This window comes from Oncorhynchus masou, chromosome 31 (assembly GCF_036934945.1).
Source record: "Oncorhynchus masou masou isolate Uvic2021 chromosome 31, UVic_Omas_1.1, whole genome shotgun sequence".
Lineage (NCBI taxonomy): Eukaryota > Metazoa > Chordata > Actinopteri > Salmoniformes > Salmonidae > Oncorhynchus > Oncorhynchus masou.
Genome location: NC_088242.1, coordinates 9,363,522 through 9,507,700, shown reverse-complemented (window position 1 = coordinate 9,507,700; position 144,179 = coordinate 9,363,522). Strand labels below are relative to the sequence as shown.

General features: G+C 43.4%; 2 protein-coding genes across 3 annotated transcripts; both read left to right on the top strand.

The window, feature by feature from the left end:
- Window positions 1-23,723: 23,723 nt before the first annotated feature.
- Window positions 23,724-26,937, top strand: LOC135523400 (charged multivesicular body protein 6-like). Its single transcript, XM_064950044.1, has 8 exons — window positions 23,724-24,144; window positions 24,436-24,545; window positions 24,744-24,831; window positions 25,251-25,337; window positions 25,568-25,633; window positions 25,732-25,812; window positions 26,192-26,276; window positions 26,438-26,937. The coding sequence occupies exons 1-8, from the start codon at window positions 24,082-24,084 to the stop codon at window positions 26,485-26,487; spliced, it is 630 nt and encodes a 209-aa protein (XP_064806116.1). The 5' UTR covers window positions 23,724-24,081; the 3' UTR covers window positions 26,488-26,937.
- A 7,950-nt stretch (window positions 26,938-34,887) lies between these two features.
- LOC135523399 (brain-specific angiogenesis inhibitor 1-associated protein 2-like) lies at window positions 34,888-130,607 on the top strand. 2 transcript variants are annotated; one of them, XM_064950042.1, is made up of 14 exons: window positions 34,888-35,207; window positions 64,802-64,877; window positions 71,328-71,414; window positions 94,638-94,699; window positions 98,378-98,449; window positions 100,302-100,439; window positions 111,233-111,385; window positions 117,499-117,735; window positions 120,300-120,588; window positions 121,515-121,719; window positions 122,217-122,288; window positions 122,772-122,958; window positions 128,624-128,661; window positions 130,080-130,607. In XM_064950042.1, exons 1-14 carry the CDS (start codon window positions 35,133-35,135, stop codon window positions 130,120-130,122), a joined length of 1,734 nt encoding a protein of 577 aa, XP_064806114.1. In that variant the 5' UTR covers window positions 34,888-35,132; the 3' UTR covers window positions 130,123-130,607. The 2 variants fall into 2 exon arrangements, with proteins under 2 accessions (XP_064806114.1, XP_064806115.1); XM_064950043.1 differs by lacking the exon at window positions 71,328-71,414.
- Window positions 130,608-144,179: the final 13,572 nt, after the last annotated feature.

Below are 144,179 nucleotides of genomic sequence, written 5' to 3'. Positions count from 1 at the left end.
TCGAGCATCTTTTTGTGACAAAATATCTTGTTTAAAACGGGAACGTTTTCTTCCAAAAATGAAATAGCGCCACCATAAGTGTAAGAGGTTAAGGTTTTCTTGCGGTGAAGGAGAGGAGGACCAAAATGCAACGTGGTAATTTTGATACATGTTTAATAAACGAATAAACACGAACAATACAAAACAACAAACGTAACGTGAAAACCTAAACAGCCTGTCTGGTGCAAACAAACACAGAGACAGGAACAATCACCCACGAAACACTCAAAGAATATGGCTGCCTAAATATGGTTCCCAATCAGAGACAACGATAAACACCTGCCTCGGATTGAGAACCACTCCAGACAGCCATAGACTATTCTAGATAACCCCACTATATCACAATCCCAATACCTACAAAAAAAACACACCACATAATAAACCCATGTCACACCCTGGCCTGACCAAAATAATAAAGAAAACACAAAATACTAAGACCAGGCGTGACACATCCTCACATTATTTCATGACCTTAAACCCACCCGCCCCACACACTGCAGGTTATGAGTCAACCTAGTGTGTGTGTGTGTATCATGTAGTGTGTGTGTGTGTATCATGTAGTGTGTGTGTGTGTATCATGTACTGTGTGTGTGTGGTGTATCATGTAGTGTGTGTGTGTGTGGTGTACCATGTAGTGTGTGTGTGTGGTGTACCATGTAGTGTGTGTGTGTGGTGTACCATGTAGTGTGTGTGTGGTGTATCATGTAGTGTGTGTGTGTGTGTGTGTGTGTGGTGTATCATGTAGTGTGTGTGTGTGTGTGTGGTGTATCATGTAGTGAGTGTGTGTGTGTTGTGTATCATGTAGTGTGTGTGTGTGTGTGTGGTGTATCATGTAGTGTGTGTGTGTGTGTGTGTGGTGTATCATGTAGTGTGTGTGTGTGTGGTGTATCATGTAGTGTGTGTATGTGTGTCTGTGTGTGTGTGTATCATGTAGTGTGTGTGTGTGTGTGTGTGTGCATGTATCATGTAGTGTGTGTGCGTGTGTGTATCATGTAGTGTGTGTGTGTGTGTGTGTGTGTGTGTGTGTGTGTGTGTGTGTGTGTGTGTGTGTGCGTGTGTGCGTGTGTGTATCATGTAGTGTGTGTGTGTGCGTGTGTGTATCATGTAGTGTGTGTGTGTGTGTGTGTGTGTGTGTGTGTGTGTGTGTGTGTGTGTGTGTGTGTGTGTGTGTGTGTGTGTGTGTGTGTGTGTGTATCATGTAGTGTGAGTTAGATGTAGATGAGGTTTCTCCGCTGTAGGGGGAATGGGCTGCGGTTGGCTGGGCTGCCAGAAGACGGCTCCATGGAAAAGAACAACTTTTTAAATGACCCATACATCACTGTCAGACACTGCTGCACAGCAGAGCTACAGAGTCCACGTGAACACACACATGTACACACACACACAAATACAGAGACATATATATACAAAAGAATGTGGACCCCCTGCTCGCCGAACATCTCATTCCAAAATCATGGGCATTAATATGGAGTTGGTCCCCCCCTTAGCTGATACAAACAGCCTCCACTCTTCTGGGAAGGCTTTCTACTGGATGTTGGAACATTTCTGGGACTTGCTTCCGTTCAGCCACAAGAGCATCAGTGGGGTCGGGCACTGATGTTGGGCGATTAGACCTGGCTCACAGTCGGCATTCCAATTCATCCCAGTTGTGTTCGATGTGGTTGAGTGCAGGTCTCTGTGCAGACCAGTTAAGTTCTTCCACATAGATCTCGACAAACTGCCTCCTCCACCAAACTGTACAGTTGGCACTATGCATTGGGGCAGGTAGTGTTCTCCTGGCATCCGCTAAACCCAGAATCATCCGCCAGACTGTCAGATGGTGAAGGGTGATTTATCACTCCAGAGAACGTGAGTCCAATGGCGGTGAGCTTTACAGCACTCCAGCTGACATTTGGCATTGTGTATAGTGATCTTTGCGTATCATTGCGTATGGTGATCTCCTTGAATGCCAGGTGTCACCTCTGAAGGAAACTTGGCACCATCGCTACGGTGAAGCATGGTGGCGGCAACATCATACTGTGTGGATGTTTTTCAGAGGCAGGGAAAGGAAGACTGGTCAGGATGGAGGAAAAGATGAATGCAGAAAAGTACAGAGAGATTCTTGATGAAAACCTGCTCCAGAGCATTCAGGACCTCAGACTTGGGCAAATGTTCACCTTCCAACAGTACAACGACCCTAAGCACACAGCCAAGACAACGCAGTAGCGGCTTTCAGGACAAGTCTTTGAGTGGCCCAGCAAGAGCCCGAACTTGAACCTGATCGAACATCTGTGGGGAGACCTGAAAATAGCTATGCAGCGACGCTCCCCGTCTAACCTGACAGAGCTTGACAATTTCTACAAAACTGTTTTTGCTTTGTCATTATGGGGTATTGTGTCAAATTGGTGAGGAAAAGAATAAGGCTGCATGGCTACCATTCTGTAGCGATAGACCATCCCATCTGGTTTGAGCTTAGTGGGACTATCGTTTGTTTTTCAACAGGACAATCACCCAAAACACACCTCCAGGCTGTGTAAGGGCTATTTGACCAAGGAGAGTGATGGAGTGCTGCATCAGATGACCTGGCCTCCACAATCACCCATCCTCAAACCAATTGAGATGGTTTGGGAAGAGTTGGACCGGAGATTGAAGGGAAAGCAGCCAACAAGTGCTCAGCATATGGGAACTCCTTCAAGACTGTTGGAAAAGCTTTCCTCAAAAATCTGCTTGAGAGAATACTATGAGTGTGCAAAGCTGTCATCAAGGCAAAGAGTGGCTACTTTGAAGAATATCAAATATAAAATACATTTGGATTGGTTTAACACTTTTTTGGTTACTACATGATTCCATATGTGTTATTTCATAGATTTGATGTCTTCACTATTATTCTACAATATAGAAAATAGTAAAATAAACAAAAAACGTGGATTGAGTCCAAATTTGACTGGTACTGTATATATATATATATGTATACATAGAAACGTCCTCTCACTGTCAACTGTGTTTATTTTCAGCAAACTTAACATGTGTAGATATTTGTATGAACATAACAAGATTCAACAACTGAGACATAAACTGAACAAGTTCCACAGACATGTGACTAACAGAAATTGAATAATGTGTCACTGAACAAAAGGGGGTCAAAATCAAAATTAACAGTCAGTATCTGGTGTGGCCACCAGCTGCATTAAGTACTGCAGTGCATCTCCTCATGGACTGCACCAGATTTGCCAGTTCTTGCTGTGAGATGTTACCCCACTCTTCCACCAAGGCACCTGCAAGTTCCCGGACATTTCTGGGGAGAATGACCCTAGCCCTCACCCTCCGATCCAACAGTTCCCATACGTGCTCAATGGATTGAGATCCTGGCTCTTCGCTGGCCATGGCAGAACACTGATGTTCCTGTCTTGCAGGAAATCATGCACAGAACAAGCAGTACGGGTGGTGGCACTGTCATGCTGGAGGGTCATGTCAGGATGAGCCTGCAGGAAGGGTACCACATGAGGGAGGAGGATGTCTTCCCTGTAATGCACAGCTTTGAGATTGCCTGCAATCTCAAGCTCAGTCCGATGATGCTGTGACCATGACAGACCCTCCACCTCCAAATCGATCCCACTCCAGAGTACAGGCCTTGATGATAATCGCGAATCCGACCATCACCCCTGGTGAAACAAAACCGCAACTCGTCAGTGAAGAGCACTTTTTGCCAGTCATGTCTGGTCCAGCGACGGTGGGTTTGTGCCCATAAGTGATATTGTTGCCGGTGATGTCTGGTGAGGACCGGCCTTACAACAGGCCTACAAGCCCTCAGTCCAGCCTCTCTCAGCCTATTGCGGACAGTCTGAGCACTGATGGAGGGATTGTGCATTCCTGGTGTAACTCAGGCAGTTGTTGTTGCCATCTGTCCTGCAGGTGTGACGTTTGGATGTACCGATCCTGTGCAGGTGTTGTTACACATGGTCTGCCACTGCGAGGATGATCAGCTGTCCATCCTGTCTCCCTGTAGCGCTGTCTTAGGCGTCTCACAGAACAGACATTGCAATTTATTGTCCTGGCCACATTTGCAGTCCTCATGACTCCGTGCAGCATGCCTAAGGCACGTTCACGCAGATGAGCAGTGACCCTGGGCATCTTTCTTTGGTGTTTTTCAGAGTCAGTAGAAAGACCTCTTTAGTGTCCTAAGTTTTCATAACTGTGACTTTAATTGCCTACCGTCTGTAAGCTGTTAGTGTCTTATCGACTGTTCCACAGGTGCATGTTCATTACTTGTTTAGGGTTCATTGAAACAGTGTTTAAACCTTTTACAATGAAGATCTGTGAAGTTATTTGGATTTTTACAAATTATCTTTGAAAGACAGGGTCCTGAAAAAGGGACGTTTCTTTTTTGCTGAGTTTACAAAAATATACAAACACACACAAATCCACTACACAAAAGACATACAAACTTCACTTAGACACAACGATGGATATACAAGAACACATATACACATCTCATACTACACCCCAAGCATGCCACTACACACACACACACACACCAATTGCTCATAGATTTACATAAGCAACGTATACACACCATCAGCCATAACACTCAGCCAGCGTTCCCACCGTGTTTACTATAACATAACCTGGGCCAGCCGTTTGAGTGTTGCTGCCCGTCTTCCTGCCTATAGCTTTCTCTATGACCGGCATCCCAAGTGGCACCCTATACCCTAAGAGCAGGGCACTGGTCAAAAGTAACGCGCTATATAAGGGATATGGTGTCATTTGGCATGCAGTGTCTCTCTCTCTAATGACCTGACTGTTAATTGCAGGTTCGTAAAGTGCTTGTGTCTTTTAGTGAGCCAGAGAACAACATTGTAATATTTGTATTACCATTAGCCAAGGCAGCATCTTCCTGGAGGTCCAAACACAAGCACAAAATAATTACTAATAAAACAGTACATCAAATAACAATACTACATCACTGTTCCATAATGTGTAGATGTATCTGTTTCTTTAAATCAGATTTGTCTGCTTTTATAACTTACTTGTGTGGAATACACTTTCATGTAGTGATGTGTAGTACTGTGTATTTCTAGAAGTCTGTTCTGGACTTGGGGACTGTGAAGAGACCCCTGGTGGCATGTCTTGTGGGGTACGCATGGGTGTCTGAGCTGTGTGCTCGTTGTTTGAACAAACAAGCTTGGTGATGTCAACATGTCAATAACTCTCACAAAGACCGGTAGTGATGCAGTCAATCTCTTCTCTTCTTTGAGCCAGGAGAGATTGACATGAATGTCATTGATGTTAGCTCTCTGTGTACATTTAAGGGCCAGCTGTGTTTCTCTGTTCAGGGCCACTGCAATTTGTCCTTCTTTGTGGCACTTGACCAATTGACTGGGCAGTAGTCCAGGTGTGACAAAACTAGAGCCTGTAGGAGTTGTTTTGTTGATGGCAAGAGAGCAGAACAGTGCTTTATTTTGGACAGACCTCTACCTCTCTTAGCTACCGAAGCATAAATATGTTTAAACCATGACAGTTAACAATACAGGGTTACACCAAGAAGTTTAGCCTCTTCATCTTGCTCTATTTCCACAATAACTATAAGATGTAGTTGAGGTTTAGGGTTTAGTTAATGGTTTGTCTCAAATACAATGCTTTAAGTTTTTCAGTTTTTTGTACTAGCTTAATACTTGCCAACCATTCTAAAACAGACTGCAGCTCTATGTGAAGTGTTGCAGTGACTTCACTTGCTGTGGTAGCTGACGTGTATGATGTTGAGTCATCGACACACAGGCTTTAAATCAGTGCCAGTGACAAGTCATTAGTAAAGATTGAAAGACAAAAGGGGCCTAAACAACTGCCCTGGGGAATGCCAGACTCTACCTGGATTATGTTGGAGATAATTCCATTAAAGGAAACACTATGTTCTGTTAGACAGGCAACTCTTGATCCACGATATAGCAGTGGATGTAAAGCCATAAAAACATACATTTTTCCAGCAGTAGATTATGATTGACAATGTCAAACGCTGCACTGAAGTCTAACAAAACAGCTCCCACAAGCTTCTTATTATAAATTTCTTTCAGCCAATCATTAGACATTTGTGCAAGTGCCATAAATATAGAGTGACCTTCCATATAAGAATGCTGAAAGTCAGTTGTTAATTTGTTTACTGTGAAATTGTCACATTCTTCAAAATGAACGGACCAAGGCGCAGCGTACATTTCCACATCTTTTTAATACAAAGTGAAACTAGAAACAAAACGTATAAAGAACGTGAAGACGTAGTGCCCAAACACACCAACAATATCCCACAAAGCAGGTGGGAGATTGGGGATCATATTTAGGAAGCCCTATTAGAGGCAACGATTACCAGCTACCTCTAATTGGGAACCATACAAAGAAATACACATTCTAGAACACCCCCCAAGTCACACCCTGACCTAAACCAGTATATTATTGATTGGTCGGCTGTTTGAGACAGAAAAGGGTGCTTAACTATTCTTGGGAATCGGAATGACTTTTGCGTCCCTAAAGGCCTGTTTAGTCACATGATTTCTATAGTACGTTTGACAACCAGCTGTGCAGCCGGGCGTCTTTGCCATTCCTTTTGACTTGTTCCTCTCAACCATAAATGCTTTTAATTTCTCATCAATCCATGGGGATTTAACAGTTTAACATGGGTGCATGCTTATTAGTAATTGGAATACGCAATTTCATAAATATGTAAAGTGTAGCGTCTGGTTGCTTACAGACCACAGACCAGAAGATATTCTTAACATCATCAACATAAGAGTCACTACAAAACCTCTTGTATGACCTCCCTATATTTGTAATGAACACGAGAGAGACAGAGTTGGTTTCAGCGCAGGGCACAACAGGTGTTTAATGTAAAGAACCACAAGAGGAGGCAGGTAGCTGGGGTCCAGAAAGCAGGTTTTAATATGAAGGACCACAGGAGGAGGCAGGCAGCTGGGTCCAGGGGCAGGCAGAAGGTCATACACAGGAGGAGGCAGGCAGCTGGGTCCAGGGGCAGGCAGAAGGTTATACACAGGAGGAGGAAGGCAGCTGGGTCCAGGGGCAGGCAGAAGGTTATACACAGGAGGAGGCAGGCAGCTGGGTCCAGGGGCAGGCAGAAGGTTAGGAGGAGGCATGCAGCTGGGTCCAGGGGCAGGCAGAAGGTCATACACAGGAGGAGGCAGGCAGCTGGGTCCAGGGGCAGGCAGAAGGTCATACACAGGAGGAGGCAGGCAGCTGGGTCCAGGGGCAGGCAGAAGGTCATACACAGGAGGAGGCAGGCAGCTGGGTCCAGGGGCAGGCAGAAGGTCATACACAGGAGGAGGCAGGCAGCTGGGTCCAGGGGCAGGCAGAAGGTCATATAGCACAGGAGAAGGTCATACACAGGAGGAGGCAGGCAGCTGGGTCCAGGGGCAGGCAGAAGGTCATACACAGGAGGAGGCAGGCAGCTGGGTCCAGGGGCAGGCAGAAGGTCATACACAGGAGGAGGCAGGCAGCTGGGTCCAGGGGCAGGCAGAAGGTCATACACAGGAGGAGGCAGGCAGCTGGGTCCAGGGGCAGGCAAAGGTTATACACAGGAGGAGGCATGCAGTAAAAAGGCAACAGTACAGGCAAAGAAAAGGCTGGTAACGTTGTCCGGGAGATCAGGCAATAGGTGAATAACAGGGAATCCAATAGGCTAAAGTACAGGCAGGGAATAGGCAAAATGTGTTAGTTAGTGAGGCAGGCAAAAACTAACTATCATTCTCAGGAGGAGTAAATGACAGGGAAACCCAGCGCTCCGTAGGGAAGTGTCACAAACAAACAATACCTCCCGAAGATGGGGTGCAAAGAACTGAGCTGAATAGTGTGTGATAATGACATACAGGTGTGTGAACAGGTGATCAGAATTTGAGTAATTGGGATCTGGAGAATGAGCTGCGTTCAGGGGATCTGTGTGTTTGGGAGTGTGAGTTGGAAGCAGACGTTACAATATTAGGCCCAGCCTTTGGAACTTTGGTTTTCCTAGATATGGCTACTATATTGTGATCACTTTATCCGATGGATTTAGATAAGGTTTTAAAGCAAATTTCTGCAGCATTTGTAAAAATGTGATCAATACATGTGGATTAATTCATTCCTGTGCTGTTTGTAAACACCCTGGTTGGTTGACTGATAACCTGAAGCAGGTTGCAGGCACTGGTCACAGTTTGAAGCTTTTTATTGAGTAGACAGCTTGATGAAAACCAGTCAACATTTAGGTATTGCAAGAGGAACAAATGTTTTAGTGAGCGATCATAAAATACTGATCCGTACTGTACATGTCACAGGCAAGGCATTGGTGTTGTGAGTGGGTACATGAATATACATATCCTCATATGTTTACACACATAGTCCTCACACACAGGACCGGATTACCAAACAGGCAAGCAGGGCACGTGCCCCTAGCCAACTGGAGGTCCCCCAGATAGCTTATGAAAGCAAAATATGTAGAATTGCAGGACATTTGCTTTAAAAAAATGCAATACTCACTCAGCGTCATGGCATGGGGCAGCAGGTAGCCTAGTGGTTAAAGTGTTGGGCCAGTAACCGAAACATTGCTAGATCAAATCCCTGAGCTGACAAGGTAAAAATCTGACATTCTGGCCCTGAACAAGGCAGTTAACCCCACTGTAGGCCATCATTGTAAATAAGAACTTGTTCTTAACTGACTTGCCAAGTTAAATAAAGGTTAGCTTTGTTTTTTTGTAAAACAGCAGGAAATTTACTTTAAAACAGAAACATTTTATCTTAGCCTCATGACAAATGTGTAGAATAGCACTTTAAAACAGCACACGTTTCTCTCTGCAACATGGCAAAACATGTTGAAATGCAGTTAGTTAGTTGATTTCATTAAAATGTGGTAGTTCAGCCATGCACACACACACTTCATCCAATTAGTTGTGTAAATCAAGAGATACCATCATCTCAGTGTAGACTAGATACACGTGTATAGTTAGATGTGACTATGTTGCTGTTACAGCACATAAACAGCAGAGGGCGCTACAGGACTCTTGTCTCAGTCAGTTTTATAGCTCAACTATAGTTCCTGTCCTGGTCAGTAGTGAAATACTGTAGATCCAGCTAATGTATTGATTACTCTTTCACTCTGTTCAGTCAGGTGTGGGTGTTCCTGCATGTGAAAAGATCTCAGGCCTCAGCCTGCTTTCAGTCCCCCTCATTCCTATCCTCACTTTTAAGCGTGCATACATTTTACGTATGGCTGGGATTCAAACACAGTATCGTGGCGTTGTGAGCACCATTCTCTACCAACAGCTACAGAGGACCATGTGCCTGCTCCTAGATAGATAGAGGAGGCAGAGAACATATACAGGTGCCTGCAGTCAGGCTTGGTAGATGGACAGTTAACAGAAGCATCATAAATAATACAACTGTATCTCAATACTCTTACCTGGCTTCATTATACTACGGCCGCATCTCAATACTCTTACCTGGCTTCATTATACTACGGCCGCATCTCAATACTCTTACCTGGCTTCATTATGCTACGGCCGCATCTCAATACTCTTACCTGGCAACATAATTCTACGGTCGCATCTCAATACTCTTACCTGGCTTCATTATACTACGGCCGCATCTCAATACTCTTACCTGGCAACATAATTCTACGGTCGCATCTCAATACTCTTACCTGGCTTCATAATACTACGGCCGCATCTCAATACTCTTATCTGGCTTCATTATACTATGGCCGTATTTCAATACTCTTACCTGGCAACATAATACTACGGCCGCATCTCAATACTCTTACCTGGCTTCATTATACTATGGCCGTATTTCAATACTCTTACCTGGCAACATAATTCTACGGTCGCATCTCAATACTCTTACCTAGCTTCATTATACTACGGCCGCATCTCAATACTCTTACCTGGCTTCATTATACTACGGCCGCATCTCAATACTCTTACCTGGCTTCATTATACTACGGCCGCATCTCAATACTCTTACCTGGCTTCATTATACTACGGCCGCATCTCAATACTCTTACCTGGCTTCATTATACTACGGCTGTATCTCGAAACTAATTAATACTATGGTTGCAATTCTTACCTGGTTTCCTTCCCTCATCTCCTCTCCTTCATTTGTCTCCTTTCCCTCACAGAGCTGAAAACACAGAATAGGAGTAAATGAGTAAATTCAAGCCCAACTGTAAGCATCCAGGTTACAGTTAGTGGTGAATATAAAACTTTTAAAAGGACAGCAAGGAATTTTCGGAACGTAAAAGTGAATAAACAAAATGTAGGAAAATAACTTGCATCAACATTCTCAATTACTAGATCAACTGGGAGAGACTATTCAGACTACCAGCTACTAAACCAGGAGGGTTTGACCAATCCCTTATTAATCTGTATATGACACACACACTAAAAATACATGTTAGTACACAGAAGTTGACACAGCAAATCCATAAATACCGAACAACAACTTTTAAATCCTGAAATGAACTTTAGCTCACACTGGTTTCCACTTATAAGCCGACTATGACAGATTAAAATAATACAAATTATAATTTAAATCATATTTCATTCATTATTTCTCTCCATGGGTACATACATGTTATTACATTACATATACATTAAGTTTCCGTACATAAATATATGAAAATATATTTGCCAAATCAAGCATGACCAGAAAGAGGGAATGAGAAGTAAGGCCGTGATTTTGGAGTCCCATAGGGTGGCGCACAATTGGCCCAACGTCGTTCGGGATAGAGTTTGGCAGGGGTAGGCCGACATTATAAATAAGAATTTGTTCTTAACTGACTTGCCTAGTTAAATAAAGTTTAAATATACATATAACTAAAATTATGAGTTCAGAGATGGAGGAAGAGGCGGAAGAAGTTGGAAATGACCTGATGTTCAACAGCAGTTCCAGACTTCCCACGTCTCTTCAGTGAAGTACTGTCGCCACCTGGTGGGCAATAGAGGTTATTAGCAAAGTAATTTACTTTTGGTAAAATGAAGAATTATTCGTACATAAAATACTATAATGACTGACTAAACATTACACATAAACAGACGACAGTACAAAACCTTCCTCAGAGGAATTCAGCTGAACCTCATACAGTACCAGTGAAAGATTTGGACTGGCCTACTCATTCTGTTGATTTTCTTTATTTTGACAATTTTCCACATTGTAGAATAACAGTGAAGACATCAAAACTATGAAATAACATATGGAATCATGTAGTAACCAAAAAAGTGTAAAACAAATCAAAATATATTTTATACTTGAGATTCTTCAAAATAGCCACCCTTTGCCTTGATGACAGCTGTGCTGATGAGAAGATAAGATAGGCCCTGTTCTACTGCCTCCTATCTGCCTGTGTAATAAACCTCAATAAGAGGTGGATCTAAGCTCTGATACAGACAAGGTGAGGACAGATACGCAGTGTAGTATCTTATCTCTCTTAGAATGCGGAGTGTGTGTGTTCACTCTTTATCGCGACTGTTAGGAAGTGTATCAGAGTGTATGTAGTGTGCCCTGTCTAGTGTTCAGCGATAAGTGACAGGAGAGAGTATCTGGAGGTCTAGATTGTACACAGTCAGTTAATTAAAGGGCAGGAAGCTGGAGGTTAGAGTCTGTCAGTCGTGCAGATAGTCACTGAGACACAGGTACCCAGGGTCAGGTAGGTTACTTTCTAAATGTAATCCGTTAGTTACTAGTTACCTGTAAAAAAATATGTATCAGTAATGTAACTTTTGGATTACCCAAACTGTGTAACGTAATGTGATTACATTTAGATTAATTTCCCTTAAAAAGCATTAGAAGAAGACAAAAATGTAAGTTACCAATTGAACGACATCTATCACAGGATCAATCAATGTTAAAGTTTAGATAGCTGGCCATACATGGATGTTACATTTGTACCTTATGTAGGCTTCTTCTAACTACATATAATACGATAAAATAATTCATTTATAAATCCAAAAATGGATATAGCAACTACAGATTGCCCCTTTAAGTCTATCAAAATTGTGTGAGTTTGAGTATGTGTTCATTAGGCCTATGGATGTGGGGTTTTTTTTTAGCAGTATAAGGGCACAAGGCAAGACCCAGATACAGACACGAGGCAGATGGTTAGAGTCCAAGATGTTTATTAGCAATCCAAAAGGGTTAGGCAAGAGGTCAAAACCAGTTCAGAGGTACAGAATGGCAGGCAGGCTCGAGGTCAGGTCAGGCAGGAATGGAGTCCAGAAAAACAGGCTAAGGTCAAAACCGGGAGGACTAGTAATAGAGAATAGAAACGCAGGCGCACCAACAAAAAAAAACAAGCTGATTGACTTGAACATACAAGACAAAACAGCACAGAGAGACAAGAAACACAGGGATAAATAGACCAAGGAAAATAAGTGACACCAGGATGGAGACAATCACAAGGACAGGTGAAACAGATCAGGGTGTGACAAGGAGTTAGATTGAGCAATACAAGTCCCAATGTTATTCCATAGGCTGGGATTTGCACTATGCAGCTGTTGCAAGAGTGGTCCCCACCTTTCAATGACTGTTAACTGGTTTCAAAAACAATGATTGATAGGCAGCTTAAACTTCTTGAATTCAACCATTATTGGGTTCAAAGATTTTTAAACAGCCATCCACAACAACCACAAACTGTAAGGCACAAATAGCTAAATAAGAGAGCAGCAGTGTGATTCACATCAATGTGCTATGTAGATCTCAATAATAAGTGATATCCGTATCGCTGTAGACGACACCACTGCTGTCATCCTGACCTTCAAGATTTTATTCAAGTTGGACAATGTCTGGATGCCAACAGCAGTCGTACCATTGGAAGACATAGCTTGGTCTGTAGCCTACAAAAGTCTATTCCTGCTCTTTCCCTGCGATCCATCAAACACATTTGGTGTGTCGTCATATTGGTCTCTGACTTGTGGTCAGACTCGCTCAGGTGGAACAAACTGAAACTTGTGCCTTTTTTTCAATGCTGATTTGAGTGTCATTGAGAAAACAGAGAACTGTCAAAGATTTCCTTTCGCAAACACCTTTTCTCAATTTAAAAGTAATCCTCGATGTAATCTAGATTTTCAAAAGTATCTGTAATGTCATTGAGTAAACAGAGAAGTGTCAAAGATTTTTTCCCACAAACTTTCAGAATTTAATAGTAATCCTTGAAATAATTATCTAGTTTTTCAAAAGCATCTGTAATCTGATTAGAATATGTTTTGCTTGTAAACAGATTAATTACTGGTTTTGTAATCCGTTACTACCCAACTCTTCCCAGGGTAGTGAGCTAGAGGTTAGAGTCAGACGATTTAGGAGTTTAGGTTGGGCTCTGGTGTGACTCCCAAGTGTTTTGGACATATCGGGGGTTATTGTGGGACCTGCAATCCTGTGGCAACTGAAGTCTCAGTCATGATGCTAAGACTGGATCTCCTCTGCCTACGGGCCCTGTCTCCTTCTCTGGCTGCCCCACACCGAGGCTCCCTTCCTGGGGTGAGTTCTCCCCACAGTTGGCCCCACTCCAGGATTTCCAGGAACAAGCTGCTACTAAGCTTGTTCGATGGGGTCCGTTGGGACTATGACAGGGAAACCCCTCACCAGGACAAGATGGGCCCGGGACCGGGTCAAGGCAGCCTAGGTCCCCCCCCACCATCACCAGCCCCACACACTTCATTCCTCCTGCTCACTGGTAAGCTACTGCTACACACACACACACACACACAAACACACACCGGTAGGATACACACAGCTAACTACATAATCAACTTCACCCTAATCACAGAACGACACATACACACCCCGTCTCCTACTGCTTCTAGAGAATGTAGCATACTGCCAGGGCACTAAATTACATGCACTAAAACTATCTTACTACAATTCCCTTTGCTCGGGTCCTTATCCAGCATACCCGGAAGCTACAGAGATAGAGAGGAACAGAACAAACAACACGCTCATCCACAACATAGATAAGTATAATATATATTGCTTGTATTAAATATGAACATTGACATAAGTGTGAAATGTATGTACTAAGACAGAGAAGTTAACTCATCTGATAACGGAGCAGGGAGTCGACCCACATTGTTAACTCATCTGATAACGGAGCAGGGAGTCGACCCACATTGTTAACTCATCTGATAACGGAGCAGGGAGTCGACCCACATTGTTAACTCATCTGATAACGGAGCAGGGAGTCGACCCACATTGTTAACTCATCTGATAACGGAGCAGGGAGTCGACCCACATTGTTAACTCATCTGATAACGGAGCAGGGAGTCGACCCACATTGTTAACTCATCTGATAACGGAGCAGGGAGTCGACCCACATTGTTAACTCATCTGATAACGGAGCAGGGAGGAGTGATGAATGTGTGCGTTAAAGAACCAAATGCTTCCCGCAGCCAGTGACGAACTTCTACGTCACAGGTTGACAGGTTGACAGTATTATACTGTAAAACTAGCAATAAAGTACCATATTAATTATTTACGGTAAATTTCCATAAATGGCAACACTGATTTTAGGCATAAACAGTCAATTATACTTTAAATTCCAAAGATACCCTGATTTAACAGTACATTAATGTAACCGCACAGCATTGTGGGATTGGTAACTGAGAACAATTCTGTAAATTATGGTGCATTGTGGGAAACTGTTGTGGACAGGGAAATAATTTCTGCATATCAAGTGGTACTCTAATTCCACCCCACAGAATACAGTACCTGTCACGTTCATCATAATGATTGGACCAAGGCGCAGCGTGCCACATATTTTACTTAAAGGAAACTCACCAAACGACACACTACATGTGTGTGCACACAGGCAACTATCTGTAGACAAGATGCCACAAAGCACAATGTGGAAATAGCTGCCTAAATATGATCCCCAATCAGAGACAACGATAAACAGCTGTCTCTGATTGGGAACCATACCAAGCCAAACATAAACCATTAATCACCTAGATGACCCACCCTAGTCACTATCACGCCCCAACCAACAGAGAATGAACAGTTCTCTATGGTCAGGGCGTGACAGTACCGTACCATATTATGGAAGTGCCAAAAACCTTTTGACCAATAGTGGTTGCGTGGTGTTGTTGCTTTTGGTTCATTAACATATTTTGAGGCGTGCCTTGTAAGAGGCTACGTTGTGCCACCCGTTAGAGTGATGTACCAAATTATTATTATTTGTATTCTATTTTAAGAGGTAGATCAGCTTTAATATTGCAGAGATTGATAGAAGCCACAATATATTTAATTATCAGCATAATTTCCAATCCCCCCCCCCCCATATATTTTGGGGAAATATATAAATACTTTTTAAAATCTATTTTCCTTCTTCCTGATTATTTTCCCCTAACCCCACCATCCGTCCCCTCATTGGAGTATACTAATGTACAATAATACTTTGGCTTCTACTGCCAGCCCATACTGTACATACTATATACATTTTAAAGACACAGTATATTTTACATTAGTTTTTGTTTTTGTATTGGTTTTGAGTCCCCATCCAGCTCCCCTCAACCCCTCCCATCTCAACCCCACCATCCAGGTTGGATTTCTATTTGCCATATATTTTTTTAACTGTGCTGTGATGTTTGACAAAAGTTCTGAACCTTTCTATTCTCATAGTTTCTACAGATTTCTGCATTTGCTAAGAGTGTTATTATATTATTGATCGATTGACTATGACTTTTCAAATCACCCAGCAGTGATATTTGCAGTTAGGTCCAGGTAAATGTTGCAATTCTTCAACTATTCCTGAACCTGCGACCAAAAACGACCTAACTGGGCCGTACCAAAACAAGTGATCTAATGAATCTGTCTCTTCGCCAGTTTGAAAGCCTTTAAGGCCTCTGGAGAGAAAGTGATATTAAACATGTACAATTGGTATTTTATATCACTTGAGCTAGAAGCCCTATCAAAGGCTTCCAAACTGGCATTCATTGATATGTTGTAATATGTAAATATTACCTAGCAACCAACCTGCTCACACCAATCCAATACAATTACAGTTAAATACTGTAAAATATAAACCCCATTTCCCCTCAATGAATTTAATTAATTTATTACAATTCCTGGATTAATAATACAGTAATGCACTGTACTTTAACTTACAGGAAGCCAGTTGCCTGTAAGTTACAGTAAAAACAACAGCAAAAAAGGTAAGTCCTGGGTACTGTAAAATCCCTTACAGTAACATACTGTACTTCATTTTACGGTAACGTACAGGCAACTAGCAGCCTGTATATTGTAAAAACAACAGGAAATGTTTTACAGTGTATCATTTGAATTAGATAGAATTTGCCACCTACCCCACTTTTTCAAACCACGTTACATGAAGTTGCCCAGATTTGTACTAACACACACCAAAACTCTGACCCTGAGCACTCCCAATGTAAATGCTGCAACTGAAAGTTATCCAAATAGATAGACCACCCAGGTTAATTAAATTCTCTGCTATAGAGAGTTCACTATTAACAAGTGTAGAAAGCCCAGCCGTGAGACCATTTAATTGATAATCATAATGTTCCTCTCTACGGAAATCTTTAGTAAAAGGTCAAAGATGAATTACATGTTGACATTTATAATCAAATGAGGTACAAACTTCAAAGTAATAAATAATTCAAACAAGAAATAATCAATCCAACTTAAGTTAATAAAATACAATAATAAAATAAAAAACAAATGCATTCGATCAAATAACATGTAACCATCATCAGTCTGTTGAAGTGGTTGACGGTTTATTTGTGTTGGGGAGGGGATGGGAAGGGGTGGGTTCTGAGCTGGCAGAGACTGAATGAAGGGGCAGTTGTGGTTGGTCGATGCCAGGGTTGGTGCTGGGGCTGGAACTGGGACAACCAAGGTGAAATATTTATGCGATCTGACGAGAAACCAGAGTGTAATACCAATGGAAGAAAACGGTTCCCTTCCGGGTCTCTGCTATTCACAGTCGTGGTTAAAGGAAATTCAACACAATACCACTGATACAACACAAACACACATTACAGTCCACCGATACAAATTAAGAGAGACGTTTCAAAACTGTTATTTCATTAATTCTTCACACAAATGAAATGCACGTATTATACAGATCACTTCCTGGTTTGTCCCATTCAGTAATAAAAAATCTAATCTGGAAAGCCGGTGTAATGTCACCAAAAAGGAGACCGATGTTGGCGTAACAGTTTAGTCTACTACTAAAATTGGAAACGATGTTCAATTTGTACAATTTGCAGACGGGAGGCAATACAACGCATCTACATGGAGCTTGTGTTGAGACCCTAGCAACTTCTTCACAAGCCAGGCGTGAGAAGGGACGAGGGGTAGCAAAAAATGATATTCAAATTGGTAACATTTAACCGCTGGGTTTTATGCATGTAACCACTGTATCCAAACAGAAGCACACAATTATTTTCTATGACAATACCTCTTGCTGAATGACTTCTTCTGGGGGTCAAATAGGCCTTGTGACAATGTGCCTGCCTGTGAACTACTTTCTTCTGTTTCTACTCCCAAACAAATTGTTTGCTACAAACACTTGCTATTTACAGTTGAAGTAGGAAGTTTACATACACCTTAGCCAATTACATTTAAACTCAGTTTTTTCACAATACCTGACATTCAATCCTAGTAAAAATTCCCTGTTTTAGGTCAGTTAGGATCACCACTTTATTTGAAGAATATGAAATGTCAGAATAATAGTACAGAGAATGATTTATTTCAGCTTTTATTTCTTTCATCACATTCCCAGTGGGTCAGAACTTTACATACACTCAATTAGTATATGGTAGTATTGCCTTTAAATTGTTTAACTTGGGTCAAACATTTAGGGTAGCCTTCCAACGCTTCCCACAATAAGTAATTCTGGCCCATTCCTCCTGACAGAGCTGGTGTAACTGCGTCAGGTTTGTAGACCTCCTTGCTCGCACACACATTTTCAGTTCTGCCCACAAATGTTCTATAGGATTGAGGTCAGGGCTTTGTGATGGCCACTCCAATACCTTGACTTTGTTGTCATAAGCCATTTTGCCACAACTTTGGAAGTATGCTTGGGGTCATTGTCCATTAGGAAGACCCATTCCATTTGAGACCAAGCTTTAACTTCCTGACTGTCTTGAGATGTTGCTTCAATATATCCACATAGTTTTCCCTCCTCATGATGCCATCTATTTTGTGAAGTGTACCAGTCCCTCTTACAGCAAAGCACCCCCACAACATGATGTTGCCACCCCCGTGCTTCATGGTTGGGATGGTGTTCTTCGGCTTGCAAGCCTTCTCGTTTTTCCTCCTAACATAATGATGGTCATTATGGCCAAACAATTCAATTTTTGTTTCAACAGACAAGAGTACATTTATCCAAAAAGTACGATCTCTGCCCCCATGTGGAGTTGCAAACAGTAGTCTGGCTTTTTTATGGCGGTTTTGGAGCAGTGGAGCAGTGGCTTCTTCCTTGTCGATATAGGACTCGTTTTACTGTGGATATAGATACTTTTGTACCTGTTTCCTCCAGCATCTTCACAAGGTCCTTTCTGTTGTTCTGGGATTGATTTGCACTTTTCCCACCAAAGTAGGTTCATCTCTAGGAGACAGAACGCATTTCCTTCCTGAGCGGTGTGACGGCTGCGTGGTCCCATGGTGTTTATACTTGTGTACTATTGTTTGTACAGATTAACGTGGTACCTTCAGGCATTTAGAAATTGCTCCCAAGGATGAATCAGACTTGTGGAGGTCTCCAATTTATCTTCTGTGGCCTTGGCTGATTTCTTTTGATTTTCCCATGATGTCAAGCAGAGAAGCACTGAGTTTGAAGGTTGGCCTTGAAATACATCCACAAGTACACCTCCAATTGACTCAAATGATGTCAATTAGACTATCAGAAGCTTCTAAAGCCATGACATAATTCTTTGGAATTGTACAAGCTGTTTAAAGGCACAGTCAACTTAGCGCATGTAAACTTCTGACCCACTGGAATTGTGATACAGCGAATTATAAGTGAAATAATCTGTCTGTAAACAATTGCTGGAAAAATGACTTGTGTCGCACTAAGTAGATGTCCGACTTGCCAAAACAACAGTTTGTTAACAAGAAATTTGTGGAGTGGTTGAAAAACAAGTTTTAATCACTCCAACCTAAGTGTATGTGTAACGGTTTTCTATATGCGAAGGAGAGTCGGACCAAAATGCGGCGTTGCTATTGCGATTCATGTTTTAATGAAACAAAGTAAACACGAATCAAATACAAAAAAAACAATAAACGTAACACAAACTGAAAACAGCCTATACTGGTGCAAAGTGACACAGAACAGGAACAAGGACAATCACCCACGAAACAATCAAAGAATATGGCTGCCTAAATATGGTTCCCAATCAGAGACAACGATAAACACCTGCCTCTGATTGAGGACCACTTCAGACAGCCATAGACTAACCTAGAAAACCCCACTAAGCTACAATCCCCCCCCAAAAAAACAAGACAAAACACACCACATACAAAAACCCATGTCACACTCTGGCCTGACCAAATAGATGAAGAAAACACAAAATACTAAGACCAGGGCGTGACAGTATGTAAACTTCCAACTTCAACTGTATAATATCACAAGATAACAAAATAATTTGGAAAACACGATATAACAAACGCTGGAGTCTGGTATTTATTTTATGTTTACCTTTCGTAGCCTATTTCATTGGTTTGGTATCGTCAACCTGCTCTCTACTCTCTCACCACCGCTGGTATGGCACCTACAGTTGAAGTCAGACGTTTACATACACTTAGGTTGGAGTCACAAGTCACGCCTCTCATTATTGGTATTCAAAGTTATCAGAGTCTGTGTTAGCACTGTTCATTAAGAATGTACCTGTTTAAAGGAGTGAATGGTTTATTACAATTACTTTTGGGCACAGGGTGCGCCTCTCACTATCAGAGACAGTGTTAGCACTGTTCATTAAGAATGTACCTGTTTAAAGGAGTGAGTATTACAAGTTAGGATCTTTTAAGATGCCCGTTCACCATGTAGTTGTTTAATAAATGATTATGTTGTTGGTTATTCCCACCCAAACGTAAGCCTTAAGCAATTCAGATGAATCTTTTTATTCTGCATCTATAGAAGCGACCCAGTCGCTGGTTCTAAACGTTCTTATCCCTTGCTTGCTAGCTATCCAACTACGGCTAATTTACAGTCACGTCAAAAAGTGCAGCCTGAATAACAACGTAGCGCATTTGTTAAAGCTGTTTTCTAGTGGCATTTATTTGGAGTCATCCACAACAATGAGCTAATAAGGTGTGATTTTGCCTGGCACAGAAAACAGGCTCACTAGTCAGGACACTTGTCCAGAGGAGCCAGCCAACAACACAGCTAACACAATAACTTCAAACTGAAGCTGGAAACACTGCAAACTAGCTGTACTTTGTTTAGTTTGACCTTTTTTCAATTGACATAACTTTGAATATATCCAATAAAATGATGCCAGCTTGTCAGACATTTACATTTAAGTCATTTAGCAGACGCTCTTATCCAGAGCGACTTACAAATTGGTGAATTCACCTTCTGACATCCAGTGGAACAGCCACTTACAATAGTGCATTTAAATCAGGTCCCGGTTACAAACTCGGGTCTCCGGTGTGAGAAACAGTCACTTAGTAAACTGAGCCACTAATAGTCGGCAGAACCCAGAAGATGAGGCAGACACAGCAGTACTAGAGATGGTCATTTAAAAAGAAAGAAGGAAAAGATCTTCAGGCAAATATATAAATCGTCAAAAGTAATTCCAAGAGAAAAAATGTATATCCTCCAAGACACAAGGAAAATCCACAAAGTGGTAAGAACAGCAGGGCAAAAAAACCTCAAAAGAATAATAAAAAATAAACAAGAACAAAACCAGAGTACCTCAAGAAAATCCAACTAGAGAAACAAAAGTTCACAGCATGGCTGGGTGCTAACATACAAACACAGAGCAAAGAACTGAGGAAAACTAAGGGTTTAAATACAATCAAGGGAAATGAGGCACAGGTGCAAATAATAACTGGGAACAAGGGAAAACAAAAGGGTCAAAAATGGTCAAAAATCACAATGGGGGCATCTAGTGACCAAAACCGGAACAACCCTGGCTAAATCCTGACTGAATCCCCCCTAGGAACGGCTCCTGACGATCCTACCAGCTTTCTCGGGGTGGAGGGCCCTGAACTGTCAAATGAGGTCAGGGTCCAGTATGTCTTTGGCAGGAACCCCTTCCCAGTCCACCAGATACTGCCAGGACTGCTGCACCCGGCAGGAATCCAGTATCCGATGGACGGTATAAGCCGGCTGGCCTCCGATGACACGGGGCGCAGTGGGAGGTCTGTCTGCCGGGACAAGGGGAGAAAAAACAACAGGTTTTAATAAGGAAATGTGAAATGTGGGATTAATCTTAAGGGATCAGGGTAAGTGTAGGCGATATGAAACGGGGTTCACTCTCCTGGAAACCTTAAAGGGACCAATGTATTTCTGGGACAGCTTGCGAGACTCCAACCGTAGCGGTACGTTTTTTGTGGAGAGCCAGACTCTCTGGCCGGGGCGCAGGGTAGGCCCGGGACGGCCACGTCTGTTGGCTTGTTGTTGGTATGGCTGTGAGGAACGCAGAAGATTAAGACGGGTCTTCCTCCACGTAAGCCGACAGCGTCTGACGAACTTCAAGGCTGAAGGCACTCTGACTTCTGCCTCCTGGTCCGGGAACAATGGAGGGGCATAGCCATACTGACTCTCGTGCGGGACATACCAGTAGAGGAGGAGCGCAAGGTGTTGTGCGCGTATTCGGCCCAAACAATGAAGGACGACCATGTGTACGGGTTGTTAAGGGTCATACATCTGAGGGCGGTTTCCAGCTCTTGATTCATCCTCTCTGTTTGGCCGTTGGACTCCGGGTGGTACCCTGAAGATAGACTGGCAGTGGCCCCTATGAGTTGGCAGAAGGCCTTCCAAAACCTTGAGGCGAACTGGGGACCTCTGTCGGAAACCATATCTTGAGGAATGCCGAAGACTCGGAACACATGGTTAATTACCAACTCAGCCGTTTCCTTGGCAGAGGGGGACGAACCTGGCCACCTTAGAAAACCTGTCGATGATGACTAGGATAGTAGTATTACCATGGGATGGAGGAAGGCCAGTAATAAAGTCCAACGAGATATGGGACCAGGGTCGGTGGGGAACAGGTAAAGGGTGAAGGAGTCCTTGAGGGCGGAGGTGAGAAGATTTGCCCTGGCAGCACACGGGGCAGGCCTTGACGAAAGTGGCAACATCTTCTTTTATGGTGGGCGACCAGAATTTGGCTGGATGAACTCCAAGGTGCGACCTACGCCCGGGTGACAGGTGAGGCGAGAGGAGTACCCCTCTGAGACAGGACAGCTCCAACACCAACCTCTGATGCGTCTACCTCCACCACAAAAGGTTCATCCTTTTGAAAGTCTGAAAGTCGCAAGGGGGTAGTGACACGAGTGACAAGTCCAGATCCCAAAGGGCTTCCATCCAACGTAGTAACCCTCATGGGGTCACTTAAAGGTTCAGAGGGAACGCCATTCTCCTTCGCCCAGACACCATCCATGAAGTTACCTGCGGCTCCAGAGTCTACCAAGGCTTGAAGGGGAAGCTCGTGGTTGAGCAGGCGGGAGTTGGGTGGATGGGAGGAGGTTATGTTTCCCGTTACAGTCCTCCCAGGCCTGCACAGAACAGTTCGTTTCCCTGGAGCCCGGGACACGTGGAGTGGAAATGGCCCGGTTTGCTGCAATATAGACAGCATCGCTCCCTCATCTGGCGGTCTCTCTCAGCCTGGGAGATGCGTCCAATCTGCATGGGTTCCGGTGGAGCCAGCGAGGATAAAGGTGGAGACTCGGACCTGAAACACAAATACAGTGATTCATTTTTCTCTCTTTCTTACAAACTTTGAGAAATAATGAGGAGCGCCCACAGTGTGTTTTGTGTGAGGAAGTGCTTAGTAATGAGTCTCTCAAAACGAACAAATTCATAAAACGACACGTCATGATCAACCATCCAGGAACAACATGACGGTCTTTCAGAACAGGGCAGCATGCTTCAGTGCGTCGAAAGTGGAAGAGTAAGTCAACTAGCAAGGCTTGTGGTCATTTTATAACAGGTGATGATATGCAGAAATAAGGGAGTACTATCTATCATAGTAGAAGATGTGAGTGTTGTAAATCACATTCTGGAAGCTATATAAATTAATTGATTAATGTCTACATTTGTTTATACCACATTTATAATATTACAGACACCTTAATGCATACTTTTAAATTATATTATGTGAGCTAAACATTATTTAAAAACAAATGTTTAAACATATATATATAATAATAATCCTTAGTCAATTTTTTGAAGATTACTAATGCTACTGTCACCATTACAAAAACTAAATACATGTAATTTTGTCCTTGAAACGTTAAATTGAAATACTGTAAAATTCCATTCATTCCTATGGAGGACTGCGCCTACTGGGGAGAACCAATATGGACGACCGGATGCTTCAATGCCTCTCAATGGCCAATATATAATGACGGCGAACCAGGGTTTATACACATCATTGGTCGTATCCTATCTATGGTTTATCGTTTTTGTCATTGTGACAACTGAATTGTCCCTATCTGAATGCCGTACTTCCTGGTTAGACGTGTGTTTTATTGTTGTTGCATTAGCTGGCTAGCTTATTTGAAGTAAACGGTCATCAGTAGTTACCTCAGCCACAAAGTCAGAAACCCCGCCTATTTCTACAATTTATATTCTTAAAATTTGATTTTAAAACCCTACTTTAACCTCACTGCTAACCCTGACCTTAAATTAACACCAAAAAAAGCACCAACAATATAATAATCATGAATATTTACGATATAGAACAATTTGGACATTGTGGGTGTGGTAACCGAAGTAAACTAGCTAGCATGCAAAGTCATCAGATGTTTAGTTAGTCAACCGATCCACAAACTATTGGAATGTACGCAATGTTCTTCTGAGAAATAGACTTGTTGACAAGTCAATTCAATAGCTGCACAGAGTGGCGGGGATGTTGAATCAAAATGGGAAACATTTTCACCAGAAAGAGACGCACACGAATCACAGAGCAGGACAGGGCAGTTTTGGTAAGTAGCCTAGCTACTGTAGCTAGCTAACGTTAGCCAACTAGCTAACAAGTCAACCTTCTAACATACTATAACTACATTTGATAATGTCTACGTTAGGCCTAATGTTAGGTCAGCAAAGTAAGTTAGCTAGGAGTGCGGAATTGGGCAGTCTGCCAACCCATAACGTTACGAGCCAGGGCTAACATACTGTTCTTTACTGGAAAGCTAGACAGCGAACTGAAGCGATTTAGTGTTGAAACAAGTGGTCTTCCAAGAATTGCATTAAAATGTCTGTCTTGTCAATTACAGCAACTGAAACAGCAGAGAGATAAGTTAAAGCAGTATCAGAAGCGAATCACCCTGCAGCTGGAGAAGGAGAGGAATCTAGCCAAGCAGCTGCTGAAAGATGGCAAGAAAGAGTAAGGACTGGCTTCTCACCAGAAATGCTATGTGATCCTGATCTGCCTAAAGTGAAGGTTGTCACTTTAAAGCACTTGAGATTGAAAGCTGTCATGTGCATAGACCATATATAATACATATAATTACGAAATTTGGACATTTATATTGGTTGTCGTTGTATTGAATATTCTCACATTTCTGTATTTGTTTTCAAACAGGAAGGCCCTCCTCTTGCTCAAAAAGAAGAGATACCAGGACCAGCTCCTGGACAAGACAGAAAACCAGATAAGCAACCTGGAGCGAATGGTAAATACCTGACATTTGCCAACCATTCACTCACTCGCAAATAGAGCTAGATAAAGCCAGAAGAATAATATGCGTGTTGATCATAGCTATAGCCGTCAGTCTTTTGTGTTTTCATGGTCATCACTCACTAACTGTTAAAAAAATGTATGGTCCCAACGCACCACTCAGAAGAGACGTTTGATGATAAACAGAAAATGTCTCTATTCATTAGTCAGACACTGTTTCAGAAACTTTTTCCACCGTAGCCAAATGATTTGCTTCAAACGGAAAACACTTTGCAACAAACAAGAGTTTCTATTGGACACATTTAAGTCCCTCCCGTTTTGTTCCATTTGCTTCCACTTGGTTCTGTTTTGGTTCCTAGTAAATACACCCCTGTACTGAACTAATGCCTTCTGATCTTATTGTTTTCTTTATAGTGTCAAGACATTGAGTTTGCCCAGATTGAGATGAAGGTCGTTGAAGGCCTTAAAGTTGGAAACGACTGCCTGAAGTCATTGCATGAGGTACTCTATGTGAGGGTATCAGAGAGCTATGTTTGACCTCTATGCAACTTCCCTATGACCCGATAAGTAGCATACTGTGTATGTCTTGTCTATTCCATAAGCCAATTAGTAAGATAAATCGGTTGCTTACCTTCAGTGCATCTGCAATTCAAATAATATAGCATTCCGCATGGATATGCAGTGAATAAACATTGGCTTTCCTGTACTTACGGTTTGTTATTTCATATCAGGCAATGTCCATCGAGGATGTGGAGAGAATTATGGATGAGACCCAAGAAGGCATTGAATACCAGAGGGTAAGTTCTCCACTGTTTTTTTTCTACAGAGGCATTGAAATCTCTTTGAAATGACTGTTTTTGTTCATATTTATTTGTACCTTTTTATCTCTGTACAGGAAATAGATGAGATGCTGGCAGGTTCCCTGACACAGGAGGATGAAGATGCTGTACTGGCTGAACTGGAGGCCATTACTCAGGTCAGTCTGTGTTACTCAACAACACTGGATGGCCAGCAACTATCATCATGTAACTCTGTTGACCTGAGGCATGGCTGCAGACTCCTAACATATAATTGGTATATACAGTTTCTCCTATGGCGTCTATCCGTTGAACACAAGTAGGGATTTTATCACACAGTGACTGACTAGCCTCAAATCACCCATTGTGTTCAACGGTTAGACGCCTTATCCGAGTCTACAGACATTTGTCAAGGCAAGGGACTGTGTCAATCTGGATAGTATCACTTCTCTGGTTCCTTACCTGACTTCTCCTAACAGCAATAGATGAGAGACAGTCCCTTTTGAGTCCTGTTTTTTCCTTTACTTCCCTGTCTGTCTGTCTGCTTTGTGTGTTTAGGGAGAGCTTGACCTACCCGAGGTACCTGATGAGTCCCTGCCAGACATCCCAGAGGCAGCTGATGAAGAACCAGTGCCAGGTCAAGGTAGGTCTCCTCAGATGTGGCGTCATACTGAATTATGCATTTTTGTGTCTTATGTTGAGAGACTATGAATTCAGATGTAGGTTAAAGACTCCAGCAGTGGAAATAGACATTACATGAGCACAAAGTGTCATTCGGAGTCCGTCTGGTTTTCTTCATTTCAGAGAGGGAGAGGCCAAGGAAGAAGCAGGAACGAGGGATGTTGGCTGTCTAGGGGCCTGTCTGTTCGCCAGGTGACTCTGTGGGTCTTGGTACACCGGCCACTATATCCCCCTCATAGGGGTCTCATGCCCCCCCCACACACACACAAAACCACAAAAAGATTATCTTTGCCATCTCTTCCAGTCCCTCGCCTCCAATACTGAACTTCCTGGTGCCCTGCTAAGCCTCGGCTTTGTGAGCCCCAATACTGCTTTATAATCCTCTTCTGGATTCAACCACCCCATCACTCCAACCAGGGTCATGGACTTGTTTTTCACATCATTGCCTGCAGGTTCTCCCATTTGTTTTGCTCATGTTTAGGGCCTATTTAGACACATCATGAAGAAATGAGTGGTTTGATTTAGATAATATTGTGCCTATTGCCTAAGTCCCGTGACGGGTATGTTTTTTTAAAATCTTCTGTGAACGAACAAATTATGTAATTAACAGACAAATTAATGCATGTGTCTCTTTTTTTTCTTACTAGGCCTAGTAGGCTAGTTTGGTTTTCAGGTTAAGAACTCAGGCCTACTATCTGACCAACAGAGCATATTCTTCCTCGCTGTGCATTTAACTAATCTGATGCTCCAGTTTGGCTTGGTAATTAGTTCAGTGTCATTGGAAAGGAAGGGCTAACATTGTCAGACTAACTTAACTCTGACCGTTTTTCCTGATTCCTAGCTATCCAGTGACTTATGGTATCATACTGGGTCTGTTTCACTATGAAGTGTGATTTTGGGTTGTTATCTGTCTGGATCTGTAATATATTACTGGCATATCATGATATTGGGTTGTTATCTGTCTGGATCTGTAATATATTGTGGCATATCATGATATTGGGTTGTTATCTGATCTGTAATATATTACTGGCATATCATGATTGCTGTCTGGAAACTGTCAATAATTACTGGATATCACTCTGGATTGTAATATATTACTTTGGGGTTTCAATCTGTAATATATTACTGGCATATCTTGTGGATGTTGGCATATCATATCATGATAAAATCTGTAATATATTACTGGCATATCATGATATTGGGTTGTTAGCTGTCTGGATCTGTAATATATTACTGGCATATCATGATATTGTTAGCTGTCTGGATCTGTAATATATTACTGGCATATCATATCATGATATTGGGTTGTTATCTGTCTTCTGTAATATATTACTGGCATATCATGATATTGGGTTGTTAGCTGTCTGGATCAGTGGATCTGTAATATATTACTGGCATATCATATCATGATATTGGGTTGTTAGCTGTCTGGATCTGTAATATATTACATATAAGCTGTTCTTGGCATATCATATCATGATAGTGGGTTGTTCAGTGTCTGGATCATTGGGATAGTGGGTTGTTATCTGTCTGGATCTGGCTTAATATCATATCATGATAGTGGGTTGTTAGCTGTCTGGATCTGTAATATATTACTGGCATATCATATCATGATATTGGGTTGTATCTGTCTGGATCTGTAATATATTACTGGCATATCATGATATTGGGTTGTTAGCTGTCTGGATCTGTTATATTACTGGCATATCATATCATGAAGTTGTTAGATTTAATATATTACTGGGTTGTTATTAGCTGTCTGGATCTGTAATATATTACTGGCATATCATGATATGGGTTGTTAGCTGTCTGGATCTGTAATATATTACTGGCATATCATATCATGATATTGAGTTATCTGTCTGGATCTGTAATATATTACTGGCATATCATGATATTGGGTTGTTATCTGGGATCTGTAATATATTACATATCATGATATTGGGTTGTTATCTGTCTGGATCTGTAATATATTACTGGCATATCATGATATTGGGTTGTTAGCTGTCTGGATCTGTATGGCATATCATGATATTGGGTTGTTAGCTGTCTGGATCTGTAATATATTACTGGCATATCATGATATTGGGTTGTTAGCTGTCTGGATCTGTAATATATTACTGGCATATCATGATAGTGGGTTGTTATCTGTCTGGATCTGTAATATATTACTGGCATATCATATCATGATATTGGGTTGTTAGTTAGCTGTCTGGATCTGTAATATATTACTGGCATATCATGATATTGGGTTGTTATCTGTCTGGATCTGTAATATATTACTGGCATATCATATCATGATAGTGGTTGTTAGCTGTCTGGATCTGTAATATATTACTGGCATATCATATCATGATAGTTTGGGTTGTTATCTGTCTGGATCTGTAATATATTACTGGCATATCATATCATGATATTGGGTTGGATCTAATATATTACTGGCTATCATATCATGTCTGGATCTGTAATATATTACTGGCATATCATATCATGATAGTGGGTTGTTATCTGTCTGGATTGTAATATATTACTGGCATATCATATCATGATAGTGGGTTGTTATCTGTCTGGATCTGTAATATATTACTGGCATATCATGATCATGATATTGGGTTGTTATCTGTCTGGATCTGTAATATATTACTGGCATATCATATCATGATATTGGGTTGTTAGCTGGCATATCATATCATATCATATTGGGTTGTTATCTGTCTGGATCTGTAATATATTACTGGCATATCATATCATGATATTGGGTTGTTAGCTGTCTGGATCTGTAATATATTACTGGCATATCATATCATGATATTGATCTGTCTGGATCTGTAATATATTACTGGCATATCATGATATTGGGTTGTTATCTGTCTGGATCTGTAATATATTACTGGCATATCATGATATTGGTTGTTAGCTGTCTTGATCTGTAATATATTACTGGCATATCATATCATGATAGTGGGTTGTTAGCTGTAATATATTACTGGGATTTGGGTTATCTGTCTGGATCTGTAATATATTACTGGCATATCATATCATGATATTGGGTTGTTATCTGTCTGGATCTGTAATATATTACTGGCATATCATATCATGATATTGGGTTGTTATCTGTCTGGATCTGTAATATATTACTGGCATATCATATCATGATATTGGGTTGTTATCTGTCTGGATCTGTAATATATTACTGGCATATCATATATTACTGTCTGGATCTGTATATATTACTGGCATATCATATCATGATAGTGGTTGTTAGCTGTCTGGATCTGTGATATATTACTGGCATATCATATCATGATAGTGGGTTGTTAGCTGTCTGGATCTGTAATATATTACTGGCATATCATATCATTATCTGTCTGGATCTGTAATATATTACTGGCATATCATATCATGATATTGGGTTGTTATCTGTCTGGATCTGTAATATATTACTGGCATATCATATCATGATATTGGGTTGTTATCTGTCTGGATCTGTAATATATTACTGGCATATCATATCATGATATTGGGTTGTTATCTGTCTGGATCTGTAATATATTACTGGCATATCATGATATTGGGTTGTTATCTGTCTGGATCTGTAATATATTACTGGCATATCATGATATTGGGTTGTTAGCTGTCTGGATCTGATATTTACTGGGATATTGTTATCTGTCTGGATCTGTAATATATTACTGGCATATCATATATTGGGTTGTTATCTGTCTGGATCTGTAATATATTACTGGCATATCATGATATTGGGTTGTTATCTGTCTGGATCTGTGATATATTACTGGCATATCATATCATGATAGTGGGTTGTTAGCTGTCTGGATCTGTAATATATTACTGGCATATCATATCATGATATTGGGTTGTTATCTGTCTGGATCTGTAATATATTACTGGCATATCATATCATGATATTGGGTTATCTGTCTGGATCTGTATATATTACTGGCATATCATGATATTGGGTTGTTATCTGTCTGGATCTGTAATATATTACTGGCATATCATGATATTGGGTTGTTATCTGTCTGGATGTAATATATTACTGGCATATCATGATATTGGGTTGTTATCTGTCTGGATCTGTAATATATTACTGGCATATCATGATATTGGGTTGTTATCTGTCTGGATCTGTAATATATTACTGGCATATCATGATATTGGGTTGTTATCTGTCTGGATCTGTAATATATTACTGGCATATCATATCATGATATTGGGTTGTTATCTGTCTGGATCTGTAATATATTACTGGCATATCATGATATTGGGTTGTTATCTGTCTGGATCTGTAATATATTACTGGCATATCATGATATTGGGTTGTTATCTGTCTGGATCTGTAATATATTACTGGCATATCATGATATTGGGTTGTTATCTGTCTGGATCTGTAATATATTACTGGCATATCATATCATGATATTGGGTTGTTATCTGTCTGGATCTGTAATATATTACTGGCATATCATATCATGATAGTGGGTTGTTATCTGTCTGGATCTGTAATATATTACTGGCATATCATGATATTGGGTTGTTATCTGTCTGGATCTGTAATATATTACTGGCATATCATATATGATAGTGGGTTGTTATCTGTCTGGATCTGTAATATATTACTGGCATATCATGATATTGGGTTGTTATCTGTCTGGATCTGTAATATATTACTGGCATATCATATCATATTGGGTTGTTATCTGTCTGGATCTGTAATATATTACTGGCATATCATGATATTGGGTTGTTATCTGTCTGGATCTGTAATATATTACTGGCATATCATATATTAGGGTTGTTATCTGTCTGGATCTGTAATATATTACTGGCATATCATATCATGATATATCTGTCTGGATCTGTAATATATTACTGGCATATCATATCATGATATTGGGTTGTTAGCTGTCTGGATCTGTAATATATTACTGGCATATCATATCATGATATTGGGTTGTTAGCTGTCTGGATCTGTAATATATTACTGGCATATCATGATATTGGGTTGTTATCTGTCTGGATCTGTAATATATTACTGGCATATCATATCTCGTCGCACATTAGGTATTTATCTGAAATGGAGGGCCTCCTACGTATAAAAGATAAGCACTAGCCATATTTAATAGAGAATGTAAGTGGCTTATGAACCACTTATGTATAGTGTAAAGTATTACTGTAAGTCTCTCTGAGACAGTGACACTCTTGATAATGACCGTGGAGTCCATTTCCCAGTGGTATCATATTGACGGACCTGTGGCGTGTCTATACAAAATGTACCATGTTGTAATTCTGGAACAATACAAAGTATTTTTTAAAGGGCGTCAGGGTAGCCTAGTGGTTAGAGCGTTGGACTAGTAACCGGAAGGTTGTGAGTTCAAACCCCTGAGCTGACAAGGTACAAATCTGTCGTTCTGCCCCTGAACAGGCAGTTAACCCACTGTTCCCAGGCTGTCATTGAAAATAAGAATGTGTTCTTAACTGACTTGCCTTGTTAAATAAAGGTAAAATAAAACAAGGTGCTGTTCGACCAGTGTGTTGTTGTTATGAACAACCACTAGCTGGCAGCAAATAGCAGTTTATGATTTTTTTCCTGTTGATAAGCAATACCTTTGCATACATTGGTTAGTAAACATATTGTGTGGATTCGGATCCTGTTTCAAATCAAATGTTATTTGTGACATGCACCCAGGTATTGATTACAGTGAAACACTTAAGTGTTAATTTTTTTTACAAAAAATAAATTGTAAATGTTTTGTGCAACTATATGGGACAGTGAAAATAACTGCTTAGCTATAATGAGGGGAATCTTTTAAGACTATATGTTATTCATTTACATTCGAGTCATTTAGCAGACGCTCTAAACCAGAGCGATCTACAATTAATGCATTCGTCTTAAGTTATCTAGGTGAGACGACCACACATCACAATCGTAGTAGGTACTTTTTTTTACCACAAAATAAAGTCGTTATCAGAAAAGTTGGTGCCGGTAGGCTGCTTTTACAAGTCGTGTAATGATTTATATGTATTGATAAAGCATCCTTGTATTATACAGAGGTTCTCTAAAATCAGTCCATAGTAGGTCACAGAGTATTATAACACAGCAGCCTGTGACTAAAGATTCCAAGCAATGAGCAAGTGGTAGGCCTTATCTCCTTCATGTCCCTACCATGTTTGTGATCTGTGAAATGCTTGGAACAATTAGTATATTTCTGGGAAAAGTACTGAAAGATCCAATGTAGATGTCTTTTGTTGTTTTTTATCTCAATGCCCAATCATTTTTGGGTTAACTATGAAGTACCTTACTGTGATTGTTTTCAATTCAAATGGTAAATATATATATATATTTTTAAATGGCTTCTTAGCAAAGAGCAATTTCTCAAGCAATAATTTAGCTAGGATTGTCTGGAAGTGGTCTGACTGGGGAGGGGAAAACTGAAAGCTAGCTGTTATTGCCAGAGAAGTTAGGAACTCTCTTATTGGTCTATTAACTCATTTACTGCATGGTGATGTCACCACGGAAGGCCAAAACTCCATCCCACCTTTTCAAACAGCTCTGACACTAAAAGAGCATAATCATCATGTTCACAATTTCACAGTATTATTCCATCCTCATTGTGTGGAAATATATATGAAGAACACAGGAAAATCTAGTTTTGACTGCACAGTGAACTCCGATGTGCCGTTTGAATTAATCTGCTGCAATACAGTGTGTCGCTGATTGTCCCCTTCAAGCCAATGACAGCGTGGGAGACAGAGTGGGTGGAAAAAGGGAACATGAATGACAGTGCGAATCGCTGTGCTCTATGATTCATAAAAGATATCTGAACCTGGGGGACAATTACAGGCAGGGAAAATGGAGTGAGTGGGAGGCTGTTTTCAAGTGCTCCTGAAAAACCAGCCTGGTGTCAGACTTGACGTAACATAGTAAAAAGTAAATTCGGTGAGGGACATCCACAAATACATGCCATACTAAATGGAGTGTCTTGAAAAAAGAAGAAACCCCGCACACTGCTGTTGATAGTTTCACTGCTTTTTATTAAGCTGTACGTATCGTCCTTCGTCAGAGCTTATTAAAGAGCAGTGTGTAGTTTTTGTCTTTTCATTTTATTCAACTGTTACCATGCACCTGCAAAAAAAAAGATAGCTCAGATGTGCAAGGGAATTTTGAATTTTGAACATACAGAATAATAGGAAATGCTCTGAGACAAGGTTGGAGAAAGATCCAGCTCTACAAAGGAAGGCCAGGTAATGATGACTTGGAGGGTGTGTGTCTGTCCCCTCATTGCCAAGGACACACACACCGGTTGCTGGTCCAGGTGACTACAGAGTGTCCTGGCTCTGCTACTAAATAATGGGGCTCCCCTCTCTGTCTCTGTTCAAGCCTCCTCATAGGCCTAACCAGAGCTGAGGGGAATACTTAATTGCTTGCTCTAATGCCTTTCCCTGTGACGCAGAACAGCAGTGCTAAAACCAGAATGTATCACGCCCCCTGGCCTATATTAGTGCCTTATTGCTTAAATATTTTGTATTAGTGTATTATTGCTTTAATGACTAGCCTCAACCACCCCGGCAGTGTTCAGGTGGCTGCTGTTACCTCCAGTTCCTGCTACGCTACATGTCACTAGGGACAGATATTGATTGATTCACCAGCTGTCTCAAATGAATTAGGAAGCAGTATCATTGTTGAATTGTTTAATTATGGAAACCACCTGTGTGAGGGCCAACTAGATTGTTCATCACGCAAGCAAATCAATGGCAATGTTGAGAAATGCCCTTTAAAACACAATTTAATTCAGGTTTTCAGATTGATTTTTATTGTTGTGTTTATGAAGTTGAATTATAAACTCATCTTAATGAAGGAGGGTTGTCAAAAGAGCAAGTTAAACCCAGTTTTAACTCTGTGGAGTGGTCAGGCAGGGGGTTAAGTGACCTGTGTCTCAACACAATAAGGTACTGTACTTTTCATCCTGAGTTATTATAATGCTAATACGTTTCTGGAGACATCAGCAGCATAGAAATCACTTATTGTCCACATCCAATAAAGAATAAAGCCTTGACACTTTAGAGATTTTCCAACAGGCTCTTGTGGTGCAGATCGTGACTTGCTGAATGAGTTGTGGAGGATTCCCCTGTTCCTACATCACATATTGTAGCATACTGTACGAGCAAGGTGACGCCGTCCTACGCCGACACACACCACTACATTCCAGACACTTAAGTCTGGATAGCAATGCACAACTGTAACAGGTAGCTAGCTATTCAATTATAATGTTTTGTACAATGTTCGATAAATACACTCTGTTCTACGTCTTTATTTATACCATATGTTATCGGTTTACGTTATTTGTTTTGCCTAAAAATGTGTTCGCTTCAAAATGTGTTCATTTACTTAGATCACAATCTGTTGAAATCGTATTGTTGGGTATAGAGATGTGTGTGTGTGTGTGTGCATAGCTGTACTGTAGTCATTCAGGCATGCGGGTATTATGAATGATTTTTACGCAGAGGCAGAGCAGAGGCAGTGGTGTGGGCAGTGATCGAGAGAGGAGGCGGATCTCTTTAAAATGGCAAGCAGCTATGATCAGGCTGCCTGCGTTCTCTGTCAGCGGGTGGTATAGCCTCCAGACTGTGTGGGCGCAGTTGAAAAGTTTCTTATAAAAGCGATGATTTCGGAGTCTCGTATTACGCGCGTCCCCCCCCTCTGAAACAATTGTTTCTTACTACGATTCCTTCCACCTACTCCGTTTCTCCTTCGTAGTATTTCTTCGAAAAGCTCCCGTCACTAAAGGAAATCTGGTCTATGGTTTTGGCTGAAGAAGGTTCCACGATGTCTCGGACTGACGAAGTACACCGTATAACGGAGAATGTCTATAAGGTAAGAGGCATGCAGCGGTCCTTTCGCTCCAGCTTGAGTAAGAATACATTGATTATTGTTTTGATTTAAATGGCTTGATGAGTGGTGCCTCGTCAGCTGATGAGGTCTGATAACGTGGTTGCTGTTGGATTCGTCTCGAACTTTGTTTTACGCAGAGGTCAAGATAAGCCTACTCTATTCAATTAGAACAAATACAATATCCTATTTAATGAACATTGATAACGACTTTGGCTTCTATGGTGTACCTGGGGAATTTACAATCGCACCCCATCAATAGGTCTCATCATTGCTCTAAAAGTAGAGTTTTTTTCCCCCTTCTCTGCAGTGAGGGACACTGCGTGCACTAACGGCAACAGCCATAGGCTCACATGGGACAAAACAATTTATACAAAATTCCCCAGACAAAGTTTAAGTTGAATTCGGGGATGTGTATTAAAGTTACAGTTTGCATCGAGGTAGACGGGTAGACAGACTATGACAGTTTGCATCGAGGTAGATGGGGGGACAGCCTATGACAGTTTGCATCGAGGTAGACGGGGGGACAGCCTATGACAGTTTGCATTGAGGTAGATGGGGGGACAGCCGATGACAGTTTGCATCGAGGTAGACGGGGCGGGCCTAATTTGCATGTCATGACATATTGGTTTAAGGAGTTCTGTCAGACCACGGGAGGATTTTCCCGCTGTAACCAGTTGCGCTAAATGGTTTTAGAAGTAGTCTACATCTGCCCACTGTCTGGTACCTCACCTGCATTTCGACTGTCCAGTCCTCCTTTATATCAACGTCTATTCATATGTTGCAGCCTATAGTCCGTGTAGTACTTAAAATGAGATATATTAAAATAAACTTAACAGCTCGCACAGTAGGTGGTTCAACCAATGGAGCCTAGCTGTTGGGAGACATCTGTTAGTCGTGTTCTAGGAGTCTCCTGTGTTGAGAGAGAGAGAGAGAGAGAGAGGGGGATGGCACTCTTTCTGTAATTACCTTGTGAGGGGGTTGTTTGTCTCAGTGGAGAAGCACTTGGCTAACTAAGCAAATATAATAAGGCAATTTAAAAACAATTTTTTTTACATCTTTGCAATTGGGGTTAAATTGACAGATTTTTCACCCAATTGGCTCGATAATTCCAACCAGAGACCTTTTGGTTGGTTACTGGCCCAATGCTCTTCACCGCTAGGCTACCTGCCACCCTCTATCTTAGCAAGGTGGTTTGTTAGCATTGCTTTCCTGGAGCAGAAGTTCACCTGAGCTGAGTACCTAACCTCATATTTTCTATTGTTTGCGTTCCTGCACCTCTTATAGAATATTAGCTCAATAGTATTGAGTTCCTGCACCTAAATATAAATGGTACCGCCGCACAATGAGTGTCAACACCTATTTTAGTCCAAGTCAAGAACCGCTTGTTAGAGATTCTAAACTATGGCGGTATTGGACCGATTTAAAAAAAATAAAAAATAATAATAATTCTCTACCTCTTTCTGTCGCTCTTTCACCAAGCTAGAGGAGTTGATTGAGGGAATAAGGGACCGTCCTAAACCTGTTGAAACTACCCTGTAGTCTAAAGCATTTCGGCAGGTCCTTCCCTCCTGCTATTTCCACAACAAAGCTCTGCTTTAGCAGAACCAAGGGCGGAGGTGCTACTCTTCAGTTTCACTGCACTGTGATATGTTGACTGTGTCCCAAATGGCACCCTATTCCCTTGTTTATAGTGCACTACTTTGGAATAGGGCTCTGGTATAAGGTAGTGCACTACTTTGGAATAGGGCTCTGGTAGAAGGTTGTGCACTACTTTGAACTAGGGCTCTGGTAGAAGGTAGTGCACTACTTTGAACTAGGGCTCTGGTAGACTGTAGTGCACTACTTTGAACTAGGGCTCTGGTAGAAGGTAGTGCACTACTTTGAAATAGTGCACTACTTTGAACTAGGGCTCTGGTAGACTGTAGTGCACTACTTTGAACTAGGGCTCTGGTAGAAGGTAGTGCACTAAAGAGGTAATAGGATTCCATTTGGAACTGACTGGTTGTGCCATCCAAACAGGTTAGATTTCAGGAAGGGAAGAGAAATGTGCAGCAGTACACGAGTTTGAATAACCTGTGAAAGCTGGTCCATATGGTAACCATAGCCTAGTAACTGCTATGATCTGAGTGGTCTATACTTGACCCTATCATGGGTCAGCCACTATCACAGACAGCCCTGAGCTGTATACTCATGCGTATTCTCCCTCTGAGCTTCATGTCTAACAACTAGACCCTACCCTAAAAATACCCCTCTTGGTCGACTTTCAAGGTTCAATGGTGGTAGAGCAGCCTGATGCTGAGACCCGTGGGAGATGTTGGGGGTCCTTAATGACCGACCAGGGTGAGGAGGAACAGGTGCTCGTCTAATTAGAGCGAGAGAGCATTGCTGATGGGAAGGCCACTGGAGGTGATGATATTTTTGCGAATGGGAAAAGGGAAGCAAACCCATGTCGCTGGTATGAAAGGCAAACACCCTACGCATTGCTCCAATGGAGTTCACTCATTTGGGGCGATTTGTAGGGTTCATATTGTGAGGATCGCTACAATATGAATATGTAGAATGACAGTCAGTCAGTCAGTGTGGAGATATTTTCCTGACCAGCAGGTTGCATCATTACAGAGCCCAGCAGAGCGAGAGGAGAGAGGGAGTGGTGGAGCGATGCAGAGGGAGAGTAGCAGCCGACCTGGTAATCTGACCCACGGCTGGGGGCCTATTGTGGGGAGACTGATGCTGACTGGCGGGGGCTCTGTGTTTGTGTGTGCATGCGGCTCTGAGGCATGTAGAGTGGTGTTTGTCTCGGTGAGTCTCTGAGTATGTTCACATGCACACAAATAATTCTATATTAAACTGATTATGGCAGTATGCCAAGTATGGGAATGGTCACGTCAACTCTTCTTATCTTAATTGGCCTAAAGGTCAAAATCAAAGTAAGCATATGTCAATTAAAACACCTGGTTTTCTGAGCAATATTTTCAAAGACCTGACCAGACGAGGCCCTGAGGTGCCAGCTTCCATCTGATACCATACAACCACAGAGACTGGTATGTTACTGAAGAGGAGGATAGCTGGATACAATCAGATGGTACAGTATTAACACAATTATTTATTTCATCAAGGCAAGGTGTGAACATCACTCTGTTTGTGAGCTTCGGGGGCTGATGTTTAAGAGGTAGACATGGGAGTTGATTGTCTTCGTTATCTCCTGAGAAAGGGGTGTACTTGCAGACACTCTGGCAGTGTGGTGCGGTGCAGAGTCTCTCTGAAGACGTTGCTATTGCTTGGCAGCTCCTTGCTGACTGCGGAATCTTCAAGCTCGCTCAGATTCCGAGAATACAAGACACCGTCTGCAACATTGTGCTGTGACTCACGTGTGTGTGTGCCTCAGCCTATATACTTGGCTCTGAAAGGAGGACATCCCCACCTCCAGACAATCTGCTGTGACCAACCATCACAACCTCTGCTGTCCCACACACACACACACACACACACACACACACACACACACACACACACAGTGTTGAAGTGTGTGTCAAAGCTTAATCATCCTGTCTAGTTTGCTCAATAGGTAATCCACGAGAGAGTTTATCCATTTAAATTAGATTTCTCCATTTGCCGCAGATGATCTGTTAAATGCATTTTGGCCTTGTGTTGAGATAATTGCTGTCATTTCAGTAGTGCTATTTGCCTGCTCCATCTCAGTGAGGTATGCTGAAATGCATCACCAAATATGATGAAAGCAAACATCTGAATATGAAAGATAATCACAATCAATCACGGGTATATATTATGCATATTTTATGTATTTTTTTTACAGTGCATTCAGAAAGTATACAGTCTTATTCTAAAATGGATTCATCTACACACAACACCCCATAATGTCAATACCAGAACAGGTTTTTTTAATGTTTGCAAAAAAGATACCTAATACACAAGTAGTAGACCCTTTGCTTTGAGACTCAGCTGCATCCTGTTTCCATTGATCATCCTTGAGATGTTTCTACAAATTGATTGGAGTCCACCTGTGGTAAATTCAATTGATTGGACATGATTTGGAAAGGCATACATTTACATTTACATACACCTGTCTCTCCTCGCCCCTACCTGGGCTCGAACCAGGAACACATCGACAACAGCCACCATTGACACAGCGTTACCCATGCAGAGCACCCATGCAGAGCAATAACTAGTCTCAGAGCGAGTGACCTTTGAAACGCTATTAGCGCGCACCCCGCTAACTAGCTAGCCATTTCACATCGGTTACACCAGCCTAATCTCGGGAGTTGATGGGCTTGAAGTCATAAACAACGCAATGCTTGAAGCACAGCAAAGAGCTGCAGGCAAAACTCACGAAAGTGCTGTTTGAATGAATGCTTACGAGCCTGCTGCTGCCTACCATCGCTCAGTCAGACTGCTCTATCAAATCAGACTTAATTATAACATAATAACACACAGAAATACGAGCCTTATGTCATTAATATAGTCGACTCCGGAACCTATCATCTCAAACAAAACATTTATTCTTTCAGTGAAATACGGAACCGTTCCGTATTTTATCTAAGGGGTGGCATCCATTAGTCTAAATATACCTGTTACATTGCACAACCTTCAATGTTATGTCATAATTACGTAAAATTCTAGCAAATTAGTTCGCAACGAGCCAGGCGGCTCAAACTTTTGCATATACACTGACTCGGCGTGCAATGAACGCAAGAGAAGTGACAATTTTACCTGGTTAATATTGCCTGCTAACCTGGATTTCTTAGCTAAATATGCAGGTTTAAAAATATGTACTTTTGTATATTGATTTTAAGAAAGGCATTGATGTTTATGGTTCGGTACAGGTTGGAGCAATGACAGTCCTTTTTCGCGAATGTGCACCACATCGATTATATGCAATGCAAGATACGCTAGATAACTAAACATAGTTGATGATATTACTAGTTTAACTAGTGATTATGATTTTTTTTTTTTTTACAAGATAAGTTTAATGCTAGCTAGCAACTTACCTTGGCTTACTGCATTCGCGTAACAGGCAGGCTCCTCGAGGAGTGCAATGTAATCTGGTGGCTCCAGCGTTGGACTAGTTAACTGTAAGGTTGCAAGATTGAATCCCCGAGCTGACAATGTTCAGGGGCAGAATGACAGATTTTTACAAGGCAGTTAACCCACTGTTCCTAGGCCGTCATTGAAAATAACAATGTGTTCTTAAGTGACTTGCCTAGTTAAATAAAGGTGTAAAAAAAAAAAAATCCCAAATCGGTGTTCTGATTTCTAGGTCGACCTCTAGTCTGAGACAGGATTGTTTCGAGGCACAGATCTGGGGAAGGCTACCAAAACCTTTTCTGCAGCATTGAAGGGCCCCAAGAACACACTGGTCTCCATCATTCTTAAATGGAAGAAGTTTGGAACCACCAAGACTCTTCCTAGAGCTGGTCGCCTGGCCAAACTGAGCAATCAGGGGAGAAGGGCCCTGGTCAGGAGGTGACCAAGAACCCCAACGGTCACACTGACAGAGGTCTAGAGTTCCTCTGTTGAGATGGGAGAACCTTCCAGAAGAACAGCCATCTCTGCAACACCACCAATCAGGCCTTTATGATAGTGGCCAGACGGAATCCACTCCTCAGTAAAAAGGCAAATGACAGCCTGCTTGGAGTTTGCCAAAAGGACTCTCAGGCCATGATAAACTCTTTAGCCTGAATGTCAGGCGTCACGTCTGGCGTGAACAAGGTAAAAATCTGTCGTTCTGCATGGATTGTCCCGAGCTTGTGGCTGTCTTGATTCCTGCTGATCCATCTTCCCTGCAACCTGCCCAGTCTTGTACTGTACAGCGTAGCCTACGTTGCTACCATGGTGAAGACCAAAGCCGGTGGGAGTACCATTGAGGACAGTGGTTTCTCTCTATTACAGGTGAAGGATGTTTTAAAAAGAAAAATAGTTCTAAAGCAGTTGGTACAATTAAATAGCTTCAACTAATTAAATAATGGAAGACCTGACCAGCGAGGTCCAAGACCAAGTCCAAGACCCAGTTCTCCTTGGATGAGCTCATTCAGTTCAAACAGGAGAACTGCAAGATGACCGCATTCTGTAAATCACTGAGAGCACATCAGTTCTGTATGTGAAGCCATGATAATCTGATTTCTCTATCATTGTTATATCAGGGAACAATCAAGGCAGAACAACGTTGTTGTGGAGGGAATTGCAGAATCTCCACATGAGACCCAGATAGAGTCTGAGGATAAGGTGAGGGAAATGATCTCTGAGAAACTGAAGATGGACCACAGGAAGATTTGCGGTGGAGCACGTCCACTGGACTGAACTCACCACCGGCCCAGGTGATAGGCCCATGCCATTAGTTGTCAAGATCCTGAGGTTCAATGACAAGGTAGCTGTTCTGGAAAGAGACAACAACTTGAGAGGAACGTACATCTTTCCTCAACGAGGTCTATCCTGTACACCAGTAGAGCAAATAAATTATCACAGCCGTGAAAGCTCCCAGAGCGAGTGGGGACATTACTTCCATCCACTGTGACAGGCTCATTGTCCACCCTCCCTCTCAAAAGCCTGGAAGGGATGAGGGAGAGATGAAGGGATGAGGGAGAGATGGAGGGATGAGGGAGCCTATGAGTTTCGTAGCTTACACACCCCAACTGATTTAACAGACTGGTAAATGTTTTTTGTCTCTTGCTTTGTTTGCTCTTTTCCATATTAAGTTTATCTCTGATAAGCGACTCAGGAAAGGGCTGAAATGAGCCCATATTAATATATGTAGCCTTCGAAATAAGGTTAATGAAATCAATAACTTGCTAACATCAGATAACATTCATATATTAGCCATTTCTGAGACTGACTTGGCTAATTCCTTTGATACAGCAGTTGCAATACAAGGAAAGAAGAGACAGGAATGCCCATGGGAGAGGTGTTGCTGTATATATTCAGAGCCATGTCCCTGTAATGCTTACAGAAGATTGTTTGTCAAGCGTTATTGAAGTGTTATGGTTGCATGTTCACCTGCCTCACCTAAAGCCTATTCTTTTGCGATGTTGCTATTGGCCACCAAGTGCAAACAGTCAGTTTCTAAATAATGTGTGAAATGCTTGACCGTATATGTGATGTAAACCGAGTGGTATACTTTCTTGGGGATCTGAATAGTGACTGGTTTTCATCAAGCTGTCTGCTTAAGAAGTAATCTGATTCATGTTATTAATCAAAAATCTATTAAATATTCTGGACCCTCAGTTTCCCATGCGAGCGATCTCCGGACACCGCTGATTACATGACATTTCTTTTCCCTTTCATGAGGAGTGATTATCGAAAAACGGAGGTGGAAAGCTTTTTCAAATAGACTACATTGAGGAACTATTGTCACTTTTTTTTAATGGATGTTAAAAAAATATACTTTTTGTTTACTTGCTGTTTTTGAAGTGAAAAAATTACTTTGAGATGCTCCACAGCTCATTAGTGGTGGTGAGTTAAGACGATCAGAAATACTATCATATTCCCTAATGGGCACATTTTATAAGCCAACAGTACATTAGCCTAGGCCTGCTATGTGTAGTCAGTCGGGTGCGTGTCCTTACTCAACATTGACAGGAGCGCTCCAAACAAAATACAATTAATACATTGACAACTCGTAAATGGAATTAATAAACCAAAACTTATTTCTCATAAGTGTAGCCTAGGTTGTGATGTTGAGGAGACTAAGTTACTTGGTGTTACCTTCGATTTGTAAACTGTCATAGTCAAAACATACAGTACCAGTCAAAAGTTTGCACACACCTACTCATTTGAGATTTTTCTTTATTTGTACTATTTTCTACATTGTAGAATAATAGTGACGACATCGATAGTATGAAATAACACATATGGAGTCATGTAGTAACCAAAAAAGGGTTCAACAAATCAAAATATATTTGAGATTCTTCAAAGTAGACACCCTTTGCCTTTGACAGCTTTGCGCGCTCTTGGCATTCTCTCAACCAGCTTCATGAGGTAGTCACCTGGAATGCATTTCAATTAACAAATGTGCCTTGTTAAATTAATTTGTGGAATTTCTATCCGTAATGCGTTTGAGACAATCAGTTGTTTGAGACAATCAGGGGTGGTATACAGAAGATGGCCCTATTTGGTAAAATATCATGTCCGCATTATGGCAAGGACAGCTGAAATAAGAAAATATGGCTCTGATGATTCCACCACCGGAAAGGAAGACCCAGAGTTACCTCTGCTGCAGAAGATACATTCATTAGAGCTACCAGCCTCAGAAATTGTAGCCCAAATAAATGTTTTACAGAGTTCAAGTAACAGACACATCTCAACATCAACTGTTCAGGCCTTCATGGTCAAATTGCTGCAAAGAAACCACTACTAAAGGACACCAATGATAAGAAGACTTTCTTGGGACAAGAAAACAAGCATTGGACATTAGACCGGTGGAAATCTGTCTAAAGTCCAATTTCACGTGACTGGACATGGGTGCAGCCATGGACCCAGCCAGTCAGAAAAAAAAATTTTCTCCACAAAAGGGCTTTTTTTACAGACAGAAATACTCCTCAGTTCCATCTGTTGTCCAGGTGTTTGGTTTCAGACGATCCCGCAGGTGAAGAAGCCAGATGTGGAGGTCCTGAGCTGGCGTGGTTATATGTGGTCTGAGGTTGTGTGGCCAGTTGGCCGTACTGCCAAAACCTGTAAAACAACATTGTAGGCGGCTTATGGTAGAGAATATAACATTAAATTATCTGGCAACCGCTCTGGTGTACATTCCTGCAGTCAGCATGTCAGTTGCACGCTCCCTCAACTTGAGACAACTGTGGCATTGTATTGTGTGACACAACTGCACATTTTAGTTGCCTTTTAGTGTTGCCAGCACAAGGTGCACCTGTGTAATGATCATGCGGTTTTAATCAGCTTCTTGATATGCCACACCTGTCAGGTGGATGGATTATCTTGGCAAAGAAGACATGCTCACTAACAGGGATGTAAACAAATGTGTGCGAGGAATAAGCTTTTTGTTCATGTGGAACATTTTCTGGGATCTTTCATTTCAGCTCATGAAACATGGGACGAACACTTTAGAGTTTGTTTTCCTATTCAATAGAACTGTGTGTGGCTATAATATTGAACACTCCCCAGAGAACTCTCCTCAGTCTTTGTTGACCGTACATTCCACTGTAAATATTGGTTGGTATAAGCAAGGACGGAGTTTTACATCTTAAAGACACACAAGGCTTCACTGCACGCACTTGTTGATAACAACTCTGGTAGAGATTTTGTTTTGGGAGCAGGATACTGTCATAAATCAGCGGAGTGACGTATACAGACACTCCCTACTGTCACAGCAGTAGGCTACATGCTGGTCTCTCTGTCCCCCCCCCCCCTCTCCCTGTTTACTGAGATATTCACACTTCAACAAAGCGGTTTAAATACCTATCTCCTGTTGACATGTACTTGTCCTCAAAAACATACATTACTCACTACCTGTCATTGAGATATATATATATATATACTTCTGAAAAACAAGGTGGTAGCTTACATTGAAATGTTGTTCCATATACTTTGGGGTGTTCACTGTAGACCTTTTTGTTGGTTAAATTGAATTCTAGGGTGCTCAAATGTGTGGAGATCCATTGTGGTTTTTAGACATTGTAGGCAGGTGTGAATTATTACCTATATGTTACAATGCAGAAGCACAAGGCAATTCTAAACCACTACTCTAAATGCTGGCTGGTCTGTTAACATGCTCCTGTCTGTGTGTCTCAGCCCAGACGTCGGTTGAAACAGCTGGTTTCCCAGTCCTCTACGGGTGACACACAGGACAGCTGGGGTGTCAGTCCTCTACGGGTGACACACAGGACAGTCGTTAGGGTGTGGATGCAGAGGATCTAGGGATGAGAGGAGGATAGAATGCCTGATCCCTCTCTCTTGTCAATCTCTTCAGATTAATGTCCTGTCCCGTGAAAGTAACACCGCTCAATCAGATTTAACCCAGACATAATTACTTAAACACAAACTCTCTACAATCTGCGCCCTAGGATGACATATCATATTTCTACCACAGCAGCAATCAGTACATCAGCCTGTGCTATTTGTCCCAAGTGGCACCCTATTCCCTGTATAGTGCACTACTTTAGACCTATTGGGCCCTGGTCAAAAGTAGTTAACTCTTTTGGGAATAGGCTTCCATTTTGGACATGGACAGTGACAGAGGTGCGACAGCGGCCATATGAATTGTTCTTAGGTCATTCTGGGTGAATTCTCTGATCCAATGTGGATGGAAGACAACAGTATTTAACAGACCACCCAGCAGAGTGCTTTATGTGGATGGTAGGCTACTGTACTTAACAGACCACCCACCAGACTGCACCAGTTAGGTTAGGATAGAGGATTGGCTCCATGCAGTGGGATCGTTTCAAATCGAGGTCAACCGATTTTATGATTTTTTTTTTTTTCAACGCCGATACCGATTTTAATGGAGGACCAAAAAAGCCGATACCGATTTAATCGGCCGATTTTTGTATGTAATAATGACAATTCCAACAATACTGAATTAACACTTTTCTTTTAACTTAATATAATACGTCAATAAAATGAATTTAGTCTCAAAGAAATAATAACTTGTTCAATTTGGTTTAAATAATGCAAAAACAAAGTGTTGGAGAATAAAGTAAAAGTGCAGTGTGTGCCATGTAAAAAAGCTAACATTTAAGTTCCTTGCTCCGAACATGAGAACATATGAAAGCTGGTGGTTCCTTTTTAACATGAGTCTTCAACATTCCCAGGTAAGAAGTTTTAGGTTGTAATTGTAGGGCTATTTCTCTCTATACAATTTGTATTTCATATACCTTTTGACTATTGGATGTTCTGATAGGTACTTTAGTATTGCCAGCCTATTCTCGGGAGTTGATAGGCTTGAAGTCATAAACAGTGCAATGCTTGAAGCATAGTGAAGAGCTGCTGGCAAATGCAGGAAAGTGCTGTTTGAATGAATGCTTACGAGCCTGCTGCTGCCTACCATCGCTCAGACTGCTCTATCAAATCATAGACTTGGTTATAACATAATAACACGCAGAAATACGAGCCTTTAGGTCATTAATATGGTCAAATCAGGAAAATATAATTTTGAAAACAAAATGTTTATTCTTTCAGTGAAATACGGAACCGTTCCATATTTGGGTGACATCCTTAAGTCTAAATATTTATGTTACATTGCACAACCTTCAATGTTATGTAAAATTATGTACAGTTCTGGCAAATTAATTGGTCTTTGTTAGGAAGAAATGGTCTTCACACAGTTCGCAACGAGCCAGGCGGCCCAAACTGCCTCATATTCCCTGACTCTGCTTGCACAGAATGCAAGAGAAGTCACACAATTTCCCAAGTTAAAATGAAATCCATGTTAGCAGGCACTATTAACTAAATATGCAGGTTTACTATATATATATATATATATATATATATATATATACTTGTGTATTGATTTTAAGAAAGGCGTTGATGTTTATGGTTAGGTACACATTGGTGCAACGACAGTGGGGTTTTTTCTGAATGCGCTTGTTAATCACCCATTTGGTGAATTGGGCTGTAATTCAATAATAAATGAACAGGCACCGCATCGATTTATATGCAACGCAGGCCAAGCTAGATGAACTAGTAATATCATCAACCATGTGTAGTTAACTAGTGATTTATGTTTTGATTTTGATTTTCATAAGATAAGTTTAATGCTAGCTAGCACCTTAACTTGGCTCCTTGTTGCACTTGCATTACAGGTAGTCAGCCTGCCACGCAGTCTCCTCGTGGAGTGCAATGTAATCGGCCATGAACTGTGTGCAAAAATGCTGATTACCGAAACTTGAAATCGGCCCTAATTTATCGGTCGACCTCTCCTTTCAAACCAGTGATTTTCTTTTCAAATTAGTCAGTGCTGCACGTCTTTTTGTATCCTTCTGCAACTGTAGTTGAGACAGAGGGCTACAGAGCTTTGTCTGAACCAGAGTAGCTAGCTAGCTACAGAACTGTCTGTCCCTAGAACCCTCTATGTAGTGTTCTTCATAGAACACCCTGTATATGGTTCTACCAAGAAGCCTCTATGAAGGGTTCTACCAATAGAACATTTTAGATGATAAAATGGCTTTCGAGAACTGTTCATAGGGTTCTATCAGCCTTTAAAATTATTATTTACAGTGCCATGAAATCATTTTTCCTCTTTCAGATTTCTCTTTTTAATACAGAATGTTATCAGATCTTCAACCAAAACCTAATATTAGATAAGGGGAACCCGAGTTTATTAATTTATGCAACACCCAATTCCTCTATGTGAAAAAAGTAATTTCCCCCTACCACTGTCAGTTATTGAGTGTAAGGGTAGGTAACAACACATCCGCAGCGCTGATCCGCAACATGGGGGCCCTTCAGGGGTGCGTGCTCAGTACTCCCTGTTCACTCATGACTGCATGGCCAGGAATGACTCCAACACCATCATTACGTTTGCTGATGACACAACAGTGGTAGGCCTGATCACCGACAATGAGGAGACCGCCTATAGGGAGGAGGTCAGAGACCTGGCAATGTGGTGCCAGGACCACAACCTCTTCCTTAACGTGATCAAGTCAAAGGAGATGAAGGACCGAGCACGTCCCCATTCTCATCGGCGGGGCTGTAGTGGAGCAGTTTGAGAGCTTCAAGTTCCTTGGAGTCCACATCACCAAAACAATCGTGAAGAGGGCACGACAAAACCTATTCCCCCTCAGAAGACTGAAATATTTGGCATGGGTCCTCAGATCCTCAAAAGGTTTGACAGCTGCACCATCGAGAGCATCCTGAAGGATTGCATCACTGCCTGGTATGGCAACTGCTCGGCCTCCAACGCAAGGCACTACAGAGGGTAGTGCGTACGGCCCAGTACATCACTGGGGCTAAGCTTCCTGCCATCCAGGACCTCCATACCAGGCGGTGTCAGAGGAAGGCCCTAAAAAATGTCAGACTCCAGCCACCGTAGTCATAGACTGTTCTCTCTGCTACCGCACGGCAAGCTGTACTGGACTGCCAAGTCTAGGTCTAAGAAGCTTCTGTTGTGTCTTTGGCTATGCCGGATTAAGTGATATGACATGCTATTCTAAAAAAATAATTTATCAGTAATTAATATTACCTGATTGAGCTAATCCTGTAATTAACTAGTCTGGCTCCACTAAATAATATTTATAGAGCTGGACCGTCGTCCTCGGAACAGGAGGTTATATTGTCCTCAAGGGCTTATATAAGAAGGGAGAGGAGGGCGTGTTTGAAAGGTTTTATAGCCCATATCCCTTCACAGGGGCGGGCCACTGATTTGAGCAGAGCCCTACCTTACGAAAACCCAAATCTCACATTTTAGAAGCTAAAATCACATTTCATCCCATCATGAATAATTTCATATTCAAACATTTAAATTGAACAACAATTCCATGTGAATCCGATAACTCTGTAGACTTTCCACTGTAGAGTTTGTCAACTTATCATTGATGAGAATGTCTCAATGACAACCGAACTGACATCATATCCATTAAGTACCACTGCATATGTTCAATTGGTCAGATTACCAGAATATAGTTCATTTCCCCCCACCTTCTGATGTTCCTAGAATCTCTATGTTAACAACCAAGAGTTTTGCAACTGTAACCTCAGTAGTGTAGCGAGAGGAGAAAGTGGGGAAGAGGTATTTGACTGTCATAAACTTACCCCCCCCCAGGCCAACGTCATGACATTTCTAAACAGCTTCTAACCCCCCAAGCCAAAAGACTCCTGAATATCTAATCAAATGGCTACCCAGACACTTTGCATTGCCCCCCCCCCCTCACCCCTCTACGCTGATGCTACTCTGTTATCTATGCATAGTCACTTTAACTCTACCTACAGTGCCTTGCGAAAGTATTCGGCCCTCTTGAACTTTGCGACCTTTTGCCACATTTCAGGCTTCAAACATAAAGATATAAAACTATTTTTTTGTGAAGAATCAACAAGAAGTGCGACACAATCATGAAGTGGAACGACATTTATTGGATATTAACTTTTTTAACAAATCAAAAACTGAAAAATTGGGCGTGCAAAATTATTCAGCCCCCTTAAGTTAATACTTTGTTGCGCCACCTTTTGCTGCGATTACAGCTGTAAGTCGCTTGGGGTATGTCTCTATATGGTTTGCACATCGAGAGACTGACATTTTTTCCCATTCCTCCTTGCAAAACAGCTTGAGCTCAGTGAGGTTGGATGGAGAGCATTTGTGAACAGCAGTTTTCAGTTCTTTCCACAGATTCTCGATTGGATTCAGGTCTGGACTTTGACTTGGCCATTCTAACACCTGGATATGTTTATTTTTGAACCATTCCATTGTAGATTTTGCTTTATGTTTTGATCATTGTCTTGTTGGAAGACAAATCTTCGTCCCAGTCTCAGGTCTTTTGCAGACTCCATCAGGTTTTCTTCCAGAATGGTCCTGTATTTGGCTGCATCCATCTTCCCATCAATTTTAACCATCTTCCCTGTCCCTGCTGAAGAAAAGCAGGCCCAAACCATGATGCTGCCGCCACCATGTTTGACAGTGGGGATGGTGTGTTCAGGGTGATGAGCTGTTGCTTTTACGCCAAACATAACGTTTTGCATTGTTTGTTGTTGATTCTTCACAAATAAATACAGTTTTGTATCTTTGTTTGAAGCCTGAAATGTGGCAAAAGGTCGCAAAGTTCAAGGGGGCCGAATACTTTCGCAAGGCACTGTACATGTACATATTACCTCAACACCGGTGCCCCCACACATTGACTCTGTACCGGTACCCCCCTGTGTGTGTGTGTGTGTGTGTTTGGCTCTCTATTTTATTACTGCTCTTAATTTTTTGTTACTTTTATTGCCTACTTTTTTAGGTATTTTCTTAACTGCTTTGTTGGTTAAGGGCTTGTAAAAGTAAACATTTCACCTGTTTTATTCGGCGCATGTGACAAACACGATTTGAACATTTTGATTTTAACTGATTGTGCCACATCTTTAGCTGCAATTTACTGCAACCAAATGCGTCCTGTAGTTGTTGATCAGCCTCTAGCGTCGGCCCACTCTTGCATGTAAAACTGCTTTAACTCAGTGACATTTGTGGGATTTCAAGCATGAACTGCTTGTTTCAAGTCCTGCCACATCTTAATTGGGATTAGGTCTAGACTTTGACTAGGCCGTGCCAAAACTTCAAATGTGTTGCTTTTTAACCATTTTCATGTAGTCTTGTGTGCTTTGGATTGTCTGTGCTTCACGACTCAGCTGTGCTTCAGCTCACAGATGGCCTGACATTCTCCTGGAGAATTCTCTGATACAGAGCCGAATTCGTGTTCTATGGACAGCTGAGTCAAAGGTATACCTTTTTAGGACGACATGGGTCCCATTTATGGGTCAAAATTCCACAGTGAAGTGTGAGACTGTTCAACAACTACAGGAAGCCTTTGTTATGTAATTGTTATTGTTCACTCGGGTTCCTTTTATCTAATATTAGGTTTTGGTTGAAGATATGATAACATTCAGTAGAGAATTTGAAAGTGGGCAAATAATTGTTCACACCACTGTGTATCATACAGCCTTTGAGGGGCTGGTTATACACTAATAACACTGTGATGTTGGGAAACTCCTAGTTTACAGGCTCCATCAGGCCTGAAATTCACATTATACTGGCTTGCAGGGTGATATTTAAATCCTATTGGAATCCACCCGGAGACGGGATATCCAACAAGTGGACTTTTATTTTTTTTATCACCCGCAACCTGCATTCAGAATGACTGTCAGTGTAGGGGAAATACTGAGTCTACCTCCAATCATCTAAACTGGAACAACCATCTCAGTAATGGGTGCAAGTCCAACTACTAACAGATTGGTGCAAGTCCAACTGCTAACAGATTGGTTTAGTTTAGGAAAATGTGCTGTATGCTATTTATCTTTGTAACATAACGTTTATCAATCAATGTACATGCTGAAAACAGACATTTTAAAATAAACAATTCTGAAAATCACCCTGCAATAGAGCATGCTGGGAAATATATGGTTCTATGTAGAACACTTCTTGCCTTCCAAAGAGTCAAAGAACACTTTCTTCCAAAAACAATATTAAAAGTTATAGGTATAGCTCTAGGTATAACCCTTAGGCCAGAGTTGACTAAGGGAGGAGAAGGTTGGAGAGCTGGTGGTTTATCGGGGGGGGGTACCAGAAGAGACATCCTTTTCTATCCTTCCGTCTTGAAATTGCTGTGTGGGTTCTGGTTGTAATTAGATGAGAGAAACAGAACTGTGGAAGTGTGTGTGTAACTGCCTCCCTCCCGCAGGTAGCTTTTAGACTGACATTTGAGAGAGAGAAGAGATGAGGGGGGAAGAGAGACTGACAGGAGGGGGTTGTTTCTGTGTGCAGGAACGGCCTGAACTGTCTCTCTCACATGATGAGTTAATGGTGATGATTCCACCTCATTTCAGCTTCCTAATGAGACATTGACCTTGGGCATAGCTTCAGGTCTCTAGTGGTACGAGCCACACTGTGTGGAATAGAGATGAGGTGCCAGGTTGCAGGGGGATTTCCCACATTTCCAAATATGGCTACGGAAGTGCCTCCTCTCCCTGGCTGGAGTGGGTTGCACCACCGTGTGAGTCTGCACACAGATAACAGCTCATCTGAAAGGCAAATGGGCCACACACACGCACTGAATTGCCCTCCCTTGAGGACACTCGGGCATGGCAGTGTTGACCCAATAATTGACAGGGGCTTAGCGGAGGCATGTAATGCAGTGCCAGACCGCAGTTTCACAGGGCCCCCGTAAGGTCTGAGAAAGGGCCCCCCCTACTATATATATTTTTTTTATTATATATATATATATATATATATATATATATATCTATTATATTTATTTTATTTATTATTTTTTTGGGGGGGGGTCAATGGCTTGCTTACTACAATTACCCACATTTTACCATGGAGCAAAGATGACAAATTTGTAGTTTTATAGCTAATTTCATACTATTCTAAACATTTTATAATGAGGTTGAGGTTTTTGTATTTTTAAGTGAAATTTCCTTCAATTCTACACTGCCATAGAGTGGAGAGGGAAAATTAGCAGTTTTCTAGCTAATCTCATGCTATGTTGCAATGAGGCTGAGAGAATGTATCATTTTGAAAGCAAATTTCCTGCTTTTCTACACATTTTTCCTGGAGGCTGCTTGACAATGTTTGTTTACAGCAAATGTTGTAATTCTAAACATTTTTTGCCATAGCATATGAACATATGTAATGTCCACTTAGAGGAGATGGAAGGGGGGAATAACATCAGAGATGGACCAGGGGAATTGAAGAATAGCCTGATTTCTGTGCTGCATGGGTGAATTTCTAATGCAGTCTCTAGCATTTGGCAATTATGGTCAGCATCCGTGCTCATTCAAATTCTTCAGAGCTGCCATTGTGTGTGTGTGTGTGTGTGTGTGTGTGTTCAGCTGGAGGCTTCCTTGCAGTCTGATGGAACAAGACACGTGGGTACTGGGTAGTAAATTGCTTTTGAATGTGTGAGATGTGTTTGTGGTAGCTGACTTATTTTCTTGTGTACATTCAGAAAGTATTCAGACCCCTTGACTTTCTTTCCACATGTTAAGTTACAGCCTTATTCTAAAATTGATTTTAAAATATTTTATGAGGAAAACAATGCCCCATACTGACAAAGCAGTTTTTTTTTTAACGTTTTAGCAAATGTATTAAAAACAAATACCTTACTTACATAAGTATTCAGACCCTTTGTGATACGACTTGGTTGAAGGAAATATCCGTAGAGCTCTAGGTCAAGGATTGTGTCGAGGCACAGATCTGGGGGAAGGGTACCAAAACATTTCTGCAGCATTGGCGGTACCCAAGAACACACAGGCCTCCATCATTCTTAAATGGAAGAAGTTTGGAACCACCAAGACTCTTCCTAGAGCTGGCTACCCGGCCAAACTGAGCAATCGGAGGAGAAGGGCCTTAGGTGATCAAGAGCCTGATGGTCACTCTGAAAGGGATCTAGAGTTCCTTTTGTGGAGATGGGACAACCTTCCAGAAGGACAACCAACTCTACCAATCAGGCCTTTATGGTAGAGTGGCCAGACGAAAGCCACTTCAGTAAAAGCCCGCTTGGAGTTTGCCAAAAGGCTCCTAAAGGACTCTCAGACCATGAGAAACAAGATTCTCTGGTCTGATGAAAACAAGATTGAACTCTTTACCTTGAATGCCAAGTGTCACATCTGGAGGATACCTGGCACCATCCATATGGTAAAGCATGGTAGTGGCAGCATTGTGGAGATGTTTTTCAGCGGCAGGGACTGGGAGACTAGTCTGAGGGAACGATGAACGGAGCAAAGTACAGATCCTTGATGAAAACCTGCTCCAGCACCCTCAGGACCTCAGACTGGGGGCGACGGTTCACCTTCCAACAGGACAACGATCCTAAGCACACAGCCAAGACAACACAGGAGTGGCTATGGGACACGTCTCTGAATGTCCTTGAGTGGCCCAGCCAGAGCCCGGATTTGAACCCGATCAAACATCTCTGGAGAGACCTGAAAATAGCTGTGCAGCGACGCTGTCAGGTTGGATGGGGAGCGCTTGAGAGGATCTGCAGATAAGAGTGGGAGAAACTCCCTGAATACAGGTGTGCCAAGCTTGAAGCGTCATACCCAAGAAGACTTGAGGCTCTAATCTCTGACAAAGGTGTTTCAACAAAATACTGAGTGAAGGGCCTGAATACTTTTATGTAAAATGTGATATTTTTTTTTCTTCTAAATTTGCAAACATTTTATATATAAAAAAAAACGTTTTTGTTTCGTCATTATGGGGTATTTTGTGTAGATTTGATGAGGGGGAAAAACAATTGAATCAATTTTAGAATAGGACTAATGTAATAAATTTGAAGAAGTCAAAGGGACTGAATACTTTCAGTACACACTGCATATTCTACTACTGGACTGCTATATTCAGGGATGGTGTTGGTGGAGGCATATAGGATGTTGGGTGATTTGATATTAAGTATGATACAAAAAGAGGACATTGAGAACCATGGGACAGACTGGGTCACCTTGATAGCTGGCAGCAGGGTAGTAAAATCCATACGCCATCCGAGTTAGACCCTCTTAGTTGGCATGGAGACCAGATGACCACAGACTTCCTGCCATTCCATATCCCTCCACACCTGAATACTGTAATCAGGTGTAACCTTGACATTTTCAGGTGTGTGTGTGTGTGTGTGGTGTGTGTGTGTGTGTGTGTGTGTGTGTGTGTACACACACAAATATTTATCTTTTCCAAATAGCAGCCCAGCACAAGGAGAACATTAGAGGACGTATGAAGTTGACCCAATAATTCAACTTCTAATTCAACCTGTGAATGTCATGGTTTCTGCTCTCATGTGTGATCACTCACCCACAACTGAACTAAAGGGTCATGGTCTGTCTTTATTTATATATGTTCTGCCAGTCTCTCTAGCTAGCTACTGTAGTTTGTTTGGCAGGGTATGACGCAGCAGGGCTGAATGAGCCACATGGCCACGTTGACTTTTAATTTGCACCCCCTCCACGAGATGACACTGGTGGTGTTAATGCACGACCGACGGCGAGTCACGGCGCGCACACTTACACCCCTCATCCCTCATGTCTTTTAAAAAGGACAGGTCAGTGTTCTCGGAAAGGATATTGTTATTAGCATTATTTCAACCAGAGCTGGATCCCTCAGGTATGTGTCTGCGTGGCCCCTGTGGTGTGTATGTGACTTGATATTGACCTTTTCAATTACACTTGTCATACTGTAATTGCTCCAGTCGGATCAAACAACGTTTTTTTTCTCCCCCTCCTCTCTATCCCTGCTACGGTAGCCTTCCCTTATTAGCCTCCTTCACAATATTTGATTGGTTAGATTTTGGAAAAATCCACTGAGATCACTGGGAATTCAGCCCCAGACAACAGTTTTCAGTCAGTCCCTTATCTAATCAAAGACGCAGTACTAACACACAAACACCTTGAACTTCATTTCACATGTGCTCGACCCCTCACTTTCCCAGAAAGTTGCCTTGGGTTCAGTCAGGCTAGGGAGATGTTCCAACTCCACACATTTTGTAGATAAATATTTCACATACTGGCATTGCTGCACCAACAAGCATGTCTATGTGACCGAAACTAACATCGTACTGGATGTTCCAGCGTACTATTGGTGTATCCCAAATGGCACCCTGTGGGCCCTGGACAAAAAGTAGAGCACTATATAGAGAATGGGGTTCCATGTGGGACACAGCCCATGTTTGAGTGTGCATGGGTCTCCATCCTGTTCCCAGCTGAAATGCTGTCGCAGGGAAACCGGCTTTGCTCATCTCCTTGGAGCAGCTTTGAAGCACTGATGCTTCGCCAAGCAGACTGGAACCACCGTGTGTGTGTGTGTGTGTGCGCGTTAATCTCTGAAATGTAAGATGTGACTAAGGCATTTGTTGAAAACCATGTTGTGCACTCTTTGAATTGCAATTTAATTCAACCTATTTCAATAAGCATGGATTCATGTCTTAGTGACAAACAATGAAAGCAATATAACAGTAGAAATATTAACCTCATGGGCAGTAATGTTCACCCCGTCCAGAGTGTCCCGGGCAGTAATGTTTACCCCGTAATCACATTTATATTCTGTCTCTCACACACACACACACACCACATGCATACTCATGCATGCAGACCCACACAGTGACATGGGGTGTTTTTATCTCTGGTCCTGTGTGAAGCCTCTGGGTATCTCCTTCCCTCTTAACCCCTCTCTTGATTTAAGCTGGAACAGAATCTCTCTTCCATTTCCTTTGATGAAAATGGGAACATTTCCTACTGAACAATTCTGAGTATTATGAGGGACAAGATTAGTATATTGTATTTTTATATGTTGGTAATCATTTTAAGAATCCATTTCCGTTTTTCATGAGGCTCGATAGATCTATGTTCGCTCTGTATTTGAATTAGCTTGAATGATTTTTAAAGACGAGGCTACATTTTTAAGTACATGGTTACAGCAGACGAGTCCAAGGAGCCACCTGCGAACATAAGGCTTCCTCTCCCTAAAGCTTTGTGTGACTCTGTACATTCATCTCTTCCTTCTCCCAATTCACCAGTCAAATATTGACTTGGTGAATGTGAGCGTGTGTGTGTGTGTGTGTGTAGTTAAAATCTGTTTGAGTCCTGCTGATTTTGAGACGACTTGTGTTGCTGATTTTGAGACGACTTGTGTTGCTGATTTTGAATTAAGATCAGACAATGTGACATGTTAATCATTTACCTAGTCCTTAACTGTGTGTGTGTGTGTGTGTGTGTGTGTGTGTGTGTGTGTGTGTCACCGGTGATCGGGAAACTCCTTCCGCCATTAGCTAGGTCCCTTATTACCATATTCGAGGGCCACTGATGATGATTAGCGGGAGCCTGTAATTTTTATTGGTGTGGGACTGGAGATAATCAGGTGAGACTGGCTCTCTGGGCTAATGGTGTGTGTGTGTGAAGACTGCAGTAGAGGAACGGTTAATGAACGTTCCTACTTCAGGTGATCTTTTACACAAGATTTATTTTTATTTTTTATATACATAGATGAATCAACAAACCATTTAACCGTTTAACTAGGCAGACTTTGGTGCCGGATGATTGCAGCCTGTGTAAGCGCGAACGGAGCGTTTTGTCCATGTTTGCGTGTCTACATAAGGGAATTTGGTTGTGTGTTTTACCCTACTACTTTAGAAACCTGCTGGCCCCAGCAGCAGCATCTTCTCAATGTGGCACATGAGACTAGACCTGTCTGATGGTAGTTGCATATCTCGCACACACCGTAGTGATCGTCATCTGACGGCTGTTTTTATTCAGCGTGTATAAATACATGGGTCTCTCTCTCTCTCTCTCTTCATCTCTCTCTTCTCCTCATCTGTCTCTCTCTCTCTCTCCTCCTCATCTGTCTCTCTCTCTCTCCTCCTCATCTGTCTCCCTGGTGTATTCAGGATGATTACAATGGCTGGATAGGTTCCAGTGAATGAGTTTGTTTCGTAGTTAATGCTGCCTTATATAACAACACATACACACAGAGGGGTAGGCGGAAGCTAGGGGGAGGGGAGTGGGGGAGAGACAGACAGACAGGGCTATAAATAGGTTGGTCCCAAGGAAACCCTAAAAGCAAACTCGAGCCCATTTCTCTCTTTTGTGTGTATGTGTACATGTGTGGATTTCTTCCCTGACTAACAGTGTAGAGACAAAGAATCAGTTCATCTGCGACAGAAGAACGCTCATAAAATATGTATTTACTGTGCTTATATTTGTTTCTATAAACAACTTGTGCTTGCTTGTCCTCAGCATATTACATCAAATCTAGCATTTTTTTTATACATTTAAATTAAACATAAGTGATGCACATCAATGCATTTCACAACTTCCTCTCTTTAAACATTTATATATCCTGTATATACATCCTCCCTCTCCCTCCTCTCTTTAAACATCTCTCACAGCAGATCTATCCTGTATTTACGTCCTCCCTTCCTGCAGATGGTATATCCTGTATTTACGTCCTCCCTTCCTGCAGATGGTATATCCTGTATTTACGTCCTCCCTCCCTCCCTGTCCTTCCCCTGCCTTGTTGCACTTCTGTTTTTGAAGTCATCTTAAAGTTACAAGCGTCAAGGTGACCTAGAGCCAGCCAGTTGGTACAGACATTAGTAGGCATCCCTCATGCCATGTCTCTCAACATCATAAAGCACACCATTACCAAGAGACTAGAGATGCCCTTCAGTGTCTGACAGCTCTGTCAGGAAAAGGTTAAAGGACAAAGTAGAAGAGAGGAACTCCTCCCACACACAGAGTGAGAGTTCCAGGATATAGAGGTTGGCTGGACACCTGGTTGGAATTGGAGGGTGGTTTTATGCCCTGGGGCAGGGTGATTTGGTTACCATATCGACCCTGTTCCCTCACTCTCTATCTGCACCTGGGCAGCACACAGATGAGCACCTGGGCAGCACACAGATGAGCACCTGGGCAGCACACAGATGAGCACCTGGGCAGCACACAGATGAGACCCTGGGCAGCACACAGATGAGACCCTGGGCAGCACACAGATGAGACCCTGGGCAGCACACAGATGAGCACCTGGGCAGCACACAGATGAGACCCTGGGCAGCACACAGATGAGACCCTGGGCAGCACACAGATGAGCACCTGGGCAGCACACAGATGTAAATGCTTGTGCACTTGTCACAGCCATATTTGGAAAAAAGGGTTAGTCCATAATATGGCAAGAACTGCTCACATAAGAAAAGAGAAATGACAGTGCATCATTATTTTAAGACATTAAATTATCTGGATTGACCGACATTCAAGTACGTTGAAAGTTTCAAGTCGCAAAAAACATCAAGCGTAATGATGACCCTGGCTCTCGTGAAGACTGACACACAAAAGGAAGACCCAGAGTTCCCTCTGCTGCAGAGGATAAGTTCACTAGAGTTAATAGACAATTCTTAACGTCAACTGTTCAGAGGAGACTGTGTGAATCAGGCCTTCATGGTGGAATTGTTGCAAAGAAACCACTACTAAAGGACACCAATGGCTCCAACTTCTGTGTCTTTGTGAGATGCAGAGAAGGTGAAAGAATGATCTCCGCATTTGTTGTTCCCACTGTGAAGCATGGAGGTGTGATGGTGTTTAGGTGCTTTGCTGGTGACACTGTGATTTATTTAGAATTCAAGGTCACACTTAACCAGCATGTCTACCACAGCATTCTGCAGCGATACGCCATCCTATCTGATTTGTGCTTAGTCCCACTATCATTTGTGTATATATACCTCCAGGCTGTGTAAGGGCTATTTGACGAAGGAGAGTGATTGAGTGCTGCATCAGATGACCTGGCCTCCACAGTCACCTGACCTCAACACAATTTTACAATCGTCTATGTATGCCTCAGTGTTTCCGTTGGGAAAATATGGCGCTGTTCAACATAACCGGTAGAGAGTAGTCCTAGGCTACTGAGTGAAGAGCTAAATAATCCTAACATTTCCACAACCTAATTTGTAGGTAAACCAATACCCCAAAAATTCAAACTTGATTAATTCATCAAGATCAGTCCCCATGCTTGTCTCAGAGCAGTGGGAAATGGTGCTGAAATAGTTGACCACACGTGGGTTGTCTATTCTTCAAATCCTATTGTAACAATTGGATGTGTTTCGTTAGCCTACTTTATTCCAATATTTCTGTCATTTAGTGATATGTATTGCCATAGTAATTCATTGTGGATCCATCCAGATGTGATTGGAAAAGGGTGCATTTGGTGGGCTATGCAATAGATGGGAGAAGTGACATGCCTCACAAACAACTATTTAATACATTTTAATGTCCCTGAACTCGGCCAGACTAGTGTCCTGCTGATAGCCCATCAAGGGTGGATGTCTTCTTTAGTATTCTTAAGAACACCAGCACAGAAGAGAAAGGACTCTTGAATAATTCAACAATGTGTGTTATTTTTTTTGACCTTTTTTATTTAACTAGGCAAATCAGTTAAGAACACTTTTATTTACAATGACGACCTAGGAACAGTGGGTTAACTGCCTTGTTCAGGGGCAGAATGACAGATTTTTACCTTGTCAGCTCGGGGATTCGATCTAACAACCTTTTGGTTACTGACCCAACCACTAGGCTGCCTGCCGTCCCATAAATAAATTGCAACATGTTCGGCTAAAGCGATTTGAATGCACAAATGCATTTGACTCTTTTTAATATTGTCCATCAACCAAAGACCGCATCTACCGTGGTAGAAATGTTATTGAATTCGATTAAAAACAATGCACATGTTTATTAGGCTACTGTGTAGTGTCTTTTTTTTATACAACCGTCCTTGATCTCCTTCTCGGCAAGAGTCTATTGTCCTGCTAATTGCTCATGTGCGAATTTCTTTTTTTTTATTCCAATGTATTGGAATTACTGTATTAATTACAGTAATTTACTGTTCTCGGAGTGGAAACGTTGCAGAGTTCACAACTTGTGAAAAGTGTAGCATCTACAGTGGTACAAAATATATTATTGAATTAGATTTTTTAAACTTTATTAGGCTACTGTGCAGTTTGACAAAAACCAACAGGACAATGAGATGTTTACTGTAACATCCTTAAGGGAGAGCCATGTCCAGATTTTTCTCAATGACATCAAGCACTCATTAACTCTGGACATAAACCTTTGAGACTGAGTATTAATGATGTACACTTGGAGGTTCACTGGTGAAGTGCAACTAAGATGTAGTTGAAATAAACATCTGCATTTTGAGTCCATTTAAAAAAAATCATATTTATTAACGAAAGCATAAAGATGTTGTGGAACAAATATTGTATATGTGTGTTACAGCGTCGTCTGACAAAGTATGAAGAAAAGTGAGTGTGAAATTGCTTTGAAATTTTGCGGTTGCGTGAGGTTTGGCGATCACAGAATCCGTAGGATATTAAACACTCAAATAGGCAACAGAAGCAGGAACAGCATAGGGGTTGAGTGACTCACTCATTCCTGGCTTATGTTAAAAATAAGTTCTATTAATTAAAACGGAGTCTGGTGCTCTAATGTGTGGGTAGGTCACTAGGAGTAAACGGATACTGGACTGCAGTCTGGAGTTTAATGATGAAGCAGAGTATACATGTGGTCTGAGTACACAGGGAAACCTGGTCTCTGAGTTTCACAAAATTGTACCAAACGGACCAGTTCGTAGCTGGCTACTTCACCAATCTTTTATACATTCTCCAGAACATGAATATTGTTCAGTTCTCAAGTTCTGTGAGGTGGAAGAAATTCCTTTGTTCTCTCTATGAAAACTCTCTCTCTCTCTCTCTCTCTCGCTCTCTCTCTCTCTCTCTCTACTGTCTGGCCATGAGAAAGAATCTCCTCCAGGAATTAATGACCTGCCAAACAGCCAAACAGCAACCTGGGTGTAAGAGAGAGAGAGCGAGAGGGAGGGAGAGAGGTGGGGGGTGGGGTGCTCACTGTACCCAAAGAGGGTAACATCATGACAACTGCCAGCTAATTGTTTTATTACTTGATGCAGGACTCTAGTGGCAGAGAAGAGACTCTCGGACTGAAACGCTCACACATCCATTAATTAACGAAAATATAGTCATAACCCATAATGACAAAGCAAAAATAGGTTTTTAGAAATTTTTGCTAATTTATCTAACATTTTTAAACAAATTCCTTGTTTACATAAGTATTCAGACCCTTTGCTATGAGACTTAAAATTGAGTTGAGGTGCATCCTGATTCCATTGATCATCCTTGAAGTTTCTACAACTTGATTGGAGTCCACCTGTGGTAAAGTCAATTGATTGGACATGATTTGTCAAGGCCCACACCTGTCTATATAAGGTCCCACAGTTGACAGTGCATGTCAAAGCAAAAACCAAGCCATGAGGTCAAAGGCCTTGTCCATAGAGCTCTGAGACGGGATTGTTCTGTGGCACCGATCTGGGGAAGGGTACCAAAACTTTTCTGCAGCATTGAAGGTCCCCAAGAACATAGTGGCCTCCATTCTTAAATGGAAGAAGTTTGGAACCACTAAGACTCTTCCGAGAGCTGGCCGCCTGGCCAAACTGAGAAATCGGGAGAAGGGCCTTGGTCAGGGAGGTGAGATGGGAGAACCTTCCAGAAAGACTACCATCTCTATAGTGCTCCACCAATCAGGCCTTTTTTTGTGGTAGAGTGGCCAGTTGGAAGCCACTTCTCAGTAAAAGACACAAGACAGCCTGCTTTGGGTTTGCCTAAAGGAACAAGATTGATCTGATGAAATCAAGATTGAAATCTTTGGCATGAATTCCAAGTGTCACGTCTGGATGAAACCTGGCACCATCCCTACGGTGAAGCATGGTGGTGGCAGCATCATGCTGTGGGGATGTTTTTCAGCGGCAGGGACTGGGAGACTAGTCAGGGTTGAGGGAAAGATGATGAGCAAATGATAACCTGCAACGGTTCACCTTCCAACAGGACAATGACCCTAAGCACACAGCCAAGACCATGCAGGAGTGGCTTCAGGACAAGTCTCTGAATGTCCTTGAGTGGCCCAGCCAGAGCCCGATCGAACATCTCTGGAGAGACCTGAAAATGGCTGTGCATCGACACTCCCAATCTGATCTAACAGAGCTTGAGAGGATCTGCAGAGAAGAATGGTAGAAACTCCCAAACTACAGGTGTGTCAAGCTTGTAGCATCATACCCAAGAAGACTCAAGGCTGTAATCGCTGCCAAAGGTGCTTCATCTAAAGACTGAGTAAAATACCTAAACTTACTGAGTACTTATGTAAATGTGATATTCCTTTAACAAAAAAATTGTAATACATTTGCAAAACAAACTGTTTTTGCTTTGTCATTATGGGTTATTGTTTGGCGAGGGGGGGGGGGGGACAATTGAATACAGTTTAGAATAAGGCTATAACTTAACTGTAAATGTGGCAAAAGTCAAGGGGTCTTAATACTTTCCAAATGCACTGTATCTACGTGTGTATATAATATATATACACACACATACACTGTGTATATATGTATATGTATATATGTATATGTATATATGTGTATATGTGTATATGTATATGTATGTATATATATGTATATGTATGTATATATGTATGTATGTGTATATATGTGTATATATGTGTATATGTATATATGTGTATATGTATGTATGTATATATATATGTATATGTATGTATATATATATGTATATGTATGTATGTATGTATGTATGTGTGTGGACAATGCTTCAAATTTCTTTCCTGCTTGAGCTGCCCCGGTCAACTCTTAAGTGCTGGTTGTTGTGAAGCGTAAACGTCTAGGAGCAATATTGGCTCAGCCGCGAAGTGGTAAGCCACACAAGCGGACTGAACTGGTCCGCCGAGTGCTGAAGCATGTAGTGTGTAAATATCGTCTGTCCTCGGTTGCAACACTCACTACCGAGTTCCTGTCTGGAAGCAACGTCAGCACGAGAACTGTTAGAAACCCATTTCATGAAGCTGCTGACTATGGCAGCACACAAGCCTACGATCACCAGTGAAAGGACATCTTAACACTACAGGATACAATGACATTCTAGATGATTCTGTGCTTCCAACTTTTTGGCAACAGTTTGGGGAAGGCCCTTTCCTGTTTCAGCATGACAATGCCCCTGTGCACAAAGTGAGGTCCATAGAGATTTTTTTTTTTTTAAATCGGTGTGGAAGAACTTTACTGGCCTGCACAGAGCCCTGACCTCAACCCAATCGAACACCTTTGGGATGAATTGGACCGGCGACTGCGAGCCAGGCCTAATCGCCCAACACCAGTGCCCGACGTCGCTAATGCTCTTGTGGCTGAATGGAAGCAAGTCCCCCCCCCCCCCCTCCCCCTCCCAAGCAATGTTCCAACATGTGGATGAGATGTTCAACGGGCAGGTGTCACATACATACTTTTGGAAATGTAGTGTATAATCCTATTTTCTCATTGTCTCAACTTCAGTTCTAGTAATGGTGATATTGTAATGTAGTATTATTATTATACCCAACCAAGCCACCTGAATTCCCTCCAGCAGACATTATACCCACAGTTAGATGCTTATATTCATTATCAACCCCCTGCTGTGGCCAGCTAGCACCACGCTAGCACCACGCTCAAGCCAACCAAGCCACCTGAATCCCCTCCAGCAGACATTATACCCACAGTTAGATGCTTATATTCATTATCAACCCCCTGCTGTGGCCAGCTAGCACCACGCTAGCACCACGCTCAAGCCAACCAAGCCACCTGAATCCCCTCCAGCAGACATTATACCCACAGTTAGATGCCTTATATTCATTATCAACCCCCTGCTGTGGCCAGCTAGCACCACGCTAGCACCACGCTCAAGCCAACCAAGCCACCTGAATTCCCTCCGGCAGACATTATACCCACAGTTAGATGCCTTATATTCATTATCAACCCCCTGCTGTGGCCAGCTAGCACCACGCTAGCACCACGCTCAAGCCAACCAAGCCACCTGAATCCCCTCCAGCAGACATTATACCCACAGTTAGATGCATTATATTCATTATCAACCCCCTGCTGTGGCCAGCTAGCACCACGCTAGCACCACGCTAGCACCATGCTCAAGCCAACTAAGCTAGCGGAATCTCCTCTCCTCTTCTTTCCTGTTTTCGTGTCATCCAATTTTATTCCCCGTCCTTGTTCCCTCATGTCTCTGCATAACCGAAAAAGTAATTAGCACAAACAACATGACCTGAGAGAGACCGAGAGTGAGTGAGAGAGACTGCCTCTTGAGCTTGGCTGCCCGGGCATCAACACCCACATCCCTCTCGCTCCTTCTCTCCTTCACCTGGGTGTGACTGATTCCCATCTACACTCTTGTACCTGATTGGCTAAGCCAAACGAGTTGTGTGCGTGAGTGAGCTGGTAGGAGTCGCGTACTTTGCAGTGTGTGAGCGCCGGTGTGTGTGTGTGAATGCACACCCCGATTAGAGTAGAGCTCTGCTTCTGCTATGCTTATAGCTGCTCAGTCCGACTAAACTGTTTTTATTTCTCTTTTCAGTCCATTATGGAGCAGTTCAACCCGTGCCTGCGGAACTTCGTGGCCATGGGGAAGAGTTACGAGAAGGCCCTATCCAGTGAGTACATCCTCTTCTTCTCCTTTATCTCATCCCCACACTCCCCTCCTGTCCAGAGGACCAGGACCAGGCACTGGCCTGACACTGTCTTGCTGTTTGCTTTTTAGACTCCTGATTTATCTGAACTAGAGAGGAGCTCAGATGCTGGTGAAGTAGCCTGTAGTTCATTTCCTCTTGTAGCCCTTCTGATCTCTTGTAGCCCTTCTGATCTCTTGTAGGACTTCGCTATGAAAGATTCTGCTGGGTGCCCCTACAGAAAAACCACATGATGTTTCACGTGATCACAATGCAAAGTGTTCCCAAAAACACATGATTTTTTTTTCTCTCTCCCCCACGTGAAATCGTGTGCTTTTTCTGTAAGAGATGCTTTCAGTTACATGGACTGATTTTGATATTGTGTTGCGAGGCTCAGGCTGCCTTCCTCATATGTCACCTTCCATGTCCACATCGTGGCCTCCACTTCACCTGCATCCCTCCATGCCGTCTACCTCTGTTTTTATTAGGTTGTTCACGTGTGTGTGTGTGTGAGAGAGAGATACGGTTGAAGGGTGCAGGAGGACAACCATTTTGAGCGGGGGGAGGTCAGGTGGAGCTAAGAATAAAAATGGCCCCATAAAAGAACCCGAATTGGTATTGAGGAGGGAGATGGAGAGAAAAAGACATTGGAGATGCAGACTCTTGTTTCTTCTATCAATGGTAAAGGAGCATAAACCTATTCTTTTCATCAGTGTCACATGGTCTTACATGAGGTTCAGACGGAACCCGGAATGCTTCTATTAGAATATTCCGTGCATTCTGCTTAGATCGGACATTTCAATTGACTTTTTTTCCTTACCACCATTTTGCTTTATGAACCATGTTCTCTGAGACGGACTCCCTGTCATATGTGGTATGCATACCAACCAGCATACCACCCTGTATACCACTGCTGGCTTGCTTCTGAAGCTAAGCAGCGTTGGTCCGGGTGAGTCCCTGGATGGGAGACCAGATGCTGCTGGAAGTGGTGTTGGAGGGCCAGTAGGAGGCACTCTTTCCGCTGGTCTAAAAAATATCCCAATGCCCCAAAGCAGTGATTGGGGAAACTGCCCTGTGCAGGGTGCTGTCTTTCGGATGGGCCGTTAAACGGGTGTCCTGACTCTGAGGTCATTAAAGATCATTTGGTACTTATCGTAGGGGTGTTAACCCCGGTGTCCTGGCTAAATTCCCAATCTGGCTCTCAAACCATCACGGTCACTTAATAATCCCCAGTTTACAATTGGCTCATTCATCCCCCTCCTCTCCCCTGTAACTATTCCCCAGGTCGTTGCTGTAAATGAGAACGTGTTCTCAGTCAACTTACCTAGTAAAATTACGGATAAATAAATGTGTTGACCTAATAAATATCTATCTTATCCATCTATAGACACACAGTATCGAGCTTGTCCAGCACTGTGGAGGTATAGGAGAACGTGTATACTACTGTATCTGGCATGTGGCAGTCCATCGGGGTGTTTGGCCAGAAACCGAAAGGTTGCTAGTTCGAATCCGAGCCAATTAGGTTTAAAAAAAAAAAAAATGGTTGCGCTGCCATTGAGCAAGGCACTTAACCCTAATTGCTCCCAGGTCACTGTCAATAATGGCGGATCCCTGGTCGTGACCCCACTCTCCGACGGTGTCTCGTGGGGAGTGGGATATGCAAAACAGACATTTCCATTTCACACCACACACGGTATAGGACATGAAAAAAATAATAATAATTAACTGCCCCCCCTCCCCTACCCCCCACCCATGTTTTCTGAGAATTGTTGCAGACTGTAAAAAAAATAACAGCTTCGCACAGCTGTCAAGTTGCCTGGATGTCCTTTGGGGGGGGGCATTTTTGGTACACACGGGGAAACTGTTGAGCTTGAAAAACCTAGCAGCTTTGTAGTTCTTGACACAAACCGGTGTGCCTGGCATCTACGACCATAACATGTTCAAAGGCTCTTAAATCTATTGTCTTGTCCATTCAACCGCTGAATAACAGACATACACAATCGATGTCTCAAAGGTTAAAAATATAATGTTTTAGCCGTCTCTTCCCCTTCATCTACACTGATTTGAAGTGGATTTAACACGTGATGTCAATAAGGGATCATAGCTTTCACCTGGATTCACCTGGTCAGTCAGTCATGGAAAGAGCAGGTGTTCCTATTGTTTCGTATAGGCAGTGTATGCGATCGTATACAAATGTACAAATGTATGAAATGATTGCTTTTGGTCAAATATTGTATCCGGCTTCTTGCAGTCAATTATGTTCCGGGTCCCTGACCATCAGTTCGAGAGAGAAAAATCACCCCGAGGCTGAACCTCGTTGATGCTCCATGCTGTGCAGGGTTCACACTTGTACATGTTTGAAACAGGACACATGTGAGCACCCACTATTTGATATTTTTATGAACATCCATTTTTAATAAGGATTTCTTGTTGAAATACAGTTCAGTTGAATAGAATGGTGGGGAATTGGACATGCTGCACTATGAATCTATGGTAGACCGGGAAAGCAAGTCCTACACAGTGTCTCCTCAGCCATGTCTCTAATGTAGTAGTGTCTCCAGCTGTAGGTTACTGGTCTCTAATGTAGGAGCAGGCAAAGAGGGTGAGCGAGAGAAAGGACTGGAGAGGGAGAGATAGACATGCAGGAAATATGAATCTCTAAGGACCAATAAAGGAGGACTCGGTGTTGTCTGATAAGAATAAAAATAGCTACACAGCTCCAGGATTGAAAAATTAAACTTCTTCATTGCAGATCAGGCGCAGAACTGAGGTTCTGGCTTCGGCTGCCGTTGCAAAGGCAAAGGGCACAGCCAGCATTCAAATCACCACAGGGTGCCTCGTGGGCCTCAACACTAACTGGAATTGTAAATATGCCAGTTCTGCCTCTGCTCTTAGGAGAAGAAAGGGAACCCATAAATTGCAACAGGGAACAAGGAGTGGTGCTTGGCTGGACTTGAGGTCCCTGGAGCTTTTGTTGACGAACATAATGATTCGGTATAGGGAGAGAGCTGCCTGCTTCTACACTACCAGTCAAAAGTTTGGACACACTAATCATTTCAAGGGTTTTTCTTTGTTTGTAATATTTTCTACATTTGTAGAATCATAGTGAAGACATCAAAGCTATGAAATAACACACATGGAATCATGTTGTAACCCAAAAAGGGTTAAACAAATCAAAAAGTATTTTATATTTGAGATTCTTCAAAGTAGCCACCCTTTGCCTTGATGACAGCTTTGCACGCTCTTGGCATTCTCTCAACCAGTTTCATGAGGAATGCTTTTCCTTGGAGATGCTGTTTTGTTTGATTTTGGAGGATAGGAGAGTGTGTAGTGGATGCAGGGCTTGAATAGGATGCAATGCTTAGACTGGTATTTAACCAGCTGTTCTGTTTAGTTTGGGGACTGGAGAAGGTGGGGCAATTTCACACAGCACACAACCGTACTGGCATGTTGAATGTAGGGCAATTTCGCACAACCCACAAGGGTATCATGTTGAAGGTGGGGCGGAGAGACATTTCTCAACAGGGACCAGTTGTGTTGTAGAGATGGAGGGGATTCGGAAGGGTGAGGGCTGAATGGATTTTGTAGAGGGGAAGGATGGAGAGGAGAAATGGGGCGAATTTGGAAAAGGAGTTGAAGATGGATGGAGTACTAAATGCATCAAGCTGCGCAGCTGATCTGGTTTACACGGGTTTTACTCCTCAATAGTGTTCAATTTACTTTGGAATAGGTGGGAAGAATGGATGTCTTGTCACCACCTCCATTCTGTAGACCTATCTGCTTCATCAGAGGTGTAATCCTCTTTACTGAACACACACACACACACACACACACACACACACAATCCCCCTGACAGCAGAGCTCTAACGTCTTGTCCCAGTTTTATTTTTTTATTTTACTAGGCAATTCAGTTAAAGAACAAATTCTTATTTTCAATGACGGCCTAGGAACAGTGGGTCAACTGCCTGTTCAGGGGCAGAACGACAGATTTGTACCTTGTCAGCTCAGGGGTTTGAACTTGCAACCTTCCGGTTACTAGTCCAACGCTCTAACTTTACCTGGCCTGCCACACTTCACCGCCCCTCGCTCTATCCTCATTGGCTGGGATTTCTGTGGACATCGCTAAATAGCCCATCCATCCACGCAAGGGTTTACCACACCACACTCTACAATCCATCTGTACCCACTCTCTTATCGCACCTAGACTCAACCAAAGCTGGGCTCAGGAAGATCCGAGTGAGGGTCTCTCTTCCTGGAAGTAATCAGTCAGATTGAACCCCAGCTACAGGGCAGTAGGCTTTAGGTCCTTGGTTCTGGAGGCAAGGGCTGTTTTCAGTTCAGTGACATCAAGACAAAGATTCTGATAAAGGTTGAGAAAGGAAATAATTGATAAAGGAAGGATAACGGGAGGAAGTTGGAGCAGACTGAGGCTTGAGAAACGATCCTCAGAGGAGAGGGGGATAGATGGGATCCTCAGAGGAGAGGGGGACAGATGGGGGGACAGAGAGGGGGATAGATGGAGGGACAGAGATGGGTTCCTCAGAGGAGAGGGGGATAGATGGAGGGACAGAGATGGGTTCCTCAGAGGAGAGGGGGATAGATGGAGGGACAGATGGGTTCCTCAGAGGAGAGGGACAGAGATGGGTTCCTCAGAGGAGAGGGGGATAGATGGAGGGACAGATGGGTTCCTCAGAGGAGAGGGGGATAGATGGAGGGACAGATGGGTTCCTCAGAGGAGAGGGGGATAGATGGAGGGACAGAGATGGGTTCCTCAGAGGAGAGGGGGATAGATGGAGGGACAGAGAGGGGGATAGATGGAGGGACAGAGATGGGTTCCTCAGAGGAGAGGGGGATAGATGGAGGGACAGAGAGGGGGATAGATGGAGGGACAGAGATGGGTTCCTCAGAGGAGAGGGGGATAGATGGAGGGACAGAGATGGGTTCCTCAGAGGAGAGGTGGACAGATGGAGGGACAGAGATGGGATCCTCAGAGGAGAGGGGGATAGATGGAGGGACAGATGGGTTCCTCAGAGGAGAGGGGGATAGATGGAGGGACAGAGATGGGATCCTCAGAGGAGAGGGGGATAGATGGAGGGACAGATGGGTTCCTCAGAGGAGAGGGGGATAGATGGAGGGACAGATGGGTTCCTCAGAGGAGAGGTGGATAGATGGAGGGACAGAGATGGGTTCCTCAGAGGAGAGGTGGAGAGATGGAGGGACAGAGACAGGTTCAAGCCCTTCTGTTGTGTTACACAATCAATTTTGTCTCTTAACTTTGAAGTGGGAAGGAATATTGCTAATGATACAGCAAAGGCTGTTGGGTAGTATTCCCATATGACTGTAGCACTCTATATCACAGGAGGCTGCTGAGAGGAGGATGTCTCACCATAATGACTGGAATGGAATCAATGAAATGGTATCAAACACATGGAAAACATGTTTGATGTGTTTAATACGGTTCTGTTGACTCCATTCCAGCCATCACTATGAGCACGTCCGCCCCAATTAAGGTGAATGGGGACGACAGTGCTCAGTAAAGACAGTTAACCGTTTTAGAACATATTTAAATGGTTTACCATGCAGTGAATCCATATTCAGGATGTATTTTGGGTAACACTTTATTTAACAGCCCGGTTTAAAATGGCACTTACCTAATATTTGAATGTTACGAACTAAGAAACTGTGCAGTAACCGTCCATGTTTAGTATGACTCTGCTTGGTCACATGGTTTAATAAAGCTGTGACACTCCTTATCAATATGGATCAGCTCAAGGTCATACTCAGTCAGCTTCTCGGCCTTCCTCTCGTTGTGACCACCACTCCCTAGACGACTTACCCCTGACCTGGTCTTATTCACCATGACTTCCCATTCACTGCGTCTAGCTACCTGTGGCAGGACTGTGTGGGTGAGCCATGCTTGCTGTGTGTGTAAATTCCCTGGACGGAGACCTGAGTCGCAGAGGTCGTAGGCAGAACGGTCTATCTTGCCTTCCCTGGTCTTTCCTTGCTTTACTTTCTCTGGCCTCTGTTTTCATGTAGTTCTTCTTTTCATTCAGCATCTCTTCTGTCCACCAGTAGTTACTGCACTTTCCTCTCGAGCCACCATTGTTGTTATTTGTAGCATTAGCGCTTTTCATTGTAGCATTAGCGCTTTTCATTGTAGCATTAGCGCTTTTCATTGTCGCCAGTGGTAGCTTGTAGTCTTTTCCATTGTAACTTGAAGTAGCCTTTTACGTAGTAGCCCGTTGTAGCCTTGCTATAGAACTTTCCTTTCTACTTTGTACTAGTCTAGCGCTTTCCATTGAAACCTTTAGCCCCTTCCCTAATTGACTGGGGCTATAGCTATAGGGGAGGGATGCTGGGGTGAAGATTACGTTAATGTCCAATATTTCCACTCCGCCCCTGATCTGACGCCCAATGCTTCCATGTTTCCAGGTGTCACATTTGCTGCAAAGGGCTACTTCGAGGCACTGGTGAGGATGGGAGAGATGGCCAGCGAAAGTCAAGGCTCTAAGGATCTTGGTGAGTCCTCGTTGTTGCAATAGGGGGTTGCAGCACCCCAAGTGGGGTCGAGGGGGGGGTTGCATGGAGACATGCCAGACAGGGCTGGATGGTTGTGGGTGTGAATGGGAATTGATGGTTTGAAAAGGACAAGCAGCCGATGCACCGCCTGAAATTGGATCTACACACACACACACACACACACACACACACACACACACACACACACACACACACACACACACACACACACACACACACACACGCACGCGCGTGTACAGCAAACATGTTGAAACACACTCAAGCAAATCCTGTTGTAGTAGTTTTTTAGTCAGTTATTTTAATACTATGCGATTGGGAAGGAGAGCTTACAGTGTTCTGCATTCACCACTGAGGCAATCACGTCCCCTTACAGTTCATCTCTGATATGGATAAGGATCCTGTTACCAGCTCGTTCATATCGTTCTCTCTCCCTTATGGAAACATTCTGTCTCTGAGACAGGCCCCTTTTGTACTTTGCCTCCGGTCACATACACATTTGAACGTTGATCGTCTGATCTGACCCACAATACGTTAATCACTACTACTAGGCCGCTTGCATAGTTACAAATGTACTAAAACCGTGCTCCAGTCAATTAGTCAGTTTCCAACAGTTTACCTCTTGTTTGTGCCTCAACTTTCTCTGAATTATGCTGTGTAGCGTTTTTTATTTTGTATTGTAGCCCAGAGTAATTAAATATTCAATTACATTTCAAAACATCATCATGCTGCGGATTTTCTTTTCATTCATAACATTCAATAGGGATTATTGGTAATGTTTCTGGACTCTGTAAAGACACTGTTTTGGGGCTGTTGACTTTTCTCTCTTGTCCTTTTTTCAGTCAGAACAGTTTTCACACTGGAACAGCTACAACCTGTGAATGGACCAGTTTGGGTTGTATTGGTCTGTTAGGCTGACGCACACTTAGAGGCGGAGAAAGACGAAGGATGGTGCAGTGGCTTGGGGATAGGGTGTAGAGGGTGGTGATGGTGGGAGGGCAAGGGTCAGATTGGAGGCAAGATGGGGATGTGAAACTGGTAGGATGGTGATGGCAGCAAGTGGTCTCTTCCAATGACATCTGATTGAAATTACTACATTAAGGCTCCAGCATCCCCCACTGCTGTTATCTCTTCAACAGCTTTATGTTTTTATCGATATCTATTAGTTTTTATGGTTGCAGTCATATACATCGGTAAGAAAAAGTATGTGAACCCTTTGGAATGACCTGGATTTCTGCATACATTTGTCATAAAATGTGAACTTATCTTCATTGAAGTCACAACAATAGACAAACACAGCCTGCTTAAACTAATAACACACAAACAATTATATATGTTTTCATGTCTATTGAACACACCGTGTAAACATTCACAGCGCAGGGTGGGGTGGGAAAAGTATTTGAACCCTTGGATTTAATAACTGGTTGACCGTCATTTGGCAGCAATAACCTCAACCAAATGTTTTCTGTGGTTGCGGATCAGACCTGCACAACGGTCAGGAGGAATTTGGTCCATTCCTCTTTAGAAAACTGTTTCAGTTCAGCAATATTCTTGTTTTGTCTGGTGTGAACCGCTCTCTTGAGGTCATGCGACAGCATCTCAATCTCTAACCAACATCTCCAATCTCGTCTCGTTGATTGGACTCCAGGTTAGCTGACTCCTGACTCCAATTAGCTTTTGGAGAAGTCATTAGTCTAGGGGGGGTCACATACTTTTTACAACCTACACTGTGAATGTTTAAATTGTGTATTCAATATAGACAAAAACATTTTGTGTGTTTGACCAATTTAAGCAGAAATCCAGGTAATTCCAAAGAGTTCACAGCTAGCCTATATAGATTCAGCTTCATGTTTTCAGTCAGACCGAGTCACATGTTCGAAGAATGGGACTGTCTCGCCTCCTGAATCTGAGCACTGTGTAGTTAAGACTCACTCACTCAAGTCTGAGGGGAATTTGGATAGCAGACAGCTGTGGCTTGGAGGGAAGAGGTGAGAGGTCAGAGGTGAGAGTCTGAATAATGAATGCTGAGAGCTTTTTTCTTTTCTCCTGTCTTTTTTTTTTTTGGCCTTTCACATTTTGTCTGATGGTTTCATCTCTTCATTCCTCCACTTAGCCTCTCTCTCTCTCTGTGAATACTGATTGAACTGCGTTTGATTGCCTACTCCAATCTGAACCTTTTTCTACCTTTTTACAGTCTGTATTCAGCCTCAGTGACAGTATCTGTGCCGCGATCGGATTCCAACACAGCACTCGGTATTAGTAGCGAAGCCATTCGTTCAGAGGAGGATTTCTTATTACAGACAATAGTATGCTAGAGCAGAAGAACCCATTAATGAGGCTGCTGGTTTAATTAATGCTACATCCCAGTGACCTCATCTTAAACTGTCCATAAACACGTGTTCATTCGTCTCCATATTGGTTCTGTCCTCTCTATTGTCCCTTATCTACTGCCGGTTCGTGTGTGTGCTCTGCGTTACGTGAGGTCCTTTGGTTGTTTTTGCATCCCTAGCTGTGACTCAGCACAATTAACCCTCCTCCCTCTAATCCCTCTGCAGTCAGTGACAGGCAGGGCTGAAGAGAGGCGACGGATGCCGTCTCTGGACATCAGTGTGCCTAAAGGGGTGTGTGTCTTCTGACAGTACTTGCAAGTATGATGTTTGTTCCTTGTAGTTTAATGGCAACTCAGTCAGGCTCGCCTGCAGTGATAGTGTGATTGCATGATCAGCCATTTCGTCTTCACACGGTAATGGAAGAGGTGTGCATTCCGGTTAACTACAGTCTGTTTGTATTCCACAGCTGACTGTTTGTAAGACGAGAGAGGGACGCAGAAAGGCATTACTTATAGCCTGAGGGATAAACATTGAATAGTCTACAACATGACAGCCATTATTCACACACTGTTCCTAACGCCAGCCCAGTACATTGTTGGTCAGTCTGGTCTGGTCAGCCCCAGTGTAGTCTAGTCTGGTCAGCCCCAGTGTAGTCTAGTCTGGTCAGCCCCAGTGTAGTCTAGTCTGGTCAGCCCCAGTGTAGTCTAGTCTGGTCAGCCCCAGTGTAGTCTAGTCTGGTCAGCCCCAGTGTAGTCTAGTCTGGTCAGCCCCAGTGTAGTCTAGTCTGGTCAGCCCCAGTGTAGTCTAGTCTGGTCAGCCCCAGTGTAGTCTAGTCTGGTCAGCCCCAGTGTAGTCTGGTCTGGTCAGCCCCAGTGTAGTCTGGTCTGGTCAGCCCCAGTGTAGTCTGGTCTGGTCAGCCCCAGTGTAGTCTGGTCTGGTCAGCCCCAGTGTAGTCTGGTCTGGTCAGCCCCAGTGTAGTCTGGTCTGGTCAGCCCCAGTGTAGTCTGGTCTGGTCAGCCCCAGTGTAGTCTGGTCTGGTCAGCCCCAGTCTGGTCTGGTCTAGTCTGGTCAGCCCCAGTGTAGTCTGGTCTGGTCAGCCCCAGTGTAGTCTAGTCTGGTCAGCCCCAGTGTAGTCTAGTCTGGTCAGCCCCAGTGTAGTCTAGTCTGGTCAGCCCCAGTGTAGTCTAGTCTGGTCAGCCCCAGTGTAGTCTAGTCTGGTCTGCCCCAGTGTAGTCTAGTCTGGTCTGCCCCAGTGTAGTCTAGTCTGCCCCAGTGTAGTCTAGTCTGCCCCAGTTTAGTCTAGTCTGCCCCAGTTTAGTCTAGTCTGGCCTGCCCCAGTCTAGTCTAGTCTGGCCTGCCCCAGGGAGGAATGGAAGGGAAGAGGAGTGTTGGGATGGAGAGATAGGAGGGACGTCAGTGCTCTGCTGCGGCATGAAGCAGAAACGCTCTTCCAGCCTGCTCACTTTCATTATCCACAGGCCCCATGATTCTGTCTCTCTGTCTCCTTGTGTGTCAGTTGGCTTTTCATAGCCAAGCATTGAGGTCGAGAGACGAAACCTAAGATCACACAGGACACTAGATAAGACAGGAGAATTAGACCAGATATGACAGACTGACCCTGTCTTTGGGTGTTCCAGTCAAGATTCTAGCATTTGTATTTATCGCTAGCTGTGATAAAGTTTTAGTGTCTTATCTGGGTATCCAGAGAGTAGAGCGTTGCAGTAGTCTAATTTTGAAGTGACAAAAACATGGATTTAGTTATTCTGCATCATTTTTTTTATAAACATTTTCAGATTTTGGTAATGTTACAAGGATCGAAAAAGGCTGCTCTTGAAATATTTGATGTCCGTCAAGAGATCAGGGTCCAGAGTTCAGTTTAATTTGAGACTGCTGTACATCAATCGAGATACATTGTCCGATCCAAAAACAGATCTTTGTTTCTTGGGACCTAGAACTAGCATCTGTGTATTTATATTCTTTTTTTGTTTCAAGGTTTGGCTTTTTCAGGAGAGGCTTTATTACTGCCACTTTTAGTGAGTTTGGTACACATCCGGTGGATAGAGAGCCGTTTATTATGTTGAACATAGGAGAGCCAAGCACAGGAAGTAGTGCTTTCAGTAGTGTAGTTGGAATATGGTCCAGTAGACTGTTGGAAGAGCTCAGTGACTTTCAACGTGGCATCGAATGCCACCTTTCCAACAAGTCAGTTCAACAAATATCTGCCCTGCTAGAGCTTGACCTCCGTCAACGATAAGTGCTGTTATTGTGAAGTGGAAACATCTAGGAGCAACAACGGCTCAGCCGCTAGGTGGGTAGGCCACACAAGCTCACAGAACTGGACCGCCAAGTGCTGAAGCGTGTAAAAATCATCTGTGCTCGGGTGCAACACCCATTACCGAATTCCAAACTGCCGCTGGAAGCAACGTCAGCACAAGAACTGTTCGCCGGGAGCTTGGTGAAATGCTTTTCCATGGCCGAGCAGCCGCACACAAGCCTAAGATCACCATGCGCAATGCCAAGTGTCGGCTGGAGTGGCGTAAAGCTCGCCGCCTTTGGACTCTGGAGCAGTGGAAACACGTTCTCTGGAGTGATGAACCACGCTTCACCTTCTGGCAGTCCGACAGATCTGGGTTTGGCGGATGCCAGACGAATGCGTAGTGGCAGCTGTAAAGTTTGGGGGAGGAGCAATAACTGTCTGGGACTGGTTTTCATGGTTCGGGCTAGGTCCCTTAGTTCCAGTGAAGGGAAAGCTTAACACTACAGCAAACAATGACGTTCTAGACGATTCTGTGCTTCCAAAATTGTGGCAACAGTTTGGGGAAGGCCTTTTCCTGTTGCAGCATGACAATGCTCCCGTGCACAAAGTGAGGTCCATACAGAAATGTTTTTTTGAGATCAGTGTGGAAGAACTTGACTGGCCTGCACAGATCCCTGACCTCAACCCCATTGAACACCTTTTGAGATTAATTTGAACTTTGACTGCGAGACAGGCCTAATCGCCCCAACATCAGTGCCCGACCTCACTAATGCTCTTGTGGCTGAATGGAAGCAAGTCCCCGCAGAAATGTTCCAACATCTAGTGGAAAGCCTTCCCAGAAGAGGGGAGGGGAAGAGGGGGGAGGGGACACTCCACATTAATGCCCATGATTTTGGAATGAGATGTTCGACAAGCAGGTGTCAAGTAGTGTATATACTTGATCATTACAATAAATTATTATTAAATGGTGAGTGATTGAAGAACGTGAAAAGCAATTTATGCAGTTGCAATTGATTTCCTTAGTCAGCTACCTAAATGGACCAGTCCAGATGATTCCTCCATAACTTTTGCCTGTGAGACATTTTTACATTTAAGTCAAACCAGAAGTGATAATCCAACAAGTCAGTAGCTACATCAATTCAACCCAGGGAAAAACACTCTCTGTTCTCCAAATCACATTTTCTAAGCCATTTGGCTTTTCTCTCAAACTGAACTCCGAGGAGACATCCCAAATGTCACCCTATACCCGATGGACCCTGGTCAGAAGTATTGAATTGTGTGTGTGTGTGTGTATAGGGAATAGGATTTGATTTGGGATGCAGCCCTGCTTCCCTGTTCTAGGTTATATAAAGGGAGGGTATTTTTTTTAAGGTGAGGGGCTCCGCTAGAGATCACGTGGGGATAAATAATGGAGACGTCTCTAACGTGCGGCAGTGTCAGGGGAATAGAACTGCACACACAGGACTTAATAATAATAATAATAATAATAATAATATGACACTAACAATAATAATAATAATAATAATAATAATATGACACTAACAATAATAATAATACTACTACTACTTTACCCCTAAGGTGTATATGCAGCAGCTACAATACTGCAGTGATGCATCATTTATTTTTTCGCCTCCCTTTTGGGGCGCGCGTCTGTGTCCTTCGTTATGTCATAAATCAGTGTGATTACCTACAAAAGACAGAGCCCCAGTGCACACTAATAAGGAACACTTCCTCATAGAACACGACATGTTGAACATAAGGTTCTTGTAGCCTTTTGGCTTGTGGATACAGAGACCGCTTCTTCCTGCCATGTTATAGGCTGTGGGCAGTTGTTGTCATATTTGTTTTCCTGTACCGAAGAGAAACTAACACGAGTGTCATGTATGTGAGGTTTTAAACATGCGAGACCTGTCATACACATCTGGAGCACAGTACACGTGTGGTGGTGTGTTGCAGCTGTTTTCCAGTTGGCTATTTATGATGCTGTGTGCTTCCAGAGACGAGAGCCACAGGGTCTCAGCTTAATAATGGTACAGTCAAGCTGTTCTCCTCCCACACCAGAAATCAGACTGGTGGCTTCCACACACACACACACACACACACACACACACACACACACACACACACACACACACACACACACACACACACACACACTAATACACTCACTCATCTACGTACACACACACACACACACACACACACACTAATACACTCACTCATCTACGTACACACACACACACACACACACACACACACTAATACACTCACTCATCTACGTACACACACACACACACTAATACACTCACTCATCTACGTACACACACACACACTAATACACTCACTCATCTACGTACACACACACACTATAATGTACACACACACTTGGGTTTCACTTGGCCTCTCACATTTAACTGTTTCAACCCTGTTGTTATTCCTAAAGCATTATTCCATTATTAATAGCCCCTATTCCACCACTAGACCGATTCCATTAATGACCCCCTATTCCGCCGCTAGCCCCTATTCCACCACTAGACCGATTCCATTAATGACCCCCTATTCCACCACTAGACCGATTCCAGTAATGACCCCCTATTCCGCCGCTAGCCCCTATTCCACCACTAGACCGATTCCATTAATGACCCCCTATTCCACCACTAGACCGATTCCATTAATGACCCCCTATTCCACCACTAGACCCATTCCATTAATGACCCCCTATTCCACCACTAGACCGATTCCATTAATGACCCCCTATTCCACCACTAGACCGATTCCATTAATGACCCCCTATTCCACCACTAGACCCATTCCATTAATGACCCCCTATTCCACCACTAGACCCATTCCATTAATGACCCCCTATTCCACCGCTAGACCGATTCCACCGCTAGACCGATTCCATTAATGACCCCCTATTCCGCCGCTAGCCCCTATTCCAATACTAGCCCCACTGATAGCCCCTATTCCAATACTAGCCCCACTGATAGCCCCTATTCCGCCGCTAGCCCCTATTCCGCCACTAGCCCCACTGATAGCCCCTATTCCACCACTAGCCCCTATTCCAATACTAGCCCCACTGATAGCCCCTATTCCGCCGCTAGCCCCTATTCCAATACTAGCCCCACTGATAGCCCCTATTCCGCTGCTAGCCCCACTACTAACACCTGTTCCACTACTAACACCTGTTCCACTACTAACACCTGTTCCATTAATAGCCTCTATTCCGCTGCTAGCCCCACTACTAGCCCACTACTAACACCTGTTCCACTACTAACACCTGTTCCATTAACAGCCTCTATTCCGCTGCTAGCCCCACTACTAGCCCCTGTTCCACTACTAGCCCCTGTTCCACTACTAACACCTGTTCCATTAATAGCCCCTATTCCGCCGCTAGCCCCTAATACACAATCACTGACTCAAATATCCATTCATACATGCGAGGACACCTTTCTATTCTGTCTCTCACACAGCGTCGTACTAAGAACACAAATTCAATAGGCAGTCACTTTAGTCAGAGTTGATTCACAAGTTATTCTAAGCACAAGTGGAGGCTTTTAAAAAATTCATCAACTTTTCATCCGTCTCTTTGAGAAGGAAAGGATGGATGCTCAGTGATTTGTTACACTGCAGCAGAGGTCAGAGTCAGACTACCCCCACCAGCTCTCTCCATCCCTCCCTCTCTCAATCTGGACGCCCACGCAATGATGTAGGAGCCTACGCAGGCAGGCAGGCAGGAAGCCCGAGGAAAACTCACTGCCACCTCACACCGACAGTAACACGTAGATGAAATGCATTCCGGGAGCGATTTGAGAAAAATCAAGAGGAGAGGGGAGACCAAATACGCTAGACCAACGCACAGACTGCCCAAAAATGGCTTGTTGGTGACGTCACACTGCTGAAGTTGTCATAGTCTGGCTTCCATTGTCATAGAGGAAGGATTCTCTGGCATTACCAGTTATCCCCTCTACCCATAACAGGACATCAGGAAGGATTCTCTGGCATTACCAGTTATCCCCTCTACCCATAACAGGACATTGTTCATCATACTTGTCACTCTGATTAGACAATTAAATTCTACATTTCATTTCTGCTCTATTTAATGAATTCCTCTCCTGCTGTCAGCGGCTGCAGTGTTCTCTGTATCCGCCCGTAGAGGATGCATGCACATTTGGAGCGATGGCCGCCCTCATTTAAAACGCTTTTAAAGTTAAACGGCCGAATCTGAGGTTCAGGAAATGATCCTTTTGCTAATGAATTGAGATCGTGGTTTGAACCATGCTGGGCTGTGTGTGTGTGTGTGTGTGTGTGTGTGCCTGCGGTGGTGGCTGCCAGTAGAGGCTGGTGACTTGAAAAATTGAGGAGGATGGGAGACCTCCGATATAGGCGCGGAACACACGGGGACAGCAGTGTGTTTCAAAAAAAATTGTCAGACTAATTATTTGACGCTTTAAATAAAGACACGTATAATATTATGGGGAATGGAAATGAGAGGGCTACTTACACTGTGTTGGAAAGGGATCACAGCAGTGATCTGAATGAGTGTATGAGGGATAAGTTGAGGTGTTCAGAGGCTTGAAAAGTACAGGACAGGATTTGACTGGGAAGACTAACTATAAAGCAACACACTACCACAGTTAGATAAGAGCTAAGAATGAGGTTAGTCCAAGCAAGGAGTAAAATCATTGATGTGTAATAATGTGATTGTTTGTGATTGACTCTACATACAGTAATGAGAGAACATTGATGGGGTACTTAGTGTTTGGAGGGGAAACATTCAATGTGCCAGTGGATGAGTGGGCACATGAGACATGGCTTCAGTTCATGTCAGGAGAAAGTTGTCAATAGTAGTGTTCCTTTTTTATATTGAACTCGGCAAGCCGGTTAACCTGTTGCGACGAGCAACCCCGTATCCGGGAGCGTAATCATAGCCTCAAGCTCATTACCATAACGCAAGGTTAACTATTCATGAAAATCGCAAATTAGATGAAATAAATATATTGGCTCACAAGCTTAGCCTTTTGTTAACAACACTGTCATCTCAGATTTTCAAAATATGCTTTTCAACCATAGCTACACAAGCATTTGTGTAAGACTATTGATAGCTAGCATAGCATTAAGCCTCGCATTCAGCAGGCAACATTTTCACAAAAACCAGAAGAGCATTCAAATAAAATCATTTACCTTTGAACTTCGGATGTTTTCAATGAGAAGACTCTCAGTTAGATAGCAAATGTTCAGTCTTTCCAAAAATAATATTTGTGTAGGAGAAATCGCTCCGTTTTGTTAATCACGTTTGGCTAAGAAAAAACCCTGAAAATTCAGTCATTGCAACGCAAAAGTTTTTTCCAAATTAACTCCATAATATCGACAGAAACATGGCAAACGTTGTTTAGAATCAATCCTCAAGGTGTTTTTCACATCTTTCGATGATAAATCATTCGGGGCAGTTGACTTTCTCTTCTGAATCAAATGGAAACGTGCATGCACCTGGAGATCACGCAATAGTTTCGACGGAGGACACCGAGCGGACACCTGGTAAATGTAGTCTCTTATGGTCAATTTTCCAATGATATGCCTACAAATACGTCACAATGCTGCAAACACCTTGGGGAAACGACAAAGTGTAGGCTCATTCCTGGCGCATTCACAGCCATATAAGGAGACTGTGGAACACAGCGCCTCCAAAATCTGGCTCACTTCCTGTATGAAATTTCATCTTGGTTTTGCCTGTAGCATTAGTTCTGGGGCACTCACAGACAAACTCTGACGTTTCCAAAACTGCAAAGATATTATCTATCTCACAGATGTGTGGCTATCCAAATCATGTCCAATCAATTGAATTTACCACAGGTGGACACCAATGAAGTTGTAGAAACATCTCAAGGTTGATCAGTGGAAACAGGATGCACCTGAGCTCAATTTCAAGTCTCATTGCAAAGGGTCTGAATGCTTTCTAAAAACCTGTTTTCGCTTCATAAACCTTTGTCGTTTATGAGGTATTGTGTGTAGATTGGTGAGGAAAACCTAATTTAATCTCTTTTAGAATAAGGCTGTGAAGTAATAAAACGTAAATGGGTCTGAATACTATTATATATATATTTATGTCAAAAGTTTGGACACCTAATCATTCAAGGGTTTTTATTTTTATTATTTTCTACATTGCAGAATAATAGTGAAGACATCACAACTATGAAATGACACATATGGGATCATGTAGTAACCCAATTTATTTTTAAACAAATTCAAAATATGTTTTATATTTTAGGTTCTTCAAAGTTGCAACCCTTTGCCTTGACAGCTTTGTACACTCTTGGCATTCTCTCAACCAGTTTCATGAGGTAGTCACTGGGAATGCATTTAAATTAACAAGTGTGAGCACTGTGATGAAACTGGCTCCCTTTAATAGGAAGACCCAGAAAAGGAAGGAAAGGAAGACCCAGACTTACCTTTTCTGCAGAGGATAAATTCATTAGGAGTTACCAGCCTCAGAAATTGCAGCCCAAATAAATGCTGTGTTCAAATTACAGACACATCTCAACATCAACTCTCAACTCTTCAGAGGAGACCGCATGAGTCAGGCCTTCATAGTCAAATTGCTACAAAGAAATCACAACTATTTTATTTTATTTAAATGTTTATTTATCTAGGCAAGTCAGATAATAACATTGTTATTTACAAAGACTGCCTACCCCGGCCAAACCTCGACAATGCTGGGCCAATTGTTCATCACCCAATGGGACTCCTAATCACGTCCGGATGTGATACAGCCTGGAATCGAACCAGGGTCTGTAGTGAAGCCTCTTGCCCTGAGATACAGTGCCTTAAACCACTGTACCACTCGGGAGCCCAAACTACTAAAGGACACCAATAAGAAGAGACTTGCTTGGGCCAAGAAACAGTGAGTGGTGCGAGTGTGCGTGTGCCCTCTAAAACCTGGCCTTGTTATGAGGACAATGAAGGCTAATAAAATAACTCCTGTCTGCTCCTCCATGGAAACGCCAGCCTGGCAACACACACACACACAGGGTACATCCCAAATGACATGTGTGTCCCTAATGTAGTGCACTACCTTTTGACTAGGCCTCGTAAGGTTTTGGTCATAAGTAGTACCCTACATAGGGTACTATATGGGAAGCAGACTACTGGAGGCTTTTATTAGAGAGCTGTGAGGAGCATGAAGGGAGACAATCTGATGGCCTGTCGCATGTGTGCCGCATCAAATACAGTAAGCCCACTTGTTCACTGCTGGGCCAGCACACACACACACAGCTCTACATTTTGGGGACCTCTCTGGCTTAAACTGGCAATATTTCCTAACGTTTTCCTGCCTTCATCTGGAGACGCTCAGTGTGTGTACTCCATCTCTGAGAAGTAAGGGAGAAACAGTTGACCCCTAGGTGACCCGGTTTCTGAGTTTCATCTGGAGACGCTCAGTGTGTATGAGGAAACTGCAGCGCCAGCGAGAGTCTCTTCCCCTTTCAAACATCATCCCAAACACCTGGTCTCTTGTTCTCAGTAGATAACTAATTATTCTGCCTGTGACGACAACATGTTCTTGTATTTCTGATAGCATAATGGATTTCAGCTCTATGCCCTTGGCTCTGTTGCTTTAAGGATGCCTAACAAATGACCTTTAACCTTTACGTTGCACTACTTCTGACTAAGGCCCATAGGGAATCGAGTTCCATTTGGGATGAATCGAGGTGTGGGGGAGAGAGAGGTGTGTGTGTGTGTGTGTGTGTGGGGGGGGGAGAGGGAGAGAGAGAGAGGTGTGAGGGAGGGGTGTGGGGGAGAGGTGTGGGGGAGAGGGAGAGGTGTGGGGGAGAGGTGGGTGTGGGAGAGAGGTGGGTGGGGGAGAGGGAGAGAGGTGGGTGGGGGAGAGGGGGAGAGGTGGGTGTGGGAGAGGGGTGGGTGGGGGAGAGGGAGAGAGGTGGGTGGGGGAGAGGGAGAGAGGTGGGTGGGGGAGAGGGAGAGAGGAGAGAGGTGAGAGGGAGAGAGGTGAGAGGGAGAGAGGTGTGTGTGTGTGTGTGTGTGGGGGAAGAGAGAGGTGGGGGAAGAGAGAGAGGTGTGGGGGGAGAGGTGTGTGTGTGTGTGTGGGAGAGAGAGGAAGAGAGAGGTGTGGGAGAGAGAGGAAGAAAGAGGTGTGGGAGAAGAGGTGGCGAGATGTGGAGGAAGAGGGGGAGAGGAGAGGGGGAGAGAGGAGTGTGTGGGGGAAGAGGTGGAGAGAGAGAGCACCTCAGACCTGGGCTCTGTGATCACAGCTCTCCGAGGGTACTTGGCTGTCTTTAGTTGTTTAATGAAAGACAGCACTGACACACACCTGTTTCTCTGGTCGCGTTCTCTCAACCCTTCTCTGCCATCAGTCTGTGAAACTCATATACTCATGTCTGGAAGCTGAACATTTTTCAGTCATTTTTTTGTTTTGTAAGACTGGGAGGGAGGGAGAGAATTCACAGCTTGTCTGTGCTTCATAGCTGGTATGTGTGAAATCCACAAGCTTTGCCGATTTTTGTTCTATAATTTTTTTTTTCTTCCACTGCAGCAATAAGTGAAGCTGTGTCAATATGCTTTCAACAGCCTGCTGGACTTTGTCAAATATGTCCTTGAGCTGGTATGTCCTGAGTACTGGTGTTACTCTGCCAGATAGTGACTTAATGAACCTGTTAATATGTTAGACTTCTGGGCTCTGTGACACACACACACACACACACACACACACACACACACACACACACACACACACACACACACACACACACCCCCCCCCACACACACACACACACACCCCCCCCCCCCACACACACACACACACACCTCTCTCCCCCCACACACACACACACCTCTCCCCCCCCACACACACACACATCTCTCTCTCCTCCCCCCACACACACACACACACACACACACACACACATACCTCCCTCTCCCCCCCACACACACACACACACCCCTGCCTCTATGCCAACCAGTGAAGAGGAAAGGACGCGGTGACCGACCTCTGAATGTTCTGAATCCCATAAAAGCCCATTCCAAGCACCATGTACCCACTCCAGCACCAACCTTATTTTCCACTGTGTTCCCCTCATTCTGAGTCCACCCTGAGTCTTCTCTGGGAGGTCAGTTATCTGTGACGCTGAGTCAGCCTGTCCTCTCTGAGATGTACTCTCATTCTCACCCAGCTCTTGGTGGGAATCTCACTGTTACCTCACTGTCACAGACATTTCTGACTCTTTTTTTTTCCCCCTCGGTCTCATCTCAGACACTCATTCTCAGTTTCCCCAATTTGACAATTTAGCCAATATTTTGCAGATGCTCTTATCCAGAGCAGTTTACAGTTAGTGCATTCATCTTAAGATAGCTAGGTGAGACAACCATATCTCAGGTATGGTAAGTACTTGTTTTTCTCAATAGAGTAGCTATCAGCAAAGCCAGTGTTTTGGGGGAAAAACTACAGTGTGAGTGTCAGTTCACAAAAGTGACGGGCAGGGATCTGGTGTCCTAGTGACGGGCAGGGATCTGGTGTCCTAGTGACGGGCAGGGATCTGGTGTCCTAGTGCCAGGGGGAAGCACTTTCCACCATTTGAGGTTCCAGGACAGAGAAGAGCTTGGGCTGAGCCACGAACATAATCCTTAACAACAGTACTCCGTGACCAAGAGGGGAGGGTAACACACAACTTACTAATGTTTCTGGGTTTCGCTCTGTGGGACGAGAACCTGTGTGTGTGTGTGTGTGTGTGTTTCATGCCTGGTAATGATATGCTAGGCCTACTGTGTATTCAGTCACTACTGCTAGGAAGAACACTAGGCTCTACTTTTAGGTAATACATCCTGTCTAGAAGAACACACTAGGCTCTGGTATTAGGTTATACGTCCTGTCTAGGGAAGAACACACTTGGCTCTACTTTTAGAGTATACATCCTGTCTAGGGAAGAACACACTTGGCTCTACTTTTAGAGTATACGTCCTGTCTAGGGAAGAACACACTAGACTCTGGTATTAGGTTATACGTCCTGTCTAGGGAAGAACACACTAGACTCTGGTATTAGGTTATACGTCCTGTCTAGAAGAACACACTAGGCTCTACTTTTAGGTTATACGTCCTGTCTAGGGAAGATCACACTAGACTCTGGTATTAGGTTATACGTCCTGTCTAGAAGAACACACTAGGCTCTACTTTTAGGTTATACGTCCTGTCTAGGGAAGATCACACTAGACTCTGGTATTAGGTTATACGTCCTGTCTAGAAGAACACACTAGGCTCTGGTATTAGGTTATACGTCCTGTCTAGGGAAGAACACACTAGGCTCTACTTTTAGGTTATACGTCCTGTCTAGGGAAGAACACACTAGGCTCTACTTTTAGGTTATACGTCCTGTCTAGAAGAACACACTAGGCTCTACTTTTAGGTTATACGTCCTGTCTAGGGAAGAACACACTAGGCTCTGGTATTAGGTTATACGTCCTGTCTAGAAGAACACACTAGGCTCTACTTTTAGGTTATACGTCCTGTCTAGAAGAACACACTAGGCTCTACTTTTAGGTTATACGTCCTGTCTAGAAGAACACACTAGGCTCTACTTTTAGGTTATACGTCCTGTCTAGGGAAGAACACACTAGGCTCTGGTATTAGGTTATACGTCCTGTCTAGAAGAACACACTAGGCTCTACTTTTAGGTTATACGTCCTGTCTAGAAGAACACACTAGGCTCTACTTTTAGGTTATACGTCCTGTCTAGAAGAACACACTAGGCTCTGGTATTAGGTTATACGTCCTGTCTAGGGAAGATCACACTAGGCTCTGGTATTAGGTTATACGTCCTGTCTTCTCTCCCCGGGCTAGTAACATTTTCCTGTTTTTGATGCAAGGGTAAAAGTTTATAGAGCGTTAAACGACAAAATATTTCCCCGACATGTCTAGTTTTTCAAGACGCTGACTCCTGTGCCGTGAACTGCATCCATCCTTTTCTCCAGAGATGGTGTTTTGTTGTTCACGCGTTATAAACAGTTATTTGTCTGTATTCTAAATACACAAACACTTTTTCTTTCTCTAATTACATTTTTCACTTGTCAGTAGATTCTGAGAGCAACGCAATGAATGACACACCGCTCCACGACCGCCTAGAATGAATGACAAACCGCTCCACGACCCCCTAGAATGAATGACGAACCGCTCCACGACCCCCTAGAATGAATGACAAACCGCTCCACGACCCCCTAGAATGAATGACAAACCGCTCCATGACCCCCTAGAATGAATGGCAAACCGCTCCACGACCGCCTAGAATGAATGACAAACTGCTCCACGACCCCCTAGAATGAATGGCAAACCGCTCCACGACCCCCTAGAATGAATGACAAACCGCTCCATGACCCCCTAGAATGAATGACAAACCGCTCCACGACCCCCTAGAATGAATGACAAACCGCTCCATGACCCCCTAGAATGAATGACGAACCGCTCCACGACCCCCTAGAATGAATGACAAACCGCTCCATGACCCCCTAGAATGAATGGCAAACCGCTCCACGACCGCCTAGAATGAATGACAAACTGCTCCACGACCACCTAGAATGAATGACGAACCGCTCCACGACCCCCTAGAATGAATGACAAACCGCTCCACGACCCCCGAGAATGAATGGCAAACCGCTCCACGACCCCCTAGAATGAATGACAAACCGCTCCATGACCCCCTAGAATGAATGACAAACCGCTCCACGACCCCCTAGAATGAATGACAAACCGCTCCATGACCCCCTAGAATGAATGACGAACCGCTCCACGACCCCCGAGAATGAATGACAAACCGCTCCACGACCCCCTAGAATGAATGACAAACCGCTCCACGACCCCCGAGAATGAATGACAAACCGCTCCACGACCCCCTAGAATGAATGACAAACCGCTCCACGACCCCTGAGAATGAATGACACACCGCTCCATGACCCCCTAGAATGAATGACGAACCGCTCCACGACCCCCGAGAATGAATGACAAACCGCTCCACGACCCCCTAGAATGAATGACAAACCGCTCCACGACCCCCGAGAATGAATGACAAACCGCTCCACGACCCCCTAGAATGAATGACAAACCGCTCCACGACCCCTGAGAATGAATGACACACCGCTCCACGACCCCCTAGAATGAATGGCAAACCGCTCCACGACCCCCTAGAAGCCAATATGCATCTTGTTGGAAGGGGAAAATAGAAGAAAACAACAAATATGATTTTTGTGATTTACTAGGCTCTTGAGGGGACATCTTAAGAATTGAATCGATCGCAGTGGACAAGACAAATGACGTAATCCCTGTACAGTGCACCTACTTCTTACCAGATGCCTATGTTCCAGTTTGAACCTTTATTTAAACTCGGCAAGTCAGTTAAGAACAAATTCTTATTTACAATGACAGCCTACACCGGCCAAACCCGTACGATGCTGGGTCAATTGTGCGCCGCCCTATGGGACTCCCAATCACAGCCCGGATGTGATACAGCCTGGATTCGAACCAGCGATTGTAGTGACGCCTACTTGCACTCCGATGCAGTGCCTTAGACCGCTGCGCCACTCGTGGAGCCCATTGCACAAGTACAGTGAAATACCTTTCTTGCAAGCGTTAAACCCAACAACGCAGATATCAATGTAGAACTAAAAATAGCACGAGGTAGAACAAAGTTCAACACCATACTATATACTGGGTCAGTTCAATACCATTACTATATACTGGGTCAGTTCAATACCATCACTATATACTGGGTCAGTTCAATACCATCACTATATACTGGGTCAGTTCAATACCATCACTATATACTGGGTCAGAACAATACCATACTATATACTGGGTCAGTTCAATACCATACTATATACTGGGTCAGTTCAATACCATCACTATATACTGGGTCAGATCAATACCATACTATATACTGGGTCAGTTCAATACGATACTATATACTGGGTCAGTTCAACACCATATCTACAATGTGCAGTGATACTGGTGTGATGGTGGAATATGTATAGGGGTAAGGTGACTAGGCATCAGGATGTGTGTGTGTGTGTTGGGCCTAGAGACGGTGCAAACATTTAAATACAAGGGTCAACTCAGATGGCTAACAAAATGGCTGCAAGGACCATTTTAAACGGAACAAAAATATAAACGGAACATGTAACAATTTGAAATATTTTACTAAGTTACAGTTCATGTAATGGGAACCAGTCAATTGAAATTAAATCCCTAATCTATGGATTTCACATGACTGGGTAGGGGTGCAGCCATGCGTGGGCCTGGGAGGGCAAAGGCCCACCCACTTGGGAGCCAAGCTCACCCACTGGATAGCCAGACCCAGCCAATCAGAATACAGACAGAAATACTCCTCAGTTTCATCAGCTGTCTGGGTGGCTTGTCTCAGACCATCCCGCAGGTGAAGAAGTAGGATGTGGAGGTCCTGGGCTGGCTTGGTTCCACTTCGTCTGCTGTTGTGAGGCCAGTTGGACTTACTGCCAAATTCTCTAAAATGGCGTTGGAGGTGGCTTATGACAAATTAATATTAAATTAGCTGGCAACAGCTCTACTACGACGGCGATATGAGTAGTTCTGTTCTGTACATTTCATTTGCTGATTCAAAAAACATGAAACATTGGCTGATGGATGATCATTGTTGTTGTTTTTGTTTCTCTCTTTCTCATGCCAATTGCAAGCTCCCTCAACTTGAGACATCTGAATTGTGTTCTGTGACACAACTGCACATTTTAGTGGCCTTTTTATTGTACCCCGCACAAGGTGCACCTGTGTAATGATCATGCTGTTTAATCAGCTTCTTGATATGCCACACCTGTCAATCAGGTGGAGAAATCCTCACTAACAGGGATGTAAACAAATTTGTGCACAGCATTTGAGAGAAATAAGCTTTTTCTTTTGTGCGTATGGGACATTTCTTGGATCTTTAATTACAGTTCATGAAACATGCGACCAACACTTTACATGTTGGGTTTATATTTTTGTTCAGTGTAGTTAGCTATTTAGCAGTCATATGGTTTTGGGGATAGAAGCATTTCAGGAGCCTGTTGGTGTCAGACTTGATGCACCGGTACTGCCTGCTGTGGCGGAAGCAGAGAGAACATCTGTCTTTGGTGGCTGGAGTCTTTAATGATGTCCCTTCCTTTGACACCACCTGGTATACACGGAGTCTACAAAACATTAAGAACACCTGCTCTTTCCATGACAGACTGACTGGGTCATTCCAGGTGAAAACTATGATCACTGATTTTTTTTTTTCTTTAAGTGTTAAATCCACTTCTATCAGTGTAGATGAAGGGGAGGAGACGGGTTAAATAGACAATTGAGAAATGGATTGTGTTCGTGTTCCATTCAGAGGGTGAATGGAAAAGACAAAATATTTGTAGTGCCTTTTGAATGGGGTATGGTAGTAGATGCCAGGGGCACCGGTTTGTGTCAAGAATTGCAACGCTGCTGGGTTTTTCATGCTCAACATTTTCCTGTGTGTATCAAGAATGTTCCACCACCCAAAAGACATCCAGCCAACCTGACACAACGGTGGGAAGTACTGGAGTCGACATGGGCCAGAATCCCTGTAGAACTGAGGCTTTTCTGGGGGTCAATATTAGGAAGGTGTTCTTAATGTTTTGTATACTCCGTGCAGAGGTCTTGGATGGCCCTGGTCAAAAGTAGTGCATTATATAGGATGTCCTCTCAGGGCTTGTGGTCCCAAATGGCAAGACAAAGCAGCTGGGGGCATTAATCATGTTAATTAATTGTCTATTTTTTTTTTTAAACATGGGGCTCCACTAAGACCACATAACAATACGCTTTCGTCTCTCTAAGCTTCAGATGTTGTTATCTGGGCTGATTATGGTTAAGAAGCTTAGGTTCCCTGCTATGACAGGAGAGAGAAACAGGCAGACCAATATTTCAGATGTCAGGATGGAGTAGCATGAGATTAGACATTCACAAACAGGTTCATAGCTGCGGGAAGTAGTTTTGGGGTGCTGTGATTTATTTATTTTTTGCTGAGGGGGCGCAAAGAAAGAAAAAATGCCCACGCTGAAGACGTCTATATCGGTCTGTTAATACAGGACTAGTAAAGGCCCAGGGCACTGCTTTTATGAAGAAACATTTTATTTGAGTGTTGACCAGCATTTGTAACTTCAGTCTGTTAATTATTTCTACAAAACAGTTCATCTGATAATAATTGTGGAATATAAAACACATTTGCTTGATATGTTTTCCCGTTTTCTTGAAATATTTTGCAAATGCAACTTATTTCTTTGAAAAATTGAAATGGTCTATTCATTCCTTTTCCATTTTAGTAGACGCTCTTGTCCAGAGCAACTTACAGTAGTGAAACATGTTTCCTACTGGTCACCTGTGGGAACTAAACCCACAACCCTGGCATTGCAAGCACCATACTCTACCAACTGAGCCACATCATCACAAACCGCTTGATGGCTGAATGTATTCAATTACTGGATTGGTCATTGTTTTCTTCAGGGTGATGAAGGTCAACAGGTACAAACCAAGATGACTGGCCTATGTACAGTACATTTTCCATGAAGTGGTTTGTAAGGATGGTAATATTTTCTGTTATTTGATCAAGAAAAATATATCATTTGATGTGGATGTTTTCTATTTTTGTCCATAAGTTTTTTTTGCCAAATTGGAGATGCTGAAAATGTTTTTGCACATACTGCAGACATCTACAATCGGTCTGATAATACTTGTAAAAGCCCAGGGCACTACTTTTGTGAAAAAAATAAAATAATAATTAATAAACATTATTCAGATTTTCCAGGGTGTGCAGCAGCACCAATACTTCCCACAGCTATGATGTGCATCTGCTTGAACACACACACACACACACCCACACACATACAGACAGACAGTCCTCTTCATGTGATGTAGTCACATAGTTCAAAGCATGGTGCTGTTATATCCTACCTCCCCTTTATTTTGTTCCCTCCCCCTAATCTAGTTAATCGTGTCGCTGTATTTTATCCCTAGATGGACAGTGGTATTAGCATGGGAGGAGGAGGAAGGTGGTTGATGGATGGACAGTGGTATTAGCATGGGAGGAGGAGGAAGGTGGTTGATGGATGGACAGTGGTATTAGCATGGGAGGAGGAGGAAGGTGGTTGATGGATGGACAGTGGTATTAGCATGGTGGGAGGAGGAGGAAGGTGGTTGATGGATGGACAGTGGTATTAGCATGGTGGGAGGAGGAGGAGGAGGAATGTGGTTGATGGATGGACAGTGATATTAGCATGGTGGGAGGAAGGAGGGTGGTGGGAGGAAGGAGGGTGGTGGGAGGAAGGAGGGTGGTGGGAGGAAGGAGGGTGGTGGGAGGAAGGAGGGTGGTGGGTGGAGGGTGGAGGAAGGAGGAAGGAGGGTGGTTGGTGGAGGAAGGAGGGTGGTTGGTGGAGGAAGGAGGGTGGTTGGTGGAGGAAGGAGGGAGGAGGGTGGGTGGTTGGTAGAGGAAGGAGGGTGGTGGGAGGGTGGTTGGTAGAGGAAGGAGGGTGGTGGGAGGGTGGTTGGTAGAGGAAAGAGGGTGGTGGGAGGTGGGTGGAGGAAAGAGGGTGGAGGGTGGAGGAAGGGGGGTGGTGGGAGGTGGAGGGTGGAGGAAGGGGGGTGGAGGAAGGAGGGTGGAGGGTGGTGGAGGGTGGTGGCTGGACAGTGTGATCTTCTGGTGGTCTCAGTGTGATGAATCAGCACTGTCCTCCTTGGCATGGAACCAGACCTGTAAATGGTGCTAATTTACAGGGTTGTGTGTGTGTGTGTGTGTGTGCGCACTTTGTGTGTATTTGTGTGTGTCCAATATGGGAAAATGTTGTGCTATGTTGCTCACTGATTTGAGTTCAGTAAATGTGTCGATTCAGTGGAGACATATTGAGATACATTGTCATATTCCCCTCGACAGCGAGGCCAGGGGTTCTTCATCGATTTGATGAGATGGAGAGTGCTTTGGAAGCCAGCCAAAACCCAGACTGGGAGGTTGGAAGCTGACGCCGACATATTTATCTACCTCACTGTGTCCAGCCTCAGGCAGTGGAATAACCACTGCTATGTACCTTCCCTGGCTTTCATAGGCATTCTGGATGGATTGAGGGGAGGGAGGCAGGCCTCTGTAGGACTTTCACTGTCCTTTTGTTTGGGGGATTGTACTGTACTGGCTATGCCTCTGTGTGTCCCCATCTGTGTGTGTGTGTACGTCTGTGTGTGGCTGGTTGGTTAAAGATTAAGGGTGTGTACTGTGCAGCTAACAATGTAATCGCTTCCCAAATAATCTCCTACCATTTGTGTGTACTTTTACCAGTTTTGCATGCTGTTTCTGTGGATTTTAACACCTGAATCCGGTCCAGGCCTTGTTGGAAGGTTCCCATCCTTCCCTTCTCCTACATCCCCTTTTCACTTAGTCAGCTTGATTACCTTACCACTTCCTGAGAAGCCTCTTTATGCTGTGATGTCATTAAAGAAAGACCCTTCTAGAATGTTCCCCTTAGTTCTATAGGAAGTATCAACCTATCCCCTTGGTTCTACCCTCACCTCCTCTCCTTCCCCACTTGTTTCATAACCCCAGTTACTGACCTGTGAAAGACTCTTGAGTGACCACGTACATCATGAAATGGTTCAGGGCAGCGTACTACACACAGCGAGTAGGATGAGGTTAGATATTACTCCTTTTTAATTGACATAGTGGATAGTCAATTAATTCCAATAAATCTGTGTGTGTGGTGGGTAACCCATCGTGTGTGTGTGTGTGTGTGTGTGTGTAACCCATCGTGTGTCTCATTCCTATATCTGGGGAACCTATTTGGAAACAGGTCTCTTCTCTGGGGTAGTTTGATCTGTCTGTCTCTCCAGGTCTCTTCTCTGGGGTAGTTTGATCTGTCTGTCTCTCCAGGTCTCTTCTCTGGGGTAGTTTGATCTGTCTGTCTCTCCATGTCTCTTCTCTGGGGTAGTTTGATCTGTCTGTCTCTCCAGGTCTCTTCTATCCGTCCGTCGCTCAAACTATATATTTTTGTTCCTTTTTTTTTTTACAATGCATTGCATATTCAGAAGAGGCAGCATGTAGGTATCTTAAAACGAACGCATTTAATCTCCCTGGCTGCATGAATCACCTTTTTTTATTCTCTCTTATCTTTTTGTTTTTAGGCTTTTCTCTCGGTTCTGCTGTTTGTTTGGCGTATTTCTGTGTTTTATTTAGTGCAGAGCACTCTCTTTCTCTCTCAGTATAATAGATTGACTAATTCCTGTGTGGAACTCATTTTTATTTGTTTATATCTCATATGGAGTATTTGTATATTCTCAATACTCTTAATATAAAGCTAATATTATCATTGATACTTTGATTTACATGCTCTGTTTCTGTTGTCTTCTTCTTCTTTTTCAGTGTTTTTCAGTTCTGTTTTGCTCGTGACTTGACTGACGTTCCGTCCTGTTCATTATTCCTCCTCCTCTTCCTCCCTCGTCTCCCTCCCTCCACCAGTCTTCTGTGTTTTTGTTTGGCTGCATGGTCTTGTTTGCACGTTGATGTAGCTTTCAGTGACACCTTGGATGATTTAATAGAATTCTCTCTCTTTCTCTCCCGGTCTTCTCTTTAGGGGATGTACTGTTTCAGATGGCTGAGGTCCACAGGCAGATCCAGATGCAGCTTGAAGATATGGTGAGGAGAACTGGATGACTTGGTATTAGGATATTAAATTAGAATTGTATATATATATATATATATATATATATATATATATATATATATATATATATATATATATATATACAATAAATATATATATAAATAAATATGTATATACAATAAATATATATATAAATAAATATGTGTGTATAATGCACAAATGTAATCATTGAATTCATAAATTGAACTTGTTTCATTTATTATTATTGCATTTAAAATTCTATTTCAGTTTGATTGAATATTAAAATGAAACATGTATATATTTCATTTCAATATGGTAGATATTGCATTCATTGTCTGTGTATCAAGTTAAAAAAACTGTCATTTTGAAGTTTATCAAAGTTTTTCATATTCAACTTTTCAGATGCATTCCATTTCAGTTTTCAAATTTAGATCTTTAAATTCAGACTCAAAACCAGAGACATCATCCTGGTACAGCCAGGAGAGGTAAACCCAAGCTCCTGGCAGTTTCTGAAGTGTCATGTTGAATTTATTGTCTCCCTAATGAATTTGGCTCTATCGTTTGAATTGTTCTAGCTATAAGCTATTATAACCCCATTCCTGAAAGCTGAGACTGCCTGGAACATGGATTTGCATTCTGATCCCTTCTATGATGATCACAGGCTGCCAGGGCCAGTTACATGCTGACCACACTGCCCGTGTTACATGCTGACCACACTGCCCGTGTTACAGGGCCAGTTACATGCTGACCACACTGCCCGTGTTACAGGGCCAGTTACATGCTGACCACACTGCCCGTGTTACAGGGCCAGTTACATGCTGACCACACTGCCCGTGTTACAGTGCCAGTTACATGCTGACCACACTGCCCGTGTTACAGTGCCAGTTACATGCTGACCACACTGCCCGTGTTACAGGGCCAGTTACATGCTGACCACACTGCCCGTGTTACAGGGCCAGTTACATGCTGACCACACTGCCCGTGTTACAGGGCCAGTTACATGCTGACCACACTGCCCGTGTTACAGGGCCAGTTACATGCTGACCACACTGCCCGTGTTACAGGGCCAGCTACATGCTGACCACACTGCCCGTGTTACAGGGCCAGTTACATGCTGACCACACTGCCCGTGTTACAGGGCCAGTTACATGCTGACCACACTGCCCGTGTTACAGGGCCAGTTACATGCTGACCACACTGCCCGTGTTACATGCTGACCCACTGCCCGTGTTACATGCTGACCACACTGCCCGTGTTACATGCTGACCACACTGCCCGTGTTACATGCTGACCACACTGCCCGTGTTACATGCTGACCACACTGCCCGTGTTACATGCTGACCACACTGCCCGTGTTACATGCTGACCACACTGCCCGTGTTACATGCTGACCACACTGCCCGTGTTACATGCTGACCACACTGCCCGTGTTACATGCTGACCACACTGCCCGTGTTACATGCTGACCACACTGCCCGTGTTACATGCTGACCACACTGCCCGTGTTACATGCTGACCACACTGCCCGTGTTACATGCTGACCACACTGCCCGTGTTACATGCTGACCACACTGCCCGTGTTACATGCTGACCACACTGCCCGTGTTACATGCTGACCACACTGCCCGTGTTACATGCTGACCACACTGCCCGTGTTAGATGCTGACCACACTGCCCGTGTTAGATGCTGACCACACTGCCCGTGTTAGATGCTGACCACACTGCCCGTGTTAGATGCTGACCACACTGCCCGTGTTAGATGCTGACCACACTGCCCGTGTTAGATGCTGACCACACTGCCCGTGTTAGATGCTGACCACACTGCCCGTGTTAGATGCTGACCACACTGCCCGTGTTAGATGCTGACCACACTGCCCGTGTTAGATGCTGACCACACTGCCCGTGTTAGATGCTGACCACACTGCCCGTGTTAGATGCTGACCACACTGCCCGTGTTAGATGCTGACCACACTGCCCGTGTTAGATGCTGACCACACTGCCCGTGTTAGATGCTGACCACACTGCCCGTGTTAGATGCTGACCACACTGCCCGTGTTAGATGCTGACCACACTGCCCGTGTTAGATGCTGACCACACTGCCCGTGTTAGATGCTGACCACACTGCCCGTGTTAGATGCTGACCACACTGCCCGTGTTACATGCTGACCACACTGCCCGTGTTACAGGACCAGTTACATGCTGACCACACTGCCCGTGTTACATGCTGACCACACTGCCCGTGTTACATGCCGACCACACTGCCCGTGTTACATGCCGACCACACTGCCCGTGTTACATGCTGACCCTCATAAGAATCTATTTGAATAGCCCCACATCAATAAGTCTGAATGCAATATAAAGTCTCTGTCGTTTCAAACTATGAAATACAAATTCATTTCATGAATTTAATTACTAAATTCAAATTCAATATCCTAATACAAATAAACATTTAAGGAATGAAAGTATAATGTCTGTTGGTACTGAAATCGCTCCATAGAGAAGGATGATGAAGCTTGCTCCAGCATCTCACCCAATCGACGCCCAAAAAATGGTGAGACTGTGAAAAGCTTGTAATTCCCTGTCATTTGAGCTACTGTCACTGACTTCCCACAACCACCTCCCGAAGCACCTGTCTCACACACGACCGCCTCTGAGCGTTCCGTCCAGAGGAACGAAAGGACGGGTCCTCACTCAAAAAGATGTCAAATAAAGCTTCATTGTTTATTTCAGAGGAACGGGAGAGGACATCCAGAGCTTATGTCAGACCAACATAGAACAGAGTGCCACTGTACACACACACACACACACACACACACGCGCAAACAATCAACGACTGGCCTTTTAACTATTGTTTGAATATATTCTCACATCTCGCCTGTTTCTGCTCTTTCAGCACACAGCCAACCGATAGAAGTTAAGAAAATATTACTGCTTGAGACTTGGCGCTACGAACTAGGACAATAAGGGAAGAAAACAAACCTAGCGACTTTGATGCTGTTTTAGTCCCAGATGGCACCCTATTCTCTATGAAGTCTACTACTACCAGAGACCATATGTTCTGGTCAAAAGTAGTGCACTCCAAGGCAGACTGTAGGGGCCTGCCTGCCTGCCTTTGTTTTTTATTCATCAGAGCCAGTGTGTGAGGACTCCCTCAGTGATCTGAAGCTACCGTCTTAGCGTGTGTTCATTTGGGATGTTTTACCTTTTGATTTAGTTGTTTGTTTTGTGACATTTCAGTACTGCCTGGTGTGGGACTGCCCTTTTGTCTCCATACAAGTCAATTGTGAACATGTACTTCTTTACACACACACACACACACACACACACACACACACACACACACACACACACACACACACACACACACACACACACACACACACACACACAATCTCAATACTGGCATGAAGTTAGACATAATTCACATGCTGGTACTATACAACTTTCCCAGGTCCTTTGGGTCAGGTCCGATATCAAGACAATCTTGGCTCATCAAGTCATGTTGACACCACAACACTGACAGCATCCAAAATAGTAGGGTGTGTTTTGTTTAAGCAAACAAGTCTGGTTTGGCAATTTTTGAGAAAGTACATCCTGAGGCAAGTTGTACTCCTTCCTGCCTGTTGTTATGACGTGTGAGTAGATCTTATGTGATCATTAACTCTTTGTGGTTCTCTCTTTCCTCCCAGCTGAAGTCGTTCCACAATGAGCTTCTAACCGAGCTGGAGAAGAAGGTGGAGCTGGATGCACGCTACCTAAATGTTAGTGTCCTTAGACCAGTGGCTTCCCAACCACAGTCCTCCAGTGTACCCCCTCCCAGTCCTCCAGTGTACCCCCCCCAATAGCACACCGTTTTGTTGTTGTCCGAGACAAACCTCATTTAGGGCCAGATCAAATTCGCATAGAAATGTGAGTTATAGATTTGTCATTCTAATTGAACGCTAGTCTAAGGAGCAGTAGATTTGTTCTATCTGTGCGATAATATCTATGCTTCCCGCACTTAAGTTTAATTTTTCTGTCTTTTACTGTTGATTTTGTACACAAAAAAGCTAGATTTTTGGTTAATTAAAAAAATATTTCGCAGTGGTTTAGATGGTACAATGATTCTCTGCACTTGTTTTGTCACAAACTGAAATTAGGCAAACTATTAGAATTTTAGAATTAGAATTAGAATTAGAATTAGAATTAGAATTAGAATTAGAATGCAAGCAGGTAATGGCGGAGTGATTTCTGCATATTGGGTCTTTAAAAAAATGTGTACAGTTGGATTTACCGGAGTTGGAAATAATGTCCTAGATAACTATCATTCATTGTTGTCTCCATTTCATTCACATCAGTCACTCTCCCAGTTGTTTAACACGTGTTTAGTACCTGTTTAACACCTGTTTAGTACCTGTTTAACACCTGTTTAATGCCTTAAGAATACACCTTTTATATATCTTCTCACCTTCAATTTGAACTATAACACAGAGGTCTTTAAGTGAGCTTCCCTTTACAAATACTTATATTTTTTTTATTACCTAGAATCATCTTTATATTAGCTGTTTTCTTATGACGTTACCGCAGAGTCAATTACATTTTTAGTTCAGTTTTCTATAATGCCTTTTTCTATAATTCTGTGTCAGTGGTTGTGTGTTCTGATGGGAAGGCCGCATTTAGAAAGCGCTGACACAGACTGGTGCTTTAATTGTATTCCACGGTGGCTAGCTAGGCCTCCCTACGGATCCACATTATCATCAGCTAGAGACAAACTCCACGGCTTTCTGAGCACTTCTTTTAATTTCCCACTGGTTTTCATCATAACCACTCAGCATTAAAGTTACAAATTACTTTCTTCTCTTACTTTCCGATTCATGAATTATGACATATTTTAAGAAAATAATAATAATAATAATAATAATAATAATAATAATTAGTAGTTCAAGCTTTATTTAAGAGAGAAACCCATTTCTAGAGATTTATTGAAGATAATTTTGTAGTGGAATTGGGAAGCTTAAATAAAGGCTCAGTACTGGATATTCATAAACAAAGTCAGTAATAAAATAATGCTGACCTCTGTTTTGAAATTCACACTGAGCTCGTCAGTTCATTTGAGGCCGTACTTTGGCAGTCTGGCAGCCGATCAGAAAACCATATGTTCCCTCTCCCCCTTTTGTGTCCTTTCTCTCTCTGCTTGGCTCTGTTGTTTCAGCGTTGACTAAAGTAATTAGCCATGCTCAGCTAGGTTTTTCGATCAAACAGAAATAAAATATTGGAAACATTGTTTTGTGGAGGGCTGGCCGACCGGCAGACAGGCCACAGGATTGCGTTAACTCTTGGCAGAGGTGAATGAGTGAAACACAAAGGCAGTGGTTTGGAACACAATAAGTCCTATAGCCACTGGGGACAGACTGTGTGTGTGTGGGGGTGGGGGAAGAGAGTTCAGCCAAGTCCCTATGATGCCAGACTAACTCATTCCCCTGCATTATGCCACATTGCATCAATCAGCGAATAGAAGGTGGTCAGGTGGTTTGAAATGGGACTAAACACCTAACCATAGTGATAGAACACTAGTCTAGGGAAGCCAATGACTGTTTAGCTATGTTAAAACTGACTCTATACTCCCACCTACAGGCGGCTCTGAAGAAGTACCAGATGGAGCACAAGAGTAAAGGAGAGAGTCTGGAGAAGTGTCAGGCAGAACTAAAGAAGCTCCGCCGGAAGAGCCAAGGCAGCAAGAACCCCTCCAAGTACGGAGACAAGGAGATGCAGGTGAGAGATCGGAGGGGGGAGAAGGGGTGTGTGTGGGTGCTTCCAAAGAGCCTCAGGTTTCGGTTAGCTTGCTACTGTGAACGAAACAGACTGAGTCCCTAGTCAGCCTATGGACGATGCCAGCTGGTGGGTCAAACGTTCACCGTAGGGGAAGGTGGCTGGTGAGACGTTTGACTACAGAGCCAGATAAATACTGTATCATCCCATTGGCCACAGCCCAGCAGGTGTCGGAGATGGAGAGACAATCTAATCCAAGAGGAGATTTAGGCTGAACAAGTCTCTCTTATGGCCCCTTTTACTGAAGCAGAAGAATTTGACTAAAACTAACTACAAGAACTTCGTAACCTTTAACCTTGCAGATGTTAGCCAAGTCATTTATAGTGTATAAATACACTACCAGTCTAAACTTTGGACATGCCTACTCATTCAAGGGTTTTTCTTCATTTGACTATTTACTTTGTTCTACATTGTAGAATAATAGTGAAGAAATCAAAACTATGAAATCACACATATGGAATCATGTAGTAACTTAAACAAATCCAAATATATTTTATAGTTGAGATTCTTCAAAGTGGTCACCCTTTGCCTTGATGACAGCTTTGTACACTCTTGGCATTCTTTCAACCAGCTTCATGAGGTAGTCACCTGGACCATTTCAATTAACAGGTGTGTCTGTCCATCATTACTTTAAGACATGAAGGTCTGTCAATGCAGAAAACCCTAGAATGAGTAGATGTGTCCAAACGTTTGACTGGTACTGTAACAGCATCATCAAGGGAATAAGGGACCCATCTCTCACGAGCTCCCAGATACGAGGTTCTGAGAGATGGGTCATTCTTAGCTCTAGTACTGGTGGTGTTGTGCTGCTGCTGGCTGGAGGGGTGGGCCCGGGTACTGTGGGCCATGCCTCGGACAACCAAGCTCGGAGGGAGGGAGACAGATACAGCGATGGGGAGAAATAAACTGAACGTCGCCTTGAATTACTGCTTCAGAGATTCAAGCCTCTCACTCAAGGAGATGTGGTAAGATTGTTGGGGCAGCCATGGGTAGATCCTATAAAAGTCCGGTCCACTGAAATAAGGGAGTCGTTCATCTTGCTGATTTTTCTCCACTGCATTTTTCAAGCTTGTCAAAATGCGTTGAATCACCATGGTTACTCTCTTTATTCTGATCTTTGACCACTTCCTCAACTGCATTGCGTAACATTTGTTTATTTGATGTGAAGTGTTATGTAGGCCAGCTAATTGTGTCCTGCAGAGGCATACACGCCTCCCCCATGGTAGCTGTTACAGAGAAGGTGTGTTATGTGCCCGTACAGGTTGCTGTGCCCCTCTGCCTCTCAGTGGGTAGCACCATGACACGTGGTGGGTGTACTGAGTCGATGGTTACACAACGCAGTACGGTGGAGGTGCAGGTGTGTGGAGGCTGATGTGTTCTGACGCTCTATTATGATTCTGAAGCTTCAATATGAGATCGGAGTACTGCCTGCCACTACTCAGGCCTCTTAGTGTGTGTGTGTGTGTGTGTGTGGACTGCAATTTCCTGGCAGAATGCAAAAGCCATCAGAGCGACCTACAGATCCTCTGTTGCCCAAAGGTTTCTTTTTAAACCAATAGAAAATAAACAATTTCAGCAAAAAGAGCAGGCCAGTCTACAAGGGAAACATTGAGGGTGGCAGGGTGGCCTAGTGGTTAGAGCGTTGGACTAGTAACCGAAAGGAGTTGACAAGGTACAATTCTGTTGTTCTGCCCCCTGATCAAGGCACTCCTCCTATTCATAAAGCACAAGCCTGTGGTCTGTCCTTTTATTTTTATTTTTTTGACATTACATTTGACATGTGAGTCATTCAGCAGACACTCTCTTATCCAGAGCCCTTTACAGTGATTACATTCGTCTTAAAGCTCGGTGGGACAACCACATATCACAGGCTTTGACAGTACACTTTTTCCTTAAAGAGCAGAGTCAGAGGTGGTAAAGTTGGGAAAGAGGTGCTGACCTGGCTTCTGGGGGGGGGGGGCAGCTGACCTGGCTTCTGGGGGGAAGCTGACCTGGCTTCTGGGGGGAAGCTGACCTGGCTTCTGGGGGGAGGGAAGCTGACCTGGCTTCTGGGGGGGAAGCTGACCTGGCTTCTGGGGGGAGGAAGAGAATCTGACCTGGCTTCTGGGGGGGAAGCTGGTTCCACCATTGGGGTGACAGGAAAGCAAGAGCTTGGACTGGGCTTAGCAGGAGCATCCCTCCCGTAGGGGTGGGAGGGCCAAGAGACCAGTGGTGGCCGACGGAGTGCCTGGGTTGGGGTGTAGGGTTTGAGCATAGCCTGAAGGTAGGGAGGGGCACTTAGTACTCCATAGCAAAGCACCATGGTCTTGTAGTGGATGCAAGCTTCAACTGGAAGCCAATGAAGTGTGCAGAGGAGCAGGGTGACAGAACTTGGGAAGGGCTGCTGGTCTGGATAAGTTGCAGGGGTTTGATGGCACGAACAGGAAGCCCAGCTAACAGCGAGTTGCAGACGGGAGATCTGATGATCCAGTCCCAGCAGAGACACAAGCACACGCAGGCAGACACGCACAAAAAGTAATTTCCGGGCCATAGTCACACTCCCTTGAGCCTGCTCTCTTCAGCACTTACTGATTAATGGAAGCTTCTGTCTGTGTGTGTGTGCTCCCAGCCTCTTAACGGTTCTTGAGTGTGATTACAGAGAGTGAGTGTTGCGTGGCTGGGTAGCTGCGTAGCCTATCTCGGTCCCTGCTGTGCCTCATGTACTTCTGGGAACAAGCGGTTGGCAGGGACACTTGAGACTGGTGGCCTCTTCTCTTTGCCAGGGAGGAAGGGGGGTCGAAGACAGAGTTTTTAGCTGATTACCAGCTAGTGAAGCTCGTTATAATGATTCTCTGAAAGATTGTCGATTTTACATCGACCTAATTATCCCACCTGAAGAAATGATTTGTGTGTCTGTGCGTTTCAACCCAGCCTCGGTAGACTTGTGTAGGTTCACTCTGAAAAAGTGAGTCCATCTCAGCCTTCGTCTTGTTCCTTCCACCCATCATCGTTTCATTAAGTCGGGTAACAGCTCACTGATTTCCTCGGGAAGGAAAAGAAACAAAAAGTAATCTCCCTTTTCCCCGCTCTGCTCCAGATGGATGGTAATATTAAACCCTTACCTCTAGCCGATGATGAAAATGCACTCATTTACTACGGTGTCCCTAGGGGAACACAAAGCACGGACGCAGTGCCTGAAAATGACATGGTAAATCTCTCTCACGTTCATTATTAAACACTTAAGAGGGAGTTTTTTCAGGGGGAGAGGCAGACTGATTTGAATATAATGGGAATGTCGCTGGCGTTCTGCTGCCGACCCAGAAAAATAGGAAATCTCTAATAGCTTCTGTTACTCATCTAACACCCAATTGAGATATTATGTATTAGCAGTGGTATGTACGCAGTTGAACACCACAGCCTTTTCGTATTCCCATTTATTTCCGATTATATTTTTATTATCATATTGCATTCAGTGTGCTTGCATGAGTTGAGGTAGATTAGCATTGGATTTACATTGCACAGTCTTCATTGCACTGATTTCAATTTATTCTGTTGTCGGTTATAAAGCATTTAGCAATTGAGTGGGAGGTAAATGTATTGTTACATTTATTCTGTAGCTAAGGGCAGTAAGGTTTCCCTTTGTTGAGACAGACCCTGGGGATCTCTCTCTGCCTCTCTGCTGCGCTCTGTCTGTCTGTCTGTCTGTCTGCCTGTGTCTCCTGTCTGTTTCCCTCTCCTCTCCTCTCCTCTCCTCTCCTCTCCTCTCCTCGTCTCCTGTCTGTTTCCCTCTCCTCTCCTCTCTGCTGCGCTCTCTCTGTCTGTCTGCCTGCCTGCCTGTGTCTCCTGTCTGTTTCCCTCTCCTCTCCTCTCCTCTCCTCTCCTCTCTGTCTGTCTGTCTGCCTGTGTCTCCTGTCTGTTTCCCTCTCCTCTCCTCTCTGCTGCGCTCTGTCTCTGTCTGTCTGCCTGCCTGTGTCTCCTGTCTGTTTCCCTCTCCTCTCCTCTCCTCTCCTCTCCTCTCCTCTCCTCTCCTCTCCTCTCCTCTCTGTCTGTCTGTCTGCCTGTGTCTCCTGTCTGTTTCCCTCTCCTCTCCTCTCTGCTGCGCTCTCTCTGTCTGTCTGCCTGCCTGTGTCTCCTGTCTGTTTCCCTCTCCTCTCCTCTCCTCTCCTCTCCTCTCCTCTCCTCTCCTCTCCTCTCCTCTCCTCTCCCTCTCCTCTCCTCTCCTCTCCTCCTCTCCTCTCCTCTCCTCTCCTCTCCTCTCCTCTCCTCTCCTCTCCTCTCCTCTCCTCTCCTCTCCTCTCCTCTCCTCTCCTCTCTGTCCGTCTCAGGCTCTGGTTACTATGAGGAGAAATGGTCAAATGAGGTGTGTGTTATGAACAGTCGAACGTACCACGTTTCCCCAACTGATAGTCATGTTCCATTGCTATGCCTTTGGGAATGTTATGGTAACTAGCAACAGCAGCAACTAATTATCACGTTCTAATGACAACTCTGTGAGGGTGACATGCTACATGCTACTGCCGTGTGGAAACGGGAGTTTCAAGTGACACGCAACATGTTAGCATGTCACATAAACGCACACGCTCAGACACATCTTGAGGCTACATCAACACCACAGTTCAGTTCCCTCTGCGTTAGCTGGATGGCGTCATAGCAGATGAGATGTGGAGAGTAAAAGAGGCCGCAAGAGAGGAGTAGGGGGGGGGGGGGTCTGGGTTTGTTCTGTTCTTGCTGCAGTTCTGTTCTTTCCTTCAATTCTTCAACCCAGTTATTTTCTGTCTCTCTTTCATTCCACCTTTTCACTGTCCCTTCCTTTTCCCCCTCTATCTCTTTTCTGAATGACCCATGTCGTGTCCTCCTCCTATTGATAATGCTTTAATAGGTCACTGTGATGTAATTGTTCTAGGAGGAGGGGGGAGGGGCTCCACGACATCAGAGGAAGCTTGTGCACTGACAGTGGTGACAAAAGATCAAGCTTAGGCCTCGTGCTTGACATAATCAAACGATGATTCTAGGAATGAAGTTCCATCAAAGTTTAGGTTCATTAAATCTGACATTTTGCGTTGACGTACTTGCATTGGTATCTCGTATTCCATTTTTAGTGGGGGTTTGAAATGTCCTTCTATGCATCTTCTGTCTCGCTCACCCAAGGCCTCTATCATTGAGTATAATATAACAATATCTAGTGAGCCTGTAAGAGTGGGAAAGGGGTTATATCGGATCCCTCCATATGGTTCTTTGTCCCACCGTTCAACCCTTTCTTTCTTACTGCTGAGACTGCTTCCTGTCACCACCAGGGGTCCCCTGCTCCCCCGATCTCTAAGGCTTCTGGCTACAGTAAGACTCTAGGACACTGGTTCTCAATCCTTGTCCTGGGAACCCAAAGGGGTGCCCGTTTTAGTTTTTGACCTAGCGCTACACACCTGGTTTCAAATCATCAACTCATCAAAAGGCTTTGGTGATTTTGAATCCGGTGTGTAGCGCTCGGTCAAAAACTAAAATGTGCACCCCTTTGGTTACCCAGGACCAGGATTAAAAACCAGTGCTCTAGGAGGTCAGAGCAATGCATTATTTTTTTTGAAGGAGGTGAGACTGAACGTGAGGAATTAAGGAAATACAATTGAGTCACCCCCAGGCTGCGTAGGTGGGACCTGGTTTGATTGACAGCTGAGAAAGAGCGTGAGAGGACCATTAGATTGTACTTTACTGAGAGATTACAAGATGGAGACATTGCCAGAAGCGTTAACAGTAATTATTCAGATGACGTTACATAATATTTAGTCCATATTTGGGGTCTAAACGCTGAAATGCAGATTCACAAACTGTACAGCGAGGAGAGAACATGTAAATTAATGCACTGTAAGTCTATATCAAGCATCTAGTCTATGGTTTGGCGTCTGGGCTATGGCGGCGTCTGGGCTATGGCGGCGTCTGGGCTGTGGCGGCGTCTACCATTCGGCATGTCTCTTTCATCAACAGTGTGTTCACAGCAGGAATAGTTTACCTGGTAATAATATGAGATGAAAATGCTGTCAGAGAAGCAACATGTAATGTCTGTATGTTAGATGTTGTCAAGTCGTGATATAGTATTCTATGATTGTGTTATGTATGTCTTATTTTCATGTCGTGTTGACGTGTATGTTTTTGTAAATGGCAGGGCTCATCTGCAAAAGTCAATATAGTATCGCATGAATACAGTAGTAAATATGTATTGCCATATATCAGGCTACCATTGGCTTTCAAGCGTGTGTGAATGTGACTGAGTGAGACCGACGCCAGAGTGGTATACTACGAAGCGCGCTACATCTACTCCGGCTTCTCTAAAGCTAGCCAGCTTCAGTTAGCTTCACCTTCCAGCTCAAGCTTCGTCCGTACCTACGACTGTGGATATTGCTCGTCCGCCTGCCGCTACCTCCAGCAGGCTTGTAACTGCGCTCGCATGTCACACGTGGCTAGTTGAACTAACATCCTATGGATTATATGTCTATGGTTGGTTGACTCTGTCAGTTTGCCTTTTGCAAATGTCTAAATACATTTGTGTGGAAAAACTTAGTTTGGAAAGCAAATGCTGTCGTTACTAAATCTGTAATGTGATAGACATTTTAGTTTTTTTACATTTGATTTTTTTTTTTTTACATTTTAATCAGTCTTCCTCAAATGTAGGGGATGATGACACAATCTTTGTGAGAAGGAATTTGATTTCATTGGTCCTCAACTTGTGCCTCAGACACTTCATTCAGGATAAATGGAGTTAGCCTGCTTTGGAGCAAGTTAGTTCTGAAGGATTCATTGCCATAGAAATGTACCTGGCTAAAAGATGAGCCACTTTTGTGGTGCTGGTTATCCCGAGTTGAACTCAAGAGTTGACCTCAGTTACCTCGCAAACTCCTCAAACCTGATTCCAAGTATTGGGCTCTGGGCTCTAGAGGCAAGCAGACTGGTTTGGCAGCTCTATACTGATTCCATACTACTGCTTTCTAGTTATTCTGTATCTGGCTGACAGGTTGACTCACCTACTGATGGACTGACTGGCTGACTCACCTACTGCCTGGCTGGCTGGCCTTTTGTTTACATGTTGTCCAAGTTCAAGGTAAGGGTGTGTCTGGGAAGATCTAGAATTACCAGGAATAATGACCCTTTTTTGGTCCCGCCCGTAAACGCACACTGTAGTACATGACAAGTAAACAAAACATGGCTCTCCTATACTATTATTACTTACTACTTACTACTGTATATTTCTTTCTATATTGAACAAACATGAAAAATATTGGTTTCATGAGCTGAAATAAAAGATCCCACAAATGTTTCATAGACCACCTGTATGGCGTCGTGTGGGTGAGCGGTTTGCTGATGTCAGCGTTGTGAACAGAGTGCCCCGTGGTGGCAGTGGGGTTGGGCTGGAATAAGATATGGACAATGAACATGATTGCATTTTATCGATGGCAATTTGAATGCACAGAGATGCCATGACGAGATCCTGAGGCCCATTGTCGTGCCCTTCCTCCTCCGCCATCACCTCATATTTCAGCATGATAATGCACGGCCCCATGTCGCAAGGATCTGTATACAATTTCTGGAAGCTGAAAATGTCCCAGTTTTTCCAAGGCCTACATACTCACCAGGCCTACCATCCATTGAGCATGTTTGGGATGCTCTGGATCGACTTGTACAACAGCGTGTTCCAGTTCCTGCCAATATCCAGCAACTTTGCAAGGCCATTGAAGAGGAGTGAGACAGTCAACAACCTGATCAAGTCTGTGTTACACTGCATGAGGCAAATTGTGGTCACACCAGATACTGACTGGTTTTCTGATCCACGTCCCTAATTTTATTTTATTTTTTTACGGTATCTGTGACCAACAGATGCATATGTGAAATCCATAGATTAGAGCCTAATTAACTTGTTTCAATTGACTGATTTATGAACGGTAACTCAGTAAAATATTTTAATTGTTGATTGGCTGACAGCTGTGGTATATCACACCGTATACCACGGGTATGACCCAAACATTTATTTTGACTGCTCTCATTACTTTAGTAAGCAGTTTATAACAGCAATAAGGCTCCTCAGGGGTTTGTGGTATACCTAAGGGCTGCTGTTTTTACACCACACTACTGCTACTCGCTGTTTATCATCTATGCTTAGTCAGGTTACCCCCCCCCCACACTTACATGTACAAATTACCTCGACTAACCTGTACCCGCGCACATTGACTCAGTACCGGCAACAACTCTATATCAAATGTATTTATAAAGCCCTTCTTACATCAGCTGATATATCACAGTGCTGTACAGAAACCTAGCCTAAACCCAGCCTCAGTCAATGTATTGTAGCTGAGAGTAGGCTTTAATCACAGGCTTTTACTTTGAAAACAACACTAATCATTTGAATCCTCCTGGAAGTTCCCATCATTGATAACTAATAAAGCTCCTCAAGTGTTTGTTTTCTCTTCTTCCCGTTCCTTTCTGTAATCAGTCTACACACAGAGGAAAGAGAACAGATCAATTGGATCTGTCCTCTTCATCATGGTGGTGGTGGCGGGGGGGATTGTGTAACAATCTCAGAGAAGAAACAGTTTGTTTTGGTTTTTAATTCTGAGTAAAATACTCCACGGACACTATGGAAGCTTAACCAAGTGTAATTCTTCCCAGAGGATCAATACAGCTGCATTCAGACAAAACATGTTTCCACCACCACTAGTGTGTGTGTGTGTGTGTGTATACGTACAGTTGGGCAAAAAAGTTTTTCGTCATCCACCAATTGTCCAAGTTCTCCCACTTAAAAAGATGAGAGGCCTGTAATTTTCATCATAGGTACACTTCAACTATGACAGACAAAATGAAAAATCACATTGTAGGATTTTTAATGAATTTATTTGCAAATTATGGTGGAAAATACAACCCGTAAATATTTTATGGGCGGACAGGAAGAGGAAATGATAAATAAGTATATTTCATATACTGTCATTTCATTCTCAGAACCCAACAGCGTCTCTGACTGTCCTTTATCATTCTCAGAACCCAACAGCATCTCTAACTGTCCTTTATCATTCTCAGAACCCAACAGCATCTCTAACTGTCCTTTATCATTCTCAGAACCCAACAGCATCTCTAACTGTCCTTTATCATTCTCAGAACCCAACAGCATCTCTAACTGTCCTTTATCATTCTCAGAACCCAACAGCATCTCTAACTGTCCTTTATCATTCTCAGAACCCAACAGCATCTCTAACTGTCCTTTATCATTCTCAGAACCCAACAGCATCTCTAACTGTCCTTTATCATTCTCAGAACCCAACAGCATCTCTAACTGTCCTTTATCATTCTCAGAACCCAACAGCATCTCTAACTGTCCTTTATCATTCTCAGAACCCAACAGCATCTCTAACTGTCCTTTATCATTCTCAGAACCCAACAGCATCTCTGTCCTTCATCATTCTGAGGCAGGGACAGAGGGAAATGAAAGCTCCAGGGTAGCAGTGTGTGAAGTGGTAAATGGGAAGCTGAGTATTGGCAGTAAACATCTGTTTGCATTGCTTTAATGGGTTCTGTAATGGGGCTGACATTTCCGTGTGTGTCTCCCTGATGTGTGAGGCTTGACCCTCTTGACCCTCTAAGCTCACGTCTTTTTTTTTTGTGGGATATTTTTGTAAAGTATTCAAACAAGGATTTGTGTGCATGCCTTTGTCTAGATGTTGACGACTGTTGTGTGGATGACAGTTTTCATGACTCGTCTGGTTGTATCTCTATGGTAACAAAGGATGAACTCAATTGTCCTCGGCTTTGGCTGATCTCTGTATGTGTCATCGACATCATAAGTGACTAATCCTACTTTAACTCTGCTTATATCGGCCATTTTGTTTTATAAGGCAGGGAATTAGTGCTCCGTTGTTTACTACTTGATGTATGCTGTGAGTCAGAATGTAGAGTGTGTTTATATGTTATTCTATGTACAGATTGAGCTGCCGTCACCTTATTCTAGTGGTACTCAAGATGACACACAGTACATTTAGGACCCCCGCAGCACTCCCACAGCACCCCTGCAGCTAAATGCAAATTTTCAGGTTGTTGTCGGCTTTACTTCATGCACCTAACTACAATACTAACCTTAACCATTGTCTCTCTCTCTCTCTCTGTCTCTCTCTCTCTCTCTCTGTCTCTCTCTCTCTCTCTCTGTCTCTCTCTCTGTGTGTGTGTGTGTCTCTGTTTCCAGCTACAATAATCATTTACAACATTAACAATGTCTACATTGTATTTCTGATCAATTTGATGTTGTTTTTATGGCCAAAAATGTGATTTTCTTTTAAAAAACAAGACCATTTCTAGTGAACCCAAACCTCTTGAATGGTAGTGTATATACTTATGTAACTGCTTAGATTTGTTTCTAGTGTCTAGGGGACAAATACATCCTACTGTACCTTATGTCTTCTTCCCATCCCCCTGCTTCTCTCTCCTCGCCCCGTCCCCCTCCTCCCTCTCCTCCCTCGCCCCATCCCCCTCCTCCCTCCTCCCTCGCCCCGTCCCCCTCCTCCCTCTCCTCGCCCCGTCCCCCTCCTCCCTCTCCTCGCCCCGTCCCCCTCCTCCCTCTCCTCGCCCCGTCCCCCTCCTCCCTCTCCTCGCCCCGTCCCACTCCTCCCTCTCCTCGCCCCGCCCCACTCCTCGTCCCTCTCCTCGCCCCGTCTCCCTCTCCTCGCACCCGCCCCTTCCCCCTCCCGCCTTCTCCCGCCTCGCCCCGTCCCCCTCATCCTCCCTCTCCTCAGTATGTTGAGACCATTGGCAGCAAGCAGAGTGACCTGGACCAGTACACAGCAGAGGGCTACAAGAGTGCGCTGTCAGAGGAGAGGAGGAGGTACTGTTTCCTGGTGGACAGACAGTGTGCCGTGGCCAAGAACAGCAGCTCCTTCCATAGCAAGGTGAGATGTCAGACTCACATTTTCATCTACAGCTTTCTGTTACTTTTTTGTTCTCTCTTTGCAGTTCACCCACTGCTTTAGATATTGAGGGTTAAAACCAACTAGCTCTCACAGGCTGACATCAACATTAGACGTTCATCCTTGTTTCTCAAAAGTTACATTTCGAAGTTGTTCCAAACATTACATCAATTCCAATCTAATTTTATTGGTCACATAAATGTGTTTAGCAGAAGTTATTGCAGGTGTAGCGAAATGCTTGTTGTTTCTAGCTCCAACAGTGCAGTAGTATCTAACAATTTCACAACAATCCACACAAATCTAAAGTAAAGGAATGGAATTAAGAATATATAAAGATTTGGGTGAAAAATGTCAGAGCGGTATAGACTAAGATACAGTTGAACAGGATAGAGTAAAGTATATACATACAGTTGAAGTCAGACGTTTACATACACTTAGGTTGGAGTCATTAAAACTCATTTTTCAACCACTCCACAAATTTCTTGTTAACAAACTATAGTTTTGGCAAGTCGGTTAGGACATCTACTTTGTGCATGACACAAGTCATTTTTCCAACAATTGTTTACAGACAGACTATTTAACTTATTCGTTGTATCACAATTCCAGTGGGTCAGAAGTTTACATACACTAAGTTGACTGTTCCTTTAAACAGCTTGGAAAATTCCAGAAAATGTTGTGGCATTAGAAGCTTCTGATAGTCTATTTGACATTATTCGAGTCAATTGGAGGTGTACCTGTGGATGTACTTCAAGACCTACCTTCAAACTCAGTGTCTCTTTGCTCAACATCCTGGGAAAATCAAAAGATATCGGCCAAGACCTTAGAAAAAGAATTGTAGACCTCCACAAGTCTGATTCATCCTTGGGAGCAATTTCCAAACGCCTGAAGGTACCACGTTCATCTGTACAAACAATAGTACTACGCAAGTATAAACACCATGGAACCACGCAGGCGTCACTCAGGAAGGAGACGCGGTCTGTCTCCTAGAGATGAACGTACTTTATGAAAAGTGTAAATCAATCCCAGAACAACAGCAAAGGACCTTGTGAAGATGCTGGAGGAAACCGGTACAAAAGTATCTATATCCACAGTAAAAACGAGTCCTATATCGACATAACCTGAAAGGCTGCTCAGAAAGGAAGAAGCCTCTGCTCCAAAACCGCCATAAAAGCCAGACTACGGTTTGCAACTGCACATGGGGACAAAGATCGTACTTTTTGGAGAAATGTATTCTGGTCTGATGAAACAAAATAGAACTCTTTGGCCATAATGACCATCGTCATTTTTGGAGGAAAAATGGGGAGCTTACAACCCGAAGAACACCATCCCAACCGTGAAGCACGGGGGTGGCAGCATCATGTTGTGGGGGTGCTTTGCTGCAGGAGGGAGTGGTGCGCTTCACAAAATAGGTGGCATCATGAGATAGGAAAATTATGTGGATATATTGAAGCAACATCTCAAGACATCAGTCAGGAAGTTAAAGCTTGGTCGCAAATGAGTCTTCCAAATGGACAATGACCCCAAGCCATACTTCCAAAGTTGTGGCAAAATGGCTTAAGGACAGCAAATTCAAGGTACTGGAGTGGCCATCACAAAGCACTGACTTCAATCCAATAGAAAATGTGTGGACAGAAGTGAAAAAGCATGTGCGAGCAAGGAGGCCTACAAACCTGACTCAGTTACACCAGCTCTGTCAGGAGGAATGGACCAAATTCACCCAACTTATTGTGGGACACTTGTAGAAGGCTAACCGAAACATTTGTCCCAAGTTAAAAAAATTAAAGGCAATGCTACCAAATACTAATTGAATGTATGTGAACTTCTGACCCACTGGGAATGTGATGAAAGAAACTGATTTCAGCTTTAATCATTCTCTCTCCTATTATTCTGACATTTCACATTCTTAAAACAAAGTGGTGATCCTAACTGACCTAAGATGGAATTTTTACTAGGAATAAACGTCAGTAATTGTGAAAAACTGAGTTTAAATGTATTTGGCTAAGGTGTATCTGAACTTACGACCTCAACTGGATCAGGTGAGTAATGCAAACATATAAAAAAATTTAGTGGCTAGTGTTCCCTTATTGAAGTGGCTAGTTTTTTTTTAAAAAGCAATTTTTTTGTCCATTTTAAAATAACATCAAATTGATCAGAAATAAAGTGTAGATATTGTTAATGTTGTAAATTACAATTGTAGCTGTAAACTGCAGATTTTTTTATATGGAATATCTACATAGGTGTACAGAGGCCCATTATCAGCAACCATCACTCCTGTGTTCCAATGGCACGTTGTGTTTAGCTACAGCTTTGATACACCTGTAATGACTTTACCTTCTGGATGATAGCGGGGTGAACAGGCCATGTCTCTGGTTGTTGAGGTCTTTTTGTCCTTCCTGTGACATCGGGTGCTGTAGGTGTCCTGGAGGGCAGGTAGTTTTCCCCTGGTGATGCGTTGGGCGGACCGCAACACCCTCTGGGAAGCCTTGCAGTTGCCGTACCAGGCGGTGATACAGCCCGACAGGATGCTTTCAATTGTGCATGTGTAAAAGTTTGAAGGTTTCAGGTGCCAAGCCAAATTTCTTCAGCCTCCTGAGGTTGAAGAGGTGTTGTTGCGCCTTTTTCACCACACTGTCTGTGTGGGTGGACCATTTCAGTTTGTCAGGGATGTTTACGCCGAGGAACTTAATGTCCACCTTCTCCACTGCTGTACCTTCAATGTGGATAGGGGGGTGCTCCCTCTGCTGTTTCCTGAATTCCACTATCAGCTCCTTTTCGTTTGTTGACGTTGGATAAAAGGTTGTTTTCCTGGCACCACACTCCCAGGGCCCTCAGCCTACAGGGGGAAGTGTCTCGTCATTGTTGTTAATCAGGCCTACTACTGTTGTCGTCTGCCAACTTGATGATTGAGTTGGAGGCGTGAGTGGCCACGCAGTCATGGGTGAACAGGGAGTACAGGAGAGGGCTGAGCACACACCCTTGTGGGGCCCTAGTGTTGAGGATCAACAAAGTGGAGGTGATGTTTCCTACCTTCACCACCTGGGGGGCGGCCCGTCAAAGTCTGCAAACTTTCCTAAGTGCTCGACGCATGGCAGCCTTATCCGTCGGGGCCATTTTTCGAAGTGTTTAAGATTAGGTTTTGGCATTAATCTTGGAACTCCCTCTCCCGGATCTGGGAGAATTGTCATCAAAAATGAAAATAGTGCCCCCTAGTTTCAAGAGGTTAACTCCAAAATCTTAAGGTTATGCATTTAATATTCACTGCTTTATCTTTTGATGGTTAAAACAGCAAGGTAATACAGGCACTTCCACTCACACCAACAGGTCCAGGGTTGCAATATTCTGAAATATTCTGGTTCTGAAGACTTCTAGGTTGGGAGGTTTCCCTCACAGCTTATTTCCTTTTAATTGCAGAAATATTCCAACTGGGATTTCTGGGGGGGAAACATTATAGAATTTTACTGTTACCACAAACTGTTTACTTCTCCTTTCAGGACGGTTCATATAGTTGTTTAGTTTGCGTCCAGTGGCTTTGCTTCAAGACTGCCGATCATGCCATGGTTGCTCTCACAAATCAATGCAGCCACCTTGTGTCTTTTATTCAGGAGCTTCCCAGTTCTGGTTAAGTGGGCGTTCACTTTCTGCTCTCTGCTTTGTTTAACTCAGGCCTTAGAGCTGAGAGACTGTGTAGTGATGTAGAGGACAATAGGATAGGAAGGGAAGAGGGTGAACAGTGTCCCACTTCCACAAGTTAGTGGATGTGAATCCCAGAGGGAGAATGTGTGGGCTGACTGTCTATAGACAATACTGATGTGCTGACACAGAGAGAAGGAGAGAAAGGAGGGGGAGAGTTTGTGTTTTGAAGTCATTTCGAAAGAAGCAGTGAATATTCTGTGTGAGGGGGGGAAATATGGAGGCCAAGAGATTGTAGGGGGACATAGAAAGAATGAGTGAGTGCACATTGTGTGAGTCGTGTAGGAAGAGATGGGCAAGAGAGGCCCCACTCTTCAGGTTCTCACCCCACACACACACACACACACACACACACACACACACACACACAGAGAATAGTGGTAGCAGCAACTGTCCTGTGGTGATGGAGTAGAGGAATAAAGTGAAATGAAGAAGCCGTTGGTGTTGATCATCTCTCTGGCATGGAGCTTTAGAAACCACACTACCACCCACACTACATTACCTAGCAGATACCACCACCTGGGAGCTGAGTCACCTACTGGCACCGCTACCCAGCGCACCAATGGAGAGAGACCAGGGTGGAACACTCTGACTGGTACACAGAAAGCAGTAAGGTAGAAAACATGGAGAGAAACAGAGACCGATTTTTAAGTAGGCTATGTACAGAGACCAAGAGTAACATACCGTAGATAGAGGGATTTGTCACACTCAAGGTGCCATCTAAAACCTAATCCTTTTGAAGATACTTTTTTCAGGTAGAATCATTTTAGTTCAAAGTAGAACCCTTTTGAGTTCCATGTAGAACCCTTTCCACAGAGTTGATGAACCCTTTTGAGTTCCATGTAGAACCCTTTCCACAGAGTTGATGAACCCTTTTGAGTTCCATGTAGAACCCTTTCCACAGAGTTGATGAACCCTTTTGAGTTCCATGTAGAACCCTTTCCACAGAGTTGATGAACCCTTTTGAGTTCCATGTAGAACCCTTTCCACAGAGTTGATGAACCCTTTTGAGTTCCATGTAGAACCCTTTTGAGTTCCATATAGAACCCTTTTGAGTTCCATGTAGAACCCTTTTGAGTTCCATGTAGAACCCTTTCCACAGAGTTGATGAACCCTTTTGGAACCTGTTTTTGTATTTTTTTGTTGTAAATGTTTTGTTTCTAAGGGAGTGCAGTTTATGAAGAACCCTGGCAACCCTGCTGAATATTACTTCCTGTCTTACACCCAGACTACTTTAATGGGTGGAGGTGGGGGTAAAACTGATCAGAGGTAAGCTAGAGTAGGAAAACAAATAGCTGGGGAGAGAGCTGGTGGAGAGGCCTGGAGGCTGGAGATGGTGTCGCAGGCCTTGAGTACAATAATCCTGGGAGGGAGGCTGCTGATATATAGCTTTGAGATGAAACGGCCTGCTCGACTGGTAATGAGGATGCTTCAGCGCCCCAGGCCAACACAGAGAAGAGCTGTCAGAGCTGAGAGAGAAGGATGTCTTAGTTTGATGCTGTTGCAGAGAGGGGAATCGGTGAAGCTCTCGCTTTCAATTCAATAGGCTTTTTTTGGCTTGGGAAACATATGTTTTCATTGCCAAAGCAAGTGAAATATAGATAATGAACAAAATAAAATGAACCGTAAACATTACATTCACAAATGTTCAATAGGACCATTTTAGATGTCAAATTATGTCTATATACAGCATGGTAACAATGTGCAAATAAAGTATAAATGGAAAAATAAATATGGGTTGTATTTATAATGGTGTTGTTTTTTACTGGTTGCCCTTTTCTTGTGGCAACAGGTCACAAATCTTGCTGCTGTGATGGCACACTGGTATTTCTCCCAGTAGATATGGGAGTTTATCAAGGTTGGATTTGTTTTGGAATTCTTTGTGGGTCTGTGTAATCTGAGGGAAATATGTGTCTCTAATATGACCATACAACCTTGAAGTGCAGCTCAGTTTCCACCTCATTTTGTGGGTAGTGTGCACATAGTCTGTGTTCTCTTGAGAGCCAGGTCTGCCTACGGTGACCTCTCTCAATAGCAAGGCTATGCTCACTGAGTCTGTACATAGTCACAGCTTTCCTTAATTTTGGGTCAGTCACAGAGGTCAGCTATTCTCGCTCTCGCTCTCTCTCTGATTTGATACTTGAGCTGGAGATCCCACACAGTGACACTTGCTTTCTAGGAGCCCACGCTCTCCCACCTCGGCTGACTCAACTACCTCAGCTAATGTAGTTATTTTCTCAAGCAGTGAACCTTTTCACAGTATAAAGATATGTTCAACAGTTTCTCCTGAACGTTATAACCTTACACTCGCCTAGAATATCTCCTTATATATAAATACACTTAACGTTTGACCAGTTTCAAAGGAACACCTTCTCCCTTTGTGTTTATTTACCTGTCTTCTCCAGGGTAAGGACTTGCTAGCCCAGAAGATCCCAGCATGGCAGCAGGCGTGTGCTGACCCTACCAAGCTGCCTGACCGTGCCATGCTCCTGGCTCAGCAGATGACCTCGACAGGGGGTTCCCTGGGGTCCGTCTCCCACACCCACCATGGTTCTAAGGGCAACCTGCTCATCTCTGACCCCATTCCCGGGGCCAAACCCCTGCCTGTACCCCCCGAGCTGGCTGCCCTCATGGGCCAACAGGTGGGTTACCGGTACTGGTGGTATTACTATAATATTGCTGTGTTAGCGCTGTGTTAGCATCAGTGGTGGAACAAGTACTCAAGTAAAAGTGAAAGTCACCCAGTATAATGCTACCAGAGTAAAATATACTTATGTATCAAAGTAAATGGAATTGCTCAAATAAAAGTATAAATCATTTAAAATTTCATATATTATGGAAACCAGATGGCACAATTTTAATTAAAATTGTATTTTATTTACAGCTAGCCAGGGCTTCAACAGTCCACCAGACCAGAGACAGTAGTGTGACCAGGGATTTTCTATATGCTTGAATTGGAGCATTGTCCTGTCAAAATGTAATGAGGACTTTTGAGTGCCAGGAAAAATGTATAGAGTAAATGTACATTTTACCTTTATTTAACTGGGCAAGTCAGTTAAGAACAAATTCTTATTTTCAATGACTGCCTAGGAACAGTGGGTTAACTGCCTGTTCAGGGGCAGAACGACAGATTTGTACCTTGTCAGCTCGGGGGTTTGAACTTGCAACCTTCCGGTTACTAGTCCAACGCTCTAACCACTAGGCTACCCTGCCGCCCCATGATGATTTGTCAAAAATATAAATATTGAAGTACAAAGTATTTTTACATAAGTATTTTACACCACTGGTTAGCACTGTGTTAGTACTATGATAGTACACATATATTACTACAATATGACCCAATAGTTAGCTATAGAGCTGCTATGGTTTGTAAGCCCTAATGGAGAAACATTCAGTTAATTGTATGCTGCAGGCATTAATCGTTGTTTATCGTCACTAATTGTGTTTTTGATTATGAAGCTTTGAAGCGCTGTGTGTGAGTGCCGGCGTTTCTCAGTATGAGCCTGTGTATCGGTGTGTTGAGTGTTGAGGCCCGCAGCAGGTTTGTGGGCTGCTGCTCTAACGACGTTCCTTAATTAACACCACCAGCTAGTCTGTTGCCTAGCAATGCCCCAGGGTTGCCTAGCGATGCCCCAGGATGTTGGGATTCCATTATGGAATCTCTTGGAGCCTCTCCTTTTAGAACACAGAACCCCTCAGAACCCTCCCTGGTGCCACACACACACACACACACACACACACACACACACACACACACACACTTGTTGATGCAAATTAAGTCATTAGTGCTGCATGCTAATTAGAAATGCCTTTAGGAAGGAACAGAAACAGATTACTTGGGTCTGTTGGGCTGTTGATAGTTTCTCACCCTGCTTCCACTCTGCTGTGTTGTTGTTCGTGGTGTGTGTGTGTGTGTGTGTGCCTGGCGTTCGTGTGTGTGCCTGGCGTTCGTGTGTGTGCCTGGCGTTCGTGTGTGTGCCTGGCGTTCGTGTGTGTGCCTGGCGTTCGTGTGTGTGCCTGGCGTTCGTGTGTGTGCCTGGCGTTCGTGTGTGTGCCTGGCGTTCGTGTGTGTGCCTGCCGTTCGTGTGTGTGCCTGCCGTTCGTGTGTGTGCCTGCCGTTCGTGTGTGTGTGTGCCTGGCGTTTTTGTGTGTGTGTGCCTGGCGTTTTTGTGTGTGTGTGCCTGGCGTTTTTGTGTGTGTGTGCCTGGCGTTTTTGTGTGTGTGTGCCTGGCGTTTTTGTGCGTGTGTGTGCCTGGCGTTTTTGTGCGTGTGTGTGCCTGGCGTTTTTGTGCGTGTGTGTGCCTGGCGTTCGTGTGTGTGAATTGCAGTAACATCTTTGAGGAAGCCTCTAAGGCCGTGTTTACACAGGCAGCCAGATTCTGATATTTTTCTTTCACTAATTGGTATTTTGACCAATATCAGATCTTTTCACATCAGATTTTTTTCAGAGCTGATCTGATTGGTCAAAAGACCAATTTTAGCGGGGGGAAAAAGGAGGCTGCCTTAGAGGGAGGAAGGAAGAGCAGATTATTCTTATTGTGTTTCATTCTCAGAGTAGAAACACATTGAAGTGGATGGGATCTTCACACAGCCCACAGAAACACATTGAAAGTGGATGGGATCTTCACACAGATCCCACAGCATCTCTCACTGTCCTTTATCATTCTGTTTTGTGATGTGTATTGAAAAGTGTCTTTCAACAACAAACAACTTGGGTCCATTCACATTCAAGACTGGCGGTTGGGATGTTTTGTGGCTGTGGCGCTGCTTAGTTGTTCCGTTATAGTTGATTGATCTCTTATAGGAAGCTAAATGATGTTGTCACGGGCAACACAGCAGATATTGCAAATTTTACGAGATGCACAACTTGTGCATGGGTTGCACTTTTACAATGTGGTGCCATGGGACCAAAACAGCGGAGTGGTTGAGCGTCGCACTTTAATGCTCTTAGTTGTTGCAGAAATTGACCCACTTTGCTGATTTACTTTCTACATCATATCGCTGAGTCCACCTTTAATCAACACAACCTGGCCCATTTCCAACAGCATAATCTCCCTCTCGTTAGTAGTGATGAGATTCACATTATATAATGCTTTTCTGTGATGGAAGAATGGTGCCTAATGAGTATGCTAACTAACACATCAGCACATGCCTTCCTTCCTTCCTTCCTTCCTTCCTTCCTTCCTTCCTTCCTTCCTCCCTACAGCGTATAATGGGACCAGGAGGAGTGGATGGAGGGATGCCCATGATGAATGGAACGACAGGGGCCCACGGAGGAGCAGGAGGGGGAGGAGGGGAGGACTACCAACACTGGATGGAAGGGAAGATGGCCCAGGCTCAGGCCCAGGCTCAGGCCCAGGCTCAGGCCCAGGCTCAGGCCCAGGCCTCCTCCCAGGCCCAGCACCTTTCCCAGCCCCACAGACAGGGCAGTGAGGTCTACTCCAACACCCTGCCTGTACGTAAGAACGCCCCAGCCAAGAGCAACACCACCATGGGTAAGGAGGACCAGGATAGTGGCGGGGCATCTTGAGGCCCTCAAAAGTTGGGCAACATAATCATATGTACAATAGCTACACTGTAGCACATCAATGAACATTTACAGTACAAAAAAATCGTCAATAGAGCACTACTGTGAAGACCAATGCATTATGGGGGCTCAATGGTATACCGCTATATAGGCAGTCAAGTAAGAATATTACAGAATACATCACTAGTGTGCTTTATGAATGCTACCTCCGTCACAGAGACCTTGTCTCTTAGAGTGACCCAGGATTGGAATTACGAACAATAGTTTGTGAATGGCTTGGTTGTGACCTTTTTTTTAAGAATGTGCCATTGACTTCATGCTTGTGAAGGAGCTGAATGCTGTGCAGTGGGTGTTGTTCTTGTTCCCTCTATCGGCTCTTTTCTTCATATCTACTATTAAATATCTCTCTCTTCCATCATAGTGTATAACCTGGCACTTAGAGAGCTGTGGTCTCAATGAAAGCAGAGCAGAGCACGTGGGGATAAGAGGGAGGGAGAGGACGGTGATTTTAAAAGGAGAAACAAAGACTCAAATTGGGTGAAGGACAGAGGCTTTAAGAATAATGGAAGCATTTAAAGTCACTTTGGAGAGTTGGATTATACTAATACATTAGATACTCACAGCAGGTACTATATACAGTAGGCCCTGTGTGACCTGGTTTGGCTCCGTTATCTGCTTAAAGACCGAGGACTACATTGCAGAAGTTCTGTGGCACAGCAATATTGAAGTGTAAAGGCAACCCCTAGATTTGGTCATAAGTCCTATAGATCTCGTTAAGCTCATGTCCAGTAGTAAGGTACGATACAACTGTAGAGAAACATGTAGAAACGTCCAGCTATTAACTCTGTTTGTTTAAAAAAATAAAATAAAAAGGTAAAGTTAAAATCTCCTCAGTTCCAGAAACCCGGACCCTGCCCCGGTCCAGCTCCATGGCTGTAGGGCTGGAGAAGAACGGACGTACCCGTGTCCAGGCAGTGTTCTCCCATGCAGCGGGGGACAACAGCACCTTGCTCAGCTTCTCTGAAGGAGATGTCATCACCCTGTTGGTCCCGGAGGCCCGCGACGGATGGCACTATGGAGAGAACGACAAGAACAACATGTAAGCATCCTAACTCCATTCCCTTTTGTCTATAGCACTATGAGTTACGCTCAGTTGTTACAGCGTGACTCTTGAAATATACCATACGTGACAATGTATGTATTCACGACTTTAAGTTGCTTTGGATAAAAGCCTGTGCTAAATGGTATATATTATTATAGTTAGTGTGAATCTTTACATTTAAATATGACGTCATAAGCATCCCGACTCGAGGTGCTGCTGATTCATCTGTTGAATCACTGTTTGCTGATTCATCTGTTGAACCACTGTTTGCTGATTCATCTGTTGAATCACTGTTTGCTGATTCATCTGTTGAACCACTGTTTGCTGATTCATCTGTTGAACCACTGTTTGCTGATTCATCTGTTGAACCACTGTTTGCTGATTCATCTGTTGAACCACTGTTTGCTGATTCATCTGTTGAACCACTGTTTGCTGATTCATCTGTTGAACCACTGTTTGCTGATTCATTTGTTGAACCACTGTTTTCTCATTAGGCGTGGCTGGTTCCCTTTCTCCTACACACGTGTCATCCCCGAGACTGACAGCAACAAACTACGAGTCAACAAGTACGTTTTACTTTTTTTTTTGTCACTATTGTGTGATGTATTTGTAAGGAAACAGGTCTTTATCTGTTATTCAATAGACAGAGAATTACTCCATTCTCTCTCTGAAGCTAATTTGTTCATTATCAATGTGTGAGATCAGTTATTTTCAATTCTGGATTTTTTTTAAATTTTCTTATATTTTCTTAATGTGTGACTGGTTGACTATGGGCTAGATCCAATCCATATCGCGGAAGGTCCCAGTTATAGCGCATTTAAAATGTAACGGTAGTTTCAGATTGAGCCGGCATTTGCAGCGGTTATTATGAATGCAGTGTGTAAATGTGGAAACATTGCCTTTTACATTTCGGTCGTGCTGCAGCACGGATCTTCCGCGATACGTATTGAATCTAGGCCTACGTCATGGCTCCAGTTTACACTGACTGACTATTCAGCTAAATAGTTTTCATTTCAGTCCCCTGTGTAACTGACTGTGTCTGTCACCAGTCTCCACCATGGTAAGAGCAGCAGCACGGGGAACCTGTTGGAGAGAGAGGACATGGCAGGTGTCCCTCCCCCAGACTACGGCATGTCATCTCGCCTGCTGGCACAGAGCATGCAGAGCGCAGCCATGGCACACAGCAGTAGACGGCAACAACGGCCATATAGCGTGGCAGGGCCGGGCTTCTCACAGGTCAACAACAACAACAACAACTACACACACAAACAAACACACGTAGATACCAGGATTGTGCTCAACTCAGAATTGTAGAATTGACTCTCATTCAACTCATGAATTGAAATTCAAATTGAATAGGTCACACTCCACAGGATGTAGAATTTGAATTCGAGTTTGAGTGACAGGAAGTAGAATTTAATTAAGTGTAATTCAAGTAAATTCCACTCAGTCATAGAACATGAGAGTTTAATTGAATCTGCCAGGTCACCCTTCCAGATACCAAAGAATATATCACTTTTCTCTGGAAACATTGTTCCTATAGTTACTTGTTTAACCTTAGTGCTTAGAATAGCTAATAATATTTCCACCAACCATTTCATTTCTTTGGTTACTTTTTAAAGGTCTCAGGATCAACTTGAGGGATAAACTAATGCGTTCTGGGAAATGTAGCATTTTCTCCATATTGAATAACATTTCAGATATTAAATAATAACATTTGAATATTTCCATACAGTTTTTTTGTTCTCCTTGATCATTCATTTGAGTTTGTCTTGAAAATATTGAATGTACATAACGACATGTTTTATGTACAATATGTATATTTGACTTCACCTATTATAGAATAGAACGGGCAGTAGAAATTCTATTTCCTTTCATTGAAATTTCGAATTGCGATTCTGTATCCTGTTTACTACTTCAATTCAAAAATTACATTTTAATTTGAGGCATTCTCAATTCACACACACATGTTCACACAGGAGGTTTACATGCACAAACCATGAAACTTTGAAAGCATTTAAAGTGTGAAGGCATTTTCTTTTCAATACTTTACTAACTGCACCTAAAAGGATCACATACACACTGTATGTACACCAGAGCATTTAGCTATGCCCTTATATACAGTGGGGCAAAAAAGTATTTAGTCAGCCACCAATTGTGCAAGTTCTCCCACTTAAAAAGATGAGAGGCCTGTAATCTTCATCAGGTCCACTTCAACTATGACAGACAAAATGAGAAAAAAATCCAGAAAATCACATTGTAGGATTTTTAATGAATTTATTGGCAAATTATGGTGGAAAATAAGTATTTGGTCAATAAAAGTTTTATACCCTTTGTTGGCAATGACAGAGGTCAAACGTTTTCTGTAAGTCTTCACAAGGTTTTCACACACTGTTGCTGGTATTTTGGCCCATTCCTCCATGCAGATCTCCTCTAGAGCAGTGACGTTTTGGGGCTGTTGCTGGGCAACATGGACTTTCAACTCCCTCCAAAGATTTTCTATGGGGTTGAGATCGGGAGACTGGCTAGGCCACTCCAGGACCTTGAAATGCTTCCTACAAAGCCACTCCTTCGTTGTCCGGGCGGTGTGTTTGGGATCGTTGTCATGCTGAAAGACCCAGCCACATTTCATCTTCAATGCCCTTGCTGATGGAAGGAGGTTTTCACTCAAAATCTCACGATACATGGCCCCATTCATTCTTTCCTTTACATGGATCAGTCGTCCTGGTCCCTTTGCAGAAAAACAGCCCCAAAGCATAATGTTTCCACCCCCATGCTTCACAGTAGGTATGGTGTTCTTTGGATGCAACTCAGCATTCTTTGTCCTCCAAACATGAGGAGTTGAGTTTTCCAAAAAAGTTATATTTTGGTTTCATCTGACCATATGACAGTCTCCCAATCTTCTTCTGGATCATCCAAATGCTCTGACGGGCCTGGACATGTGCTGGCTTAAGCAGGGGGACACATCTAGCACTGCAGGATTTGAGTCCCTGGCGGCGTAGTGTGTTACTGATGATAGGCTTTGTTACTTTGGTCCCAGCTCTCTGCAGGTCATTCCCTAGGTCCCCCCGTGTGGTTCTGTGATTTTTGCTCACCGTTCTTGTGATCATTTTGACCCCACGTGGTGAGATCTTTGGTGGAGCCCCAGATCGAGGGAGATTATCAGTGGTCTTGTATGTCTTCCATTTCCTAATAATTGCTCCCACAGTTGATTTCTTCAAACCAAGCTGCTTACCTATTGCAGATTCAGTCTTCCCAGCCTGGTGCAGGTCTACAATTTTGTTTCTGGTGTCCTTTGACAGCTCTTTGGTCTTGGCCATAGTGGAATTTGGAGTGTGACTGTTTGAGGTTGTGGACAGGTGTCTTTTATACTGATAACAAGTTCAAACAGGTGCTATTAATACAGGTAACGAGTGGAGGACAGAGGAGCCTCTTAAAGAAGAAGTTACAGATATCTTGCTTGTTTGTAGGTGACCAAATACTTATTTTCCACCATAATTTGCAAATAAATTCATTAAAAATCCTACAATGTGATTTTCTGGATTTTTTTTCTCTCATTTTGTCTGTCATAGTTGAAGTGTACCTATGATGAAAATTACAGGCCTCATCTTTTTAAGTGGGAGAACTTGCACAATTGGTGGCTGACAAAATACTTTCTTGCCCCACTGTATATAGGAGGAATCAATCAACACAAGTGACTTAGGTGACTTGTGCAGTAAACCATCAGTGTGACATGCTGTGTGTTTAGGTACCCGTTGGCACTCAACACAGTTTTCCCACAACGTTGTGGCCCATTAACTTACATAAACAGGGGATCAGTTCCCCTCTGCCTCACACACTAAGTGTGTGTGTGTTTGTCTGAGTGTGTGTGTCTGTGTTTTGTGACGGGCCATGCAGAGACGACAGAGCCCAGATTAGAGGAGTCTGCTTGCGGCTCTGCTGCTTCTAGTACTGAGGAAAGTGATTGTGACTGGAGACTGCTGACAACGGGAGTAGCCCAGCTGACAACGGGAGTAGCCCAGCTGACAACGGGAGTAGCCCAGCTGACAACGGGAGTAGCCCAGCTGACAACGGGAGTAGCCCAGCTGACTGGAGTCTGCTGATAACGGGACTAGCCCAGCTGACTGGAGTCTGCTGATAACGGGACTAGCCCAGCTGATAACGGGACTAGCCCAGCTGATAACGGGACTAGCCCAGCTGATAACGGGACTAGCCCAGCTGATAACGGGACTAGCCCAGCTGATAACGGGACTAGCCCAGCTGACTGGAGTCTGCTGATAACGGGACTAGCCCAGCTGATAACGGGACTAGCCCAGCTGACTGGAGTCTGCTGATAACGGGACTAGCCCAGCTGATAACGGGACTAGCCCAGCTGACTGGAGACCTGCACACACATACATTGTCGCTGAGGCGAGAGCGGGGGCAGTGCTGCATTATGTAACACCAAAACCCTTTTAACACAACCCTTTGCAGGGCTTGGGAAGGAGGAGGCGGGAGGTGGAGAGGTACTGTATGTGGGCATGATAATAGTCTCTAATTACTCAGATTGTCACATAACTTCTTGGTCTTGTTTTCCCCTTCAGATTATACCAGGGATAGAAAAAGGTAGAGTTAGAACAGACCGTTTTATGTTAGTTTTATACAGCTGTGTCACTCTGGTTGTACTGCTGTGTTCAGCTGGCACCCTCTACTGGCTCATATTGGTTTGGCAACTGTCAACACTTTAAATGACTGATCATATAATAATTATATAAGCAATTTAGCAGTGGTGTAAAGTACTTAAGTAAAAATACTTTAAAGCACTACTTAAGTGTATTTTTTTTTAGGGGTGGGGGGGGGGTTATCTGTACATTACTATACTATTTACATTTTTGAGAACTTGTACTTTTACTTCACTACATTCCTGCTTTTTTCTCCGTACATTTTCCCCGAAGTGCTCGTTACATTGTGAATGCTTACTTTTATACTTTGACTTAAGTAGTATTTTACTGGGTGACTTTCACTTTTAGCAGACACTTTTATCCAAAGCTATTTATTGTCACGTGTGCATCCATTTTTCTGAAGTGGCCCCAGCAGGAATCTAACCCATGACTCTTGGCATAAAACTGCATTGTTGGTTAAGGGCTTGTAAGTAAGCATTTCACTGTAAGGTTGTAATCGAAGCATGTGACAAAAAAAAGAAGTGATTTGATTTGAATTTTTAACTTTTGGCATTGTAAGTGCCAAGCAGTCAGACTAAATGGTCATTTAGTCTGACTGCCCATATGGTTACCCCCCCCCCCCCCTACTTGTGGTTGATGACTAGTTTTCATATCAAGATGTCCGCTCAAGAGGAAGCTTCTCACAGCAAGCAGTGCATGTAACCTGGTTCAGGTTATTAATCAACCTACCAGGGTGTTTAGAAAGACTACAAGAACAAGATCATCCACATGTATTGATCACATTTATACTAATACTGTGATCACAATATAATGGCTCTCTACCTTTTGGCTGTTTGATGTTGTCTGTGCCCAATAATGTTTGTACCCTGTTTTGCTACCATGTTGTTGTCATGTTGTGTTGCTACCATGTTGTGTTGCTACCATGTTGTTGTCATGTTGTTACTTGCCATGCTGTGTTGTCATCTTAGGTCTATTTTTATGTAGTGTTGTGTCTCTATTGTCGAGATGTGTGTTTTTTTCCTATATTTTTATTTAATAATGTGTTTTATTTACAATCCCAGACCCCGTCCCCACAGGGGGCCTTTTGGTAGGCCGTCCTTGTAAATAAGAATGTGTTCTTAACTGACATGCCTAGTTAAATAAATGTAAAATAAATAAAAAAATATAGTCATTATTGTACAGAATTCCCTTCCATCTCATGTTACTCAAATGAACAGCAAACCTGGTTTCAAAAACAGATAAAACAACGTCTCACAGTACATCGCCTCGCCTTGACCTAGATATTATGTGTATATATATTTGTGTGGCTGTGGGCCATTTTTAGATTTAATGTAGTTCGGTCCCTGAGTTGTTCTTGTCTTATTAATGTTCTGCATTGTCTCCTGTTTTGTGTGGACCCCAGGAAGAGTAGCTGCTACTTTCACAACAGCTAATGGGGATCCTAATAAAATACCAATTACCCCTCAACCATCCCAATGGACATTTACAGTATTTAATTGTCACTACTACAGTTATGTGTGTGTGTATATAGTGCTATTTATATATATATATATTTATTTTTTATTTTTTTTAAAACATTTTCCTTGTTTTATTTCACTGGTCCTGCATGTTTGGAGCTCGGCGCCTAAGATTTTCACTGTTCCCTGCAATCACACCTGCAACCCTGTACATGTGACTATTGAACACTGTACCCTGCAATCACACCTGCAACCCTGTACATGTGACTATTGAACACTGTACCCTGCAATCACACCTGCAACCCTGTACATGTGACTATTGAACACTGTACCCTGCACCCTGCAACCCTGTACATGTGACCACTGTACATGTGACTGCAACCCTGTACATTGAACACTGTACCCAACCCTGCAATCAATCACACACCTGCACCTGTACATGTGACTATTAAACACCCTGTAACCCTGTACATGTGATGTGACTATTGAACACTGTACCCTGCAATCACACCTGCAACCCTGTACATGTGACTATTGAACACTGTACCCTGCAATCACACCTGCAACCCTGTACATGTACCTATTGAACACTCTGAAGCTGAATCAAAGCCAGATACGACCACAAACTACTACTGACAATATCTCCAGCAATTCAATTGATAGAGTTGTGGATTGCCAGTCAAGCTGTACTATTATCATGTGTTGTCAACTTTCTAGTGTGACACAAAAGTGCCAAGGACTTGATGACTGAAAAGTGTTTTGTTTTTTTCTTTGTCTCCACAGCAAGGACTTGAACAGTATGAGCAACGTTTTCCTAAGAGGTAAGGCACACTTAATTTTTTCTCTATAGATAAAAAAAAACATACTCAGTTGTGATACTGAATTGATGAGGTTTGGCCGGGTGGCACTAGATGGATTGGATATGATTTCATGGACTTGCAAACACTACACGTAATTAGTGTCTTTAAGTATCCCCCTGATAGGAGCTCCAACATAAACTATCGAACAAGGACATATCAGGTTTTTGTTGTGTTAATTGCCATATCATTTTAATGGTTTATTTTTGGTGTGTTTCCATTTCCCCCCCCCCCTGATGACGAGACCTATGTTGTCATGATTATGTGGGACAGAAAGGTTGGTTTGCCCAAAAACCCAATGTTGGTCCACCTCAACCCATGTTGGACCAATGGGAATCACCTTATGCTCTTCCTAGGGGGCTGTTCCTAGGGGGCTGTTCCTAGGGGGCTGTTCCTAGGGGGCCGTTCCTATTTTTCCTCAGTGTTTTATCCTATTACTTTGAAACATGTTTGTTGCTTTAGTTTTCCTTTTGCTTTTTATCGTTACGTGTCATTTAGGCTATTGTACATTTGATTTCAGGGAAAAGCACCAGGCTTGAACACTCCCCTCCTAGCTACTTAGTATTGTTACTATCCCTTCTGCGCTGCTGCCCACACCGTGCTCTGTGTCCATGTATATAGGCTACAGTATTTTATTTGTTTTACCTTTATTTAACTAGGCAAGTCAGTTAAGAACAAATTCTTATTTTCAATGACGGCCTAGGAACAGTGGGTTAACTGCCTGTTCAGGGGCAGAACGACAGATTTGTAGCTTGTCAGCTCAGGGGTTTGAACTTCCGGTTACTAGTCCAACGCTCTAACCACTAGGCTACCCTGCCGTATACAAGACCTGGGTCCATATAGCAGGTGTTTTCTATGCTATTTGAACTCCGGTCTGCAGTAAGCGTTGAATGTGAAAAGGCTGTCAGTTCATTTGTTGTAGCATATCAGAGAAATTAGATTGAAGACATGAAATTAGCATTTTGCGGTCTTAACCTTTCCCCAGATATATAAAAGGAGATCCTTTCCCTGAATGGATGAAAGGATTGTTCAGATATATAAAAAATGGATTGATCTTAACTAAATGCCTGTTGATGAAGTACTATGATATTCAAATAAATGCTCATCATGAATGGATGAAAGGATTGTAAATGCCTGTTGAGAAACTAAATGCCTGTTGAGGCATGGGACCCTGCGCCAAAATTGGCCAAACTAAATGCCTGTTGATTGGCCAAACTAAATGCCTGTTGATTGGCCAAACTAAATGCCTGTTGATTGGCCAAACTAAATGCCTGTTGATTGGCCAAGTTTTTTTGGCTGTGGTTGTGTTGCTCCACTGTTGTTTCTCTGAGTGCCTATATACTGTAGATACCTGGAAGCTTCTCCTTCTCTTTGTTCCACAGTTCTGAAGGGGGAACAGTTACGAAATTGATTTCGACAGTGTGAGAAGGGACAGACAGACACAGACTCGGCTTGCTGCTGCTGCAATAAGACTTCACCTCTGCAATCCCTCATCATCCGCCCTCCTCACCAGTCACTCTAACCCTCACCCCTCCCCTCTATCTAACCCTCACCCCTCCTCTATCTAACCCTCACCCCTCCTCTATCTAACCCTCACCCCTCCTCTATCTAACCCTCACCCCTCCTCTATCTAACCCTCACCCCTCCTCTATCTAACCCTCACCCCTCCTCTATCTAACCCTCACCCCCCCTCTCTCTAACCCACCACAACATTCCCCTCTCCTCCGGCGCTTGCCAGTCTACCCCCCCCCCCCCCCCAAATCCACCAAGGGAAAGCCTTGTCTATCCTCTATCTTCCGTTCCTTCCTGCCTCTCTCACCTGGTACTTTCACACTACTGGGAAGTTCCCAGGCCAAGCACTGGTGGAACCAGTACCCACCGCTATTGGACCGACACCATCCAAATCATTGGACTGAGGATGAAAATAAGGAAAATCTTTTGCTTGTCTTTCATGCATGTATATGTCTTTTCTATTTAATGGGGATTTATTCCTCTGTAAACACATATATATAAAATAAAAATCTTTAACATTCTACACCAGATTGAAGGTTGAAGTATTTATAATATCATTGTAAATCAAAATGGTAATCCACAGGGGATTGTGTCAGTCGTGTACAGATGAAATCAAAACAAATGTCAAGTTAAAACTATACTGGTTCTTCTTATCCGTAAGAGAATAACTTTACTTTATAGACTGTGAGGTTCTTCTGATAAAGTCTTAATGTCCCTCTTCACACGCAGTGAAATAACTTCAATAAATGTAAATGTTTTTGGTTTTTTTCCCCTCATCATTATAACTTATTGGGGGGCATCCGCCCAATGAACGGATGACCGTGAATGTGTACTGTACATTAATGTACCATAAAGTAAAATATATATGATTTAGTATATCTATTTATTATCAGCTGATCAAAACGCACCTTAAAGACCCAATAGTCTGTATGATTTGTGACATTCTCTGTAAACATGTGTTGTTGTTATTATTAGCCACAAAGTCATGTTTTATGATGTCAGAGGTGTTACCTGACAGGTAGTGTGAAAGACTTTTACTCTGATAATCAAATGCTTGTGGATTTCTGAATATCTTTTTTTTTTAATTTATTTTTTTAATATAAATATACACAAGGCTGAACGTAGAAAACAACCATCCCTGAAAGAAAGAGTTGTGAGGCTCTGAGTAGGATTACTGTTTTCATGCATGAAAGAAGAAACGACTGAAAGCCTGGGCACCTCGGCCATCCCACAACAAAGGTGCTACATTTCATGGTGTGGAAACCATGTTGCCAAAGCAACAGCCTCTGTTCTCATCCCGTCCAATCAGTGCTGCCTGGATGCCATAAGTGTGACTACACCGTGCCTCTCTTGCTGTGCATACAATAGGAAGATGAGTTGTGACTAACATTAATAAATGTTTGCTAGCTATAAACCATTCAATCTAACCGTTGCGTAATTACCATATATCACAGAAATAATAGGTCGTTCTGATCTGCACACACATGTACTGTATACATAAATGTTGGATTGAATGAATGGATGAGATGCCCTTAAAGGAGTCATCAGTCATCCATTTGCCAACAGCACAACTGCAAATTATGGCAATAATTGGATCAATAGCCATTTAGAGCGTTGTAATAAATAGCATTTTGTCACATGTACTGTAACTCTTGCTATTGTGACATATACATATTTGCAGCACATATGAAATGAACAACTGTGCGACCTCGAAAAAAAAAGGGACAGGAGTTGATTTGTCATTGTGACTTCATTCAGCCTTCTTGTACTATTTGTCTTTGTATTAAAATAAAGGGAAAGGGAGAAAAAAGCATGAAATGTGAGGCAGGATAAAACATGTCTGTTATTTCTATGTGCTGAATAAAGAAAGACGCTAGTCTGTCTGCTTGTCTATATGTTCGTCAATAACTGGTCCTGTCTAAATCAGAAATTCCATCTTTGAATCTCCCTTTAACTCCTATTATATTGACCCAATTATTACAACTTGCCAAAGAGAAGAGTACATGTTATTTACAGCCCAAAACTCAATCCCGCCACAAACAAAATGGTGTCTTCATTGCTGTCTCTTTCCCGCACCGTCTCGCTGTTTGTGTGTGTGTGACCAAACTCCTCTCTTCTCCTAGCTTTGCCAACCCCCTTCTCTGTCCATGTTAAATGTAGAGACAAAAGCGCTCTCAAACGATTTACTACGACCAGAAGCTGCCAATGCTTCTTTCTCCTCTAGAATAAGGCCATGGTTGGAGTATTCAGACTGCCACATCTGAAGAGAGAGAGCATGACCACTCTGTGGGGGGGTTGTTTGATATACATTACCGTTCAAAGGTTTGGGGTCACTTAGAAACGTCCTTATTTTTTATTTTTGAAAGAAAAACAAAACATTTTCGTCCATTTAAAATTGTATCAAATTGATTAAAAAAAACAGTGTAGACATTGTTAATGTTGTAAACGACTGTAGCTGGAAACGGATGATATTTTATATAGCTTTTTTAAAAAGGAATATCTACATAGGCGTACAGAGGCCCATTATCAGCAACCATCACTCCTGAAGCGTTTCAGTAGAAAGTTATTTGTTTCTGGCCATTTTGAGCCTGTAATCGAACCCACAAATGCTGATGCTCCAGATACTCAACCAGTCTAAAGGCCAGTTTTATTGCTTCTTTAATCAGGACAACAGTTTTCAGCTGTGCTAACTTAATTGCAAAAGGGTTTTCTAATGATCAATTAGCCTTATACAATGATAAACCTGGATTAGCTAACACAACGTGCCATTGGAACACAGTAGTGATGGTTGCTGACAATGGGCCTCTGTTCACCTATGTAGATATTCCATTACAAAATCGGCCGTTTCCAGCTACAATAGTCATTTACAACACTGTCTGCACTGTATTTCTGATCAATTGCTGATGTAATTTTAATGGACAAAAAATAGCTTTTCTTTCAAAAACAGGGACATTTCTAAGTAACCCCAAACTATTGAAAGGTTGTGTGTGTGTGCCTACCACGTTGAAGATGCTAAATATTTTTTATTATGAAACAAACAAGAAATAAGACAAAACAAAACTTGAGTGTGCATAACTATTCACCCCCTCAAAGTCAATACTTTCTAGAGCCACCTTCTGCAGCAATTACAGCTGCAAGTTTCTTGGGGTATGTCTCTATAAGCTTGGCACATCTAGACACTGGCATTTTGTTGTCCAATCTTCAAGGAAACACTGCTCCTTCCAAGTTAGATGGGTTCTGCTGGTGTAAAGCAATATTTAAGTCAGACCAAAAATTCTCAATTGGATTGAAGTCTGGTCTTTGGTCATTCCAAGACATTTAAATGTTTTCCCTTAAACCACTCAAGTGTTGCTTTGGCAGTATGCTTAGGGTCATTGTCCTGCTGTAAGGTGAACCTCCATCTCAGTCTCAAATCTCTGGAAGACTGAAACAGGTTTCCCTCAAGAATTTCCCTGTATTTAGCGCCATCCATCATTCCTTCAATTCTAACAAGTTTCCCAGTCCTTGCCGATGAAAAACATCCCCACAACATGATGTGGGGACGATGTTCTCGGGGTGATGAGAAGTGTTGGGTTTGCGCCAGACATAGCATTTTCCTTGATGGCGAAAAAGCTAAATTTTAGTCTCATCTGACCAGAGTACCTTCTTCCATATGTTTGGGGAGAATCCCACATGCCTTTTGGCGAACACCAAACATGTTTGCTTATTGTTTTCTTTAAGCAATGGCTTTTTTTCCTGGCCACTCTTCCGTAAAGCCCGGCTCTTTGGAGTGTACGGCTTAAAGAGGTCCTATGGACAGATACACCAATCTCCGCTGTGGAGCTTTGCAGCTCCTTCAGTGTTATCTTTGTTGCCTCTGTGATTAATGCCCTCCTTGCCTGATGTGTGAGTTTTGGTGGTGGCCCTCTCTTGGCAGGTTTATTGTGATGCCATATTTTTTAAGAATGGATTTAATGGTGCCCCTTGGGATGTTCAAAATGTCTATGTTTTTTATAACCCAACCCTGATCTGTACTTCTCCACAACTATGTCCCTGACCTGTTTGGAGAGCTCCTTGGTCTTCATTATGCCGCTTGCTTGGTTGTGCTGCTTGCTTAGTGGTGTTGCAGACTCTAGTGCCTTTCAGAACAGGTGACTGATCATGTGACACTTAGATTGCACACAGGTGGACTTTATGTAACTAATTGTGTGACTTCTGAAGGTAATTGGTTGCACCAGATCTTATTTAGGGGCTTCACAGCAAAGGGGGTGAATAAATAAGCACGCACCATGTTTTACTTTTTATGAATGTTTTATTATTATTATTTCACAGCAAAGGCTTCATACATCTTTTTTTTTTTCCCGATTCAAAAAAATAAAAATAAATTACTTCACCAATTTGGACTATTTTGTGTTATGTCCATTACATGAAATTCAAATAGAAGTCAATTTAAATGACACATTATAATGCAACAAAATAGGAAAAAAACCAAAGGGGATGAATACTTTTGTACATACATACCTGCATGCATACATACAGTGCCTTCGGAGAGTATTTAGATCCATTGACATTTCCACATTTTGTGACGTTACAAAATCAGGTTGTTATAGTAATAATTAATGTAAAAAAATAAATATTACATTTACGTAAGTATCTTGGCCCATTACTCAGTACTTTGTTGATGCACCTTTGGCAGTGAGCACAGCATCGAGTGTTCTTGGCGCCACAAGGCACACCTGTATTTAGGGACTTTCTCCCATTCTTCTCTGCAGATCCTCTCAACCTCTGTCAGGTTGAATGGGGAGCGTCGATACACAGCTATTTTCAGGTCTTTCCAAAGATGTTCGATCAGGTTCAAATCTGGGCTCAGGCTGGGTCACTAAAGGAAGTTGAGAGACATGTCCCGAAGCCACTCGTGCGTTGTCTTTGCGGTGTGCTTAGGGTCGTTGTCCTGTTGGAAGGTGAACCTTCGCCCCAGTCTGAGGTCCTGAGCGCTCTAGAGCAGGTTTTCATCAAAGATCTCTCTGTACTTTGCTCCGTTCATCTTTCCTTCAATACTGACTAGTCTTCCAGTCCCTAAAAACATCCCCACAGTATGTTGCTGCCACCACCATGCTTCACCGTAGGGATGGTGCTAGGTTTCCTCCAGACATGACGCTTGGCATTTAGGCCAAAGAGTTCAATCTTGGTTTCATCAGGCCAGAGAATCTTGTTTCTCACAGTCAGAGTCCTTTAAGTGCCCTTTGGCAAACTCCAAGCGGGCTGTCATGCCATTTGCTGAGGTGTGGCTACTAAAAATCAGGTTTCGCTTTGTCATTATGGGGTATTGTGTGTAGATTTTTCTGGGGAAAAACATTCATTTAATTAAGGCTCTAACATAACAAAATGTGGAAAAAGTCAATGGGTATGAATACTTTCAGAATGCACTGTATAATATATATATTATACTCTATATATATTATACTCTATATATATTATACTCTATATTATACTCTATATTATACTCTATATATATTATACTCTATATATATTATACTCTATATATATATATATATTATACTCTATATATATTATACTCTATATATATTATACTCTATATATATTATACTCTTTATGATTCTTCTATTTGTCATTTTGTTTTTGCAACAATGCAAATGTTTTGTTGTAAAGTTCCATCTGAGTGATGTACAGAGAATTATTGCTGTGCATGATTTGGGCACATTTGTTGTTTTCACTATATTTTACCTCTTGGGGATGTTATTCGAAAACATAATGTTAACTTTCACTGCTATGCGGATGATACACAGCTGTACATTTCAATGAAACATGGTGAAGCCCCAAAATTGCCCTCGCTAGAAGCATGTGTTTCAGACATAAGGAAGTGGATGGCAGCAAACTTTCTACTTTTAAACTCGGATAAAACAGAGATGCTTGTTCTAGGTCCCAAGAAACAAAGAGATCTTCTGTTGAATCTGACAATTAATCTTAATGGTTGTACAGTCATCTCAAATAAAACTGTGAAGGACCTCGGCGTTACTCTGGACCCTGATCTCTCTTTTGAAGAACATATCAAGACCATTTCAAGGACAGCTTTTTTCCATCTACGTAACATTGCAAAAATCAGAAACTTTCTGTCCAAAAATGATGCAGAAAAATTAATCCATGCTTTTGTCGCTTCTAGGTTGGACTACTGCAATGCTCTACTTTCCGGCTACCCGGATAAAGCACTAAATAAACTTCAGTTAGTGCTAAATACGGCTGCTAGAATCCTGACTAGAACCAAAAAATTTGATCATATTACTCCAGTGCTAGCCTCCCTACACTGGCTTCCTGTCAAAGCAAGGGCTGATTTCAAGGTTTTACTGCTAACCTACAAAGCATTGCATGGGCTTGCTCCTACCTATCTCTCTGATTTGGTCCTGCCGTACATACCTACACGTACGCTACGGTCACAAGACGCAGGCCTCCTAATTGTCCCTAGAATTTCTAAGCAAACAGCTGGAGGCAGGGCTTTCTCCTATAGAGCTCCATTTTTATGGAACGGTCTGCCTACCCATGTCAGAGACGCAAACTCGGTCTCAACCTTTAAGTCTTTACTGAAGACTCATCTCTTCAGTGGGTCATATGATTGAGTGTAGTCTGGCCCAGGAGTGGGAAGGTGAACGGAAAGGCTCTGGAGCAACGAACCACCCTTGCTGTCTCTGCCTGGCCGGTTCCCCTCTTTCCACTGGGATTCTCTGCCTCTAACCCTGTTACAGGGGCTGAGTCACTGGCTTGCTGGGGCTCTCTCATGCCGTCCCTGGAGGGGGTGCGTCACCTGAGTGGGTTGATTCACTGATGTGGTCATCCTGTCTGGGTTGGCGCCCCCCCTTGGGTTGTGCCGTGGCGGAGATCTTTGCGGGCTATACTCAGCTTTGTCTCAGGATGGTAAGTTGGTGGTTGAAGATATCCCTCCAGTGGTGTGGGGGCTGTGCTTTGGCAAAGTGGGTGGGGTTATATCCTTCCTGTTTGGCCCTGTCCGGGGGTGTCCTCGGGTGGGGCCACAGTGTCTCCTGACCCCTCCTGTCTCAGCCTCCAGTATTTATGCTGCAGTAGTTTATGTGTCGGGGGGCTGGGGTCAGTTTGTTATATCTGGAGTACTTCTCCTGTCCAATTCGGTGTCCTGTGTGAATCTAAGTGTGCGTTCTCTAATTCTCTCCTTCTCTCTCTCGGAGGACCTGAGCCCTAGGACCATGCCCCAGGACTACCTGACATGATGACTCCTTGCTGTCCCCAGTCCACCTGGCCGTGCTGCTGCTCCAGTTTCAACTGACCTGAGCCCTAGGACCATGCCCCAGGACTACTTGACATGATGACTCCTTGCTGTCCCCAGTCCACCTGGCCGTGCTGCTGCTCCAGTTTCAACTGTTCTGCCTTATTATTATTCGACCATGCTGGTCATTTATGAACATTTGAACATCTTGGCCATGTTCTGTTATAATCTCTACCCGGCACAGCCAGAAGAGGACTGGCCACCCCACATAGCCTGGTTCCTCTCTAGGTTTCTTCCTAGGTTTTGGCTTTTCTAGGAGTTTTTCCTAGCCACCGTGCTTCTACACCTGCATTGCTTGCTGTTTGGGGTTTTAGGCTGGGTTTCTGTACAGCACTTTGAGATATCAGCTGATGTACGAAGGGCTATATAAATACATTTGATTTGATTTGATTTGATTTGGGGGGATACCAAAACAGTTGTAATGTTGAAAATGACCTCAAATGTACGTTGACTTTCTACTATAGAAGAAAAGCGGAATAAATATTTCTTCAGTTCAGAGCTCTGTTGTATTTGTAATGATATGTTGTGTGGTCCTCTCACGAATCGGGAAGGCAGTTTATCAGGCTACAGATGAAATAAGTTGTGATTTAATGGGTTGGTGAAAGGGCACGGTGATGAGCTTCATGCTACTTTCCTAAGCCTCCCACCCTAAGCCACCCCACTTACAAGTAGCCTCCCACCCTAAGCCTCCCCACTTACAAGTAGCCTCCCACCCTAAGCCTCCCCACTTACAAGTAGCCTCCCACCCTAAGCCTCCCCACTTACAAGTAGCCTCCCACCCTAAGCCTCCCCACTTACAAGTAGTCCTCCCACCCTAAGCCCACCCCCTCCCCACTTAAGCCTCCCACCCTAAGCCTCCCCTCTTAAGCCTCCCACCCACCTAAGCCTCCCCACTTACAAGTAGTCACCCACCCTAAGCCTCCCCTCTTGCAAGTAGCCTCCCACCCTAAGCCTCCCCTCTTACAAGTAGCCTCCCACCCCTCCCCACTTACAAGTAGCCTCCCACCCTAAGCCTCCCCTCTTCCAAGTAGCCTCCCACCCTAAGCCTCCCCTCTTACAAGTAGCCTTCAATCCGTTTAGATGAAGGGGAGGAGACGGGTTAAAGAAGGATTTTTAAGTCTTGAGACATGGATTGTGTATGTCTGCCATTGAGGGTGAATGGGCAAGACAAAAAAGTGCCTTTGAACGTGGTATGGTAGTAGGTACCAGGTACACCGGTTTGAGTGTGTCAAGAACTGCAACGCTGCTGGATTTTTCAAGCTCAACAGTTTCTGTGTGTATCAAGAATGGTCCACCATACAAAGGACATCTAGCAAACTTGACACAACTGTGGGAAGCATTGGAGTTAACATGGGACAGAATTCCTGTGGACGCTTTCAATATCTTTTATTCCATGCCTGACAAATTGAGGCTGTTCTGAGTGTAACACAATATTAGGATGGTGTCCTTAATGTTTTGTACACTCACTGTAGATAGTCACTCTTATAGATGGTCTCATTTTCAACAAACCGTCAACCACATCTGGAGTTATAGATCTGGGGAAGAGTACCAAAACATTTCTACAGCATTGATGGGACCCAAGAACACAGTAACCTCCATATTTCTTAAATGGAAGAAGTTTGGAACCACCAAGACTCTTCCTAAAGCTGGCCGCCCGGCCAAACTGAGCAATCGGGGGAGAAGGACCTTGGTCAGGAGGTAACCAAGAAACCGATGGTCACTGACAGAGATCCAGAGTTCCTCTGTGGAGATGGGAGAACCTTTCAGAAGGACAACCATCTCTGCAGCACTCCACCAATCAGGCCTTTGTGGTATGGAAGCCACTCCTCAGTAAACGGCACATGACAGCCTGCCTGGAGTTTGCCAAAAGACACCTAAAGACTCTCAGACCATGAGAAATGCGATTCTCTGGTCTGATGAAACCAAGATTGAAACCTTTGGCCTGAATGCCAAGCGTTACGTCTGCAGGAAACCTGGCACCATCGCTACAGTGAAGCATGGTGGTAGAGTAAAGTAACTGAGTAAAGGGTCTGAATACTTATGTAAATTACCGTTATTTATTTTTAATAAATTTTTAATAATTTAATAATTAATCCTGTTTTTCTTGTCATTATGGGGTATTGTGTGAAGATTGGTGTGGGGAAAAAAACAATATAATACATTTTAGAGTAAGGCTGTAACCTAACAAAATGTGGAAAAAGTCTAGGGATAATCATATTTTCTGAGAGCACTGTAGGTACAGAAGGGGTAAAGTCAAGCTGTTTAGGGTCCCATTGGTTCAAGACCTGATGCACCACTACCGCTTGCTGTGCAGAGGCAGAGAGAACTGTCTAAATGACTTGGGTGGTTGGAGTCTTTGACCATTTTTGGGGCCCTTCCTCTGACACCACCTGGTATAGAGGTCCTGGATGGCAGGAAGCTTTGCCCCGGTTATGTACTGTGTAGTATACACTTCCCTCTGTAGCGCCTTGCAGTCGGGTGCCGAGCAGTTGCCGTACCAAGCGATGCACCAGTCAGTGGGCAGGCTGTCGACCTTTTGGAGGATCTGAGAACACATGCCAAACCTTTTCAGACTCTCGTTGGGGAAGAGGCGCCGTAGTGCCCTCTTCACAACTATGTGGGTGTGTGTGGAACATGTTAATTTCTTAGTGATGTGGACGACAAGGAACTTAAAAGCTCTCAACCTGCTCCATGTGAATGGGAGCGTGCTCAGTCCTCCATTTCCTGTAGTTTATGATCAGCTCATTTTTTCTTGACGATGTTGAGGGAGAGGTTATTGTCCTGGCACCACACTGCCAGGTCTCCTATAGGCTGTCTCATCGTCGTTGTCAGTGATCTGTCCTATCACCGGCGTGTCATTGGCAAACTTAATGATGGTGTTGGCGTCATGCATCTCTGTTGATTTGTAGCGGCTTGTGAGAGTTAGGGTTTGGGTTGCGGCTAGAGATGGGGTTTGGGTTGCGGCTAGAGATGTGGTTGTGGCTGGAGCTAGGATTAGGGTTAGGGTTAGGTTTGAGGCTATAGGATTCGGGTTGAACCGGGATGTGGACATGAAGTTAGGGTTGTTGAATGAATAGCACTGTAGTCTACAGTACAGTAGTTATTCTGATCCACCACCATACCGCTGTAGACTACAGTACAGTAGTTATACTGATCCACCACCATACCGCTGTAGGCTACAGTAGTTATTCTGATCCACCACCATACCGCTGTAGGCTACAGTAGTTATTCTGATCCACCACCATACCGCTGTAGGCTACAGTACAGTAGTTATTCTGATCCACCACCATACCGCTGTAGGCTACAGTACAGTAGTTATTCTGATCCACCACCATACCGCTGTAGGCTACAATACAGTAGTTATTCTGATCCACCACCATACCGCTGTAGACTACAGTACAGTAGTTATTCTGATTCACCACCATGCCGCTGTAGGCTACAGTACAGTAGTTATTCTGATCCACCACCATACCGCTGTAGGCTACAGTACAGTAGTTATACTGATCCACCACCATACCGCTGTAGGCTACAGTACAGTAGTTATACTGATCCACCACCATACCGCTGTAGGCTACAATACAGTAGTTATTCTGATCCACTACCATACCGCTGTAGGCTACAGTACAGTAGTTATACTGATCCACCACCATACCGCTGTAGGCTACAGTACAGTAGTTATACTGATCCACCACCATACCGCTGTAGGCTACAGTACAGTAGTTATTCTGATCCACCACCATACCGCTGTAGACTACAGTACAGTAGTTATTCTGATCCACCACCATACCGCTGTAGGCTACAGTACAGTAGTTATACTGATCCACCACCATACCGCTGTAGGCTACAGTACAGTAGTTATACTGATCCACCACCATACCGCTGTAGGCTACAATACAGTAGTTATTCTGATCCACTACCATACCGCTGTAGGCTACAGTACAGTAGTTATACTGATCCACCACCATACCGCTGTAGGCTACAGTACAGTAGTTATACTGATCCACCACCATACCGCTGTAGGCTACAGTACAGTAGTTATTCTGATCCACCACCATACCGCTGTAGACTACAGTACAGTAGTTATTCTGATCCACCACCATACCGCTGTAGGCTACAGTACAGTAGTTATACTGATCCACCACCATACCGCTGTAGGCTACAGTACAGTAGTTATACTGATCCACCACCATACCGCTGTAGGCTACAATACAGTAGTTATTCTGATCCACCACCATACCGCTGTAGGCTACAGTACAGTAGTTATACTGATCCACCACCATACCGCTGTAGGCTACAATACAGTAGTTATTCTGATCCACCACCATACCGCTGTAGGCTACAGTACAGTAGTTATTCTGATCCACCACCATACCGCTGTAGACTACAGTACGATGTCATATGGCTTCCCTCCTGATCCACCACCAATCCCCATCCATCCAGCCAGCCAGCTAGTTCGTCTTACTGCTCACAAACAGCTACTTCTCCCAACTGCATGTAAACCTGCCCTGTGAGCCCTGCCCTGCAACAGGTATTGTAGTGCCATTTAGCTGGTGTCTGTCTGTCTGTACAGTACTCTGTGTGTTGGTGTGATCTGTGTAATGTTTGTTTGAATGTGTCATATGACTGTTTGTGTGTGGCCTTGCATTACTTGCCTTTTATGTTGGTTCTTTTGTTTTGTTGTACTGAACAAATTGCATTCTGGGGAGTAACAGAGAATGACATAATGACCTAAGATTAACTTTAGTATTACTGACATTGGTTGGAGTTTTTTTGAAAAATACTTAAAACTAACCATATACGGGACAATATTGTTTTGAATATGCTTTACTGTCTATAGCAGATTCATTGGTTATATGTAAAGAATGTGTTTAATCAAATCTAAATGTGTAGTGTGATTAATATTTCTGTTTGAGTACTGTGGCGATGGTTCGTTTACTAAGAAGTGACACATTACAATGATAAGTAAGTGACATTATTTATCTATTCTTTGAGATGGACGTGAATGTTCACACCATAGGACTCTGTTTACCTTTCAGTGTGAGGCTTTTGAGTGAACAGTTTGCCCACTTTTGAGACGGCAGGACCCCCCTCGTAAGTGACAAGATGAGGCACCTGTTGCCATTCAGCCAACCAACTGTCACGCATTCATTCACTGGCTTCCTCTCATGTCAACTCGGTCTTTCTTACTTTCACATCAACTGTCATTGGCTAGTCTGGTTTCACGAGGGTCCATAGCCTGGGTCTGAAATGGTAACCTGTGCACACCTGTACGAACGTTCCCGAACAGATGAACCAAATCTTCATTCTCTGTCAATTTTATGTTGTAGCACGACTGCTTGCCTTGTTCACACATCAGTCTCATTTCACTCTTAACCCATCTTCAACAAGAGGCAGCTCCAAACTTACTCTCTTGCTGCAGTAAAAGTGATGATTCTCTACTCCTATAATCCTGGATGTTAATAACTGTTGGTCCCCCACTTCCTGTCTTTCATCTCTCCTGTCCCTACAGTGTCCCCCCCGCCAGCCCAGTCCACTGAGGACCAACCCAGGCCTCTCATCTCTGACCATGACCAATCTCCTCCTCCAAACCTCTATTAGCTCCATGCTCTACTTCCTGTTATCCTTGGTGCTGATTGGTTGCTGTGAGGCACGGATATATTTAGCCAGCCAATTGGAAGAGAAGAACCCTGATTCTGCTGTAAAAATTTAGTTTTAGCAGGACCTATGATTACGGAACATACCTGTCTAACTGAACTATCCATAGCATTCAAGCCCAACTAGCCTTGGACTCTATCCTCAATACAATTAAAGCATTTGAAAACTGTTATATACTGCATGCAGGAAATTGTAGCTTAATCTGTTATTTGTTAGGAATAATGATTTATGCATACATTAAGTTTAAGAAGATTTCGTTGTTTGATCTATATTAATTTGTGGGTCTAGTTCTATGATCTGGTCATACAGTATGTTACTTATTGCCATTTGGGATTTGTTGGGAATATCTTTAGTTTGTCTGAGTAATACATTTGTCACAAAGTAAAGTATTTTCTACATTTCAAAGGGCCTATATTACGGAGAATAAACAGAGCACTGGACAGGCTGGCTGTGTGTAAAAACATTCTACTGGAGTCTGGGTTCAACTGGGACTCCAACCTTCTACTGGAGTCTAGGTTCTACTGGAGTCTGGGTTCAACTGGGACTCCAACCTTCTACTGGAGTCTGGGTTCTACTGGAGTCTGGGTTCTACTGGGACTCCAACCTTCTACTGGAGTCTAGGTTCTACTGGAGTCTGAGTTCTACTGGGACTCCAACCTTCTACTGGAGTCTAGGTTCTACTGGAGTCTGGGTTCTACTGGGACTCCAACCTTCTACTGGAGTCTAGGTTCTACTGGAGTCTGGGTTCAACTGGGACTCCAACCTTCTACTGGAGTCTGGGTTCTACTGGAGTCTGGGTTCTACTGGGACTCCAACCTTCTACTGAGTCTGGGTTCTACTGGGACTCCAACCTTCTACTGGAGTCTAGGTTCTACTGGAGTCTGAGTTCTACTGGGACTCCAACCTTCTACTGGAGTCTAGGTTCTACTGGAGTCTGGGTTCTACTGGGACTCCAACCTTCTACTGGAGTCTGGGGTTCTACTGGAGTCTGGGTTCTACTGGGACTCCAACCTTCTACTGGAGT

Coding starts and splice junctions, on each gene's coding strand:
- LOC135523400 (XM_064950044.1), top strand. CDS start 24,082: ATGGGAAACATTTTCACCAGAAAGAGACGCACACGAATCACAGAGCAG. Junction 25,813..26,191: donor AACTGGAGGCCATTACTCAG/GTCAGTCTGTGT, acceptor TTGTGTGTTTAG/GGAGAGCTTGACCTACCCGA. Junction 26,277..26,437: donor AGAACCAGTGCCAGGTCAAG/GTAGGTCTCCTC, acceptor TCTTCATTTCAG/AGAGGGAGAGGCCAAGGAAG.
- LOC135523399 (XM_064950042.1), top strand. CDS start 35,133: ATGGTTTTGGCTGAAGAAGGTTCCACGATGTCTCGGACTGACGAAGTA. Junction 100,440..111,232: donor ACGGAGACAAGGAGATGCAG/GTGAGAGATCGG, acceptor CCCTCTCCTCAG/TATGTTGAGACCATTGGCAG. Junction 111,386..117,498: donor GCAGCTCCTTCCATAGCAAG/GTGAGATGTCAG, acceptor TGTCTTCTCCAG/GGTAAGGACTTGCTAGCCCA.